The 112,432-nt window shown below is 35.9% G+C and overlaps 3 protein-coding genes and 1 long non-coding RNA gene across 5 annotated transcripts; 1 reads left to right on the top strand and 3 right to left on the bottom strand.

Moving 5' to 3' along the window:
- Positions 1 to 582: 582 nt before the first annotated feature.
- On the bottom strand, positions 583 to 45,351 carry LOC146138881 (E3 ubiquitin-protein ligase XIAP-like). The gene is made up of 18 exons (XM_083394720.1): positions 45,315 to 45,351; positions 43,461 to 43,985; positions 42,738 to 42,933; positions 40,873 to 41,049; positions 30,059 to 30,171; positions 29,077 to 29,111; positions 27,920 to 28,034; positions 27,483 to 27,541; positions 24,526 to 24,608; positions 24,021 to 24,206; positions 23,419 to 23,533; positions 13,813 to 13,966; positions 9,790 to 9,889; positions 4,545 to 4,734; positions 3,139 to 3,251; positions 2,240 to 2,355; positions 1,255 to 1,296; positions 583 to 782 (listed from the first exon to the last, which is right to left on the bottom strand). The coding sequence occupies exons 1-18, from the start codon at positions 45,349 to 45,351 to the stop codon at positions 583 to 585; spliced, it is 2,556 nt and encodes an 851-aa protein (XP_083250846.1).
- Positions 45,352 to 55,067: 9,716 nt separating this feature from the next.
- On the bottom strand, positions 55,068 to 111,160 carry LOC146138882 (baculoviral IAP repeat-containing protein 7-like). The gene is made up of 11 exons (XM_083394721.1): positions 111,127 to 111,160; positions 110,149 to 110,204; positions 108,723 to 108,805; positions 107,567 to 107,752; positions 60,742 to 60,856; positions 59,797 to 59,950; positions 59,014 to 59,113; positions 58,606 to 58,795; positions 57,460 to 57,569; positions 56,017 to 56,084; positions 55,068 to 55,264 (listed from the first exon to the last, which is right to left on the bottom strand). The coding sequence occupies exons 1-11, from the start codon at positions 111,158 to 111,160 to the stop codon at positions 55,068 to 55,070; spliced, it is 1,293 nt and encodes a 430-aa protein (XP_083250847.1).
- Positions 63,347 to 64,044, bottom strand: LOC146138883 (baculoviral IAP repeat-containing protein 7-B-like). 2 transcript variants are annotated; one of them, XR_014501412.1, is made up of 3 exons: positions 63,936 to 64,044; positions 63,719 to 63,784; positions 63,347 to 63,526 (listed from the first exon to the last, which is right to left on the bottom strand). XR_014501412.1 is itself a non-coding variant. In XM_083393950.1 (3 exons), the coding sequence occupies exons 1-3, from the start codon at positions 63,945 to 63,947 to the stop codon at positions 63,394 to 63,396; spliced, it is 228 nt and encodes a 75-aa protein (XP_083250076.1). In that variant the 5' UTR covers positions 63,948 to 64,035; the 3' UTR covers positions 63,347 to 63,393. The 2 variants fall into 2 exon arrangements, 1 of the variants encoding a protein (XP_083250076.1); XM_083393950.1 differs by having other exon boundaries at positions 63,719 to 63,801; positions 63,936 to 64,035.
- Positions 87,210 to 90,260, top strand: LOC146138884 (uncharacterized). Its single transcript, XR_014501413.1, has 3 exons — positions 87,210 to 89,404; positions 89,708 to 89,823; positions 90,029 to 90,260. It is a non-coding gene; the product is annotated as an uncharacterized LOC146138884 (long non-coding RNA).
- Positions 111,161 to 112,432: the final 1,272 nt, after the last annotated feature.

Genomic DNA, 112,432 nt, shown 5'->3' on the forward strand with positions numbered 1-112,432 from the left:
AAACGCTTTTTTATCCCTGCCTGTGTTATCTTTTGGCCTGAATTTGAAACTTTTCTCGATTTGTTTGAAAATACACCTCCTTTCTTGTTCCATATAAAATTTTAAAACCTGTTGAATAATATTTCCCATTCATCTAAAAAAAACCCAAGTCATCTCTTTGCCGTGGTGGATTTTTTTACTTTCGAACTCACCGAATCTGTCGATCAATGATGCAAGCAAGGCAACAACTAGCCTGCAGTGAGGTTCGAACTCACGACCTCCGATCATACCGGGACCGTCGCTCTACCAACTGAGTTTCACCATCTCAGATGGGAGCAAGTCGAGAAACATCCATAATACCGCTGCCGGCAGCTTCCGAAGGGCTAGATCACATTTGTTAAACACATATGTGTGTTATCTTTAATTGACTTGTATTCGATTCACGTGTTGGAGATATAACGCCACCGTTTTCTCGCGGGTAAATGACCCCCTCGCTCGTTGATAGGTAGCATATTACAGCAAAGCTAGCGCAGAGTTGGACAATAATAAGCCGCAACTCTAGTACTAGCGATGCTCCACTGTAGCCAGTGCTAAGCGGGGTGGTTAGGTTATGTAGGTGCGGATAGCCTTGTCGAACTTGCGTCTGCACAGCGGGCACTTGCTGGTCTTGCTCGTACAGCTTGTGCAGATGCAGAGGTGCCCGCATGGAACGAGCACGTTGTCCGCTTCCTCGATGTGGCACAACTTGCACTTACGCTCGTCCTGGAGATCGTGAATGCGCTGGAGCATCGATGGGCTCGTTTCTGGGAAAATATTTGATTGTTTTAAGGTCTTTAGGTTCCAATTTTAACTCGTTTCTGAACAGAAATTTAATTTTCACTCGTTTATGGGAGAAAATTGATTTTTTTTAGGTCTTTATCTTCCAATTTTTACTCGTTTCTGGTTCTAAAGTTTGTAGGACTTTAGGTGGCCGTTTTTAATGTTTTTTATCGAATCCTAGAATCATTTTTTCATAAAATAAAAATTGACAATGAAAACAGAAATTTAACATATTTACAAGATTTATTATAGTTATGTGTTCACACATCGTGTTTTATATACAACAGGAATGGCTTAGTGAGCAACTTTTTTATCAAACTGTAGGCAGCGGTTCGAACTTTTTAGGTTTTTGGCGTTTTTTCATAAAATCACATTGTTTTGCAAAATGGAGTTCGTTAGAATCCATTCCATAGAGTTAATTTATTTGCAGCTGGTGCCGTTAGTAATGTATTTCACCTTCTGATGTTTCCGCTTCCATTGCTTGGCTTGTTGAAGCAACTGCAAAAACACAAGGTACGACGATAAAGAAGGTTTAGCGGAGTAAGCATGCTCGTACAAATTTCATTGCAACTTAAACTAAGGCAACCAACCACCAACACGATAAATGCTTGGAACTTTAAGCCGAGAAAATAAAGAAATAATTAGGAAATGTAATTTTAGCGTATTTAGATCCTCTATTAAAAGCTTTAGAACAAAATATTACGATAAAAACAAAAACATTTATTGTTTTCACGGATACCTTAAAATTATACAGTAAACCTTTATTTATTTATTCGTACTGTCGTAATGGCCAACAATAATTTAGGCTTTTCCGATATAAGTCAGCTGAATAGAAAAATTTAAATAGGAAAAAAGTTCCTATTCAAAAAAATAATCGAGTTAAAAAATCCCAAGCGTACGTCAAAAAATCAAAACAACGTTGTTATGCAGCACGAAGTAATACAATGAGGAATTAAATCAGTGGTCGGCAAACTGTGGGCCGCAGAGTCATTTGTAGTTGGCCGCGAGTTACTTTTGAATAGCTTAGTGTTATAATGCAGTTGTGGGCCGCGTGATAGTTCTTTGCAGTTTATTTTAAAAGTTAGTGTTTCATAGAATTTTTAAATTTGCTCAGCTTGGAAAGGCCTACATGCCAAATGCGGTCTTAAGAGCCGGCGAACTATAATTTTTGCCAACTTAAACTATATGTAATCGAAAAATATTTTTTTTAACCTTCAATATCTCTGAAAAGAGTACTTTGGGCTGTGACAAAAAAAGTTTGCCGACCACTGATTTAAATGAACGAAATTTCACCAAAGTCTACAACAACAAAAAGCATTATGTTGAAACTAGCATTAAACAGCCAGTAAAGCCAATGTAAAACATCAAAAAAGTAACACTTTACCCGTTGTAACCCTTCTATGCTGATTTAAAAGCAACTATTATAGAAACAATATGTTACCTGCACTTGATGACGTCATTTCCTCCTCGTCGTCACTTCCGTGCTCCCTCTCCTCTAGTGTGACGTCATCAATGAGGTCAGCAACTGACGTGTACATCTCGGTGCGACGAATTCGCCTGGAACAAAAAAAATCGTTTTTAGCACGAAGATGACCTATTTTCAGTAATTAATTTGACCGAAATATTTAATACTTTGGCACTAGCTAACCATGAAACTCTGCCATCTATTGTTAAAATAAATTAAGACAAAATCGCCTGAAACATAAAAAAGCAAATTGACAACTTGGAGCGCTAAAGAGCTATTTGAGGCGTCAACTTTGCTGGGTTCTGTTTTACGCTTTTTACACTTGATTTTTAAGCGATAGCCTTCTTTTAACGTTAGTGCATTTTAATGACTATCTTTTTCCGAAAGTGCCTTTTGACTAGTGTCGTTTAACCATATTGCCTTTTAACGTTACTGGTGTATTGTAACGATAGTCTTTCAACAAAGGTTTTTTAACAATACAGTCCTATGGGCAATTGTCTTTTGAAGAAATGTCATTAAAACGTTTTTGGCCCATGGCACACTACGAAAACAAAGTGCGACCCTTTTAGTACAAAACAATAATATAAATGATGACAAATGGCCCCAATCCACAGCTACGCAATAGGTAGATTTCATAATAATCATTTTTTTTATTAAATAGCGTGCGATCACGTAAGCTCGTCTGTATGCCAATTTGTAACACAAAAAAGTTATTTTTCAAATTCACAAAAAGTTATGGGATACACTAAAAGTTCGCTGCAGTAAACAGTTATAATCAACGTACACCAAAAAAACGTTTATTGTACTTTATTTATTCCAATTGAACCCTATATGTTTTCTGGTGAGTTTATTTCCTTATTAAAAAGTGCTCTGACCTTCGTACGACCTTGCGAACCAGCCTCGTACTGAACCCAAGGTCAAGAGCTGCCCTGACGATCTCTGACGTCATCGCGTGGTCAACACGTTCTTCTTCCTGACGAAGTTCGGCCTGAAAATAAATTTGTTAAAAGTTAGTTTTCGTTTTGTTGTAGACCTCTAATGGTTGTTGGAAATCAAATTGTCCATAAAATACTAAAAAGGTTTGGTATGCTGTATGTGTGTTTCATAACAAATAACTGGTGGATGTGTGTAGAACTTGTTTAAAGTAAGAAAATACTATAAATGTGGCTGTGGTAAGGTCGAACTCACGACCTCGGTCAAATAACTCAGCTATGCAGCCTTAGCGGGAAGCGAGTGAAACACATGGCACTATTGCTTACCACAATACTACATATTGTAGTGAAACTATATCTAATAAAAACAGGTACAAAGCATATAATGATCATTCAATGGTAGTGTAGATTCCCTTCAATGTGAAGTTGCGTGTACTAACAGAATGTAGCAAGCATTAGTAGCCTGCCCTGCTTGCATCATTGTTCGACAGATTCGGTATGTCTGCAATGGCTTTTCGGTGTACATACAAAAGTAGGGATCGCTTTGAACTTGATTTACATTTTCAGGGTTGCTAATTGCCACACGTTTTTTTTCTGCTAAAAGACATGCAAAAAGTTTTTAAAAGAAAGCGCATAGAATTCTAAACATTTGAAATTGGATCGCTATAATGCGAAAACAAAACAGAATAAATGTCAGCAGAATCTACGTAATAAAGAAAAAGTTTGTTAGATGTGTGTGTGTGTGTGTGTGGCAACATGTTTGCCCAGTCATTTTACAATAGATTTGTGTTACATCACAATGGAAATGTTACGTCACACACAATGCGATTTACAACATGGTACAGTGTTACCAAGATTGTGTTTAAGCACGTATCCCAAGCCCAGCGTTGGTTAATTTAATATAGGTATATTTAGAAGTTTTTGTGGCCCCCGGTTGAGAACCACTATTATAAACTATGCTAACAAACGTGTGCAACGTTCCAAATAAAGACTCAAGTTTAACAATGCCAAATTTAGGCAAAGTTTGCAAAATATTTTATGTTATTTACGAAGATCTTACGAATAATCGGTAAATATTCTTTTTAACCTGGGCAACGCCGGGTATATTGTTTAGTAAATAATAATTTGGTTTGCCTAAGCTGCAAATAAGATAAATTTAAAAACAATTCAAATACTTTTGAGAAAAACATAGGGTTATGAAACGACTTTTGAATGATCGATTAAAATAAAAACATATAAAGATTCAAAGATTTTGAGGAAACCCTGATTTTATTGTCTGCGCTAAATTCTCTACACAACCGTGTTCCAATTTATTTAAAAACAAAAAATATTCAGATTTAGTTGTTTACCTGCGGGTCAATTATTTCCGGGGGCGGTGTTGGGGCTCGGGCCGAGTTGGTCCCAAACTGGATCCTGGTGCTCCTCTGAGTCGGGGGTACATCGAAGGGACCCCTGAGCAGTGGCCGGGGTAAGTTGGGGAACATGGAAACCATTCGGTGGACAAAGTCGGGGCCTTTGCGGCGCAGGAGAAATTCGCAACTGAAAAAGTCAAATTACATTTTTAATTTTAAGGCTATAGAAATTGTAAAGTTAGTTATGTAAAATTTCCAGCGAAAAAATACATTTTTTGGGCTTGGGATTAATTTTAAGGCAAGTTTTGAAGAACAGCACCTCTTATTTGTAAGACTACACCGGATCTCTTTGGAAAGGCTTAATCACAAAATACACATTGCGTGTTTTTAAAGTTAGACGATTTTTAATAGTATAATTCCAACGGAAAAAGGGATAATGTGTCATGACTTCAAATAATTTAAAATAAATCTTAAGGTTTTAGAAATTGTCAATCAAAGTCATCAGCTGCCCTTGGTAGATACAGGAAATGTCATCAGGTCATTAGAAAATCATTAACCAAAGTACCCTAAATCAAAGTCATTAACGCAAACACTGAACTTACCTGTGATGTTCACCGCACCGCCAACATTACACAAGTATGCAAAATGTGTGCAATGTTTAATTTTCTCAGCAAGCGATTAAAGTTTACTTAGCTCATTAAATTTATTTCAGCCATAAAGTAAGGTGAAAAGGACACGTAGTTGACAAAAACAAGGCTCTAAAATCGAGAAGCTTCTCTTAAAAAAATGCTCTACACGTTTGAATAATATCAAAAGTTTAATTGGGTTAACAGAAGCGGTAAAATCAAAACCTATGAAACTAAATCAAAACCCATTAGCTGAAGATGATAAAAGTTCGTATCGAAACCATTTGGCTTTGAAATTTTAAACCAAGCTAATTTACAGATCCGTAAATCAAACATGTTTATATTTTATAGAAAGCATTTTGTGCGCTTTACGACTAATTAAATATATTTTTAAACCCTAAAAACGGGGTTCCCGAACAGTCCATGGCCCATTTTAATTCATTAAACTTCTTACGACCCTCCAGGCTTAACTGTTAAACTAACATTCTTTATTCCATATTACGGTATATTATACAATATAGGGTTTAGAGCAGATTTGCTTGGGAACGAAAATACTAGCTTCGTAAGTTATCTTCTTTAATAAGTATGAAAGATTCCGTTGAGTTATGTAGGACATGAGGTAATATAATTTGTATGTAAATAATACGCATATAGTTAAAATACCAACGTTATATTTGTTTTTTATCGCTAAAAGGGGCAAGGTAGTATAGTCAAATGCTTTTAGCATAGCGATCAAAAACATCGGAAAATGTTTATTAAATATGATTAAATTGCATGGCTAGGGTTTGGGGTTAAATGGTTGGGTGGGGCTATGGGGCATACCTCAAGTTCCCTTCCATAACGTGTGTGGCCTTCGCACGAGAGGGGACTTTCCCGATATAACCCAGAGGGAAAGTCCCTGGAGTTATTACTTGATTCTGCAGGGCGAAGTAAGATTGTACACGTTTGCCCCATGTTACAAAATATTGCAAATTTTTAAAGATATTAGAAGTCCAAAAAATTATCATCTGTGTCATTTAAGTGCTGTTTTGCTGTTTATGCGAGTAATCCAAAAAAATGCCGTACCCAACAGTTCGCTACATCTTTCCTAATCAAATAATTTAAGCTTTGCTATGTGAGCGGAAAACAAACAAATAGTCACATCATTGTTTAATTTACATCTTTTTGCATTACTTTACCAGGGGCTCTTAAACTTTTTTTTTCAACCCTAAACGTTTTTTGGTTCGAGTGGGCCAGGGTAGGCATGAATTCTTTCAGAAAGGACGTCATAAATTGACGTAACCTGCTGAATGCAGTCGAACTCATGGGTGAATATAATTCGACTCTAAAAATATTACGTTCATGTATAATATTATAGGTTGGTTGTTTAAAATACCCCTTTTAACCGCGCTACGGTTAGTTGCACGTAAATATAGGGTTACACCACAAGTACGTGAGATTATTGTGTAATAAACATAAGTATAGGCGGTACAATACGACAATACGTATAAAGTTATTATAAAACCAAGCATACGTTGTTTGGCAAACAAGCCTTTGTGAAGAGGCGTTGAAAGCTTATGAAGTGCAACCCTCGAAGTTTTTCTCTGTTTTCTTTCATTTTTTTTCAAAGATTTGCGGGTTTACCACGTATAAAAAAAAGCCCTAAAGGCAGAAGTGAATTGCGACATAATAAACTGAAACTCAATACCATTTTACATTACCAAGTACCGGACACCCCCTGCTCTGATTTAACCCCTTAAACACTCTGCCCTTTGGATCTTTGCACAGTAAGCATTACAAATTCTCATAACGAGGGGAGAAGGCCATGGGCAAACGTGAATTCAGACATAATGCCCTGAAAATCAATACAATTGCACAATTCGAATTGTCTGACAAATCGAATGAGGTAATTTCGGACAGCGAAGTTTTTTGCCCAAAACACCGGGTATCGTATCGGCAAAAATACCACGTACCATATATTCCCTGTTATGGTTTGGCATCCTATTTATCTGACCTTTGGATCTCTGCACTGAATGTATTACAAATAAAGTTTTGGACTTTAAATTCTTTTAATGGCGAATAAAATATTGCAGCAATCATACGTTGCGCAAAATTCCCATCGCATCAAACATGATTGCTATTGGGATGCTTGACGTAATTATATATCTAATCGCCACGTACACAATTCCCCATGGACATGACTCACCTAAGAAACCCAATGAATTATTTGAAGTCGTGACTAAGGTAACTTTTTTAAAGATCGGTGGACCAAAACACTTATTTTCTTAACTTAATTAACGATGCCCCTGAAAACACCTAAGGGATTTCAATTACGTCGTTTTTTCGTGCAATTTGTGCACTTGGTTACACTATCCACGGATCTGTGATGTAGCTTATATGAATAATACGACCAAAAAAGTCGATTAAACGACGTTGTCTTTACTAAGACGTTTCGATAACCACTTGTTTCATCGCTTAGCTTAAGCATTTCTACAGTTAACCACGGAAAAGATATTCTGAGTCGTAGATGGCACCTGATGTCGTTTAGTCAAAACAATTACGCCTTATAGAAATAGAAGAACATATATTGACCAAGTAATTGGTGACAAAATAACACAAGAATCATATAATTAACGTATACAACCCTACAGCGGGTTATATTTTTTTATACTAAAATTATCCCCTTGTATTGCAAGTTTAATGCTATGGAGCACACTTTTTTTTTTATTACAGACACCATTTAAGTTTTTTTCTATAGTGTCGTAATTCAACTTCTATACGGTGATTTGAACTTAAATGAAGTCAAGATACTTCGAGTACTTCAAAGCACTTAAGTTGAATGGCGCACAGTTAAGGCGAGGTAGTATTTAAACTTCAAAGCATTTGAGACGATATTTCACCATTCGTTGGGCGTTGATCAAATGTTTGCTCAAATCACATCAATAGCCTCACTACTTTAAAACGCCAATCACTTTTTTTCAATTAAAGTGCCAAGGACGAGTATTGAAGTAATAACCCGGGAAGTATTTTAGAAAAAATTGTGCAATAAAACTGTCGTTTATTACAGTGTTTCTTAATTTTTTTCGCGGCGACCCAAAAATTAGGCGTAAGTATAACGACTAAGCTTTGGCCCAATTGTTATGTTTACTGAACTTTTTTAGGCTTAAATTAAGCAAAGAAGTTTTAAGACAGTCGCATTAATAAAGTCAGTTTCATTAAATATGATCCATGCTGCGTCCTGCTGCTTCGGCAATTTTCATAAATTTTGCAAATATTTTGCTCAGAATCAATCACAAAAATCTAACCATGGGAACTACTGCAGTCGGCGACCCAACCAAATCAAACAGCGACACAATTATTGCATCGTGACCCACGGGCTGTGAGACAATGGTTTATGAAATACAAAAAATATTTCGTTCTATTGTAGCCAAAATGCGATACAACGTGTCAGAAAACAAAGGTCCAACTTAAAATTGTCTTTCGCGTACATTTAATAATACTACTTTTCACTGACGTCATTTCCACAATGTCGAGTGACGTCATTAGAAAAAAACAGTGTTGATCATTGAATTATGCAACAAAGTCCAAGTGGTTTTCAACTACCTCCCATTTCTTATTTCTAAAATTTATATAAAACCGTTAAAATCTACATATTTTTTATCTACGCACTTTTTGTTTCCAATTATTGTAACTTTCAATATTGCCACTAAATTTATTTATTTTTGAGGGGCAGCTCGACTCGATGACCGAATGGTCCTTTCGCTGTCCTTGTGTTGTTATTTATGTTATTTTGTTTTTTCGATGTTTGGAAACATGCACAAAATAAATTGAGTCTGAATCTGAATCTCCCTTATTTCCAAAACCAACCTTTCCGGTCATGTGAAGCGAAAAGTTCAATTTTAAGTTAAGTGGAGCGAAAAGTTTAGTTTCGGGCCGTCGTCTAACACTTGGATAACGTGGCTTTGGGGGTTATATTACTTGGAATTGTGTTTTGGAAAAATTCACCTTAATTTGAAAAGTAATGAAAAGCAATTGCTTTAAAGACGTAATGGTTTGAAATGATATAACACCAGAAAGACGTAATACGGGATTACCAACCCTCGAAAAGCAATTGACCAATTCGAAGTGCTCTTATCTCGAACGCATTAGGTTGCACCATTTTAAAAAGTCATTGTTACCCAAGTTTGTTCAAAAGCCACAGTGTCAAGGGTACTTTGCGAACAAAAGCTGTTTTCTGAAGGAACGTGTTTTAGGCATTAATCAAATGACAAAAAATACTTGAAAAACATTCAAGTGAGTTCGAACCTCACCACAGGCCACTTTTATGAACAGGATGCAGCAGGCAACGGTCCTATGGTTGTTTCTCGACTTGCTTCCCTCTGAGCCTGTGTTAAACTCAGTGGGTAGAGCGGGGGTTCCGGTATGACCGAGGTCGTGAGTTCGAATCTCACCACAGGCTAGTTGTTGTTTTTCTAGCCTGGCCTTGGGCGAAAAGCCAGTCTGAAGGCTGCAAGTCCAATTTCACAAAAGCTTATACTTTTTAGTGACCTTTGTCTTATTAGCAACTATTATTTAGATATTATTTATTTAGATAACTGTGCTTCAGTATGATTTGAACTGCTGACCCTCTAACTTACGTTGGAAACCACTTTGCGTGTTCGGTCCAGGGTTCGTCTTGTGGATCCCAGTTCTGCAAACCTCCGTTGCAATACCAGCACTTTACTCTATCGCGTTCACCTATAAATAGTAATATAAATATAAAAAAAATAATAATACAAGCAAAAATAAAACTTTAGATCTTTTCAGAGGTCTAAAAAACAAACAGTAACATAACTTGAAGGTGGTTTGAACCCATAGTTATCTGCGGCCCGCAGACCGTTGTTAAACTTTTTCTATTCGCGTTTCGTATAAGTACCTCTCGTACCCTGGTTTCAAGAAAATTTTTATTATTTCATTTCCTCAAAAAATTCTTGAAAATACTGATGACATTAACTAGTTTTATATTATCAAGCAATAAAAAGTTAATATTGAAACGCTGTAATCATTCCTTATAGCGATTGTGGCCCGTGAAGATAGGGAAGACCTGACTCGGGCCAAATGTCTGTATACCTAAATAAAGGTGGATATTCAGCAATGAACTTATAGGGGTGTTATATAGTTCATCCAGCCACAATATATGGTTGGACATTTTCCACGATATGCTATTTTACCTTAAAAATTGGCAGTTGGCGGCCTCCGTTTGAAAATTAGTTACTAGTTTTACGCCGTGGTCAGAGTCGGAGTCCGACTCCGCAAATGAGATATCGATCAGAATTTTTCACACATTACTCAAAGCAAGGCAAGTTAGATTGCTTCAAGCAATGTGTAAAAATTCTGTCGATATCTTATTTAATTTCGGATATATAACACAGTAGCTATTAGTTAGGGCCAGCCTAACCTCGCCGTAAAGGGTCGTCTTAAATGCTGGTTTAAAAATAAATATCACTAAAACCTCGAGAAACACAAGAGGCTTTATGCGGTCTTTAAAAGGTTCCATTTAAATCCATTAGCGAAGGAGTAACATTAAGGGTAATTAGACAACGCTTTTTGTACCAGTAAAAGAAAAACACTTTTGTTCTTCGCTTTAGAACAGGGGTTCTTAAAACTGGGGTCCATGGACCCCTGGGGGTCCGTGAACTAGTTTTAGGGGGTCCATGAAGGCCTAGTTAAAAAACTAGTGTATACCTAAAGTAATTATTTTTTAAAAGAAAACAGTTTAATTAAAAATTAAACGGTTTTGGAATGAATGTATAGTTAGACTCCATTTAACTTTCACATTTTCGGACGGAAATAACAGTCATGAAGTCTATTTGTTTTGTGACGTCAATTTGTGGCGTCATTTTGGAGCATTTCTTGTCTATCGGGGTCAATGCAAAGCAAAAAAAAATTAAGGGGTCCGCGGTAAAAAAAGTTTAAGAACCCCTGATGTATCGTCACCATACCTTACGGCGCGCTCTGAAATAAAGTTAACCAAAACTAAGGTGTGGGGTAAAACGTTGAGATGTAGTAATGCTTATATGGAGGCTAAATGCAGAATGGCGTAATTGAGCTAGCTGTAAAACGATGTCACTAAGTGGTTTCAGTTGTGTTTGTGTTCTAGGATATGCACAGTTTGTTGAGTGTTGGAAACCAAAACAACAAGGCTCGTTGTTCACATGTGAAGAGGATACCAATACCATTACACAATTTCCGTTCTTCAGTTGACCTCAAGTACAGTACTTCTGTCGTCGAGAGTTCTGTTTTAAGTGATCATATATCCCATTTTCCACCCACAAGAAAATATATTCGAAAAAATGAGTCATGTCATTTTAGTTTGCCATGGCTCAATTACATTTGTTATAAAAACCTTTTACTAAAAGCAACCTGTAATTCTAAACATAGCAACAAAATGTGTCGCAACATCGGTCATGTAAAGGTTGTACAGGCTGAATTACGCAACTTTAGGTCTGCAACGAGCACGCGTTTCGCGCATGAACGGTAAGGTGACCTGGGTTTGACGGTCAACCTGTGTGTAGCGCCACATAGCTGTGTTGGACGTCGCTTTAAAGCAGCGATTCTCAAATCATGGGTGGCAACCAAAAAATGTGGATTGCGTCTGACTGGATTGGTTGCAAAACTTAAAATACGGCATGTTAAGATTAGTTGTCTCCTGCGTTCGGCTGTTAATTTGGTAGTAGTCTTTAACCCTTCCCTCTAATTCAGGGGTTCTTAAATTTGGGTCCATGGACCCCTTGGGGGTCCGTGAGCTAGTTTTAGGGGCTCCATGAAGATCTAATGGACATATTAGTGTAAATTTAAGAAGGATTTTTTTAATTAAAAATGAAACGGTGATACACTGACTGTATTGTTTTCACTCCATTTCGCAATTACATTTCTGGAGAAAAATCAACAGATTTATGAAGTCTATTTGCATTATGACGCCAATATCTGATGTCTTTTTTGATTTTTTTTGCCTGCACGCAAAGCAAAAAAAAATTGGGGGTCCGCGATAAAAAAAAGTTTAAGAACCTCTGCCATTCCAACAAAACGTACATCAAGGACTATCATAAAAACTACTAAGGACTAATGAATTTAACCGCCAAAGCTTTGCTCGTAATGTACGGCGACAAATGGGAAGGGTTAGCAACACAACACATTGTTTGTGTAAAAACGCAATCAAATATCTGTCAGAACAAACCAGTTGATGGAGTTATGTGTCACAATAGCGTCGCCCTATAGCGCACTGCGAACTCAAACAGCCAGACAATGCGCGGACGCTGGCTTGTACAGACAAGCAAGCTGTTGAGAATACAGAAAAAAAGGGAAAGTCCCGTGGTAAAGTACCTAACGGTGCGAAACGAGAAAAGGCAGTGGTAGATCACAATGCGAACAAAGTCTTGTTTTCACAATACCAGCACAGCCGAATAGTTTAGGCTTCAATCCGGGTTTACTCCTTCGACTGAACTGTAGATAAAACTGCTTTTTAACTTACCTGCCTCATATACATTGATGGTTAAGGAAAGGTACAAACTATAAATCAAATGCAAAATAATACTAACCCTGACACAACCGGAGCCGAAATGCCAACACTAGTCAACAAAACACGCTATGTTTTGAAAATAGAGTGAACAATAGCAGAAAAACTTGTAATGATAATGAAGAAATATCGTATTTTTAATTGGGTTTAGGAGCGTCCTAAATGTGTAAAACAAATTACTGTATAAGTTATTTTACAGGGTATCGAACGTATAAATCCGCTACATATTTCATTACATAGCGTTAGAATGTCTCCACAAAAGTTTGTCTGAACCCAAAACACTATTTCAAACAAAACGTAAACATTGTGCAAGCAGCTTCACCAAATCAGTTAACCAAGTATTTGACGACTGCAATTGCAGATTTGTGGCTGGTCAGAGTTGAGTGGCTAAACTGTTTCTTTTTAATCCATTTTAGCGCGACATAACTTTCAATTTTATCTCATTAAAGCACCATTGAATTAATTATTTTTAGCTAATGTTGTGAATCGGTTGTCAAACACACAGTCGTACTCGTACGATACGCCAGGGCTAACGAAATTTTATACAAAATTATACAAAAAAAAAAGTTATACAAAATATTATTTTTGGTAAACTTAAGCTAAAAGTAAGCGCTAACAGGGCTGCGAAGTAGTTTTAAACAACCTGAGTCCGAATCTTGAGTCTCGAGTACGACTCCGGTCAAATTAACCAACTGCGTAGAGTCCCTTGTCCGACTCCATGGCCCTGTACTCCACCCATTCACGTAATATAGAATGAGCATACGCTAGTACACTCATAGGGGTGTCATATTATTCAACCACCCACAACACGTGATTGGAAAGTATTCCATGTTTACATTGTACAGTTTAATAACTGCTCTGTTTCGAAGTTGGTTCTGGGCATTTGCACATCGGACTCGGGAATTTAATAGCTTTTTTCGAGTCCCGAGTACTTAGTCTGACTCACACTCAGCAGCACTGTTTGTAAACATCGAGAATTCAAAGTTTGATTTAATAATACGGAGTGTTAAAAAAGATGCGACTCATGTTAGTAAGTCGTTTTGCTTCAATGGTTAAGTAAGAGAGTTGTTGGTAAGCTTGGTCGTATTATAAACATAAAAACCACCGAGATAGAAGAATCCGGCTTTTGATATTTGCTGTGGTGTGGCTTGCACGTTGTTGGCCGACCAACGCTCGTCAAATGTTTGAAACCTTGAGTCTTCGTTTCTCATGTGAGGACTCACCGGGTATTCACACGGGAACATCGACTCCAAATCACGCTGCAAAAAAAAGGTGGCATTGTATAAAATCACGCTGCAAAAAAAGGTGGCATTGTTTAAGTGTTCGAATAAAACAATAGGCATTATTGACGTAATAATTGTTGGCGGTTGTACTTGGGTGTAAACAAAGATCACAGACTTTTAGGAAGAATCTGTTAAATTGGGTGAATAACTTAATTTTGCAAATACTAGAAATAACGTTTTGTACAAGCGTGCTGCCTTGCGTGTTTAATTAACGTTTTTTGATGTAGCCTTATTATATTAGTTTAACGATAAAACCTCACTTAATCTCAACACAACAGTTTTACGGCTTTGCAGAAGGCGTTTTAAATTAAAGAGTCATAAATTATGAAAACTCTCGCGTGTACCAAAACGAATGAGACTAAACCCACATAATAAGTAAAAAGAAAGCAGGAGTGTCGTTTAACAGATGGCTGCTATACTTTCCGCACACCAGACGTTAACCATTCACCGTCTGGACAATTTCCCGGGAGTTTTTTTACGATAAGTCAAAACCCAACCACGTGGCTGGCACTGACACACGAGGGTAAAACTTCCCGAATGAAATCCACGTTTTTTAAGTTGAAGTTGCGGGAAAAAAGGAGCACAAAGTAGGGGGGAAAGTCCAAAAGTTTTTCTATATTTCAAATACACGTGCTTTTACACTGGTGAAAAAATAGGAACCATATTATTTGTTAAGTATATTTATTTATTCTGGGATAATTGGCATGTTAAAATGTTTCGCTATACAGGGCTTTTAATTAAATAAAACATAGCTAGACTTACCAAATAAATAAAAACATAGAAAAAGACAGATTTGCCCATGCAAGATAGGGACATTTCACCATTATATAGCATAAATGTTTTGCACAAAAGTTAGCATTGTGAAATTGGCACGAAAACTATCGCATATTTCTGATTTGTAGAATAATAATATGACTGTATCTGCCGCAACACATAGCGGGGTTTGAACATACCAAAGGGTATCATTCTAGGTCAGAAAAACATACGTATATAGGTTGGTCAATGTGTGAATACGTGCTGTGGCTTTTCGTTATAAGTAGATTCTAGCGGCTGGCGTGACGTCACAATGACGTCATACAGATAACAACAGATGTAGCCTAACTATCTGTCGTGACATGTGTAAATGTTACGCAGTTCAGGGTTCTACGAATGTATACGCTTCTTTAACGTATAAAAATTGAACAGAAGCTAGAGAACCGGCCTAAAAATGTAATACTAGCAAAATAAAAAAATAAAAAACGAAAACGTGACGCTGTGGTTGAACTTGAAAGCAGTCTAGACTCTAGACACGTAAGCACCACGACCTTGAGGGCTATAGTGTCGTTGAAAACATATGGCTATCGCCAATGCGTTAACTCTACAGATAACAAAATAAGACTACATATTGTACATGCTTAATCATTCTACATACAAACTTCTGTGAATGGACGTTTTTTGCAAAACTAGTCAGTCAGGATATTGAGTCGATATGGGGGCGTAAAGTGGGCGCGGCTCGGGAGCTGTTGACACGTTTAAGACAATTTTTTTATTTCAAAAACAAGCCCGCTAATTACTTATTATCCAGAGCGCACAGCCAGGCACCGGGTATTGTTACTATCAGGAGGCTAGTGTTTCGCCGATAACGACTTTTTGTGTTTGAAAACGACAGCCTGTGTTTGAATGGTGATAAAGAATCCCTCTCCTTTTGGTAGGCGGGTAAAACCAGGGGAATGCAAACAAGTTTAAACTAAACTGGAAAAAGTCCAAACAAATTGCGGCTTAAATACACAAAAAGGGAAAAAACAGACTAAAAGACAAAGAGTTCTTTGAAAGCACCCAAGACTAGCTCCTTAATTTAATGCTTTGTTTGCAGTTTCGGCCGTTGAAAAATAACTCCGTGCTGAGTTGTAATAAATCATAAAGAATCACTGATGAATGTAGGTTGAGAGAATCATCATTTTTACCATGGAGAAACTACTAGATGGTAGCCCCCTAAAAATTATTAAAATAAAATCACGACATTAAATCTTAAGACGGCTGGAGGTTGTAGTTGGAATGAATATCAAAACTTATACAGAAGTAGATTGTATAAGTGAACGTTTCGAATAAATCAAAATAATAAAGAAAGCACTGGTTTAATGGATATATACTGTTTATTATTGGATATGTTTAAAATGTGCTTCCCACTTCTGTATGTGCTTAGATATTCATACTACAACCAGAAGATACATACATTACGTTTTAAGGTTTAAAAACATCCATAAACAAAAAAATTGAAGTAATACAAAAGCTAAAAAGTGTGATGATAAGTCATTTTTTTCTTTTACAAAATGTATCGACTCCGACCGTATCGATTTGGTAAAGTCTTAGTGGAAACAGTTTGAAATACAATCGCGAAATTTTACGTAGAATATCAACTAAACATGTTTAATATAAAGGTATCATCGCAGGTTATTTAGCCTATAAAATGCCGCTTTATAGACTTTACATTAAAAAACAGCCTTTAGCTAGTTGGTGGTCTGGATGTCGACACGCTATTTGGAAAAAAATGAATATTTTTAAACAATAGCAAAAAAATTCAGTACGGGTTTAGTAGCGTCGGTGCTAAAACTAAAGGGGAATTACCTAAGTATAACAATAGAAAGGACGCGCTAGAGTCCTTTAGAAAATTGTTGAAATATCCCTGGAAAGCGCCCTTCCTTTGAATTCTTAACCAGTGGGTTTACACAGACCCTTTGTGTTGTGCATGTTGTTGTTAAACGGAAAATTCTTTTCAGTACATCTTGTCCGTTGGAATTCTAACGTTGTTGATAAGATAACACTTCAATTCAACATAGTGGAGTAGTCCAAACACTTTTTTACCTAGAGGACCCATTTTTGACACAGATTCGAAAACCATATACCTAAAAGATTTTTCTCCTTGGACTTTTTGTGGGTTTTCTTTGAAAGACCAGCAATTGCAACACCGAAACGGGGTTTGACCGAGGGGAACCATTCTTATCGCCACATATTTGTTCTTCACCTCGGCGTACAGCAAATACTTATATTAAAAAGTCTTTTCTACCAGCTCTTTACAGGAGTTGCGTCTTTGAATGAAAAGTTCTGCCTATTGCAATTATTACCAAGAAAAGAAAACAAGTATAACGCAAACATACGGTGTTTTCTGTACAGGAGCACGAAATATGTTAATGATTTACGAGATTGAAATTAATAATTCCCCTCTTACTAGTCAGCTTATTGGCTGAAAAAGAGAAAATTGAGTTAAGGCCACCCTAAACATAAACAATTGTAAGACATGGTTGCGACTTTTTGATTTGTTTTGAATAACAAAACAGTATAAGTTTTATTTTGACCCAATAAGAAAGAGTTTAAAAAAGTATTTTTCTATTGCATATAGTATAAACCTTTTTTTTTATAGAAATCTAATGAAGAACAACTCAAAGAATTTGTGGTAGCCCTGTTATTAAACCATTTGGGAAAACATCGAGTTTTCGTTTTTTCAATTTTACAAATGAATTCAGAGAATTTTTTTTTTTTTAAGATTTAAAAACTTTGTGGCAACCCTATGCAGATAACTACGTAAATTAGGTTTAAAATGGCTAATGCTTGTTAAAACAAACACGTGCGCCATTACGGGAAAAGTCAAAAACCACGATTGACGTACCATATACATAGAACCGAATGCTTTCAACCTAAATCAATACGAAACAATAAGCATATACGTAAACAATGAGCCAATATGTAAAGACTTTCGGTAACTAAATGATGTTTAACAAAGGAAGCAATTTGCCGGTCATTGTTTACGAGCGTGTTCCTGTGTAAATATTTTTCTTGACGTTTTGGTTCGCTATGGTTCGTCAGGTGCTTTTACAGGCCAGATTTTGAAACGTTTTAGGTAGAAATCGGTGCAAACATATGACACAGAGTTTAAACAAAGTTTTAAAGGTTGACAAAATTTCCAAGAAACTGCATAATCCCTACATTTCACAATGACCAAATCGTAACCCCACTTCGCGCTTCTGGATATTTGGAGGAATTTAGTCCTAAAGGGCAAAAACTAGTTGGTCTGGGGTGGTAACATCGGACGCAGGTATTTTCAGGCTCAGCTTTGGTGAATGCGACGAAATACTGAGGGAGCAACTATTTCATCTAAGTAGTCTGCTAATTCTCTAGTGTATTTACAGAAGTTGGCTATACTACAGAAAGAAACTGTAAGAGATGTTTAAAGACAGTTTCGGTTATATAAAATCCTTCCAATATACCGGATGTTCTTAAACCGAGTAATTGCCGATGCTAAACACAAGAATTAAAAAAATCGGTGCAATGTTTGCTGAACAAAGACCCCACACAATGCCAATAAACTCTTAAGCTCTTGAGCAAACATTAAGAAAAGGCCATAAATGTTGTAACTTGGCAAAAATGAGGAACCTCTTAAACCTTGCGTTTTTCATCGTTTGTTCTCTTTAAAGGTAAAGCGGATTGAAAATTTGACAAATGCCAATTACAAAATTCATGCACAGTTTTATGTGCAAAAATTAGGAATATACACCAATTGATAAAAAAAATTGCTTAATGAAAACACTAAAAAAACACAATTTTAACCAAAGTCATTTTCCCAAAAGACTAAAGTAAAGTTGTATTTTGGTTTCGACTTAAGTCAAGTAAAGCCATTTAAAAACAGTTACTTAAGTGCACTTAAGTCAAAGTCATCGACTTGAGTCATTACAACACTGACAGACGTAATGTTATAGAAACGCGAGTTTTCCAAAGTTTCTTTGTTTGCCAAAATATTCTAATAAAGGAATCAAGAAACCCGAATTATTAATCGAAGTGTGTATATGGATTCCTGGTTTAAAATAATTACAAATCTCAAAGTCCCAAATAACATTATATTGATATCGCCTTTAAATTTTTGAATTAGCAACCATTTTACGCCTTTTGATATGCATCTATTTATATTGGCAAATAAAACGTGAATAAGCAACAAGAGTGAAAGTTGTACGTTCGCGGCTCAAGTCACAGATGTTATAGTGAAAGCAATGTAGAGTCGGAATCTAGAATTCTGGCGATTTAACGTTTAATAGGCAAACATACAAGCCAGGTTAATTACCATTTATTCAGGTTTTGGCGAAAACCCCCCCAAAGCCAATGACAAACATGGAAACGCAACTGACGCACATTTAACGTGCTTCCGTCAAAACAGAAACATTGCAACACGCCATTCAAAGTTCCGACTAAAACAAATCTCAAACTGACCAGATAAATTTCACCAGCGAAACTATTTTGTCACACACTCTTCTTCCAAAAAACTCCCTAAGTTTCGGTATCCTTAAACCATTTGAAACCGACGTAAAATAATTCCACCGTTTGTGGCGAAAAAAATTGCAACACGTTATTCAAAAATGACCTCAGTATGTCGAACTACATGTGTATGGCGCAATTTGTAACCCCCAAAAAATAATAATAAGAATTCCGCCAGAGATAAAAATGCAACATGGCATGCAAGTTTCGACTAAAACAAATCGAAACTGACCAGAAAAATTGTACCAGCGAAACTATTTTGTTACACATTCTTCTTCCAAAAAACCCCAACCAGGGATTTCCGATACTCGATATTTTTCTCCGATACCGATAATCGATATTTTGGGCGAAAAGCTTCGCGATCCGATACAGATGACGTCATCACTAGGGCAAAATAGCAAAATGGATGAAATCAGAAAAAGGACGTAATGTTTTCATATTGTTAGATAAAAAGTCAAAATTATTATTTTGGTATAAGAAGCCTAGTATCGGACTAGAACCGATAACACTTGGTATCGGGCATCGGTTCCGACCCAATATTATCAAACATCCCTAGCGCCCATGTTTGCTGTAGTTTCGCACGCACGGTAACGCTAATAAATACAGCGGTCGTATTACGGAAGTCGCTATGAATACAAGAATCGACAACAAAGACATTATCTTAATTTAGAGCAGGGGTTCTTAAACTGGGGTCCATGGACCCCTTGGGGGTCCGTGAACTAGTTTTAGGGGGTCCATAAAGGTCTAATTGAAATATTAGTGTTTATTTAAGAAGTAATCAATTATTAAAGAAATCAATTTAATTAAAAATAAAACGGTTTTGCACTGAATGTACTTAGACTCCATTTCACTTTCACAATTTTGGACCAAAATCAGCAAATTTATGAAGTCTATTTGTACTGTGACGTCATTTTTTAAATTGTTTTGCCTACAGTGGTCCACGCGAGATAAAAACCCAACTTAAGGTGTAGATAAAAGACGCTAGGCGCAGCTATCAACACTTTTTCGCGTCGCTGCAAATGTAACAGCGAAGCTGTGGCCACCCAATTATCTTCACTGAACATATATAGAATGGAACAAACTTAAGACATAATTCTTAAAAGTTCAAATTTGATAAATATGAGTCATGTTTGCGTGTTTTACTTAAGATTTTCTCAAATTCTACAAGCAAAGTTGCTCAAAACGAAACCCAATCAATTTAACCACATATAACTACTGCAGTCTGTGACCCAACCAGATCAAACGGCGACGTAATTTGGGCTTTCCATCCATTGGTTAAGAACCAATGTTCTATGACAAGTGCGCACAAGTACCTTCCCAGCCAACATAACCATATATAACAGTGGTCGGCAAACTGTAGGCCGCGGTCCAAACTGTGGGTCGCAGAGCCATTTTTAGTGGGTCACGAGTTATTTTTAAATAGCGTAGTGTTACAATGTAGTTGTGGGACAAATGTGGCCCTGGGAGACTGTCGAACTATATTTTTTGCCAACTTTAACTCTATGTAATTGAAAAAAATTTGCGCGTATATTCTTAGTTTTATAGTATGCTTTTCACTAAGATATGGCAGAGTTTTGGGCACCAAGGGTTTCACCTTAAAATCAAATATCGAGTGGCTTTACGTAGTGGGCCTTCAATAGCTCTGAAAAGAGTACTTTGGGCCGCGACAAAAAAGTTTGCCGACCACTGATTTATAATATCATTTAAGTAAGGGGCGTATTAGTAATAGCTTGTTGTATAGGGGAACTTTATTTTAAGATTCATGACAAATCAACGTGTAAGGCGTGATACGGTTAACCAGGTTTGCTAAGGTGCGCCTATGTCAATTACATTACGACCATCCTGTTAAATTGTAAGGTAGGAAGTCGTCATATTAATAAGCAAAGTTCAAAGACCTTTTATTTAAATGACGCCTTTATAATGGGTGTAACCAAGTATTGCGTCATTTTAGTGTGACTTACGTTATAGCATAAATAAAACACGTCAATGCGGTAGATTAGTCTTTCTGAGACTAAGCGGTTCTCATCGCCTTAATGGAAACGCCCGTATATGTACAACAGACAATGACAACTATGGATGTATAAAAGTAGAGGTCAACTTATTTTTGATTGCGGTCGAGCGAAATATTTTTAAAGACGCGCAATCGACAATATTATTTCCAACTTTGAAAATATATTTACTTAGAATTTCGTAAAACGACAAACTGGTGCTAATCTACATTCCAAGCCAGCTAAGTTTAATTTGTTACGTCTAAATATATTATATACCAAATCAGATACTAGAGTGCTTTTTTTCAAAACACATAAACAATAAATTTGGAAAAAGTAGGCACAATTACCCTATAAAATAGAAAACGTTGCTTCTACGCAAACAATAGCTGTAATGAACAAATCAGCTCAGCATCGGATCGGCTCCGATGCCACGCTAGTATATCTGTATGGCACAATTAAACCCCCCAAATAATTTCAACCTGTTTGAAAACAAATTACAACACGTCATTCAAAGTTTCGATTTAATTTCGTCGTAACCTTCGACCACGATGTGAAGACTAGGAAAACAAACTGGTAAATTTGAATGCAATTTTATTGCGACGAATCGATTTATTGCCTCGCAGCTTCTCGTAACCTTCGAAAACTAATGAATAATTTAAACATGGAAGGCTGGGTCCAAACACGTGACGTCATTATGTGGTTTGACAAAATCTTTGGGGTCTAGTTTTTTGAACAAACATAGTTACATAGTTCACTAAGGCGTCAAAAGCCTTCTCTTTTTTTTTGAAAGTTCCATGTAAAATTGTGTCAAAAATTCTGAATAGTTTTAAAGCTTAACCAAATGTTTATCCGTCACCGTTTTTTTATTTTATTTTATTTTCTAGTTGTGCCAACCCAAGTATGACACACATTATAATGCTTAGTACACGCGTAATCGCGTATGCAATACGATCTTCTTAAGAACAATTAATAATCGAATTAGTTAACGTCTATGGGAAACAGGCACAAAAAAATGGAAGAACAAAAAATGGCTTCGCTAGGCTTTCAAATCACCCATAGGATAATATTGTATGTTGTATCCCATTTTTTTCTATAGTAGTGAACTTTATAACCTGGAACTCAATAGTATACAAACATTCAATGGCTTCTGTATTTACAACACTCCTCAAAGTCTGTGTGAACCTAGCTCTTTTCCCACGATATTTGGCAGGGAAATCAAATGTTGGCCTGTTGTTCACAAATTGCGCTGCGGGGTTACAATAGTTCACGACCTCAGAATATCAGGTCACGCAAAAAAAAAACGTTTAAGTGGTTAGGAAACCATCGGTTAAAATCACACGGGTAAAAATTGTTTGCAAAAGCTCATAAAAAGTTAAGTTAGATAACGAAATTAAATTTTAGTCTATCTTTTTCGTGTTTTTATAGCACTGTTCACTGCTCTACATAAACAATAATAAACATACTTAATCTACAAAAACCTATAAATAAAAAACTCATACTGCAAACCAAATACAAACCATATAGGGTTCAGTTATTTAAAGTTCTGTTGTTGTTAACTCACGCCCCATAGTTTAGATGTTGTAATCGCAAATTAAATATCTATATCCTAAATACAGGAGAAAATCAACACAATCAATAAGCTGTGAAAACTCTGTCTTACTATTTGTACTGCATACTAAGTTCAGATTAATCAAGAATACACATAGAATTCACAGTAAAATGTAAAACCATAGAAACTCTGGAATCACTAGTTTTTACAGCTCCAAATGAATTAAAGATAGTTTCGTTATAGCAAAACTAACCACAATAAGGCTTACTGCATATACCACATTAAAAAACTAATTATGCCACGTTTTAAATGGATTTTGAAAGCCTTGCTATACACAGGAATGGCTTGGATGCTACAACGCCGGACATATTTGTTCATAGGTCTTATGATCTATGCCTTATACAACTGCTTAAAACACTGGAAAGTGAGTTCAGTAATACATCAAAGATTTGTTGTTTTTTATGCCATTATGCCATTGGTTGCAATAGATTTATTTTAGATTTTTCTGCTTTATGTATTCTTGCTTCATAGGTTTTACGGAGTGTACCTTTTAAACTGCTTAAAACACTGGAAAGTTAGTTGAATATCACCAGAGTATAGTTGTGTACCTGTTCTGACTGCGGTGGGTCGGGGGGTTCGGTGAATATAGGTTGTTGGGGGGTGTTTGCCGCCCTCTCATCCGAAGTTAGCGGGATGTTTCGAGTCTCAGATCCTTGGACCATGCTAATAGGGGATTGCTATCGTTAACTTTACCGATAAAGTTTATAACTGTTACAACCTAGTTAAACTGAAAGGGCTTTGCACACATGTGCTTCTCAATGCCAAAGTAAAACTAAAACATAAACTAAAAACTGCAACAAAGATGAATTGTGCATAAAAGACAAATATAAGTGAAGAGAAAAATTATTGCCTTAACTTTATTTAAAAAAATTTACAACACATGTGCTTTATTACGGCAAGTAAGGAAAAAACAATTCACAGTGCCTAACGTTCACTTTACCGATAAGGTTTATGAAAGTTACAAACTTGTTAAATTAAAATGGTTAAAAAAATAAAAATAATAAGATTTAAACGAAGCCACAAGTGTACAATGCCGCCAAAAATGTGTTTAAAAGTGTTTTTTAGTTTTTAAAACCTTCCGAAGATTAAAAAATCAGCTTAAGTTTTTTCAATTCTGTTCGCAAGAGGATAGTAAGTATTTTTTTCTCACTTGCAAGTGGGGAAGTGTCGTCTGTGCTCGGACTGTACGCTGTCGCCGTAATTCCAGTTCCTGAGCACTCCTCCGCACGAAAAGCACTGGACGCGATCCAAGTTTCCCAGGTAGAAGAATCCAGATCTCGCCAAGTCGTGTGTCGTCACTGTTGGACTCGATGTTGGAAAATGCTCGTAGGTTCGACTAGTACAACACCTCGCGTTAACTTAGTGATTCCTAAACTATATGTCGTGGTACTCCAGTGTGTTAAGAGATTCTAAAGTGTGCGACGGATATTTAAAGTGGGTGAGACTAGGGATCGTATTGGAGCGAATGAAGTGGTAGTCGCGGTACTCGTCATATCTAAGGTTAAACTTGGACGACCTGTAAATATGCTTACGAAGCCAGGTTAATTGGACTTACAGTCCTTAGTACCGCAATCTGTTTGATTTGTATTCTGGCCTTCACTCGAGACACTTTTTATGCAAGTATTTGTTGAGCAAATGTATGCGTGTCAACTCACAGTCTCTCAGATTCTTTCCTCAGATCCAGGTTCTTGACGAAATTTTCGTGATAAGCTGAAGCTATGGTGGCGAATTCAACAGTCTGCAAATATAAGCTACTGGTTAGTCATAATAATGGATAAATTAATAGTAAAGGTGACGATTTTACCCAATTTATACTTTTGTCAATCTTCCCAGATGTATTGCGCGTTAAATGTGTTGGGTTGCAAATTGTATTTTAAGAAAAAGAAATAAACAAAATATTGCCTTTTCAATTCAGATCAACTTTATTCAAACGAAGAAAAAAATTAATAATTCCTATGCAACCAAGACTGTGAACTTTGATTAAATGTCGAGTGAACTTTGATTAAATGTCGTTCAGTTTTTTTATAATTTATTTAAAATTCAGAGTTTTGGAAATGCAGTGGACAACATTTCAAATGTATTGTGTTTTTTTTATATTAATTAACCCCCGTAGTTCTAAACTAAAACAATTTTACGAGGTCGCTAAACTCAGTCGGGCATGATAAGGCTTTAAAACCACTTAGGGTCGTGTTATGGTTCATTCTGCGTAAAAGCTGGCGGTCCATTCATGAAAGTAAATGGGATATATTTCTGGAGGGTTAAATTTGAATTTTTTATCGTTGTAGATGCTAATCCGTGCGACCTCGTGACACCCAAATGTTTTGCATTATTGGCTATCTCGTTAGTCAAAGTTTCTCCAAATATATCGTAATTTATAATAGGCGGTTACAACTGTTCACAAGAACTTGATTTGAGTAGAAATGGAACATTTCACCTTATGTATACGCCGCACATAACAAGCTTTGGAGAGTGTTTAAAATTATAACAAGTATGAAACTCAAGCTTTGGTATTGCGACAGGGGGAACTAACTGTTGTATTGATAAGGCTTTCGACATTTGCACCACAGACTAGTTATATATACATCTCAGTTAAGACTGGAAAACCAAGATAAACAAATCCATGGCCCTAAGGGGGAATCCTGATATACATTTGGACACGCGGTCCCTCTGAAAGTTTCATACTACTCTGTTATTATTAATTAGTCTCAAGGTGGGGGACAAACACAAAAAATGCATTGTATCTACTTATTACAAAGGAACAGTTTCTAAAATTATCAGACCCACTGCGAAGAAGTGGGTGCGTCTTTGGGGGCGGGGCCAAAAGGGCGTGTAAGGGGCGGCACGTTACAACATAACCGTTAAATATTGCACACTGCAAAATAAGTTGGCTTAAAAAAAAATTGTGCTTACATAGACTCATAGTTCTGCAAAAGTGTAACCATTAAAAAGAGTAAATCTAAAATCTGAATTTTTGATCGATTTCGACTTTAGGCAAAAGTCTATCTAATATTGAAATCATTTTTCCATACGCCGTTTTGCTTTGCAAATACGGTCGTATTGCAACTTATTAGGGTTCCCTTGAATTATATTTAAAAAAATGTCCCATTTGGTAGGTTAAAGTATTCGTAAATAATCCAAACTTACGAAAGAGTCTGCTTGTCTCACATTCTCGTCAATTAAGCACAAAGATATGATTGTCGAACATGTTGCCGGATATGGTGTCCCTTGTTTAACCTCGCGTCGTCTCACCACTAGTTATTCGTATTATATAACAACCTCAAACAATCCTAACAAAGCACGTGTAAAAAACGCTCTGAATTTCAAGAAACAGACCAAGAACAATGGTACTTTTGCAGTAAATTCTTGGGACTGGTTGAAGGTTGTAGTAAGACGTAGTAAGAATATTAAAGCTTTAGCATTTTGAACGTTTTGAATAACTCTTTATTCATTTCTTTTACGATGTTGAAAATGAATAAATAGTTCAAATGATACCACTTCTGTATGGGCTTTGATACGTATTTTGGTTTCTGTAAATTTCTGTAAAAATGTGTGCAATAATACCTCACAGAACCATATCCAGAGAACTATCAAAAGCATGCACTTGCAATAATGGCCTAAAAAATCTTAGCACAACAAAACAACTAGGGAAAATACCGTTGAAACGGAAATAGCGTTTGAATGGCCTGATTGTTTTTGCACCACACAAAGGGGAAGTTAACTGAACGAAAACTAAAATAGCGACGGGGAATTACAGGATTCCAACAAAGACTATTGGGTCCTGCGTGCTTGTGATCTTAACAATCAAGTTTCACAATCTGCTTCCGCATACTTTAGCTGAAAAGCATAACTTCAGTTCAGTTCCGCCAAGTTGGTTCCGCATTTTTCAGTTTCTAGCTGCAATTCAAGCTGAGTATTTCAGATATTTCACAACGAAACTGGTTTACCGCAAAATCGATTGTTTAAAATCTCAAGTGCGCGGCCTTGAGTAGTTATTGTGCTCAGCTGTCCGCAAATAACGATAAAACTCACAGTTTCAGGGTAAAACCCGCGATCAGGCATTCTGTAAAGACTAAACAAATATATATTGTGCCTATACTAGCATCGTGAGTTCCTTAAATCGAACCAGTATATTATTTTTGTGCATTATATTATATATATTTTCTTTAAAAAAGTGTCTAATCCTGTTTTTACTCTGGTTTTTAAACTTTTGAGTTTTATTGTTAATATACGCGTCAGCGGAACAGTGATTGACAAGCAGCACCTGCTGCCAATGGTTTTGGATTCCATAAAGAAATGACCTCTTATAGAAATACGCGCTCTTACAGATATATGCAAATTGTTCGCGATTTGCGTTTACTCTTGCAACAAACAAGCTTGTGTTAGTACATACAACAAAGTACAAATATTGTATAGACTTACTTAACACAATACACAGCACCGCGGTATAACTGTGTGCCCCAAAATATTCATAAATATATTAACGTATTCACTTGGGGTAAAAGTGAAGGGATAGTATATGATTTTCAAGTCTTGATCCTTTATAATACGTAATCACTAAACAATGATGTTCGTTTCACTTTTTTAAACGCACCACTTTGATTTTTTTACTTACATTGATTGACGAAGACTGGTGAACAGGCCTCGCAGTTTGGTGATGTCTGTAGCTTGGAGCTGTAAAGCACATATTTAAATCATGACAATTCAACATTAGAAAGCATAAACTTGTCTTCAAAGCCATAACTGACAACAGGTAACGCTCTTGCCGTTGTTTCTCTACTAGCTCCCCTCTCAGTTGGTAGAGCGAGAGTTCCGGTATGGCTCATGTCATGAGTTCGAACCTTACCAAAGGCAAGTTTCACGAACGGGATACAGCAGACAACGTTGCAATGGTTGTTTGTCGACTTGCTCCCCGCTGAGCCTGTGTAGCTAAGTTGGTAGAGCGACGGTCCCGGTATGACAGAGGTCGTGAGTTAAAATCTCACCACATACTTATATTTCTAGCATAAAATCCCTCGTATTGTTTTAAGCTGATTTTGGTTGTAAACTTACGAGGATTAGCAGGAGTATGATTGGACGACGAAGCTTGGTTGTTCGTAGATCCAGGCCATGATCTTACATCACGTGCTTCGGCGGGGTGACGTGGTGAGCCCCCATTGGGCAGCGACTGGACACAAAAAGGCGCGACAATTTAAATTTTGATATGCGCGCAGAATAAACGAAGCAAATGGTACCCAGCAAGAACTAGTTGTTGTAGTGGTGAATACGGAGTGAAGTATAACAAACGCAAAAAGAAGAAGTCGGTTGGGCACCTTACGACTCCAATAAAATTGCTAAAATTTAATTTGGAGCAATGGAATAAGCAATCTTTTTAAAGCTTCCCCGTTGTTTAACAATAAAACAAAGGTAAAAGACAAAATGAGTTTACCCCGGTAACGAAAAATGACGGAATTGTGAACAAACTTCAAGCGAGTAAACAACAGGGTTGCAAATTAAAAAGATCCTGTTAAAAAACGCAAAAAAAAACATAAATAAGTAGAAAAATCAAAAAGAATTCGTAACAAAAAATTCTATAGGGTTAGAAGATCAGTCTTTCGGAAAACCCGGCAGTAATTTCGGTCCTATAACAAAGCAAATTCTCCATATGGGATCAAATGACACGGACTGTCGCTACGGTAAAACCCGAATTAATAGTTAAGGACTTTAAATAGCTCGCCACATTTGCATACTGGCTGTTCAGGTTTCCCCCTACACTTTGAATTGTATCGACCTCTATGTGCATAAAAAAGGCTTTGATATTTACATTGGAAAATAATCTCAACCCACTAGAATTCCGAAATTAAAGCGATTGGATAAGAATGAAAAATAAAAACTATTATGGGTACAAAACGTTAAAAGCTTTAGCTATACAACCAAAGCCATCTTGTTTAACTTATAAATAAATTAGCTAACATTAACGAAGCTTGCAGTTTTGAAATAAGTTCTGCCTAAATCAGTGGTTCCCAACTTTTGTCGCCGCGACCAGTATTTCAACTTTTCAAAACCTACGCGACTCCATATTTGGTAAATTACGTGTCAAATAGATTACAATAATGTAGAATTTGGGCGAAATGTTTACAGGCATGAGTTACAACAGGTTGGAGACCATTGGTTTAGCCAACTACTGTGGAGGGATAAAAAGTAACTGCTAAATCACGGTGCCATCTTACCGGTGTGTTTAGGAATCTTGCAAGCCCGCCACCACCTGAAAAACACAATAATTAGCACATTTCTTCAGGAGCTCACCCGAATCTGGGTAAGGATATTCTTAGTCGCGGACGTCACATTACAAAACAGCATTGCATAGCTTTAGAACAGTGGTCGGTAAACTTTTTTTGTCGCGGCCCAAAGTATTCTTTTCAGAGCTATTGAAGGCCCACTACGTAAAACCACTACAAAAACAGTGGCGGATGCAGGATGTTTGATTTTTAAGTTGAAATATTACACGGCAATTAAATAGTAAAGTTGGCAAAAAATATAGTTCGACAGGCTCTCAGGACCACAGTTGGCACTTTCTTTAGGCCTTTCAAAGCTAGGTCAATTTAAAAATTTGATACCAAACCAACTTTTAAAATAAAGTGCAATGAATGTACGGCATTCACGCGACCCACAACTACATAATAACACTAAGCTATTCAAAAGTAACTCGCGGCCCACAGTTTGCCGACCACTGATTTAGAACATGGGTAACCAAAGTACGGACCACGGGCCAGATCCGGCCCGTCGAGTTAATTCTAGCGGCACGCGGCATTGATTTCCTTATTTTTTGAAGATGAAGTACAGTTGAAATGTGGTCGGTTGCAATTTAAAACTAAATTTTGATTCAATTCTAAACAGAACGACAATTCATTAAGGCTCACTACATTTTGTTTGTTGCATATAACTATTTATATTTGCTTTATTCAACGATATTCAAGTTGATAATTTTTTTTAAATCCGGCCCGTGATCGCAAATCCAACACTCCAACCGCTATCCGGCCCTTTGTGAAAAAGGTTTAATGACTCCTGTTTTGAAGCGGAGCCACCATACTTCGGCTCAACATTCCACATAAAGTAACTTACCGTTCATAAATACGTCTAATTCCATGTTTTACCGACGAGAATGTTTATACATCTTTAAACTCCGTAAACAAGTATAATTCCGTGTTTTACCGATAGGAACGTTCCCACTGTCTGTTCCGTGGATGTGCTCGCAGTCGCTTCGGTGCCACCTAGTGGACATGACGTCATCACCGAATGCCCAGTCTTCAACACATAATCCACAACTGGAAGTAAACAAATGAATGGCGTAAATACAGAGATATTGAAGAAAATATGCCTTCTAAGGCACAAACCACGGCTGGAAGGCAATCAAATAAATTGGGTAAATGTAAACAAAGGAAAAATGGGGGAAAATTCATTATCTTATGAATAAATTAAAGTTGACATTCATTTTGCAAGGGTCAAGATGATTTCCAACATCACATATTCAGTGCAATGTGGTTAATTTAGACTTACTTTGTAAAAAGGTTTTATTAGACTTCAAGTTGCATAAATAGCACTGATAAAAGTTTTTAAGCTTCAGTTTAACAAACGGCATGACGAGATAGAACAAGAAAACAAGCTGCGGTGTTTGAAACGTGAAGTTCAAAGTCCAACGAAATGCGGGTTGATGAAGGGAGGTGGTGTTAAGTTTCGCAAGCGAGATTATCAAGGTTTACCACACGTATCACTTACAAAACGTGATAGGAAGGTAAGTTACCACTATGGATGTACGATAATATCGGATCGGAGCCGATACTGGATGCTAAGTTGTAGTATCGATATTCGTCCGATACTAGGGTGGTATCGGTACTCGTCCGATACTAGGGTGGTATCGGTACTCGTCCGATACTAGGGAGGTATCGGTTCTCGTCCGATACTAGGGTGGTATCGGTACTCGTCCGATACTAGGGTGGTATCGGTACTCGTCCGATACTAGGGTGGTATCGGTACTCGTCCGATACTAGGGTGGTATCGGTACTCGTCCGATACTAGGGTGGTATCGGTACTCGTCCGATACTAGGGTGGTATCGGTACTCGTCCGATACTAGGGTGGTATCGGTACTCGTCCGATACTAGGGTGGTATCGGTACTCGTCCGATACTAGGGTGGTATCGGTGCCGATCCGATACCGAATGAAAATAGAGGAATTTCAGCCAAGATATGCAACCAAATTCACCGAATCTACCTTAAAAAGTTCAATTTATAAAAAAAAAAAATCGCGCAACAACTTGAGGTTACTACACTTCTTAACGCTACACCAATTATCGGGCCCGATAATCTGGAAAAAACCCTCGCTTTCAAAAAGCCAATTGTTGCAATACACCCCCAATTGGTGTTTACCTGACCTTTGTATTCCCCCCTGTGCTATTGTATTGCTTCCAGTGCTTGGCGAAATACGGCGCAATTAGAGTAAGATGCTAAATATTTAATTGCACTTGCAACTTGTCTGGCGCCCCTAATACGTTTAACCTACAAGGAATCTATTCGGATTGGATTTAATTTCCGTTGGAGGTTAAAATCTGTCATTTCCTGGCTTTGCAATTCAATATTAATCTATGAACTTTCTATCTAAGTTCATTTCATCTTAACATAGAATGAATTATTGCATAAAGCGCATTTCTTTGGTTTAAACGCTATGGGATTATTTCTTTTGAATATTTGAGAATAGTTATGACGTCATTTGGTTTTGGATCGAATAGCGATACAAACTATTGGGTTTCGGAATAATTTGTCAAGTATCAAATAAAATAAAAAGTCAAATATCGTAATTACCTATAATTACCAGTATAAGCCCGATTGAATATCAAGTGTAAGAGTGATTTTATAAGCACGTTTATATATTGATTAAGACACTTTAATGAACTATGGGTTAAAGCAATGAACTAAGATCGCGCACTTCTGTAGTCGTACTAACCAAACATTACGGTCTACTTATTACTACTAATTAATAGTAATGTACTTTGGCGCCTTCGAAAAGGTTTTACGGAAGACTAAAGAGAACCATGTACATTTTAGCAATCTTTTGTAAATGGCCGTATTTGTCTAGTTCTAAATAGGGCACTAAAAAGAGAAAATTGTATTAAATTCTCTACAAGCTTTCGAACATAAGAATTTTGTATAAGAAAAAAAATGTCTTTATATAGTACTGCCTGATTACGCTATGTAGATTTTGAGTGACCACAAAAGCAATTCGAACGCTAAATAAGGTAAAGCAAGGTTGATGTATGCACTTCATGGTTCGCTGACGCTAGAAAACGCAGACAGATCAGTTTTCGCAGCTTTCGCAAGCATGAACGGGTTTTGCAGTGTAAGCATGCAATAGACTAGCGCTTGAAATTCGATTACAGCATTTTTGCAGGTTTTTGCAACGTTCAGCCGACATAAGTGGTGCAATCTTTTTCATGAGTTAAAATTTGTTCGGTCATGTGATTTTGAGCTCATAACAAAACGTCACAAACCGTAAAACAGCATTTTAACAAGGTTCGCAACGACCTGCAACCTACGCTGGTGCAATTTAACGTGACACTGCGTTGGCGAAAACAATTTGAACTCGGAAAGGTCATGTGATCTGTTAACGACAGGAGAGATTTACCGTTTTTTCTTCAAGTTTATATTTATAAAGTGACGAACATCGTCTCAGTTACGTGTGTCGCGTTAGTTAGGCGAACACATCCCTCAAATAAAAGTATAGGCATGTAAGAGTTTGTAATAGATTTGACTTTTTTTATTTTGGCCATCTGGTAACCCTGGTCAAAGACCGCCCAAGTCTTCGCAAAGGCCAGGAAACTTTTTCTGGCCTTCCTTGCTTTCCCTCTACTCGACCATCTGTTTTGGAATAAACTATACAAGCTAACAGTACAAAAAAAATATCATTACCTTATCGAAACATTACTTTCCATAAGTGGTGTAGCAAATTTCGCATATTCGGACGACAAGTTAAAAACTGTGGGTCGCTTATACGGGGTAATTGGCTACAGCAGCTTAACTGATTGAGTAGGTAGCTTCGAACATTAGGGATACTTGTATTATAACTAGGCTATTAACCAAGTAAAAAGCTTCAAGTTACACTAGTGTTTTAAATAGAAACGTTACTGCCATCGAAGTAAGCCTGGCAATCCGTGAAGACCAGGTTGAGAAATACTGGTTTACAACAAAAGAGAAAATAAAGCTTAATGTGGCCCCATATAACAATGCAACAAAGCACAGTGATTTTTAAAAGGGTTTTACTTACTGACACAAAGGAATAAAGCACGTTAACACTCCAATGTGCAAAAATCTGTTTGCTTTTTTTATCACTTTGTGTGAACTGTGCTAAAAGGCACTCTGTTTTATATTTTATAATACTCTTCCGACCAACTAGATACTGTATTTTCGGGGTCTAAGACTTTATTTCGAAGGCCAGATATAAAATTTTGTCTCTAATTTTTTAACTTTTATTATTACTCCTATTGTAACTCGAGCGAATAATTTAAAAAAGGTTAATTAAGAATTGCAAGCGTTTTCTTATAGAGTGGCAGTGGGGACAAAGTGGGTTTACAGTAAAAAAAATCGAAAAGCGTTATTTTGATGAAATCACAAATTTAATAAAACTTAAATCACCTCAACCAACCAGAAACCAAATAGTCTGTGTTGATTTTTTAAACCCTGGTGTTAAAAGTCTGTAAGTCTGTTAGGTCGTTAAACGAAAAATATAAATAGCTTTTTAACGAAACTGTAGTGACTCTAGTAAACTTGAAAGAAATTTTCGCTCAGTTTAAAATTGCAGTACAATTTAATTGTTATTACTCCCGACAACATTTTACTCGTACTATCAGGAAAATAGGCCGTGGGCTGGTAGAATTAAACCCGCAGGCCCAAAGGTCGTAGCTTGGTGACCCTCGACCGTACATCAAAATATAGGTTTAAGCAAATGTAGTACACCAAAGGCAATGGCAGACTCACCAAATCTGTTGATCAATAATAATGCAAGCAAGGCAGGCAAGAAAAACAACCAGCCTGCAGTGAGTAGGCCGTAATGGTTGGTCAAACAGCAGCTTCTGAAGGGCTAGACCAAAGTATTTAACACACATCATGTGTGTGTGTTATGTGTATCTTTCATTCAAGCAATTTTTTCACAAAATATTATCACACAGTGATCTCATTGCGGAAGTCCCAACATTGAATGACGTGCATTTAAACGTGGTGGACTTCGCTGTAGAATAACCACAAAAACATCACTCGACGCCGCTAACAACCGAACGACTGTTTGTTTTACATGAACAACAGGATGTTTTGACAGATTATATAGCAACGAACCGTGTTAACTAGGAAACAACAAAACAATAGCACACTTGTTGCACCACAATCACCTCATTAAACTAAAAACTGGTATAGTCAAATCACAAACACCAGTATCCAGTGTGAAAAAGCCTTCTTGTTATAAAACACAGTTACGTAATAATTCAAAGTTATCCTAGCCTAGATGGTCTGATTATGGGGTCACATGGGTCTTATTGAGGGTTACACCTAGTTACACAACAATGGGTATCGAACGCACGTATAGATCGCATGTCATCACGCGGAACATGACTAAGCACGTTGCCCATTCATAAAAAGTCTGTCGTAAAACATTGCGCACTTAAAAACACTATCAGGGTGATGTAGGTACATGTGAACTTCCCCACCTGAGTTACTTGGAAATCTTCACATGGGTAACCTTGTTTTTCGACACGTAGGCACAGAAAGACGTCAATATGTCACGTATTCTGACGTCACAGGCTCGTGAAAACAATGACAGCTTATTTGTCTCGAAGGCCAAATTGTTTGCTTAAAAAACGTTTAATTGTAGTAAACAATTTGTGTGTAAATCAAAAAAAGGGAAAATAACAGTTTGCATCCGTCATTATACTATAAACTTTTGTTGTTTCATTACGCAAATATTTATTTAAAACATATTATAGCCAAATCACGTGCCGCGATGTTTTACAATGAACGTTAGCAAATATAATAATCATAAGCGACGTTTCAACTTTAAAATAAAAGGTTGAAAAAACTGCCAGCCATTGGATTTTCGACAAAAGAACGGTACTGCGCTTTGGCTGCCAATACACACTGGAAAGTATAGTGAAAAGTGGATTTAAAATACATTTAAAAAGTGGTTTCAAAACTATTTGTTTTATCTTTTAAGTTTTTAGTAAATAAACACGCAAGCGAACACAATAGTCGGCACTTGGGCTTGGTTGGTAATATCAGATAGTTGACGATCCCCGATAATTTTGGGCCCTATTATCGGTGTACTCGTCCGATACTAGGGGTGACGTGGATGCTAGCAGCTTTACTTGCGACATGCTTTGGGCCAAACGTAGCGTTTACACCTTGAAATCCTGATTTGTCAGAAATAATAAAAGCCTTTGGATGTTTCAAATTCATTATTTTTGCTTAGTATAGCATTGTCATATGATATGAGATTGGACGACCGTTTTTCAAGCAATAAAAAATGGGATATCGTTATCGAAATAAATTTTAAATAGCGTGATGCGTTGTATAGGGCAGTGACTCAAACAGTGTGTAATACAGCACAACCATGGGCATTTAAGAAGTATAGTCCAGGGGTTCTTAAACTGGGGTCTATTGACCCCTTGGGGGTACGTAAATCAGTTTGATTAAAAACAAAACGATTTTGCACTGACTGTATTTAGACTCCATTTCACTTTCATATTTTAAACCGAAATTAACAGATTTATAAAGTTCATTTGTATTGTGACGTCAATCTATGACGTCATTTTTTGAAAAATTTTGCCTATCGGGGTCCACGCGAAGCCAAAAAAAGTTTAGGGGTCCGCGGTAAAAAAAGTTAAAGTGGTATAGTCGAACTTACATAGTCAATTTACAATCCAACAATTACCATAACTAAGTATAATAAGCATACAAACTAAATTCAAGTGAAATCTTTTCAAAGTCAGTCATTTGTGGCATGCTTGTAGAGAACAATAAATACGCTTCACACAAAACATTCCATAAATTAATCCGATTAATTAGTTTCTACAGTCTAAAGAAAAACTGATTCTATTCGGAGTCATTAATTACGAAGGGCAAAATAAAACATAACTTGGTACAGGTTTAGTTTATTATGGTTTTGTGTTTATTTTTAGTTTATTATGGTTTTTAGTTTAATATGGCTAACAATAAACTATTAATCTTCTAAATTCTGTTTTGTTTTATCGATTAGCGATTGGATAGTTTTTACAACGTTTTCAAATTAGGTAATTTCTGATTCGTAATCGTTTTGCTGTATCGCTTCCTACTTCGCAATTATGCAGCTCATTAAGGAATTTCCCAATTGAGAAATATTGGAATAAATTAGGAAAAAAACAACACAGTGCAGAGTGGCTTTTGAGAAAACATTTTTCCGTTTTGGTTACGAGTCACTAAATACGTTCAGGTCAAATGGCACTCGCAGGTCTTAAAAGAAAATATTAGCTTTGGTGCGACGAATCAATCGTTTTGCTATTCACCGAACCACAATACGCCGAATCACGGGTCAGTATCGAATACAACGAATTTTATTTCGATTTCTAACTCAATATTCGTTTTTCCGTCTTGGTTACGAGTCACTAAATACGATTTCAGGTCAATTGACATTAACAGGTCACCCCCATAGTAACAGTTATTTAAAAGAAACCAAATATTAGCTTTAATGCGATGAATCCATCGTTTTGCTGTTTAGCGAACCCCAATACGCCGAATCGCGGGTCAGTTCCTATACAAAGTATTTCGTTTCTATTTCGGACGCAATATTTGTTATTAAAATGGAGTGATGTAATGTGGAATGGAGTATTTCAAGTGGGTATTCTGACGAAATGACGGAAACGTTTTAGATAACGATGTCTCGGCGCCATCGCAATGGTAACAGAAGTCGTCATAGCAGTATCGGTTCTGAAGATTGTTTTATTTGTCAGTGGTTTCGACTTTCAATCAGCCGGAATGTTTCGTTTGCGCAATATTTGCGAAATTCTGCTTTTTTTTACTTTCTCAACAAAGTGTTCACATAACTCAGGCAAATCCCCTAATGATTTACAACAGGGGTGGGCGACCTACGGCCAGCCAGTGCAAATTATCCGGCCGCCACATCTTTCACAAACCGGGCACGAAGCCATATCGCTATATCGGTAATGATATCTATTACCGGGCACGTTTATCGGATCATCGCCCATCAGTTGATCCACAGTAATGTAAATAGAAATTTGAATTCTGGAGCGTTTGGCGTTTACCTCGCTCGTGAAACGTCAACGGACGTCTGTTTTTCGTCAATCAAATTTCCTGCTTTGTTAGAAACCTTTTGAGTAAAAACCCGCAATAAAATACGTTGCTCATAAATGAAGAATCTTTTTTCGCCAAACCCTTTGACAATGGACCCCGAGGAAAAAAAATAAACTTCATTATTTGAGAACTTTCGGCAGCACCAGACTAAATTCCACAGACCATGAAAAATCAATAAACTATAGAGAAAACGACCCTATACAAATATTTTCAATCTCAAAACCGAGGTAACACAGATTACTTTACGTCAACTAGGTAAATTTTTGAGTATAGGAATAAAAATGTTATGAGTCAATGTCAACTTTGTTAGTCACAGTATCGTAAACTACTCGTTGGTGTACAAGTAATCTTACTGAGGAAACCAAGTTCTCAGAACCGTCAGCAAATATTGTGAAGAAAAATTGCTTAGTTACTTTAATTTTTTAATTGTTTGAACTAGATATTAGCATTTTTGTGATTTCGGAGTTTGTTTTTTTCTCTTATGAATGATTTGTTTTGATGTAACTGTTTTCAATAAGAAACTGATCAAATATATAACCACACAATGAAGTTGATGTGATATTAGGAAAGGGTTGGTTTTATAACAAAAAAATCCGCATACGCACAAGAACAAACACACACATGAACATGCACGTAATAATGAACACTTAAAAAGGCGATTATACAAACCGCGTCAATCAGAAACTTTCAAAACCTACTTATCCCACATACGAAAATCAAGTAAGCTATCGTTCCTGTACACCTGGCGAATTTGTATTACATTAGACGTAATTGGTCTTAATTAGCAATGATTAAACCACCCGCGTGCAATTTGAACCACAAATGGCTTAAATAAAAGCCTCAGATCAGGGGTGCCCAACTCAAACATGCCGACGTGCCAACTTTTATCTTATAACTTCTTCCCGTGCCAAAGTTTAGCAACTATTTTTTTTCTAATATTAAAAGCGCTTTTATACAAAAAATAAAAACAGTATAGCGTTATAATATCAGAATAATTGTTTTGTTGTCGTAATTGCTGGGATTGTTTTGTATTATGAATAGACAATGACAATTGGCTGTATAACAAATTTAGCTTTTTTGACAATTGACTGTATTTTCTTTTTTGACAATTGACTGTGTATTTTTTATTAGGTCGCGTGCCTCATGTTGGACACCCCTGCCTTAGATGATTTATACAGACACGGTACAATATTGATCTCGCAATTAACGGGGTAATTTGAGGCGTCTGTAAAGAAACTTAACCTAAAAAACAATTTGGTGAACACTAAAAGGGCTAAAGAGTAGAATTCTAAACCACTGACTACGTTATTTGGTACATTGTCAGTTTTATTTTACTGGTAAAAACACCGTCTCGACTTCAATTTCAAAATCCGATAGGACACAAAAAGTCGACAGTTTTAATTGTTTCTCTATCTCGCCTATGGAGCAACAACTCATTCCATTAGTCAATTAGATCGAATTTAAGATCGAATTTAGATCGAATCAAGCAATATCGGTTAAGGGTAAAACATTTGCGCATTACCTAACAGGGTCGGGCACACAGCTAAGTGGTTTGTATGTTTAATCCAAAAACACAAAATTAGAGAAACGTTGGATAAAATTATAAAGAACGCTTTTGGACTAGGTTTTTTTGACAAAACATTAAAAAAGGAAAAAATCGGAAAGGGCTTAACTACAATAAAAACCTAACAATGGCGCAACAAACCTTCTATAGAAAGAAACAATCGACCTATGATGTAACCATTTAAAGTTTATATAGACAAAAGACAGATGGTGATAGATAGGCGGTAAAACCAAATTTGCGGATCATCAATCAAAAAAAGGTTAACCTTACCACCACATATACCATAAAAAGGACAAATGGTTCAATTTGGGAGTCAAAAGGAAGTATTTACGCCATGTTTTGCAACCGTTTGTGCAATCGCTATATGGGTAATTTAGGAAACTTTCAAGAAAAACGGTCTTAAAATTGGGCAATTCAGCTTAAAATTTGTCAATTTTTACGTGCATCAAAGAGCAGGGCTGTTTTGGGCTCCATTAGCTGCAAATTGCGATCTTTAAAAGTTGCACAAGTTCGTAAAAGGTTGCACAAGTTCATGAGGAACTGCAAGAGAAGTTATGCATAATTCATGCGTAAGCCTTAAGCGCCTGTCAATCATTTTATTTGAAATTGCAAAGCATGATGGAAAGCCGATGTAATGGCCTAGTTCCCTTAAGCTGCTAAACATTGCAACGACATGCGATCGCCGTCACATGATTATCAAACGTTATTCAACTGTGTAGACTTTACCTTATAATCTTATAACAAGCCTCATGCCCATGGCCTCATGCCCAGGTTGTAAAGTATAGCACAAAAAAGTTTGTTTTTTTCGTTTCTCATTTTTAAATCGTATTTCACAACGTATGCGTTTTTTTGTTCTATGTAAAGCACAGTTTTATCGTTGTAACTCGTCAATACTGTGCAGACAGACCGACGAAATAAACAGAAAACCAACGCGGTATTGCACACAGCGGATATGGGCGTCATTTCCGGGAAATCACCTCCACATGAATGATACACAGGAAGCCATCGCAGACTCACCGAATCTGTGGATCATGGTGCAAGCAGGACAGGCTAGAAAAACAACTAGCCTGCAGTGAGGTTCGAACTCACGACCTCCGGTCAAGCCGGGACCGTCGCTCTACCAACTGAGCTACACAGGCTTAGAGGGAAGCAAGTCAAGAAACAACCATAGAACCGTTACCTGCTACATCCTGTTATTACGGTTAACTTTATAGTAAAAGGGATCCACAGTAACATATCATTCAATGAAAGATACACATTACATACACATTAAGTTTAACAAATGCGAACTAGCCCTTCTGAAGCTGCTTTTTGAACAACGATAACGGATTACGTATCATTAATTTAGTGCGAATATGAACGACTCAATATCCGCTCTGAAAGGGAGCGAGGCAAAATGAAGGCGGCTTTATGTGAATCAACACTGACTGTATCATACTAGTCAAGATATACTTTTCACAGCAAAATCACGCTACAACGATAGTACAGCATTACAAATAATATTATCGCTAACCCGCAAAATAATATTAAACATATAATAAGAATACTAAAGCCCAAAGCAAAGTAGTTATCATTTTGAACAACTATCTCTTTATTGATTTTCAACAAAGTTCACCATGTGTATGGGCTTGGATATATTCTTACTCTGTATTACCACAACCTGCGACCATTATCTTTAGATTTATTCAAAGTGTCCAAAAAATGCTATCCACTTCTGTTTGAGCTTTGATATTCTTACTACGTCTTACAACAACCTCCAACCATTGTGCTCCAAAAAATATTAAACCCCTAACCGAACTAATACAACTTCACACATTACCAGGAGCTAACCATTTATTGGGGGCCATAAAAAAATGGGATAACCGAAAAATGCTTAAAAATAAGGCTAAAAAAGTTCAAAAAGAAACACAAGTATATTTCACCACAAAGTAATTAAACTTTAATAGTGTAGTTACCTAAAGCATTTGGCTCTGTCTTTGTAGCCAGTCAGTTAAATCTATAAGCCTTACTAGTCTACATTTTAAGAAACACAAGAAGTGTATTTTAATACAAATTAGTAAATTTTGCATAGTATAGTTACCTGAAGCACTTTACTCTGTCTTTGTAGCCAGTGTACAGAAAACCAGCGGATGCGAGTTGTCTTGGATTTACAGGGATTTGGTCGGAAAAGCGAAGAAATGTGGACAATCGGTAGGATTCTTGGTATGAGTCTCCAGGGGGTATGTACACACTTCGCTGGCCTGGGGGGTCCTTGCCTCTATTTACCACGGAAATCAGAAAATGAAGATAAAACTAAAAAGTATGATATATATAATTTTCAGAATCTGCCTGAACTGAATGGTGAAAAACAACGATTCGGTTGCACATCAATGATAAAAATTAAACTCAGTACATAACATAGTAAACCAAAAATCAGTTTGTTTGGATGCTATAAGATAAATATATTTTCACAGTGTACTTATCTTTATACAAATTTGAAAACAAGAAAAAAAAAATATATATATAAGTAGTTATGGTTACAATGGACGCCGAGTTTGGGGTGCTCAGCCCCCCTAAAACAAAAATAAATCATCATGGAAAATAGTTTGCATTTCTGTTGATGCGTACGATTTGAGGTTCCCTATATCCTCATAAATCTTAACACTCTTTTTCAATTTTTTATATTAACCTAAAAGATATTTAAACTTTTTAACCCCTTTGCACATAAAATTATTTTTTTTAGTTTTTTTTAGACGTCATATTTAGCGCAAAATTGTAAGCACCACTGTCAAAAACAAAAGTTGGCGTCTATGACGTTTACACAGACAGAATTCAAGGTAATGTGCAAGTCTGCAAACCCAATTTGCTGATAATGTTATTCAGTGTTACTGCGTTGGCTTTCCTTTAAATGGAAATGAAAGTGGTCTAGCATAGGTAGACACTAGACAGTCTGGTGGTTCAAATGAGCTAATGCACAAAATGTCAGTCCTTAAATAGGCATAGACACCTTCAACAAAAAGAAAAAGGCAGCAGGGAGCAATGGCCTTGGGAGTTTTGAGGTTCAAATATGGTTATTGCAAATTGACATAAACGTTGGCCTTGGCCACTCATTTTTAAATAATCTAGTTTAAAAAGCCTAATAATAGGTAGTATGCTGTGATTTCAAAACTGTTTTAATCCGATTTATACACAGTTAAGGACCTGACAAAACAATTTAAATTAGGTGACTGATCTCAAAAAGGTTGTGAATTCTTCCTATGGGTGAAAATCATGACGAAAAGCACTGTGAAGCAAAAGCTTGGTGGCAATCAAATTGACCAATAACTGGCCTGCTCTGCTTCAAAATAAACAAGTACAACTGTGGCACAATTTGCTTCCAATTCAGTTGTTTTGTCAAGGTAAATACCACATTTTTAGTTTATCAGTCACCAAATGTCGTAAACAGATTATTGCCGAATGAATCACCAATAATGCAATAACATACTCCCAGGCAACAACATCACAACAGTATAATTTAAAGGCTGTTCAAATGCTTGTCGAGAATTCAGATTATTATATAGTGCCACCTGATTACCCTATTTACACTTAGACAAATACGACCCTTTACAGCTTTACTTGAGTCCAACCACATATTGAATAGTAACAATTTTCTTTTTGATAGAAAAAATAAATCATTATTAAACCCCATAATAGGATCAAAAGCACTGCATGTAGCGATGCACACAATTTGTAAAAAAGTTTTAAAACCATTGTAGTTGAACGTACACACAATGCCACACACAATCCACCTACTACTGCATGGGCATTGTAACGTCTAGTATTATTAAATCAAACTCACAATACTTTATACGCGGTTGGATTGTCCTAAACAAAAGTGAACAGATATAAGTGAATAGAAATCAAGCCTATGACATCTAAAACCCTATCGTCATACAATAAACTTAAAAAAAACAGCAATCTACATACCGGTCATAGATATTTCCGTCAGCTTCAACCTTGACATTGATGGAATCCCAAAGAAATACTTTCTTCACTTTAGGAATACAGCATCTCATGGCATCGGTTCGTTCACATTTTTTTGGGTAGAAAGACATAATTGCATCATGCTGACAGAGATTCTTCAAACAGTTGTTGTAAAACACTGTGTCCGACCCAGGGTAGCCTAAAACAAAATAAAACACATTGACAAAAAAAATCTACTAATTCTATTTTTGTCTTGTTTTTTGTTCGTCAACTTTCTATGATTAAACAATTTGGATGAATTTAACAGACAATGAAATGTACATTGGTTATGTTTACTGAAATCTAGCTTAGAAGTATTGACAAACAACCACATACTATGATAATATTTACTTGGTGCCTTTGAAATGCTATTACCAAAATCCGTTGACCTAATCAGGGTTGTATAAGGCAAGGTTAGAAAAACAACTGGCGGACGTGAGGTTCAAACTCACATCCAGGCCATAACAGGATTAGCACTATTGCCTGCTTTACTCTGTATGACTTTGCTTGTACTACAATCTTGATAAGACCAACCTAGTTTGGTAATAACCTTCTTAAAGGTACCCGGTGTATTAAATAAATAAATTTTCAATTTTTTGCAAAAAATACTTAAAAATTGAAGAATATAAGTACAAAACACTTGTGCTTGCAAAACATTTGTCCGATCAACAATGGAAAAATACTAACTTTGAAGTTTCTTCTCAATTTGTTCCACAAGTATTTGTCTTTTCAATGAATACCACTCATCCGTTTGAACTCCATCAGTCTTACATAAAGATCTTGCGAGATGAAGATTTGCATCGTTCAAAAGTAACGAAGTAACAACAAGAGCTCGCTTGCTTTTAATTTGTTTTGTCCATTTGTGATTTTCGAATTGCTGAATCGAAAGTTGATTTACCAGATGCAAAGCAACAAGTATGTAATTAAAGTCGTCGTGTTGCTCTGCCAGAAATGTTGTATGAAATACACTTGTGATGTGCTTTGAAAAGGTTTCAAAGCAGTCATCAACTCCCTCGTAGATAAGCGCACCCAATGAGTGAAAAATCACCCCCACAACTGACTTGATTTTGTCCAACAAACTCACACCGTGGACCCATCGCTCGTGGTTCTGCTTCTGAAGCTGCCGTTTTAGGGAAGTTTCAAACTGTTGCAAAACAGCTGCATCTTGTTTGGAACTTTCCTTCAAGAGGTTGGCATTTTGTGTTTGAGGATCTGTCAAAAATATTAAGGAATAGGTAAGAACTTTAAATTACCATATTGAAGGGCAGGTAAAATTTAACAAATTTATGAGTAAATTTTTGGGTAACTAGAACTTTTGTTAAGTTAGGATCTGTTAAATATCAAAATATAGGTGAGAACTTTAAGTGTGCTTTATCAGTTGGACTTTGAATCAGCGGATTCAGCTTATTTCTATGAAGTGGAATTCTGGACTCAAGTAAGACTACATATGATTACCCAAGACCAAGTCAGACTGACATGTAATGTACAATGTTCAAAAATTGAAAAGCTGGAATATGGTGGATATTTTCAAACCACATATTACACCCCTATAAGTGAATTGCTGCATATCCAACCTAGTTCATTTACATAAATTGGTGGAATACAGGCTGCAAATTTGGACAGAGTTGGACTCTGGACCAAGATTCAACTTAACTCCTAGTCAGACTGTTGTTTTCGACAGGCCATGCAGTCAGTGTTTTTTTAGGGTGTTTTGGGGGACAGAAACGGTCCCCCGAATTTCTCCAGCAGTTTCCCAAATTTTGGACATATTGGTATTTAAATAAAACACTTGCGGTCTTTTAAAACTACTTAGTGGTCACCCAAACCAAACCTTAAAAAAAACCTGCATGCAGCCCTAATTGAAGGATTGGCAAAATATAATAGCATGTGTAGCAGCAAACACATTTAATTTTTCACAACGAAAGCATTACCAAATAGAAAAAAACTGTTTTACATGTGAAATTTAATGCCATTAAAAAAGAATGACGGTGGCCTAGCCAAAAACTTTTTTTACAGTAATAAATGGGCGCTGGTCTAGAATCCTACCACAACGTTGAAATGATTATTAAGCAATGCATAATATGTGGGTTAGGGTGTCGGTTAGTGTTTGGGTGTGGGTAGGTCAAGTAATATTGTTTAACACTATTACTGGACTCACCCAAACCCAAACGCTAACCGGCACCCTAACCCAAATAATGTTCGTTGTGGTAGGATTCTAGACGAGCGCCAATAAATGTGTTATTAAAAATACAATTGCAAAGAAGAAATAAATATGAGAAACTCAAAAACTGTTAGCAATATACACCCCCCGGAAGATTAAATTAAAATGTAACTAGAATACTTTCGTTTAAATTAGGTTATTTGCTTAAAATACATTTAGTACAAATCATTTGTGCAAAAGACTTAACTTAAAAGTCATATCATTAGTGTAAAAGACACAAGTGTAAAGTCAAGGTATTTAAAAACAGTAACTAAAATGCAACCAAGTCAAGTAACTAAAGTCATTACAACGCTGAAGGTAGAAATGCATTTTAACTTCACTTGCCTGGTATTCCTTGTGGATCCGGATGATTGTCATACTTCATCGTTTAGCGAAAAAACAATGAGAACTAATTGTTGAACTAATATGATATGCAAGTACATAAATATTTCACCTTCAAGTTAAAAAATTATAACTGCTTAAGACGAACAAAACGCACAACACAACACTACAAAATTTAAAGAACCTTTTTACATCGACCGACCACGTTGTAAATTTACGCGGCTGAACAATCACTATTTTCCCGCCGCGCAACGGGCAATACTTAAAGAACAAGAAAATGGTTTCACAAAGCTTTTTATTACAAAATCATACAACCTTTCCTAAAATTAATGAAGCTAATAAAAGCGTTTTTTAAAAACGTCTTACGTTAACGCTAGACGCGTCTAGCGTGAACCAGCCCGTTAACGCTAGACGCGTCTAGTGTGAACCTACTCTTATACACAGCTTATCACGTGACCAATGACCATAACAACAGGATTGGAAAATTAGACCAGTTAGACTTTGCATTAGCCTCGCATTTCATAGCGAATATCTGTGAAAAGCGTCCAGCCGCGAAAGGTTGACCAAAAGCGTCCAGCAGTCGCATTTACAGCTTTCGTTGTTACTGCATTTACACAGCTCCGCACAGTTTAGCGGTAAATTTGTTACAGCAGCGCATGTTTTAAAACAGAATTCTAATTAGCTGAATATCAGCGTTGTAAACAAGTCATTATGAAATGACTTTAGTCCAAGTCAGGTCTTTTGTAAAATAACTAAAGTCCAAGTCAAGTCTTTGTCAACAAATCACAAGTCAATTCCAAGACAAGTCCCCCTAAAAAATACCGTAACTATCAAAATTGGTAAACTAACTCGATTACGAGCAATAACTGAACTAAAAAATAACAAAACCGCAACATATAGGGGAAGGCGGGGCAAAACGGACCCCTTAAGGGATAAATGCTATATTACAAGTTTCACAAAATTTTTTTAATGAATAGGGCAGTGGTTCCCAACCTTTTTTGCTACATTCCTCCCTTTGTTCATTTTTGAACTATTCATTCCTCCTCATAAGACAAAAAACAAATATAACGCAAAAAATGGTGGCAATTTGAAATATCAATTTATTTCACATTACAACTCAATGGAAAATTTGCTCTTGTTTGCGCCCTAAAAGTAGTTGTATACGCGGCAACGCAAGTCATCCTCAACACCAAGCTTATTATTTGGTTTGCTCTTAATCTGTTCCAAATGTGAACCGGATCTAAATTATAATGGACGGTGTTCATCTTGGTTATATTGTAGTTTAGTTTTATAAAGTATAACTAACTATTTACCATATAATGTGCTTATTCGGTAAGAATTAGAATTTGTACCAACAGTCTAAATCAGTGGTTCTCAACCTTTTTTAGCTTACGGATCGGTAAAATTTCAAAAAATGTTTTGCGGACCGGTGGACCTTCAAAAATCAAAATCAACTCAAAATGTAATTACGACAAAAGTATATGCAACTTAAAGCAAATAAGGGAAACGTCAAAAAAGCAATTTGCTTCGGTCTTTTCGATATCATAGGCATTTTACGTACAACACTTGCACCATTGTGACGAACAATAAAGTCCCAAGTAGACTATTAACGTTATGTTGCGTCACAAAGCAGCAAATTACGGAACTTTTGAAGTTCTACATTTAATGGACAAGCTTTTAATATCTTATATAAAATTGTAATATATTTGGCGGACCGGCGGGGAAGTTGATGCGTACCGGCACTGGTCCGCGGACCGGCGGTTGAGAACCACTGGTCTAAATGTGTCTACAATTGTATGACAATAGGCTTAAATTTACCAGGTTATTTTAAGGGCAACATGTTAATTTTGTAATTTAAAGGTGCTCCATAGATAGCCAACCTACAATGAGGAATTTATAAACTCAAACTGTTGGTTGATTTCAATTGCTCATGGTGAATAATGTGAGAACCACTGATTAGACCAAAAAATGTAATTTAAATAGGTCAGTTATTGTCCCGTTTTCATTCCTAATAAGGATATGTGAAACAGAAAAAGATAGTTGAAAAAACACTGGCCTAGCCCATGAGGCAAATAAATATTGACATGCCTATATTTTACATGATAGGAAGTTATCGGTGGCCAACATAATGTACATCCCTAACGTATATACAAAAATATTCTAAACACATTTCCAATGTAAATTATTTTTTACTGTATTTATGAAATTCCTCCCCTGAACTCATAAAATTTCTCCCTAGGGAGGAATTCCTCCCCGGTTGGGAACCACTGGAATAGGGTATCAACTGAAAGGTATTACTGAAAGTTACTCCTATGCTTAAAAAAAACAACTGAAAGAAGCACCGTACCTTCTGAATAAATTAAATTTTGTTGTCGATTTTTAAACGGGGCAAAACGGACCCCACTTATAAAAAATAATTTATGTGCCATGTTTTGTGGAAATGCCGGATCAAGGATTTGTGTTCAAGTGACGAGTCGAAACTTTTAGAGATATTGTCACAAGTTACGTCACAACGTGACGTCATAACTTAAGTAATGGGCATGGTATACATGGCGCCTTTATAGCTTAAAAATATTTTACTAAAGTAAGCCAAAATTTACAAAAACAAACAAAATAGCACTATACTAAGTACTGCTAGCATTGTCACTCTTTATAAGTTACATGGTATAAATAGGCCGTACCGTATGTAAACTGCCTTATATTTCTCTTAATGTATACCAACTCATATTAAAACAAATGGCAATCGAGCTTTTTTACAACAGATATTGGTAAAATTTCTGATTGTTTGGCCTTTCTACAAAACTGATCTAAACATATAAAATAATGATTTATTATTTAATTTTATTCAATTTCCAAAATGTCTTACTGAAAGGCTAACGAAAAATACAAACAGTGCAGTTTTAGGCTAGTAATAACAGATTAACATGTGAGGGGTCCGTTTTGCCCCCGCTTGGGGGTCCGTTTTGCCCCAACACTATCAGTCACACGAAAACCTGGTTTCTTTAGAATCGTTCAACTTAAAACGCCAACTGTTTCGGATTAATAAACACACTCTTACCTACAAATTATTTAGCAAAAAAAGTAACTCCGTTTTTACTTGAACTTTACTAATAAACGCATCATTTTACTGCGCTATCCTTATATCAATATCCCCCAAACCCATTTTCTCTCCTCCCTGGTTTGTGCGAAATCGAATCAGTCTGATTTTTGGCGACAAACGTTTTTTCGACGATAGTCACTGTTCAGAAAACAATAAATAATGACGCTGGCATTTTTCATTAACGAGAAAGGTGAGGCGTCGGTTTTGCCCAGCTTTCTCTAAGCAAGCAGATTGTTTTTTTGTCGAAAAAATAGGATAGACAAACCAATTTTACTAAAAATACCTAATAAAAACACTTTAGTTTAACCAAAGCCATTTGTCCGAATGACTTAAGTCAAGTCATTTGGAAACAGTGACTTAAGTAATTACAACACTGCTGAATGTTTAAACATAGTCGCTTCGAAGAGTTTGCACCAGAGCGCTTACTGACGAAGTTACGGCCCTGTTCTCGCGCAATATACAAATTTTCCGATCTGATATGACAACAGCCATACACAAAGTAATGTATATAAAGCCGATTAGTATTTTTTTCATTTTATCATCACATTATTTAGAAGTGATTCACTGACCATTTGCAAACAACGGGTTAGTTGCTCAAACAAACTGAATTAGGTTGGCTATGTGATGAGGACAATTGCTAACAGGAGGTGTAACAACGGGTGTTTTTTTGGATGGTAAATATTTGAAAAGACGTCACAAATTCACACATGACGAATAAACAAGCATTCCTCAACCAGTTGTTATCTACCCAACTATTGGACAAACATGTATCTGAAACAGAGATGGCGACGAATACTTTTTTTCGGTTATTTTGTGTTAATTTTGCAAAACTTAAAAGTCAAAAAAATAATTAAAATAAAAGCTGCACAGAAACCGTGTAAGACGCTCGCATGAAATAAACATGTACAGTACGCCTATCTTGTTCAAGTTTTAGGTGGTTGTAGTTTTACTTTATATACAATAGTCCCATTATGAAGACGTTGTAACAACCAAGTATCTATATGTGATTTAAACAGTTTGTTACGCATGAGATAATCCGCTTTTCCGCTTTATCAGACGTCACTTAACTTCAGCCATCGGCCGATTTATATCCGGTTAACTTCTCCCGGCACGCGACATAAATCTTCATTGAAGCTAAAATACGGTTATTAGTGCTTCGAAAAATTTGTCGGATTCTAAACCAAGACAAATTTGATAAAACTTTAAACTAAACGGCAATTTAAAAAGCTCAGTGTATATTTTGGTATATATTGAGCTTTTTTAATCTACCGTAAGCCCTACTTTACAGCAGGGCTGCGGAGTCGAACTCGGGACTCAACGGAGTCGGTTGTTTTGCTAGAGTTGGACTCGGGACTCGACTAAGACCACGTAAAACTACCCGAGTCCCCATTCCAACATAAACAGAATAAATAGCGCAGAATAAAATTTTCTAAACTGATATGGCCGCCAACTGTAAATTGTAAAGATGGAATAGCTAATTGTGGAACATTTTCCAACCATGTATTGTGGAACATTTTTCCGACCATGTAAATAAATTATACGACACCTTTATAAGTGGATTGCTGACTATCCACTTTATTTTTGTTACTCGACGAAATCGCACATTTTACCGGAGTCGGACTCGGAAGTCGGAAGTCGGCCTCGGGTTTAGTTTTTTGGCCAGAGTTGGACTCGGGTTACTTTTAACCGACCCCGAAGTCCTGCTTTACAGTTATCCGGCCTCCGGCAACCAGTCCTTTAAGTTTAACTCCGGTCCTTGTGAAAAAAGTTGGTGACCCCTGGGCGCACCGGGGGTCCTGAAACAAGAGGGCCCTGCATTGATAGACATTACGAATGCCAAATATGAAGCTGTCGCATTTAACTGCAATATAACTCGATATTGCCTAATTTTACGTCACTATACACGTGACCGTTGTTCACTGACGCGTGACCTAACGCCGAATTGTGTGCTTTCAGTGTTTCGCATTCATTCTATTTTATACGTCTTAGTCGTCTTATAGACTAGCGGATTGAATCCCTGCTCCGTTATATCGCGCTCGTGAAGTGAGATCTGCGATGTAACAATCTCTAAGATGACAGAAGAAAATTCCGCAGGCAAGTTGACGCACAATAAACTAGAGATTCGACAGCCAATCGTTTCTCTACGAAGACACCAGATAGCCCTCCCCTATCAACCACAGGATCGAATAATGTGCAAGAACAGCCCCGAAGATGCTCAGCCCTCCTCAACGTTCGTCAGCAGTCTTGCACCTCAAGGCGTTCGACGCACTCAAAGGGCTTGGATGGATTATTTCGCACCAAAGATGTCCTCGCCTTCCAGGGGTCTCAGCGAGGGACCCAGGAGCGAACGTTAACATGGAATGAAGCGCAAGTTAACTTCACGCGTATGGATTTCTTCACGACAACCCAACAGCCCAGTAAGACATTTAAGTCGTTTGACGCTTTAAAGACAATGTTTAACCGTGTAAATTTCACGGCAAATGCTATAGAAATTCCACAAATCGTTTCAAACTTTTTTTGATACAATTAATGGCACAATTTTGTGTTCTCATGATGTAATATTTAATATATTATGTGCAATATAGTACGAAGTACTAAATTGTGTTGTAAAATGTTTTTTTTTTTTTTATATTTATTTATTTATTATTTTTTCGATTTTGCGTTGTTTCACACAGTGCATTTTTAAACGTCTCCCTCAGCGCCACTAAGTAGTCATTTCCTGTTCTCACGCTTTTGTAACATTGTTCGCTGTGGGACCGGGACCACATTGGAGCTGTATTTATACAGTTTGCTTATTGTTCGCGAACCGAGTTCGAATCTCGGCCGCACCGTACAAACATTACCATTTACCTTTTCACCCAACCCTTTGTAAACTCATGCACAGCTTTGTGACAAGGCACACTTTCCGCAAACTAACATCATTATGTACCGAAGCCCTGCGACTAAAAAGCAGGAACGATTAACAGGTGTTTCCTACAATGTCTTACAGGAACGACATTTGTTTGCGACCTGGTGAACTTACTTCAGTTTCACCAAAACATCAATCTCTCCTGGAGAATTAAAACCCCACGCTGCATCGACTTCCCTTGTAGGACGATATTTCAATAACCTACAGGCCAAAGTCCAAATTTAGCTCACTTCAATACAGCTGAGCGTCAACGTAACGCAAGTGCAACTTTGACAACGCAAGCGTTTTTACGCGTCAACCTGCAGCGAAATTCTTCCTAATTTGAAAATAAAACACTTTCGTTGAACTCTAGACTTTGGATGACAAATCGAGTGGAATAACTTATCGCTGGCGATAAGATATTCGAGACAAAACCATTCGGCCGGATGGACGTCCTCGAGAAGAATATCCCAAGCTAGTCTACCTATTTTCACAGCGTTTCTAATACACAAGACCTATACCTGTTGGAATTCTAGATTACTCCAACGACGCTGCTCACAATGCCATTCGTAAATAATCTCTTAAACTTTAAAGCACAAGCTGATGTGAATACGCTTCACACATTAACTGCAACGAAGTTCAACCTACCGCAGTATCCACTTGAATTCTATGACAAATTCACGTCGTTTTACTGAAAAACCATTGAACCGCGTGGGACGCAAACTTCAAATAATTCTGGAAATTCTTCCAGCAAGAAGTCGACTACACATAATTGCTAGACGACTCACTTCTATGCCTTCGCAAACACAAACAACCCTATTCCCTCTAACGAACCCGCCAACCCCTACCAGACCCCTCTTACTAACATACTAATACTCGCAGCGTTACTGCTGACGGAGTAGGTTTCTGACAGCGCTAACATAGCGACACAGAGGCCCAAATCATATGTTTGCCAAGTACTTTAAAGCCAAATACTAAGCTTACCGTATTGTGCAAATTTATCGCCATGTATCGCATTTCATGAATGAATATCTGATTTATATTCGCGTTAAAAGGGTTCGATAAATCAAGAATTCATTATTTACAAAACAGACAGCCATCAGCTGTCCATTTAAGTTGCTGTGGTAATGGAATCCACAGCCGAAAATTTATTGCTTCCTGTATTGTATTTTTAAATCGTTTGTGTACACACTAATCGCAGAGAAAATGGTTTACAAATTCGCCCCCAAAAAAATTATAAAAACACCCATAAAACGTTGCTCTGTTGAGTTGTAAATATATTGTTTTCTTCTATCGCCAAACAGATGTGTTTCACATGCTTTTTCTCTTTGTGTACCAACGTTTTGACATGCACGCACCCAAGCCATATCCTAATATCAATCTTATAGATCTTTTTTATTAATGAACAACCCTTCCTACGTCTGACTTGTTCATTGGAAGGGGGATTCTGCAGCATTTAACTGCAATATAACTCGATATTGCCTAATTTTACGTCACTATACACGTGACCATTGTTCACTGACGCGTGACCTAACGCCGAATTGTGCGCTTTCAACGTTTCGCATTCATTCTATTTTAAACGTCTTACTAATAGCGGCTTGAATCGCCGCTCTGTTTATCGTATGTACTGCTGAGATTTGTTAATATACTCGACGGGCAACATCTACTGAGTGAAGTGACTTTGTCTAGAGTACAAGAAGTTAAGGACAGGTATTCTAGCGGCCTGTTCCTTTGTAGTCGGATTAAGAACTAGCAAGGGATTTAGGCAGCCGTTGTCTGCAGAGCCAGCGCCTGTTACCCCTAACTACAGACCCCAATACGCCACAGAAGCCTATGTTCAAACAATAGTAAACTTGTTTTTGCTTCAATATAAAACTATTGCTACCAGGGAGTATTTTAATCAAAAAAATATTTTATTTATTCGAATACGATTACACATTTTATTCCGATACTAGATTATTTGGACATAAAGTATCGCGGTCCGATACTAAGTGACGTCATTACTACTGAGTGACGTCACACGATCCGACCCAATACCAAATGACTGTATTAATATGATGAAATATGCAAAATAAGTGGAATTCCAACGAGCAGATGTGATAATTGTTCACAAAAATTTAGAGCTGGGAAATTTAGTTGCTTTAATTGTTAATACTTTAATTCAGTGCTTTTCAACCTTTAAAACTTCCATCCGCAGTTTTTTGTTTCGGAAAATTTCCATCCGCACGAAACAAGAACAGTAAGTTTGCAACCTTTAGTTTTATTTGTTTTGTTAAATAACGATGAAAGGTTTGTGCAATAAAACCGTGTGGCTAACCCTTGACTGATATAAAACGAATAGCTTAAGCTGCAATGAACCACAAGACTATAGGTCTATTACTGTACCTGTAACGCATAAGTGGGCGCACCAGCTTTTTTGATTACTGTATTACACGTAATAAAAAATAATAACATGCACCATTTTTATCCGCACATTCATCCGTACGACGTTTGTCATCCGCAGTACAGTTTTTTCATCCGCACAAGTGCGTATCATCCCACGGGTTGAAAAGCACTGCTTTAATCTATTTTAATAAAACCTTTTAAAGTGGAAATGCGTCAGGTATATCATAAATTATGGCTGAAATATATTCTTTTGGTGTCGCATTAACCGCAGTATCGGTCAGGTATCGATACTACCACTTGGCTTCAGGTATCGACTCCGATCCGATATTATCGGACATCTCTATAGTCAGTGACAAACTTTTGTTGAAATATACAATGTTAACGCTTCGCGCAAAAACATGAAAATAATCGGCAGAAATTGCATTTTGCAAAAAGAGTCACGCTGTTACCTTTAAGTGATTTAAAAATATATGAAAAGGCAGTTATTCCCTCAATGTTGTTTAAATAAAAATGACGAAAAGCGTTCGCCCATCCATCAAAAATGCACACACAGTACTATAAAAAGGGTGGACCACTTAAATGGGGTGTACACTGTACAGGGAAGTACCAGATAACGCGCATGGCAATTAACAATAGGCCGATGACTATAGCTATAATAATTATAGAAGAGGTTGATTTACATTAAAAGGTGGTGATTTACATTAACAGAAGACGATACAAGTTCGTATTGAAATGTCTTAATCAAGAGGATGTCGATCTACTCGACCCTTTCGGCTTTGCAATTTATTACCAAGCTACATTACAGATCCGTGCATAGTGTACCTAAAAAATGATGTTATTTAGTAATTAGCCGTAGTTGACTTGGGTGATAAAAACATTGGAAAACAAATGTTGTTGTTTATACATGATTTTATTAAATAACTAAACAAGAAAAACGATCTGAACAAAGAGATGCATATTGAAGAATTGCAATAAATTGGATAAGTTTTTGGTGGTATTCAGCACCTCTCATAACCAGTTGAAATGTGTTTTTCATCAGTCAGCACAATTTTTACGTTTGGGTTTTTTCTCAAATGAAATAAAACACAATTTAAAATGTTACAGCGTCTAAAAGAAAAAACTATTTTTTCTGTGGGCTAACTTTAGAACTATAAACATATTTTATGACAGCAACGGTTTTTAATGGCAGGTGAAATCATTAAATCTTGACGCGGGTTACAGTGTTTTAAAGTAACAGAGCATAACTCATTTCATCACAAAGAACGAAATACACGAGATGATCCAACAAAACTGTGTGAGCCACTAAAGTTGGTCGGACAATACAATAAAAAGGCACCGTTACATGCATAGAACAGCCCAACACCTAGTTATATTTACAATTCACGGCATGTAAGTCCTAATTGCTTTTTCGATGTTATCCCGGCAAACAGGACAATTCGTCAGCGATTGGGAGCACCTTTCGCAGCAGCAGAAATGTCCGCACGGAGCAAACACGATACTAGACAACTGATCCAAGCAGACCTTGCACTTCCGTTCTTCTTGCAGCATGTAAATGCGATGTTCCATCGACTCCATGTCTAACAATAATATACAAAATATAGTGGTGGGTTCTTTTTTGACCTCTTACAGCTAGCAAATTTGGTCTTGTCACATTAAAACCAAATACCTCACTTGGTACCAGTCTGTTTAGTGTGCAATTGACGCAACTTATTTTCTCCCAACCGCAACTTGTATTTTAGCTTGGCGAAGATGTTGCGCTAATCGTGGCATAATAATACTTCGGATAAAATATCTTTGTTTAGTATTGCAGGTGACAAAAGACATGCTTGTAAGTTAGTGTAGTCCTGTACATGGAACGCAGCAAAATTATGATTCTACTAAAAAGAATTGCACGTCTTGGTTAAGTTTTTAGCCTAAAGTTAACGGCACTTAACGCCTGACAGGAGTGTCGACGACGCACCTTTTCGCTTTGCGTTTAGCCTCGCTTTAGCTGAACATTAATCGGCTCTTTCTGATTAGTTTTTTCCGATTTATGACGTCATTAAAATCTCTATTTTGTGACGTCATACCCGTCACTATTTTGTGGCGTCATACCCGTCACTATTTTGTGGCGTCATAACCGTCACTATTTTATGACGTTATTATCCATTAAACAGAAAATAGGGGAATTTCCCAAAGTTAGAAATTAGAGACCCCCTCTTTTTGGATTTGGTTCGCACCTGCTTGGTACTATGTGAACTTCAGTATATCCGACGATCACTAACGATTTTATTATTTTTTAAAGAAGCTATATAATAGGTATTGTTTGAACTGACTAAGCTATAAGCACCTGAGTCTTGTTGTACATCTTTCAAAAGTTCAGCAACTGTTGTGTACTCCCCGCCTTCACAAAGTCGTCTAAATAAAACAAAAGTCAGTTGGATGAACAAACTATAATAAAGCTACAGTGGAAAAACTATGGCGGGCGGTAACTATACACAAACACAGTGGTTATTATATGGGCCGAAAAATGATTATGCTATGGTTTGTTTCAGACCGATTTTCGTTCGGAGCCTTATAGAAAAAGTGTACATCGTAGAACTTTCAAATTTTCAGACATGGCGTAGAGTGGTATGTAGGTGCGCATAAGAGGTTTATGAGCTCGTAGCTATCGACTCCTATCTAGCTCGAGTTGTAATTCCCACCGTTTCACAACACGTTCAACTTTTGGCCACTGCTTATGACAAAATGCTTGGTAAACACTTTGCACGATGTCCGACTGCATGACGTCATCCAACGCTTTTTCGTCATCACTGTCCGACTCCGTGGCACCATCATGCGGATGCTGCCTAAAAGGAAATGTAAACCCCTTTGTAGAATTGTTTATTTAATAGAAACTGTGCGTTAAGTATATTCACTAACTTACACAGCACTTTTTTAGTAAAACTGGGTAACACACCTTTCAAAAAGTTGATTACTGGTGACATCATCTGTTGTGTGGTCAACTTGTTCTTCCTAAAAAAGCATAAAAATACGCGTTAGCTTGGATAGGCTTCACAAGTTATGACTGATGAAAAGAACCAAACATTTCTACATTCTAACAAAAACAGTAACCATCAGTTAGTTTGCTTTTTTTTTCTATGGTGTGTTTAACCAAGTGGTTCTTGGAGTTGAGTTGGTGGAGTTCAGCAGGTTTCGAACAATCCTAAGGCGATAACGTCTATGACTCTATTTCTCTCTGTTGAGCCTTTTTCTTTGTTTTTTTTTTTCTTTTTTATCGGGGCAATAAACTCAGAATAAAATGATTGGTATATAAAAACAACTAAATGTTGTACCCATGTTAATGCTTTAAGCTACGGGCAAACTTCTACATAGTTAAAGGTTTACGTTCCCTTCAAATGTAATAAATAAATGGCTTTAATTTTGCCAAACCACTATCTGTTTGTGGTTAGTACAGGTGTTAAAAATAGACAGTTCAAAATACGTGCATACTTTCATATAAACAACACTTATTAAACACAAAACCTAAAAAAAAAGTTCTTGCCTGGTCATCTGAATCTTCGTCTTCAGTCATGTTTTGGTTGTCATTTGTTTTTTCATCTTCTAATGCACCAAGAAAGTGGACAATTGAACTGTACATTGCAGAATGGGAAATGCGCCTGACAAAAATAAACACAAGCATCAGTAGTTATTGTAAGTAATCCAACATTAACTAAGGGTTATTTTTTGTTAATCACTACAACCAACAAATTTTCTAGCTAAGTTTTTTCTAGTAAAAAAATACCAATCCTACCTCTCAACCACCTTTCGAACCAGCCTCGTCGTGAAGCCGAACTCAATAGCTGTTTTGACAATATCTGACGCCATTACGCAGTCGATTTGAGTCTTCCGGCCAAGTTTAACCTAACAATGAAAGAAAATAAGATTTTCCAACAAAATGTGATTTGTCCAGTTAACAAATTACTGTAGCTTTTGGTGCATTCACTTAAAAATCAGCAAATGGTGTAATAAAAACTAACTATCATGCTTTTGTTAAAGTTTTACTTTATTATTAGCTAAATACACACAAATTTGTACCTGGAGAAGAACCAAATACATCAAGCATTGCATGCAGTGGCGTATCTAGGGGGGGGTGGGTGTTCGGACCAACCTTTTTCGTAAGAGATATTATCGTTTTTTGTTCGTTTTGGCCAGGGTTTAGCTCACTGTTCTAAGCGGCAATGTTTTTATTGTTATCGGGTCGCTCGTCTTCAGCTAATGCGAAACCAAAATTAAACACAAACGCCCTTCTCTCTTCTGATTGGTCGACCGTAAACACAGGATACTTTTTAAAGTCTCCATTTTAAATTATGACAGTTAACGCAAAATTATTCTCCATAAGAATATACCAAGACCACGTGTCAAGTGTGCAATTGACACAGCTTATTCTCTCTAAACCGCAGCATGTTGCGCTAATCGTGACATAATAACACCCGGGAAAAAACGATCTTTGTTTAGTTTAGCAGGTGGCGAAAGACGTGCTTGTAATTTAGCGTGTCCCGTACATGGAACTTAAGAAAACTGTGGTGCTGGTAGTTGAAACACGATTCTACCAAAATCAATCACATATATTTCGCAATCTTGTTTAAGTTTTTCGTTTGAAGTTAACGATTGCACACTAAGCGGTTTCGCAGCTGGCACCTTGCAGAAGTGTAGACGACTCACGTGTTCGCTTTTGCAGGACGTTTATTGGCGGCTTCTAATTAGTTTTTCCTATTAATAACGTCACTACAATCACTATGTTATGACGTCATCATTCATTAACGTCACACAGAAAATGGGGGAATTCCCTAAGTTGAAAATTCGGAAACCCCAATTTTGATTTTCTGGATACGCCCATGAATGCATGGCAGTTAATCTGGTCCATCCGCCCCTAATTTAGGAATAATATAAATCAAACCTGTGGATCAAGAATTTTCGTGGGCGGTGTTGGTGCTCGGGGCAACTGGCTTCCAAACTGGATCCTGTTGCCCCCCTGGGTCGGGGGTACATCGAAGGTACCCCTTAGTAATGGCCGGGCTAAGTTGGGGAACATGGAAACCATTCGGTAGACAAAGTCGGGGCCTTTGCGTTGGAGAAGGAATTCACAACTGGTTGAAAATGGAGGTCATTGAAATTGATTTTATTAGCAGACCAATTGAGATAGCATAAAGCAAACGCTATTACCGAGTTAATCATTGAAAGTTTTAAAAGTTTTTACTGTTTAAACTGGATTCAAATTTAGGTTTTATAATTATTTTCGCTATCTTTCAATTAATCTAAACAGTTTAAATTTATGTTAAATAAAAAAGGACTGCCTCTAACTTACGTTGGGAACCACTTTGCATGTTCGGTCCATGGTTCGTCTTGTGGATCCCAGTTCTGCAAACCTCCGTTGCAATACCAGCACTTCACTCGGTCGCGTTCACCTGCATAGTCAAGCTCAGTGTATGGTTTAAAAAAAGTTAGAAAAAAGCAATTCAAAACGTTTCAAATACCCAAATAAAAGAATCTAGCTTTAGATAGTAGCTGGGGTGTGGCTTGCACGTTGTTGGCCGACCAACGCTCGTTTTAATTAAAAAAAATAGTGTTGTATTTATTGTCTTTTTTTATTAAAATATACGTATTAGAAAACTTTGGTTGAAATATATTTTTTTTTAAATGGACAGTTTGTACATATACGAAGTAGGCCTGGTTTATGGAAGCTAACCTAAAAGTTTAAGCTTTCCTATCAAGGTAAGACAAACCAGAAATGACAAATTTTAAATAACAGCCATCTGCATTCATTGGCGTTTAAAATGAAAGCAATCATTAGGCCGGCTTTTCCATCAAAAAAGCGTCGGACTTTTCCTTGTTTTTATTTCCCGATTTTTAAAAATAAAATAATTTAAAAAAAATAAATAATAAAGTGAATGGTCTGCGCGAGAGCTTTTCTATTGTAATTTGAATTCCTGTATCGGCTCCGATCCGATATTTTTAGACATCGCTAGAAAGAACCGTTATTGGAACAAAACTACGATTTTTTTGTCGTTCGAGTTTAGAAATCTTGGGCTGACAAAAAGGCGCAAAAAAAGTGTGTAGGTCTGGTTAATGTCAACTAAAAATCACTTACCAATATAGAAGAATCCAGCTTTTGATATTTGCTGTGGTGTGGCTTGCACGTTGTTGGCCGACCAACGCTCGTCAAATGTTTGAAACCTCGAGTCTTCGTTTCTCATGTGAGGACTCACTGGGTATTTGCACGGGAACATCAACTCTAAATCATGCTGCAGAAAAGATAAAACAAATTTTGGAAACTTAAAATACTGGTTTTGAATTAATACAAACATAATAAATAAAATTTCCAACCTAAAGATCAAACATTAAATTGCAGTCTTGATATTTAAATTGTCTCATGAAGCGAGACGCTTTCTGTGTTGCTTCGAGTTTGTGTGAGGAGCGAACGAAAAAAGGGCAATATGTGCAGTGATACTATGTGCGTCGAAAAACATAGAGTGAAAAAGTCAAGTTTTTATTTTAATTTAGTCCTCGAAATCATATTTTGAATGGGGCAAAGTGATTTTTGGTATGTTTACCAATTAGACCTTTACAAAAAAATAAAATTGTAGTTTTAATATTTCAGTTATTTTACAAATTTAGTCTTTAAAAAAAACAATTACTCGTAATACACCTGTTATTCGAACTTTTCAGGTTGTTGAAAATTACTTTGTAGTATTGATATTTTTGTTATGTTTTAAATGATGTGAAAATATCACGAAGTCAAAATAATCTTTGGTATGTTTACCAGTTGAGCGTTTGAAAAAAAAAAGTTATTTTTCCGTTATTTTTACCTTTTTGATTTAAAAAAAAAATGTCTTCTGTTATTCTGCCTGCAAGTTAATTAATTTTTAACCTTGTTTTTAGGTTGAATTACTTGCTAAGCTTGTAGTAAATTTTTAATCTTGCTTTCAGCTTATGTTTACACTTTACTCTTGGCTTTTGTGTTACTTTATTACCCGTTTAGCTTGTAATTAAATTTTAATCTTGTTTAGGCTGTTATTTTTTTATTTTTGTTTACCTGTTCAGCTTGTGGTGGATCTGGTGGTTCGGTGAAAATCGGTGTTTGTTGAGGAATAGCTGCCCTCTCATCCGATGTAAGCGGCACATTTCGAGGCTCGTTGTTCTGAACCATGCTAAGAATAAAAAATACCTCTAATAAAATGTATTATCAAAAAAATAGCCATAATGAAAAAAAATTAAAAAAAATGTTGCTATATTTAAAAAAAATAGCCTTATGACTGAAGGTTTGCGTATATGGCCATATTTGCTAAATGTGTCATGCAATTAAAAGTGCTGGGTTCGTTCCTTTGTAACTTTACTTAATGATAGCACCACTTAAAAACAAACAGTATATCATTGAAGGATGGTTAGTGTACATTATTTATTTTAAAAGCGAATGCGCATTATTTTTTTAAATTGGTAGAAATAATTAGCGAAACACCTTGAGTGTGCAAATTGTCATGTCCAGAGTGAAACACACCACATGCTTCTAGTAATTGGCGATACACATGCTAAAGTTGGCATCTAGGAAATAATGGGCACGGAAGGATGTGCTGAAATGAACCAAAATGGCAAGCAGAGTTTTGCCCAAACAAAAACTTGGTTAGAGGGGAAACCATTTTTCCCCACAAGGACATACACAAAACACCTGAAGATCCATAGGCGGCAAACAAGCAATCGTTTTTTTTTTAAATAAGCTATTGCTGCCAGGCATCATATATAACGGAGAGTTGTTTTTTTTGTTTGTTTTTTTAAAGCTGGGCAAATCAGCCACAAACTATAACAAAAGAGGAACTACGATCACAGGATATCACAACATAGTTAAAGAAATTAAACGTAGATGACTAAGATGGCATGTACTACAAATGGCCATTTTTTCACTAAGACAAACTCGAGTAAAATACGTCCCGCTTGCCGATCAAGCCCGCCAAGCATTTTAATTCGGCTGGCGTCTCACTTTTCTTACAAACCAGGGCGAACTTCTACATGTTTGGTTGTAACATATATATTCATTCTTTCCAGGGACGGATTTATGTCCAAGCCAAACCCCATTTTTAGCCTGTTTTATAGTCTAAAATGGAAATCGTTTTGTGCGAACCTCTTTTGTCTTTCTCATAAGTTCCACATGTTTTTAACGTCTTTACAGTCACGGTCTGCACTGTGGCACTCTTTCGAACATAATTCGTCAAACTTATTTGCAAATTCAATTTTTTGTGCTGTGATCGCAAGTTTTCCATTTTAAAAATTTGAACATACATAACAGTTATTTTTCAACCTAATTTGGTTTATGCCATGTTTGTGTTTCTCCCGATTTATACTGTCTTTGCAATATGTCCTGTGTAAGAAAACACATCAGCAACTTAAAGCCTCAAAGCGCCAAAAAAAGGCATTGTAAGTGGTGGTGTGCAAGATTTTCTTGTATTTATCGAGTAATACACATATATTAATATGTCGCATCCCCCTCCCAATTCGAATTAAATTTTGCATTTTAAACGAAACGCTTCGCCGGGTGCCTTTTTGTCACCTTTTCTTCAAATTGACTTAGGTCTTTAGCTAACTTGTTTTATAGCGTCATAGTATGAAATCATATGGCTTCTATTTGAGATCCTATTTTGGACCCTGCCCGCCAAAACATTTTATGTTTCTTATGTGGCCTGCGGTAAAAAATAATTGCCCACCCCTGCACTAAGAGAACTCCGCCATGTAAAACAAAACCTGGAAGACCTAAAGACGAACAATTGTATCCATCCTTAGTATGATGGGTTTAACAAGACAGTACCTAATAAGGAGAACCTGTTTGTGCCTTATGCCCCATTCAGCGTCAAACATTTAGTTGAATGATTGAAAACCAAATGTGGTTCAATTAGTGTTTTTACTCAAAGAAGCTCTTCCGGTACTTACTTTTTTATCTGACATTCCAGTTACCTATACAGGTGCCTTTATCACGCAATAAAACAACAACTCTCAAGAGAAAATGACAAAAAAAAAAGAAAAGGTTTCCTTTTTAGGCCATGACCCACAGTTTAGGAAACCACGGTCCTATGTGATTGTTCTGTTTGACTAATTTTTTCACATATTTCCAATTTAGGTACCAGTACCGCCTAAAATTATTTTGGTGCAATGTTTTTTATTTTGTCTGAATGAAACAAACATGTGTAGAATTTTGGTAAATTGTAAGTTTTAGAAATATTTTAATTACTACAAAAATAAATCAGGTTTTTGGTATGGAAAAAAATTGCCTTATGACTTACAATGTGGAACATAGCGTTGAGCTGTAGATGGAGGTTACCATAAAATTTGTTTGTTAGGCAATTTTTCTAATAAAATTCTGTTACTTTATTTGTATTGTTTATACACTATTTTAAATAATGTTACAAATTTACACCTTTTAAAATTTATAAGTGGATCGCTTCTATCTTCTAAATTTAGCTGGCTTTTCAGAGATTTTTTTAAATGCTTGAAAATTGACAAACTGTTATGCAACATGGGTATTAAAACTAAAAAGGGCATGCAGCACAAAAATACAGTACAGCCAAACTATACACTCAATCTTGACAACCATGTTTATCAGTTAACCAAAAAATCTTAAATGTTGGCAAAGCGTTTAAAAGTCTTACTTGCAGTTAGGAAAGTGTCTCCTGTGTTCTGACTGTACGCTGGCGCCGTAATTTCAGTTCCTGAGCACTCCTCCGCAGGAAAAGCACTGGACGCGATCCGAGTTTCCCAGGTAGAAGAATCCAGATCTCGCCAAGTCGTGCGTCGTCACTGCTGGATTCGACGTCGGAAAATGCTCAAATGTATGACTAGTAAAAACATAAAAGTTAATGCAACACAAAATAATTTGCAAATACCAGGTTTGAAATACTTAAAATGCATATATTGCATTACCAAAAAACATTGGGTGGTGTTATCAAATGTAAAATATTTTAACCTCTTTGGGTTAACTATAAACTTTTAGTTGGTTTTGTTATAATTATAAATTTAAGTTTGCTCACATTCTTTCAGACTCTTTTCTTAGGTTGATACTCGTCAAGGAATCCAAATGGTTCTTTGTTTGTGTTCTAGCCAACATAAAACACTAAAAGTGAAAAACAGAAAAGAGTAAACAATTAAACAATACGTTGTTGCATTCCCTTAAATGCCTAAGTGTTAAAAACATAGTGAATACCAATAAAATATTTTACCTGTAGTAAGTCTGTGTTTTATGCTTACCTGCTCTTGCATAGGAGTTTTACTTTCTTGTGCACATAATAATACAGATAAGATTACAAGAATAGTAAATATCTTTAATTACATGAACAGCGTTATTCCTGTAATTATATGGGCCGAAAATTTATTTTCGGGACATATCTTGTTTTTGCCGTTATTATATGGGCCGAAAATTTATTTTCGGGACATATCTTGTTTTTGCCGTTATTATATGGGCCGAAAATTTATTTTCGGGACATATCTTGTTTTTGCCGTTATTCTTTTTTGGTTTCCTATGGTTTCCTGGTTTCCTATGGTATGTTTCAGACCGAGTTTTGTCCGAAGCTTTATAGAAAAAGTAGACATCGTAGAACCTTCAAATTTTCAGACATGGCGTAGAGTGGTATGTAGGTGCTTTGTAAAAGTTTATGAGGCTGCACTCCCAGGGGCCTTTGCTTGGGGGGTAAAAACCTGAAATATTGCGTTTTAGCACTTTGTAGCTAACGACAGCCATCTAGCAGCAGAACAACTTTCATACAGAATTCGTTCATATTCGCTTGCTTTGTCCAGCTCGCGTCGCGACGAGGCGGCTGCTGGCATCCCTGCTGCGCCCTATTGTCCCGCGCGTGCAACATTTGTGTTGGAAGTGGCTTGCCTAGTAAAACTATGCACATGCGATTTGCCTTTCATAAAGAGGCCTATCTAAGTAAAAAAACCTATTGCTCTTACAACACAAAATATTTTACCACCGCAAATTTAAATGCGAATCCTACAGGCAGTGTACACATCACTGTTAGCACATGTTGTAATTGTTGCACCATTCAAACATATCAACACCAGGTCTAAGCAAATATAATTATACAAGGGCCGCAACAACAAAAAGCTTAAGTTTAACGCATTCTTAACGACGACGTTACAAAGCTACGTCATAACATGGCGTCATAAATAAATAAATCTTGCGTTTATTGGATTTAAATTGGCAAAACTTTCAATATAAAACGTGGCTTATTAGGCACATAAACGTGTTTGCATATTGCTCAAAACTACAGATTTAAACTCTGTTTCAACAGTGATTGCTCAGACCAAGGCATGGTAAAAATTTACACAGTAAAATTGGAAAAAGTATAGCAAACCATAGACGTTAAATCATTTAGAGAGAATGAAAATATTGACTTTTTAAACATGCTAGCTGACCAAAATGTAATAACATGGCCGTAAGCATTATCTACGTAAATTTTTATTGATCAAATGTATGTTTCGATCATTTGCCAAAATCTACGCCATATTTGAACCCCCTTCGCTTCAAAGCCATAAGTTATTAGATTATTATACACAACTTATAATTGTGTGTAGATATGTTGGATTGGAGTAACATACAGAACAGGTGCAAATAGCAAATATTCTCCAAATACGATGTTTCCAATATTCTCCAAATCGTATTTCATCGTATTGTCGCGGTAATACACAAAGAGGTAAGGCCGTGAATAAAGTTTCACCCACCGTACAATTAACGGAGGGAAGCATTTCGAGTAGGGATGTTCAAGGCAGAATATCGGCGACACATTTATAATGCTTGCTTTAAATGCGGCGTCAGCATTTTTTGGGGCGACCAATTACTTCGCGATAAGCTTCGCCTAATAATTAAGTGTCAATAGGGTGTATTTACCGCCGCAAGTTTAAATGCGAAATCTTAAGGCAGTCTACGCCTCTCTGTTAGCACCTGTTGTGCATCTTGCTCCAACCAGCATACCAATATCAGGCCTAAACTTATCTAGCAAAACTTTCGATTTAATAGTTTGCGTATTAGGCACGTAATAGTGCTTTTCATATTGTTTGAAACGACAGATTTAAAGCCTGTTTTAACAGTGATTGCTCGGACCAAGCTATGGTAAAAAATTACCTAGTGAAAGTTTGCAAAAGTATAGCAAACCATAGGCGTTAAACCATTTTTAGTCTTTAAGAGAATGATAATATTTGATTTTCAAACACGTAAGCTGGTCAAAATTTAATAAAATAGCCATATGCATTATCTAAGTAAATTCTATTTATCAAATATATGTTTCGATCATTCCCCAAATTCTACGCCATATTTGAACCCCTTTCGCATCAAAGGCATATTTTAAGTGGGGAAGTTTTCGGCCCATATCTGTTTTTGCTTGCAGAAACAAGTTAAGGAAAATGAAAAACAAAATATATAATATAAAGTACACAATACAAAATATTAAAAAAAAAATTAAAAAAAAAAAATTAATACAAAGTAAAAATTGAAAATAAACACTAAGCCCTGAAAATATATCCCCTGACAAAATATACAACAACCGCACCCCCGTCTAGTTCTTTTTTGGTTTCCTATGGTTTCCTATGGTTTCCTATGGTTTCCTATGGTTTCCTATGGTTTCCTATGGTATGTTTCAGACCGAGTTTTGTCCGAAGCTTTATAGAAAAAGTAGACATCGTAGAACCTTCAAATTTTCAGACATGGCGTAGAGTGGTATGTAGGTGCTTTGTAAAAGTTTATGAGGCTGCACTCCCAGGGGCCTTTGCTTGGGGGGTAAAAACCTGAAATATTGCGTTTTAGCACTTTGTAGCTAACGACAGCCATCTAGCAGCCGAAAAACTTTCATACAGAATTCGTTCATATTCGCTTGCTTTGTCCAGCTCGCGTCGCGACGAGGCGGCTGCTGGCATCCCTGCTGCGCCCTATTGTCCCGCGCGTGCAACATTTGTGTTGGAAGTGGCTTGCCTAGTAAAACTATGCACATGCGACTTGCCTTTCATAAAGAGGCCTCTCTAAGTAAAAAAACCTATTGCTCTTACAACACAAAATATTTTACCACCGCAAATTTAAATGCGAATCCTACAGGCAGTGTACACATCTCTGTTAGCACATGTTGTAATTGTTGCACCATTCAAACATATCAACACCAGGTCTAAGCAAATATAATTATACAAGGGCCGCAACAACAAAAAGCTTAAGTTTAACGCATTCTTAACGACGACGTTACAAAGCTACGTCATAACATGGCGTCATAAATAAATAAATCTTGCGTTTATTGGATTTAAATTGGCAAAACTTTCAATATAAAACGTGGCTTATTAGGCACATAAACGTGTTTGCATATTGCTCAAAACTACAGATTTAAACTCTGTTTCAACTGGATTTAAATTGGCAAAACTTTCAATATAAAACGTGGCTTATTAGGCACATAAACGTGTTTGCATATTGCTCAAAACTACAGATTTAAACTCTGTTTCAACAGTGATTGCTCAGACCAAGGCATGGTAAAAATTTACACAGTAAAAGTTGGAAAAAGTATAGCAAACCATAGACGTTAAATCATTTAGAGAGAATGAAAATATTGACTTTTTAAACATGCTAGCTGACCAAAATGTAATAACATGGCCGTAAGCATTATCTACGTAAATTTTTATTGATCAAATGTATGTTTCGATCATTTGCCAAAATCTACGCCATATTTGAACCCCCTTCGCTTCAAAGCCATAAGTTATTATATTATTATACACAACTTATAATTGTGTGTAGATATGTTGGATTGGAGTAACATACAGAACAGGTGCAAATAGCAAATATTCTCCAAATACGATGTTTACAATATTCTCCAAATCGTATTTCATCGTATTGTCGCGGTAATACACAAAGAGGTAAGGCCGTGAATAAAGTTTCACCCACCGTACAATTAACGGAGGGAAGCATTTCGAGTAGGGATGTTCAAGGCAGAATATCGGCGACACATTTATAATGCTTGCTTTAAATGCGGTGTCAGCATTTTTTGGGGCGACCAATTACTTCGCGATAAGCTTCGCTTAATAATTAAGTGTCAATAGGGTGTATTTACCGCCGCAAGTTTAAATGCGAAATCTTAAGGCAGTCTACGCCTCTCTGTTAGCACCTGTCGTGCATCTTGCTCCAACCAGCATACCAACATCAGGCCTAAACTTATCTAGCAAAACTTTCGATTTAATAGTTTGCGTATTAGGCACGTAATAGTGTTTTTCATATTGTTTGAAACGACAGATTTAAAGCCTGTTTTAACAGTGATTGCTCGGACCAAGCTATGGTAAAAAATTACCTAGTGAAAGTTTGTAAAAGTATAGCAAACCATAGGCGTTAAACCATTTTTAGTCTTTAAAAGAATGATAATATTTGATTTTCAAACACGTAAGCTGGTCAAAATTTAATAAAATAGCCATATGCATTATCTAAGTAAATTCTATTTATCAAATATATGTTTCGATCATTCCCCAAATTCTACGCCATATTTGAACCCCTTTCGCATCAAAGGCATATTTTAAGTGGGGAAGTTTTCGGCCCATATCTGTTTTTGCTTGCAGAAACAAGTTAAGGAAAATGAAAAACAAAATATATAATATAAAGTACAAAATATTAAAAAAAAATTAAAAAAAAAAAATTAAAATAAAGTAAAAATTGAAAATAAACACTAAGCCCTGAAAATATATCCCCTGACAAAATATACAACAACCGCACCCCCGTCTAGTTCTTTTTTGGTTTCCTATGGTATGTTTCAGACCGCTTTTTGTCCGAAGCTTTATAGAAAAAGTAGACATCGTAGAACCTTCAAATTTTCAGACATGGCGTAGAGTGGTATGTAGGTGCTTTGTAAAAGTTTATGAGGCTGCACTCCCAGGGGCCTTTGCTTGGGGGGTAAAAACCTGAAATATTGCGTTTTAGCACTTTGTAGCTAACGACAGCCATCTAGCAGCAGAAAAACTTTCATACAGAATTCGTTCACATTCGCTTGCTTTGTCCAGCTCGCGTCGCGACGAGGCGGCTGCTGGCATCCCTGCTGCGCCCTATTGTCCCGCGCGTGCAACATTTGTGTTGGAAGTGGCTTGCCTAGTAAAACTATGCACATGCGACTTGCCTTTCATAAAGAGGCCTCTCTAAGTAAAAAAACCTATTGCTCTTACAACACAAAATATTTTACCACCGCAAATTTAAATGCGAATCCTACAGGCAGTGTACACATCTCTGTTAGCACATGTTGTAATTGTTGCACCATTCAAACATATCAACACCAGGTCTAAGCAAATATAATTATACAAGGGCCGCAACAACAAAAAGCTTAAGTTTAACGCATTCTTAACGACGACGTTACAAAGCTACGTCATAACATGGCGTCATAAATAAATAAATCTTGCGTTTATTGGATTTAAATTGGCAAAACTTTCAATATAAAACGTGGCTTATTAGGCACATAAACGTGTTTGCATATTGCTCAAAACTACAGATTTAAACTTTGTTTCAACAGTGATTGCTCAGACCAAGGCATGGTAAAAATTTACACAGTAAAAGTTGGAAAAAGTATAGCAAACCATAGACGTTAAATCATTTAGAGAGAATGAAAATATTGACTTTTTAAACATGCTAGCTGACCAAAATGTAATAACATGGCCGTAAGCATTATCTACGTAAATTTTTATTGATCAAATGTATGTTTCGATCATTTGCCAAAATCTACGCCATATTTGAACCCCCTTCGCTTCAAAGCCATAAGTTATTATATTATTATACACAACTTATAATTGTGTGTAGATATGTTGGATTGGAGTAACATACAGAACAGGTGCAAATAGCAAATATTCTCCAAATACGATGTTTACAATATTCTCCAAATCGTATTTCATCGTATTGTCGCGGTAATACACAAAGAGGTAAGGCCGTGAATAAAGTTTCACCCACCGCACAATTAACGGAGGGAAGCATTTCGAGTAGGGATGTTCAAGGCAGAATATCGGCGACACATTTATAGTGCTTGCTTAAAATGCGGCGTCAGCATTTTTTGGGGCGACCAATAGGGATGCTCAAAGTAGAATATCGAATCCTTGGATTCGAATCCAGATGGGATTCGAATCCAATTCTGCCATTTATTTCGGGTAATTGGAACCGATATAATTTAATGTTTTACCGCGGATTGTTGCGCCTAATTGCACAAACGCGTGTGGTAAGTTGCCCTGTCGCCGCGGCGACCAATTTGTGCTTGCTTTAAATGTAACCTCGTAGTGCAGTGTCAGCGTTTTTTCGGCCGACCAATTACCGCGTCTCGCGATAACGTGCGTCTAATAATTAAGGGTCAATCAAGCGTTATTGGGCGAGCGGCTAACGTGTAATGTCTGGTTTGGAGTTCGCAATTGCCCTAAATGCGTTAAGTTGCAAAAGTAACATAGCGTTGCAAAACGTGCTGGCCGTCCACAAAATGCGCTATGGGGTTACTTAAGGTCAACTTTAGGCCAATATTCAGGAAAGTTATGCAGTTATGCAAAACGTAATTGTCAAGATTTCGTTATGTCAATAATAACTTTGTATTCTTTGCAGTACATCATTTGACTGCATAACAGATCATGTTAGTCAAAAAAGAAGCAATAATACTTAACAATGCTTTCAAAATCAGGACCGAATTGCTTAAGACTTCTATGTGCAGTGTTGCATTGTACTCACTATTGGCAAAAATATAAGTTTTGGACACAACCTGGACAGTTGACATATTCCAGTTTACAGAACGGCTTTAGATGACAGTTGTTAAAAATGTTAAACATAAGAGAGAGTTTTTTTATTATAATATACACATGTTAGAAAATTGTTTGGGCGATTTATTGCTGTGATTGTGGGCCTTGTAGGGAAGATTAAGATTAATCCCTTCCCCAAACAAAATCGAGGTTAAATAATTTAATAAAAATATACTAGGATTCGCTATTCTGGATTCGTTATTCTAGATTCGAAACCTATTATTCTAGAATACCTTGGGATTCTACTTTGAACATCCCTAGCGACCAATTACTTCGCGATAAGCTTCGCCTAATAATTAAGTGTCAATAGGGTGTATTTACCGCCGCAAGTTTAAATGCGAAATCTTAAGGCAGTCTACGCCTCTCTGTTAGCACCTGTTGTGCATCTTGCTCCAACCAGCATACCAACATCAGGCCTAAACTTATCTAGCAAAACTTTCGATTTAATAGTTTGCGTATTAGGCACGTAATAGTGTTTTTCATATTGTTTGAAACGACAGATTTAAAGCCTGTTTTAACAGTGATTGCTCGGACCAAGCTATGGTAAAAAATTACCTAGTGAAAGTTTGCAAAAGTATAGCAAACCATAGGCGTTAAACCATTTTTAGTCTTTAAGAGAATGATGATATTTGATTTTCAAACACGTAAGCTGGTCAAAATTTAATAAAATAGCCATATGCATTATCTAAGTAAATTCTATTTATCAAATATATGTTTCGATCATTCCCCAAATTCTACGCCTTATTTGAACCCCTTTCGCATCAAAGGCATATTTTAAGTGGGGAAGTTTTCGGCCCATATCTGTTTTTGCTTGCAGAAACAAGTTAAGGAAAATGAAAAACAAAATATATAATATAAAGTACACAATACAAAATATTAAAAAAAAAATTAAAAAAAAAAAAAATTAATATAAAGGAAAAATTGAAAATAAACACTAAGCCCTGAAAATATATCCCCTGACAAAATATTCAACAACCGCACCCCCGTCTAGTTATATGGGCCGAAAATTTATTTTCGGGACATATCTTGTTTTTGCCGTTATTCTTTTTTGGTTTCCTATGGTTTCCTATGGTTTGTTTCAGACCGAGTTTTGTCCGAAGCTTTATAGAAAAAGTAGACATCGTAGAACCTTCAAATTTTCAGACATGGCGTAGAGTGGTATGTAGGTGCTTTGTAAAAGTTTATGAGGCTGCACTCCCAGGGGCCTTTGCTTGGGGGGTAAAAACCTGAAATATTGCGTTTTAGCACTTTGTAGCTAACGACAGCCATCTAGCAGCAGAAAAACTTTCATACAGAATTCGTTCATATTCGCTTGCTTTGTCCAGCTCGCGTCGCGACGAGGCGGCTGCTGGCATCCCTGCTGCGCCCTATTGTCCCGCGCGTGCAACATTTGTGTTGGAAGTGGCTTGCCTAGTAAAACTATGCACATGCGACTTGCCTTTCATAAAGAGGCCTCTCTAAGTAAAAAAACCTATTGCTCTTACAACACAACATATTTTACCACCGCAAATTTAAATGCGAATCCTACAGGCAGTGTACACATCTCTGTTAGCACATGTTGTAATTGTTGCACCATTCAAACATATCAACACCAGGTCTAAGCAAATATAATTATACAAGGGCCGCAACAACAAAAAGCTTAAGTTTAACGCATTCTTAACGACGACGTTACAAAGCTACGTCATAACATGGCGTCATAAATAAATAAATCTTGCGTTTATTGGATTTAAATTGGCAAAACTTTCAATATAAAACGTGGCTTATTAGGCACATAAACGTGTTTGCATATTGCTCAAAACTACAGATTTAAACTCTGTTTCAACAGTGATTGCTCAGACCAAGGCATGGTAAAAATTTACACAGTAAAAGTTGGAAAAAGTATAGAAAACCATAGACGTTAAATCATTTAGAGAGAATGAAAATATTGACTTTTTAAACATGCTAGCTGACCAAAATGTAATAACATGGCCGTAAGCATTATCTACGTAAATTTTTATTGATCAAATGTATGTTTCGATCATTTGCCAAAATCTACGCCATATTTGAACCCCCTTCGCTTCAAAGCCATAAGTTATTATATTATTATACACAATTTATAATTGTGTGTAGATATGTTGGATTGGAGTAACATACAGAACAGGTGCAAATAGCAAATATTCTCCAAATACGATGTTTCCAATATTCTCCAAATCGTATTTCATCGTACTGTCGCGGTAATACACAAAGAGGTAAGGCCGTGAATAAAGTTTCACCCACCGTACAATTAACGGAGGGAAGCATTTCGAGTAGGGATGTTCAAGGCAGAATATCGGCGACACATTTATAATGCTTGCTTTAAATGCGGCGTCAGCATTTTTTCGGGCGACCAATTACTTCGCGATAAGCTTCGCCTAATAATTAAGTGTCAATAGGGTGTATTTACCGCCGCAAGTTTAAATGCGAAATCTTAAGGCAGTCTACGCCTCTCTGTTAGCACCTGTTGTGCATCTTGCTCCAACCAGCATACCAACTTTAGGCCTAAACTTATCTAGCAAAACTTTCGATTTAATAGTTTGCGTATTAGGCACGTAATAGTGTTTTTCATATTGTTTGAAACGACAGATTTAAAGCCTGTTTTAACAGTGATTGCTCGGACCAAGCTATGGTAAAAAATTACCTAGTGAAAGTTTGCAAAAGTATAGCAAACCATAGGCGTTAAACCATTTTTAGTCTTTAAGAGAATGATAATATTTGATTTTCAAACACGTAAGCTGGTCAAAATTTAATAAAATAGCCATATGCATTATCTAAGTAAATTCTATTTATCAAATATATGTTTCGATCATTCCCCAAATTCTACGCCATATTTGAAACCCTTTCGCATCAAAGGCATATTTTAAGTGGGGAAGTTTTCGGCCCATATCTGTTTTTGCTTGCAGAAATAAGTTAAGGAAAATGAAAAACAAAATATATAATATAAAGTACACAATACAAAATATTAAAAAAAAAATTAAAAAAAAAAAAAAAAATTAAAATCAAGTAAAAATTGAAAATAAACACTAAGCCCTGAAAATATAACCCCTGACAAAATATACAACAACCGCACCCCCGTCTAGTTATACATATTTTTGTTGTTGTAAAAAATAGAACTCTAATAAATTCATACAGTAACATTTTTTTATTATTTTACTTTACTGAGGTTTGTGAGAAGGCATATCAGTACAAGTGTTACTGTTTAGGGCAGGGCTGCAGAGTGACTTGGAAACAACTAGAGTCCAACTTTCAGAAAGATATCACATTTAAACTGCATTAATTGTTTGGGTTGTCCCCCAACCACATAACAAAAATATATACAAAACAGCAAATCAACTCATACTAGTGTTTTTCAACCCACCTACTCGCAATCTCTGGATAAAAAATATTGCAGCTTGTGCTATATGCTGCGGGCAAGTGCTGATTAACTCACACCCGCCCGACTAAATAGTACCTTGAACAAAACATAGTTACATCAAATTCTTGGAAACACATTTTTAAAGTCTTACATGTTTAACTTTGTGGGAAGTATCTAGTTGCCATGACAAATTGTTATTTCGCTAAGCATCTGATTTCTTCAAAAAGATTTGTTAGAAGAGATGTTTTGTTGATACATGACATAGCAATAAATCACTGATGTAGTTGAATAGGGATTCATTAAATAATGTGGATAAAAAAACACCATGTTTATAATTATAACACACGCCAGGAAAAACTTTGTGTTTTTTGTTTTTTAGATTGCTTATGACCACCTGAGTCCTGAGTTTGACTGGCGCGCATACGAAGTTCGATAGGGCCACAAACTGTAAATTATAAAAGTGCAATAGCATATGGTAGAATATTTTCCACCATGGATTATGGGTGGATTAGTTATATGACACCAATATAACTACTGAATATCCACCCTAGTTTAGTTCCAGAAATGGGTAATACAGGCTGCAAATTGGAACAGAGTAGGACACGGATTTAACAATATTTTTTTCAGTCAGAGTCAGACTTGGGTTGTTTTCGACCGACTACTCAGTCCTGATTAAAGGGTTGGCAAAAAATTAAATATAATTGCCATGTGAACACGGAAAGCCGGTGCAGACTCACCGAGTATGTTGATCTAAGATGCAAGCAGGGCAGGCTAGAAAAACAACTGGCCTGCAGAGAGGTTCGAACTTACGACCCCCGGACAAGCCGGGACCGTTGCTCTACCAACTGAGCTATGCAGGCTTAAAGAGGAAAGAGTTTATTTCTAAAGTGAAGGATTTTCCTCTTTAAACCCAATGTAGGCCCAGGGGCGGATTAAGGCGGGGGATGAGGGGGATACAGCCCCAGGCCCACCGCTAAAAAATAACTAAAAAAGCTGCAGAATAAAAAAAGGTGACTAAGTTTTCTTTCGTGAAAAACTGAAAAAAAGATGATTTAATTACTTTTTCTGCACTGCTAGAAGAACTTTCATTTTAACTTCCAATGTAGTAAAGAAGCTCAAATGTTAAGTTTTATTATCAAAAAAAAAATCATATATGCGTTTTCTAACGTATCTGTTGTATTAAAAAATGTATTTTTGAAAAATGATTACTAATTGTTCAAAGGAACGCTCATTTTCCATCCTTTAAAAAGGGGTAAAGAGTCAAATGCATTTTTTGTGTTCTTTTGGAAAACTGAATGGTTTCTGTCAAAACATTTGCCGGATAATTAAATAATTTTACGCTGTTGTTCTGTCACATTGATCGGACAAGTGCGACTTGAAACATGAATTACATCGGTTATATGTAGCGCACGGCTATTTACCGACTAAGAGATTTTGTGTTTATTGTGCAATTTACGCTGTAACGGCTTATGCCCCAGATTTATTGTTTACTTGCACCAAAGTGTAAAATCTCGGCGGTCATGAGTTTGATTGTCTGTGGCTACTAAAGGCCGCTATCCGCTTGTAAAAGGACCTCTTCTCAGTTAACGTGTTGTGCGGTTGACAGCGCTGTGCTGTTCACAGCGCTGTGTTGTTAACAGTGTTGATTGTCCGCCTTCTATAGTTTTAACTGGGTGTTTCGCTTATCAGATAATACAATTATTAATCACCAGAGGTATTTTGGTTGGCTAACGAGTTATACGCACGCAACCTTCAAGCAACCTTAAACCAAGAGTCAGAAACTTCAACTAAACTAATCTCGTGCCCCACACATGAACTACTTTAATAAAAGAGCCTGACAGAGTTCTTTGAAACAAGTGTGCTTGTAAATGTTTAACTTTCTTCTGGCGACAACCCCTGAAAGCGGAAACAAGAATCGCGGTTGCAAACATTAAGCTACGTGCAACGAAAAAAACATTTATATGATTTATCGGCCGCGGCACATACTAGATTTGGATATTTGAAAACAACGAAACACCATTTGGGTTAGGGTGCGGGTTAGCGTTTGGGTTAAGGTGGGTTAAGTATTATTATTAAACAAAGAATATAATAATACTTGACCCACCCACACCCAAACGCTAACCCGCACCCTAACTCAAATTTTGTACGTTGATTTTAGAACTGTGGTAGGATTCTAGACCAGCGCCATAAATGCTGCTAGTATGCTAACAGAAGTATATTTTTGTATGCGTATCTACGCTGCACATTAAGCTTACTGCGTTAAATGTAGGTAATTTCAAAACATGTTTTGCTTTTAAATCTGTTAGTGCGGCACGCTGATCAAGGTTCTCATATAACTTCAGTAAAATCCTGTGCTAAACCTTTCCTCTGCACAAACACAGACAAGCGCTATGCCTGTCCCTTGCGAAGATTCCCTCACGGTGATTTAAACGAAAGATTGAGCGAGGTTGCGAAATCCTGTTTTTGTTAGTTAAGCCCAAAGACCATTGTCATTTCGGCGAAATAATTGTTTGTAATTTTTTTTGTTTTTTTTTAATATTTTTCTGCCGTTTACCACATATCAAACATAATATGAAATATAAGACAAGGAAACCTAAACGAATAATTAGGTAAAAATATCTAAAATTGATCTATGCTTAGCAAAGCTTTAGGCTTATCAAAAGATTGAACCATTTTTTTTAAAAGCTACTTACTTTTAAAGAATTATTGGGTAATCAAGGGCGATTTCAAAAACTATCCTCTCTGAGGAAGTTTATAAAGTTCGCTGTGCTGCTACTATATAACACATTAAACAATATAAGATTGGTCTCCCACTCACCTAATTAAGAAATTTACAACGAAATGACTTTTTCGAAGCCTAATAATCGTCAAAAAATGGAAGTACTTTTACTCGTATAGTGAAGAATTCAAGGGTGATTTTGAAAACTATCCTCTCTGAGGAAGTTTATAAAGTTCGCTGTGCTGCTACTATATAACACATTAAACAATATAAGATTGGTCTCCCACTCACCTAATTAAGAAATTTACAACGAAATGACTTTTTCGAAGCCTAATTATCGTCAAAAATTGCAGTATTTTTATTCGTAGGCTATAGTGAAGAATTCAAGGGCGATTTTGAAAACTATCCTCTCTGAGGAAGTTTATAAAAATCGTTGTGCTGCTACTATAGAACACATTGAACAATATAAGATAGGTCTCCCACTCACCTAATTAAGAAATTTACAACGAAATGACTTTTTCGAAGCCTAATACTTGTCAAAAATTGCAGTATTTTTATTCGTAGGCTATAGTGAAGAATTCAAGGGCGATTTTGAAAACTATCCTCTCTGAGGAAGTTTATAAAAATCGCTGTGCTGCTACTATAGAACACATTAAACAATATAAGACTGGTCTCCAACTCACCTAATTAAGAAATTTACAACGAAATGACTTTTTCGAAGCCTAATAATCGTCAAAAAATGGCAGTATTTTTACTCGTATAGTGAAGAATTCAAGGGTGATTTTGAAAACTATCCTCTCTGAGGAAGTTTATAAAAATCGCTGTGCTGCTACTATAGAACACATTAAACAATATAAGATTGGTCTCCCACTCACCTAATTAAGAAATTTACAACGAAATGACTTTTTCGAAGCCTAATAATCGTCAAAAAATGGAAGTACTTTTACTCGTATAGTGAAGAATTCAAGGGTGATTTTGAAAACTATCCTCTCTGAGGAAGTTTATAAAGTTCGCTGTGCTGCTACTATATAACACATTAAACAATATAAGATTGGTCTCCCACTCACCTAATTAAGAAATTTACAACGAAATGACTTTTTCGAAGCCTAATTATCGTCAAAAATTGCAGTATTTTTATTCGTAGGCTATAGTGAAGAATTCAAGGGCGATTTTGAAAACTATCCTCTCTGAGGAAGTTTATAAAAATCGTTGTGCTGCTACTATAGAACACATTGAACAATATAAGATAGGTCTCCCACTCACCTAATTAAGAAATTTACAACGAAATGACTTTTTCGAAGCCTAATACTTGTCAAAAATTGCAGTATTTTTATTCGTAGGCTATAGTGAAGAATTCAAGGGCGATTTTGAAAACTATCCTCTCTGAGGAAGTTTATAAAAATCGCTGTGCTGCTACTATAGAACACATTAAACAATATAAGACTGGTCTCCAACTCACCTAATTAAGAAATTTACAACGAAATGACTTTTTCGAAGCCTAATAATCGTCAAAAAATGGCAGTATTTTTACTCGTATAGTGAAGAATTCAAGGGTGATTTTGAAAACTATCCTCTCTGAGGAAGTTTATAAAAATCGCTGTGCTGCTACTATAGAACACATTAAACAATATAAGATTGGTCTCCCACTCACCTAATTAAGAAATTTACAACGAAATGACTTTTTCGAAGCCTAATAATCGTCAAAAAATGGAAGTACTTTTACTCGTATAGTGAAGAATTCAAGGGCGATTTTGAAAACTATCCTCTCTGAGGAAGTTTATAAAAATCGCTGTGCTGCTACTATAGAACACATTAAACAATATAAGATTGGTCTCCCACTCACCTAATTAAGAAATTTACAACGAAATGACTTTTTCGAAGCCTAATATTTGTCAAAAATAGAAGTATTTTTATTCGTCGGCTATAGTGAAGAATTCAAGGGCGATTTTGAAAACTATCCTCTCTGAGGAAGTTTATAAAAATCGCTGTGCTGCTACTATAGAACACATTAAACAATATAAGACTGGTCTCCAACTCACCTAATTAAGAAATTTACAACGAAATGACTTTTTCGAAGCCTAATAATCGTCAAAAAATGGCAGTATTTTTACTCGTATAGTGAAGAATTCAAGGGCGATTTTGAAAACTATCCTCTCTGAGGAAGTTTATAAAAATCGCTGTATAGCACATGAAGCAAAATAAGATTGGTCTACCACTCACCTAATTATGTATTTGTTGATTCGCTTAGTATTTGAAAAAAACGCCCTGATCGGTTGTTAAATACGACACAATGGTCATTGTGTTGTTGATAACATACTGGATTCAAATTTTTCATTTTTTTCTTATTTGGTTTCTTGTCGTTTAAATGTTGCCTTAGTTAAGCGTGGTAAAATAGCACTGATTACACTTAGCAGATTTTATCTGACTTAATCAAAATGTAGTAAAATACAAGAAACTGTTTAATAAGTTAAATATTACAGTACTAACTTATAAATTAGTTTCACGTGCTTAAAATAAATTAACCCGGCTACATGTTAACCGGCAGTACATGTGTTAATATAGGCGAAAGTTCAAAATTTTTAACATGGTACTTAAATTTCGGCAATTTTTTTTATCCAACATTTAATGCCATATGTGCTTAATATTAAAATAGAGCAGGAAAGGTTTAGTACCGGTATTATTACTGCAAGTTTAGCAATTATCCTAACCTACTTTTTATATGGTAGACATGGAACATTTAACTATAGCGTTGAGCCTAATGTTGTCAAAATTGATATCAGGTTTTCATTGAACATAAGGTTTAATAAAGTTGACTATTAATCAAAAAATACCACTGCAGGATACTATTTAAAACGTTTAAATAGGTCTTGTTCAGATGTTTGTGACTTGCAAATGCAATTCGCCTTGTACACATAACAATACCATTTGCCGTACCGGTATAAAAAGTACGTGCCTGTTAACATATTCAAATGGTTGATGTGTTACCATCCTTGAGTTTAGCTTTTTTTAAATCACTTTTTCGCTGTTGAGAATAATGTTTTGTGTTTTGTTGCTTTCAGCTTAAGATTTTTGATCTGCTTATTTCCAACTGTGACTTACTGAAAAGCAAACGTGTAATAATTCAAAAGGGTTGATTGCATCGACTTACGTTTTACTGCCTGTACAGTGCCTTAGGTGCATTAACACAGCCTAAATTTTAATACCTGATTTGTTTCAGGGAGTGTGGGCTTGTGACTGACATTTTACTTGTTTATTGCTTTTTCTTAAACGAATTGACGAAAGTTTTTAAGCTAGTTTTACAGAGAGGAAAGAGATGTTTCGACGCAAGGAGAGGGTTCGAGGGTATCGGACGAGGACGAAGAAGTACATTCTCGGTGTGAGCGGGAAGCAGACGGCCTACCTTCGCCCAGAGCCGTCCAGACTGCCTTCGGTGCTTCTGGTGACGGACAGCAACGGTCGGAACATCGTTTATCCGCAGGTAAAGCAAACTTAAATTAGGGAAAAGCTTTATTTAAGAAAGTTGTAGCATTAAATAATAATTTCACAACACTTTGGTTTAGTCATTATTTTCTTCCATTTGAATTTGCTATAATTATAGATCGAAAGATGAAAAATTTCGCTGTATACCTGTTTTTAGCTTTTTGCTCGTAGCGGGTGGCGGCTAATAAGTATGGTATTAAGATGTCTTGGCAGATCAATAACTTCTTCGTAAAGTTTAATATAAAAAACGAAATTTAAATTATAAAAGTTTACCGCTAATACTAGTAAACATCTTGAGCAGTTATAAATTAGGATGAATTTTTGTTGCGTTTATATAAATTGTACAAATTAACAAGCGCGTTTATTAAGTTTCGCAACTTTATTGAGATGTATCACATTTAGACCAGACCATTACTTAGGCATACAATTGATAAAACATTATCACAAGTAGCCTAACTTTTTAATTATATCAACTAAACATATACACACGTTTTTTGTTTAATGGTTAGCTGTGACGAAACAGTTAACCAGAATATAGTAATTTTTGCTTACTTTTTGGCATTTTTGTACTTTGTTTTTACTTTATTGGTTTATATTAGTTTTGCACGCTTAATTTTTAAATACGCATTTCAATTGTACTTTTTATAGTATATAAACACTGTTTTTTTTTTAAAATAACTTTTACATACAGACCACATAAACAATATTTTTACTAGCAGATAGATTTTTCACAACTCATAAACAATGAAAACATGTAACTTTCATCTTAATGTATTTCAAGGTGGTGAAGTGCGCGAGCGAGGTGTTCTCTCTGTCTGCGATTTCGATCCCAGGCGGGGAGATCGACCATGGTGCGATCGAGCTGACGGAGGGGACGCGGTTCGAGAACGTGAGCTACATCGTTCTTGCACTTGGCACCAACGACTTCAGGAGGTGGTGGGACAACGACATCGGTGCCAAGTGTGAGAACATCATCGATGTATGTCGGGAGTGTTACCCTGGTTCCCAGGTATGTAAATCGTACCTTAGTTTAAGCCAACCTTAATGGATCTACCGTGATAGTCCATTTTAGTTGTTTTTCAATCGTGATTTTTTTCAAACATTTAAACAAAATTTATAGAAATGACATCATACAGCAATTCATTTTTTAAGTCAAAAACATTATAAGAATATTAGTTGCAGCCTAATAGTCGCCAGCAATACACTCGCGTTGGTTACATTTAACATTTTTGTAACGAGAACATTTGAATAACGAAATACTGAAACGTAAATTTGATTTTACACAGCGCCGAAGATTAATCTACAAATTTTTGACCTTGATTCTTTTTAATATTATTCTACAATTGGCGCAACAAATTTTGTACCTAAGAAAATATTTTTATATCTGATTTCATATCGTTTTAGATCGTGCTCGCCGACCTCCTTCCACAGTCCGGTCCCCATGCTGCGCACGTCGAAGAGGCCAACAGCGTTCTTTGGAACGTTGCTTGTCGTGAGAAACTTTCGTTTCTTCACTTCGACATCGGCGAGGAGAGGGAGATGTGGAGTGATGACGTGCATCTCTCTGATGCTGGTCTACGGAGGTACATGACCAGCATCGAGGACCACATGGGCGCCCTCATCCAGCCTCGTGTGGTCCAGGAGAGGGAAGAAGTTCGTCACACGAGCGATGGTATGAAGGCCATTTATAATAAATTGTTTAAACGTTAACCACAAAGCAAAACAAAGAATGTTATTTTTAAAAAATTATATGTTGATTAATACTATGGTCGGTTGTTTACGTTTCTAAAGGCAAGGGCCTTTAATTTTTGGTTTAAATACGAATATGTGATAAGCAAAACAAGTAAATGAATTTCAATATACTGGTTGACCTAATTTAGGCAACCGCACATCATTTCAAAAATCACAAGGGTTTACCATGTAAATTTTTTTTAAACTATTTGAACATCAGTGAGAAAAAGCAACGACTAAGTTAGGCCTTAAAAAATATGATTATTACGCCGCTAAAAGTTAGCTAATATTTCACAAAGAATTTACATTTTATTTACTTATTCTAATGTTCCTAGATGGTGCTTCAACATCGGCTGCTTGCCATCCTTTGCCAGAGCCACCTCGCAGCAGCAAGCGGTCCAAGCGCTCGTATCGCCCACTGTACTCCTTTGGATGCGTGGCGTTGCCTTCTCGAACCTGGCGGGAGAGTGATCGCCGTTTGCCTCCTTCGGCCAAGGGTGTTGGTGAGCGCCCGAAGCCTCTTTCTGTCCCTCCTCCTTCTTCGGCCAAGGGTGTTGGTGAGCGCCCGAAGCCTCTTACTGTCCCTCCTCCTTCGGCCAAGGGTGTTGGTGAGCGCCCGAAGCCTCTTACTGTCCCTCCTTCTTCGGCCAAGGGTGTTGGTGAGCGCCCGAAGCCCCTTACTGTCCCTCCATCTTCTTTTTCGGCCAAAGAGGGTGTTCGCAAGTGCCCAAAGAGTCTTTTGTTGAGTCAGTTTGGAATTTTAGGTGCCCTATTTTGGTCTGTTTTGTGGAGTCTAGTTCATGGTTGCTGGTTTGTTAATCGAGGAGTGTATTCTGTGGTGTTTGGCACTTTTGCTTTTTTGGTTTCGTTGGTTTTTGCTACTTTATGCTTTATACTGCATGGTTGTGTCTTGGTCGTCAGAATAGGGATATCTGTTGTGTCAGGGGCTTTTGTACTTTTGAAAACATTTTTATTTTTTTATTTATTTTATCTAATATTTTTACATTTTTGTCTTAGTTCCTTGTGCAATGTTTACTTACTAAACATTTTGGCATCCATTTTTCAAATGTTGTTTTTTTCTGTTGACCAGGTGCATATAGCTCCGATTTTTCCCTCTTATTGTAGAGACATTCAGCACAAAGTTAAATATTTTTGTTATTATAAAAAGCAAATGCAGGGCTTTAAATTGAAAGTTGGCGGCAGTCCAAATATAAAACTTGAAGACCAAATTGACTTACTTGCTTCATTTTTACATTCTCAGGGTTCAAAATGTCTCAACAAAGAGTTGGCAAAACAATTTTTGGCCAATAATTACTGGTTTAAGCACTTAACTTATCAAGTACGACTAAAGCGCATTTTGAGCCTTTATGAAAATAATAAACATACTGTCATGCAACACATAAACAAAATTGACAAGAAAAATAAATCTAATGGCAATACAGCATCACAGTACAACAAAAAAAAAATTTTTTATACCAAAGCTGTAACATCTCTTGCAACATTGTTGGACTCCATTCCTGAAAACCTTCCATACGGAATTGCTGCCAAATATTTAAAAAGTATTTCAAAACCACCACATATGAAAAATATTAATAGAGTTATGCATAAGTGGACGTCAAACATGGTATTTCGGAAAAATGTTATTGCAAAATACAACTCTTTACATAACACTTGTTTTGATTTTGAAGAGGATATGTTTTCTCCATGTAAAAATAAAAAAGTATTGTATTGCATTTGTAAAAAACCCTCGGAAAAGCATGACCTAATGGTAGAATGCTCCACTTGTAAAGACTGGTTTCACCCTCCCTGTATTTTTAAAAGTTCCTCACCTAGACAATATTCTGAATCTAAATGGCATACCTTGGAGCTTGTCTGTCACGACAAGATGGTAAACTATAAAAATCAGGATAATGTTTTTTCACATCCAACAATAGCAGTTGACTCTGGTTTAATTGATTCTGATGGTGTAGATCAAATGTTGAGTGATGGTAACAATGTTGACTTGGTAGATAAGGAAACTGGTGTTTACTATGAAACGGATATTTTAGCTTTTAATAAAATTGGCGTTTGTGAGAATATTGACTGTGCATTATCTGTAAATAAAAATGATGGTTGTAATATTGAGGTTCCTAATAAAATTATTGAAAGTGTCAATGAAATATTTGACTTATCTGAGGATGTAATTGGTGTTTTTTATAATGACGGTGTAGTTGAAAATGATGATTTATTGTTTTGTTTATGCCAAAAACCTTGTAAAGAGGATGACCTCATGGTTGAATGCTCAACCTGTGAGAACTGGTTTCATCCACCATGTGTTTTTAAACACTCTTCACCAGGTAGCTATCCCGAGTCAAAGTGGCAATATTTAGATTTGGTTTGTGAGGGAAAAGTTTACAAGGATGCAACTCCAGGTAGAGTTTATTATCACCCACCCATTCCTGGTTGTCATATTCAAAAAAATAACTTGAGATTAAACAATGTGAAGGCAACTAAGTTTTGTGATCCTGACAAACAATGTCCAGTTAGTGCTAAACAGATACTATCCATAAGCCCCAAACAATTTGATAATGATTCCGTTGTATCTTTTGAATTTACATCAACCTCTTCCACTGGTTCCATTAATAATGACAAAATTACATCACCATCTTGGGTAAATGAAGAAACCTTATGTGACCTGGCCCAAATTCCTCAAGCAACCTTAAAATCATTTAAACTTACTAAAAATGTAAATGTAACAGATCAGTTTATTATAACACTTGATGAGTGGAAGAAGATGATTAAAAATAGATCAGAACATAATTTTGGAAGCGATTACTATAGAGAAGTTGTTTTAAAAAGGTTGAGGGAAATTTACTCGTGCTGTGTACCAAACATTTCAAGCCATTATTTAGTCGGGAGGGATGGAGTGGCACATATAAAAAACTCTGACCAGTGTTATAAGGAGGGTAGCATAAAGTTGTACTGTGGGCATAAAAATTGTTGTGATTGTTTGATTAATATTTTAATTACGTTGCATTCTTATGTTGATCAGGTGGTTGCAAAAGTTAGCATTACAGGAACAAGAAATCATAAAATGGGATGCAAAAGGCGTAGGCGAGTTACAGGGGTATTTCGAACTAAACTAGAAAATTATCTTAAGGCTCAAACAGCTGTACAGCAGCACAGGGACTTATTTGAAAAACTCACACCGGAGGAGCGTTTGTCGGGATCACACACTTATTTACCATCACAATCTGTCCTTAATAACATTAAAAGTAAATCAAATTTAAAGCACAGGATAAGTAAACTTTGGTATTTCAACCTGGATAGGTTATGTAAAAATTGGCGTCCTTTTGTTAAGCAAATTCGTCTAATGCCACCAATGGTTGTTTTGTACTCAAATCCTCAGCTTAAAATTTATTTTGAAATTTGCCAAAAAGATATTGTTTATCTAGATGCAACTGGCAGTGTTTTGCGTAGGGCAGATTGTTTTAGTGACTTTCAAGTGTATACTTTGTTAATTAGAAATCCATTGAAAGGAGGAGTCCCACTGCCGGTTGCTACTTTTGTCAGCACATGTCATGATTCAATTAGTATAAGTCACTTTTAGAAAGTTTTTTGTTTTCTGTTTTGCGGGAATGTCACGAGGCTAAAAAACCGTCCCTTATTATTGTTGATGGCTCCATGGCCATGTGGAATGGTGTCCTCAAGGCTATGTGTCAAGAGACAAGGTTGCAATTTTACGAACGTTGCTTTAGAATTGTATGTGGCACTCCCAATAAAACAGATATGCAAAAAACTGTGATTCATAACTGTTATAGCCATACCATGAAAGCAGCTAAATCGTTTTGCATCAAACATGTAACAAATAAAACTAATAATTGCACATTTCTCTACATTTTAAATTTAATGTTTTCTTGCCAAAGTTTTTCAAAGTTATGTTCAACTGTTTACAGCTTTTTTGTTCTTACTAATTGTAAACATACTTCAGTTGATGTTAAAAGGCATTTTTCCAACTTAGCTCCACCCAAATTTTCAACAGAAGACACAGATAGTACAGACCATGATCTTGAAAATGTTTTTGCTGGTGACAACTTTGATTTCATTTTTTGTAGTAAAGCATTGGACGAAACTGTAGAAGGAAAATCCCCTTTTTTTAGCTGCTTTAAAAAGCAGCTTGATAAATTTCTTCATTCAGATATTTATCATTTCCACTCTGCAGAAAACAGTGAATCTCCAAGTAATATATATTTTGATCAAGGGTTTTGCGCAAAAGTTGTTCGCCATATACTTAGTCGTATATGCTCCACCTCTAAATTGATGCTTGGAGATTTGTCACGGCACATAGTTGAAGGGAAATCAACTCCTGAGCAAGTTAATTGGTATATGGCCTTTAAATCAAAGTGTAACATTTTACAACAAACCTCTTTTCAAACAATCCTACAGAACAATTTAACACAGGGTGTAATTGAAGGGCACTTTAGAGACATGAAAACAAATTATTTAAAAAACAAACGAATGGCTAGGATTGACGATTTTGTTGTAAATTATCATGCCGCAATTAAGGTACAAGAAAAAATGTTTGCAGATTCCATAATATTAGGCTCAAATAAACCAAAAAGTAAAAAAAATATCAAAAGTTTTTGATGAGACTATTCATTCAACTCCGGTGGTTCAATCTAAATTTAAAAAACGAAAACGTAATAGCAAAGGTTATTATTCTTCAGATAAGTGTGCCAAAAAAATTCGCTATGAAAACCTAGACAACTTTGATGAGGGGCACCCCAAGCAAATACTTTCACAAACTCAAGTAATACAGCATTTTAATTTTATCCCATCAGAAAATGAGATTAAAAATGTAATACAACCCATATGTAGTTTTATTTGGCATCAGTGTAATCTAAAGAATTGCATTAATGATGTAGCACTTGTCACTGGCAATAATGAATCATTATCATGGTTTGATTTGTGTTCTCTTTGTACAAACCCTGTTGGTAAAACTTATCGTGCAATGCTTTCAGCTATTGGTAGTCAAATTTTTAAAATAGGCTGGCTTACGGATAAAGTTGTTGACTGCTACATTTCAAGAACTGTAAATTTGTGCAACTCGCTGTTAAAAACGCAAGAATTTGGTTGTTTGGATAGTATATTGGTTGGTCAAATCCTAAAAGGAAAAACATACAGAAACTTAATCACAGCATTAAAACCAATTTTAAATAAAAGTAACAAAATTCGCAATAATGTTTTTCTACCCTTGTTGAGAAATAATCATTTTTTGGTCATTTGGTTTAATAAAAGTAAAGTTACCTTAACATTGTTTGACTCTGGAGATGTTGACTCTCAGGCTTTGGTTTTTGATATAAAAAAATATTTGTTTCCTGTAATGATTCTTAGGTAGACCAGTTTTATTATGCAATGGTAAGAAGGTTGATCAAACGGATGATTTGAGTTGTGGAGTTTGTGTTTGTTTTGTTGTTGATTCAATATGTTGTGACGTTACTGGATATGGTCAAACCAATTTTAATCAAACTTACTTTCGAATGTGGGTATTATATTCTTTTATACAGGATTCAATAAGATGCGACCCCAAAATTTCCCATTATTTAGAATCGTCAAAATCTGTTGCAATTGGCCTCCCAAATTTTGCCAATAATTGCTGGTTAAATAGTTTTTTGCAGGCTGTCAAAAGTGTTTCCCCATCTGATCATGTTTACGAGGTTACCAATAACACAAGTGATAAAATTGCTTCAGTCATTTGTCTTTTGGCGAGAAATAAAATTGAAATTCAAAGGTTTAAGGAAATGTACTATGCAGTTAGTGCTGATATACATTTAAAATATTGTGAACAATTTGATGTAAGTGAATTTATGTTGCTGTGTAATTTTTCAACCATTTTGGATAAGTGTGGTTTAAAGAGTTTGTTTAAGATACAAACATCTATAACATGTGAAGTTTGTCAAAACACAAACACTGTGACTAGCTCAAATCAGCCATTTTACACTATCCCTATGTTTCCTGATCAAAAAGAAAATTCAAATTTGAGTTCTTACTTGGATCGAGCGTTTAAAGATGTTAATTTGTCCTGTTTTGTTTGTAATGAACATTATGATATTGGTACTAAAGGAATTATGGTAGGCTGTCCCGACATAATTTGTTTAATTCTTGGGCGGAATGGATTTGGTTCGAAAAGTTTAAGAAAAGTTGTACCTGATAAATCGATCAAAGTTAATGACAGTTCGGAAATTGTTTATAATTTATCAAGTATAATTGTTCATTTGGGCATAAGTGTTTCTGTTGGTCATTATGTTACCTATAGTTTTGATGGTGATCGGATTATTGAATTTAATGATGAAAGTGTTAAAGTAGTTGTTTGGGCTGAAATTGAAGAAACTATATTACAAAATTCGTATGTGTTCTTTTATAAGCGGCAAGTCAACTTGGTGAACCTTTGTCAAGGTCCACCTGAACAAAATTTGTCACATGATTTAGAAAATGTTGAAACCATTTCAGAAGAAATACCCTCAAAAATATGTAACACTGATCATGGAAAATCGTTAGATAATCGAACGGTCGTTAAAAGAAGGCGTCGAATTATTCCTGATATGAGTAAACTAACGTCAGAAAAAATTCAGTTTTGTGAAAGCATTAAATTTTCCATAGAAGAAAAACATGCAGAGCACTTTTCATTTGTTAAATTAGATAAATTTAAAAATATTTTTTTTGATATATGCAATCGGATCAGAACAATAATTGAAACGCCACAGTCAATCGCAGAAAACATCACAAGTTGTTGTCGGCATTTGCTTTTTGTAAATAGGAAACAATCATGTTTGTTTAAGTTTAATTTGACAGTTCACTTGGACCGTGGTAGTTTAAACTATGACCAGCGAAATGTTTTGTATAGCTACATTGAAAGTGAATTTTGTAACTATAAATATCGAGCAACCAAATTATTTGATGGTTTTTTGTATCAAAAAACTTTTTCAGGAATGGAGTTTAAAGTAAATGATTCAAAAAGTCAAAATTATTGTAAATCTGTGGAAGAACTAAATAAATTACATGTTAAGGGATATTTCAGTAATGTTGCAAGCCATGAGGCGTTTATATTTTATGAGATGTTGTTAAATAAAATGACCTATCATGATGCATCTTCTAAGTTAGGGTACAAAACGAGCACTTACAAAATCATAGCTGACAATGAATATGTGATAGAAAATACCGTTATATAAAGTTGCTTATGGTAATATTTAAATATTTAGTGTTGTGTACTTGGCCATGTTTTTTGTTTAAGGTTTTCTTTAAGCTTTTAAAATGTTATTTATTTTTTATATTCTTTTGTTTAATAAAAATTTGTTAGTTTTTATACATTTGTTCTTTGCCAGTTACTTTGCCCATTTCCAAACCAGCCATGAATATATTTTTTCTATGATAACAAAAAACAGATTACTTCTGGAAAAATTAGTATTAAGTTGTAAAAATGTCCATTTATTCATGCCAATATAGACATACAGATACAAAGCCAAATTTAACTTGACGAATTTCAAATAAAATGTACTGTTTTTATATTTTAGATAAGAAAAGCACATTAAAAGCATCAATATACTACCTCCAATTCGAAAGTCTTCATACTAAACAAGAACGCTGTTTTGGTTGCAAGGCCTTTCAAATGTGAGTATATAACTTTTGTAAACATAAACAAAGGATTGTAGTTACAGTGCCTCATAAACTTGGCTTAAAGTAAATATTCAAAAAATATTTTGTTGTGGATAAAATAATGCAACTTTTCCAAATAAAGTTAATGTTCATGAACTGTTTTCAAATGTATTTTTCTATTAAAACATAAAACAGTTAACTTCTAGAAAAATTAGTATTAAGTTGTGACTATATCTGTTTATTTATGCCAATACTGACATACAAAGCCAAAGGTACCTTGACGAATTTCAAATAAAGTGTACTGTTTTTATACTTTAGATAAGAAAAACACATGGAAAGCATCAATGTACTACCTCCCGAATTTTTTTCGAATTTTTTCAAGTCGAATTTTTTCAAGTAAAGTAGCGCTGTTTTAGTTGCAAGGCCTTTCAAATGTGAGTATATTTTTTGCAAACAAAGGATTGTAGTTACAGTGCCTCGTAAACTTTGGCTTGAAGTAAATATTTGAAAAATATTTTGTTGTGGATAAAATAATGCAACTTTTCCAAATAAAGTTAATGTTCATGAACTGTTTTCAAATACAAAATATTATATTTTCCCACAGCCATTTTTAACATCATTTATTTTATGCATTTTAAGGTGAAACGAAAGAAAGAAGGCCAAAATTCTAACTAAGAAAGCTTTGCCAATCTTCATTGATGCTAATGTCATTATCGTCTTTCATTAATAACACTATCATTACTGTCTTTCATTGATAACGCTGTCATTATAATTTATAGTACAAAATGTAATCAACTCTACATGACATCAACAATGTAAATTTTATCTGCATGCAACCAAAAAATGCAATATTCTTAATAAAAAGAGTCAAGATTGGTATAAAAAGTGGTGAATATCTATATGAAATAGTCATGTGATTAGAAAATTGCTAACTTGGAATAACAATATAGCAATACAACCCTAAAGTAATTTTAACGAGCATTCTGCACAAATATAACATAGATAAAACATAGGCGTAGCCAGGGGGCCTAAGGGGCTATGGCGCCTTTTGAGTATTGCGTTTAACACTCAGTCAGTTGATTCTCTAAACGGTCTGCTAGCATTGTTTTTGTGTTCGTTACGGGAGTTGAATACAATGACAAAAGCTAAACATAAAAGTCCAAATTCTTTGTCCCCCCCCCAAAATGTTTGCCTGGCTACGCCACTGAGACAAAAACCTAAAACAACCACGGTATTATTCATTAGTTTAAAATAGTCAAAAAGACCAGAAATAAAACCTGGAATTCGGTTTAGGCTTAGACTCAAAACAAAGCAAACTATAAATCCCAGGAACAAAGACGTTGTTTAAAAATGTCAACTAAACTTTTACGCAAAACAATAACGTTGAGAAGAAAGGACCTAGTGGTAAACAGTTTAATTGTGACGTCAGTAGGTTAATAGAGTCTACCAAAAAGGGCATTGTGATGTCTGTTACGTTTAAAAAAACACCGGGGAAAGTCCCAAAATATACTTCGGTTGTCTTTTGAGTGACAAATATTAGGCTTCGAAAAAGTCATTTCGTTGTAAATTTCTTAATTAGGTGAGTGGGAGACCAGTCTTATATTGTTTAATGTGTTCTATAGTAGCAGCACAGCGATTTTTATAAACTTCCTCAGAGAGGATAGTTTTCAAAATTGCCCTTGAATTCTTCACTATACGAGTAAAAATACAGCCATTTTTTGACGATTATTAGGCTTCGAAAAAGTCATTTCGTTGTAAATTTCTTAATTAGGTGAGTGGGAGACCAATCTTATATTGTTTAATGTGTTCTATAGTAGCAGCACCGCGATTTTTATAAACTTCCTCAGAGAGGATAGTTTTCAAAATCGCCCTTGAATTCTTCACTATAGCCGACGAATAAAAATACTTCTATTTTTGACAAATATTAGGCTTCGAAAAAGTCATTTCGTTGTAAATTTCTTAATTAGGTGAGTTGGAGACCAATCTTATATTGTTTAATGTGTTCTATAGTAGCAGCACAGCGATATTTATAAACTTCCTCAGAGAGGATAGTTTTCAAAATCACCCTTGAATTCTTCACTATACGAGTAAAAGTACTTCCATTTTTTGACAAGTATTAGGCTTCGAAAAAGTCATTTCGTTGTAAATTTCTTAATTAGGTGAGTGGGAGACCAGTCTTATATTGTTTAATGTGTTCTATAGTAGCAGCACAGCGATTTTTATAAACTTCCTCAGAGAGGATAGTTTTCAAAATCGCCCTTGAATTCTTCACTATACGAGTAAAAGTACTTTCCATTTTTTGACGATTATTAGGCTTCGAAAAAGTCATTTCGTTGTAAATTTCTTAATTAGGTGAGTGGGAGACCAATCTTATATTGTTTAATGGGTTCTATAGTAGCAGCACAGCGATTTTTATAAACTTCCTCAGAGAGGATAGTTTTCAAAATCGCCCTTGAATTCTTCACTATACGAGTAAAAATACTGCCATTTTTTGACGATTATTAGGCTTCGAAAAAGTCATTTCGTTGTAAATTTCTTAATTAGGTGAGTTGGAGACCAGTCTTATATTGTTTAATGTGTTCTATAGTAGCAGCACAGCGATTTTTATAAACTTCCTCAGAGAGGATAGTTTTCAAAATCGCCCTTGAATTCTTCACTATAGCCGACGAATAAAAATACTTCTATTTTTGACAAATATTAGGCTTCGAAAAAGTCATTTCGTTGTAAATTTCTTAATTAGGTGAGTTGGAGACCAATCTTATATTGTTTAATGTGTTCTATAGTAGCAGCACAGCGATTTTTATAAACTTCCTCAGAGAGGATAGTTTTCAAAATCGCCCTTGAATTCTTCACTATAGCCGACGAATAAAAATACTTCTATTTTTGACAAATATTAGGCTTCGAAAAAGTCATTTCGTTGTAAATTTCTTAATTAGGTGAGTTGGAGACCAATCTTATATTGTTTAATGTGTTCTATAGTAGCAGCACCGCGATTTTTATAAACTTCCTCAGAGAGGATAGTTTTCAAAATCACCCTTGAATTCTTCACTATAGCCTACGAATAAAAATACTGCCATTTTTTGATGATTATTAGGCTTCGAAAAAGTCATTTCGTTGTAAATTTCTTAATTAGGTGAGTTGGAGACCAGTCTTATATTGTTTAATGTGTTCTATAGTAGCAGCACAGCGATTTTTATAAACTTCCTCAGAGAGGATAGTTTTCAAAATCGCCCTTGAATTCTTCACTATACGAGTAAAAGTACTTTCCATTTTTTGACGATTATTAGGCTTCGAAAAAGTCATTTCGTTGTAAATTTCTTAATTAGGTGAGTGGGAGACCAATCTTATATTGTTTAATGGGTTCTATAGTAGCAGCACAGCGATATTTATAAACTTCCTCAGAGAGGATAGTTTTCAAAATCGCCCTTGAATTCTTCACTATACGAGTAAAAATACTGCCATTTTTTGACGATTATTAGGCTTCGAAAAAGTCATTTCGTTGTAAATTTCTTAATTAAGTGAGTGGGAGACCTATCTTATATTGTTTAATGTGTTCTATAGTAGCAGCACAGCGATTTTTATAAACTTCCTCAGAGAGGATAGTTTTCAAAATCGCCCTTGAATTCTTCACTATAGCCGACGAATAAAAATACTTCTATTTTTGACAAATATTAGGCTTCGAAAAAGTCATTTCGTTGTAAATTTCTTAATTAGGTGAGTGGGAGACCAGTCTTATATTGTTTAATGTGTTCTATAGTAGCAGCACAGCGATATTTATAAACTTCCTCAGAGAGGATAGTTTTCAAAATCACCCTTGAATTCTTCACTATACGAGTAAAAGTACTTCCATTTTTTGACAAGTATTAGGCTTCGAAAAAGTCATTTCGTTGTAAATTTCTTAATTAGGTGAGTGGGAGACCAGTCTTATATTGTTTAATGTGTTCTATAGTAGCAGCACAGCGATATTTATAAACTTCCTCAGAGAGGATAGTTTTCAAAATCACCCTTGAATTCTTCACTATACGAGTAAAAGTACTTCCATTTTTTGACAAGTATTAGGCTTCGAAAAAGTCATTTCGTTGTAAATTTCTTAATTAGGTGAGTGGGAGACCAATCTTATATTGTTTAATGTGTTCTATAGTAGCAGCACCGCGATTTTTATAAACTTCCTCAGAGAGGATAGTTTTCAAAATCGCCCTTGAATTCTTCACTATAGCCTACGAATAAAAATACTGCCATTTTTTGATGATTATTAGGCTTCGAAAAAGTCATTTCGTTGTAAATTTCTTAATTAGGTGAGTTGGAGACCAGTCTTATATTGTTTAATGATTTCTATAGTAGCAGCACAGCGATTTTTATAAACTTCCTCAGAGAGGATAGTTTTCAAAATCGCCCTTGAATTCTTCACTATAGCCTACGAATAAAAATACTGCCATTTTTTGATGATTATTAGGCTTCGAAAAAGTCATTTCGTTGTAAATTTCTTAATTAGGTGAGTTGGAGACCAATCTTATATTGTTTAATGTGTTCTATAGTAGCAGGACAGCGATATTTTTAAACTTCCTCAGAGAGGATAGTTTTCAAAATCACCCTTGAATTCTTCACTATACGAGTAAAAATACAGCCATTTTTTGACAAATATTAGGCTTCGAAAAAGTCATTTCGTTGTAAATTTCTTAATTAGGTGAGTTGGAGACCAATCTTATATTGTTTAATGTGTTCTATAGTAGCAGCACAGCGATATTTATAAACTTCCTCAGAGAGGATAGTTTTCAAAATCACCCTTGAATTCTTCACTATACGAGTAAAAATACAGCCATTTTTTGACGATTATTAGGCTTCGAAAAAGTCATTTCGTTGTAAATTTCTTAATTAAGTGAGTGGGAGACCTATCTTATATTGTTTAATGTGTTCTATAGTAGCAGCACAGCGATTTTTATAAACTTCCTCAGAGAGGATAGTTTTCAAAATTGCCCTTGAATTCTTCACTATAGCCGACGAATAAAAATACTTCTATTTTTGACAAATATTAGGCTTCGAAAAAGTCATTTCGTTGTAAATTTCTTAATTAGGTGAGTGGGAGACCAATCTTATATTGTTTAATGTGTTCTATAGTAGCAGCACCGCGATTTTTATAAACTTCCTCAGAGAGGATAGTTTTCAAAATCGCCCTTGAATTCTTCACTATACGAGTAAAAGTACTTTCCATTTTTTGACGATTATTAGGCTTCGAAAAAGTCATTTCGTTGTAAATTTCTTAATTAGGTGAGTGGGAGACCAATCTTATATTGTTTATTGGGTTCTATAGTAGCAGCACAGCGATTTTTATAAACTTCCTCAGAGAGGATAGTTTTCAAAATCACCCTTGAATTCTTCACTATAGCCTACGAATAAAAATACTGCAATTTTTGACAAGTATTAGGCTTCGAAAAAGTCATTTCGTTGTAAATTTCTTAATTAGGTGAGTGGGAGACCTATCTTATATTGTTTAATGTGTTCTATAGTAGCAGCACAACGATATTTATAAACTTCCTCAGAGAGGATAGTTTTCAAAATCACCCTTGAATTCTTCACTATACGAGTAAAAGTACTTCCATTTTTTGACGATTATTAGGCTTCGAAAAAGTCATTTCGTTGTAAATTTCTTAATTAGGTGAGTGGGAGACCAATCTTATATTGTTTAATGTGTTCTATAGTAGCAGCACAGCGAACTTTATAAACTTCCTCAGAGAGGATAGTTTTTGAAATCGCCCTTGATTACCCAATAATTCTTTAAAAGTAAGTAGCTTTTAAAAAAAATGGTTCAATCTTTTGATAAGCCTAAAGCTTTGCTAAGCATAGATCAATTTTAGATATTTTTACCTAATTATTCGTTTAGGTTTCCTTGTCTTATATTTCATATTATGTTTGATATGTGGTAAACGGCCGAAAAATATTAAAAAAAAAACAAAAAAAATTATTTCGCCGAAATGACAATGGTGCCCAAAGAGATTATAACCGTGAGGACAAACTGTGACATAGCCCATTGTTGTACTTTCGACAGAGTTCCGCTCTAGTGCATAATAGTAAAACGTAAACAACTGGGCTTGACTTGTATGTGGGTGAGCTAAAATTTTGGAGCAACCGGCTTATATATATTAACGTTCGAGATTTCTCTTTGGTTAAGCCCATTCAGCTATGTGCTGTGTATTTACGGGGAACCTAAGCAATTAAACCGCTATATTGCGCAGCACTATAACGTGATATAGCTGATTAAGCTTCCTTTTCTTCACTTGACACCAATTTAGAATAACTGCTAATAAAGTTGTTTCTAAAAACGTGTTTTTTGACTAATAGTTAACTTACATTTATCTATTATTTTATTCGTTCCGCGTCGACGTGAAATAGTTAATTCACGGTTAACCTCTATTATTGAATGAAGCATATGAACACACATATGTGTGTTAACAACTGAAATCTAGTCCTTCTAAAGCTGCTTTTTGACCAACGATTACGGCTTACGTATAATTAGTACACTGAAAGCCATTGCAGATTCACCAAATTTGTTGATCTATGATGCAAGCAGGGCAGGCTGGAAAAACAACTGGCCTGCAGTGAGGTTCGAACTCACGACCTCCGGTCAAGCCGTGACCGTCGCTCTGCCAACTGAGCTATACAGGCTCACAGGGGAGCAAGTCGAGAAACAACCATAGCACCTTTGCCCGTATCCTGTTCGTAAAAATAGCCTGCAGTGAGGTTCGAACTTACGACCTCCGGTCAAGCCGGGACCGTCACTCTACCAACTGAGCTGCACAGGCTCAGAGGGGAGCAAGTCGAGAAACAACCATAGCACCTTTGCCCGTATCCTGTTCGTAAAAATAGCCTGCAGTGAGGTTCGAACTTACGACCTCCGGTCAAGCCGGGACCGTCGCTCTACCAACTGAGCTACACAGGCTCAGAGGGGAGCAAGTCGAGAAACAACCATGCACAAATGCTTGCTCAATCTGTTAGTACAAGCAACTTCATATTGAAGGGGATTCACAAAACCATATCATAATCCAATGAAACATGAACACACATGTGTGTTTACAACTGCAATCTAGCCCTTCTGAAGTTACTTTTTTACCAACGATTACAGCTTACGTAATGTTTCAATCAGTAACTCAAAAGACTTAACTCGAAAGTCATTCTGGCCTAAAAGGCATAAGTGAAGTGTAAAGTCAATGAATTTCAAAACATTGACAAAAATGCAATCAAGTCAAGTAACTATTATCATTAGAGTAGTGGTCAAAATGCATTTTAACTTCGCTTGCCTGGTATTCCTTGTGGATCAGGATGATTGTCATACTTCATCGTTTAGCGAAAAAACAATGAGAACTAATTGTTGAACTAATATGATATGCAAGTACATAAATATTTCACCTTTAAGTTGAAAAAATACAAATGACTCAAAACGAACAAAGCGCACAACACAACACTACAAAATTTAAAGAACCTTTTCACATCGACCACGTTGTAAATTTACGCGCGCGGCGAAACAATCACTATATTCCCGCCGCGCAAAAGGCAGGACTTGAACAAGAAAATGGTTTCACAAAGCTTTTTATTACAATTTAATGAAGTTCCTTATTCACTGTCCACTGAAACCAATGTCCAACGTCTAGCGTTAGCGTCTGGCGTCTAACGGCTAACGTCGTCCAGTTCACACATAACGCGTTGCCAGCGTTAACGGCAAATTTCCTCGCTTCTAACCGAAAGCGTCAAAGTTAAAATATTTCAACTTATCCGCAACCGAAAGCGTTTTTTAAAAACGTTTTACGTTAACGCTAGACGCGTCTAGTGTGGACCCACTCTTGTACACAGCTTATCACGTGACCAATGACCATAACAACCGGATTGGAAAATTTGGCCAGTTAGACTTTTCATTAGGCTCGCATTTCATGGCGAATATCTGTGAAAAGCGCAGCACTTGAGTCGCATTTACAGCTTTCGTTGTTACTGCATCTACACAGCTCCGCACAGTTTAGCGGTAAATTTGTTACAGCAGCGCATGTTTTAGAACAGAATTCTAATTAGCTGAATATCAGTGTTGTAAACAAGTCCTTATGAAATGACTTGAGTCCAAGTCAGGTCTTTTGTAAAATAACTAAAGTCCAAGTCAAGTCTTTGTCCACAAATCACAAGTCAATTCCAAAACAAGTCCCCCTAAAAAATACCGTAACTATCAAAATTGGTAAACTTACTCGATTACGAGCAATAACTGAACTAAAAAATAACAAAACCGCAACATATAGGGGAAGGCAGGGCAAAACGGACCCCTTAAGGGATAAATGCTATATTACAAGTTTCACAAAATATTTTTTTAATGAATAGGGCAGTGGTTCCCAACCTTTTTTGCTACATTCCTCCCTTTGTTCATTTTTGAACTATTCATTCCTCCTCATAAGACAAAAAACAAATATAACGCAAAAAATGGTGGCAATTTGAAATATCAATTTATTTCACATTACAACTCAATGGAAAATTTGCTCTTGTTTGCGCCCTAAAAGTAGTTGGATACGCGGCAACGCAAGTCATCCTCAACACCAAGTTTATATTTGGTTGGCTCCTAATCTGTTCCAAATGTGAACCGGATCTAAATTATAATGAATGGTGTTCATTTTGGTTATATTGTAGTTTAGTTTTATAAAGTACAACTAACTATTTACCATATAAAAGCAATTTGCTTCGGTCTTTTTGATATCATAGGCATTTTACGTACAACACTTGCACCATTGTGACGAACAATAAAGTCCCAAGTAGACTATTAACGTTATGTTGCGTCACAAAGCAGCAAATTAACGGAACTTTTGAAGTTCTACATTTAATGGACAAGCTTTTAACATCTTATATAAAATTGTAATATATTTGGCGGACCGGCGGGGAAGTTGATGCGTACCGGCACTGGTCCGCGGACCGGCGGTTGAGAACCACTGGTCTAAATGTGTTTACAATTGTATGACAATAGGCTTAAATTTACCAGGTTATTTTAAGGGCAACATGTTAATTTTGTAATTTAAAGGTGCTCCATAGATAGCCAACCTACAATGAGGAATTTATAAACTCAAACTGTTGGTTGATTTCAATTGCTCATGTGTGTCATCGTGAATAATGTGAGAACCACTGATTAGACCAAAAAATGTAATTTAAATAGGTCAGTTATTGTCCCGTTTTCATTCCTAATAAGGATATGTGAAACAGAAAAAGATAGTTGAAAAAACACTGGCCTAGCCCATGAGGCAAATAAATATTGACATGCCTATATTTTACATGATAGGAAGTTATCTGTGGCCAACATAATGGACATCCCTAACGTATATACAAAAATATTCTAAACACATTTCCAATGTAAATTATTTTTTACTGTATTTATGAAATTCCTCCCCTGAACTCATAAAATTTCTCCCTAGGGAGGAATTCCTCCCCGGTTGGGAACCACTGGAATAGGGTATCAACTGAAAGGTCTTACTGAAAGTTACTCCTATGCTAAAAAAACAACTGAAAGAAGCATACCTTCTGAATAAATTAAATTTTGTTGTCGATTTTTAAACGAGGCAAAAAGGACCCCACTTATAAAAAATAATTTATGTGCCATGTTGTGTGGAAATGCCGGATCAAGGATTTGTGTTCAAGTGACGAGTCGAAATTTTTAGAGATATTGTCACAAGTAATGTAACAACGTGACGTCATAACTTAAGTAATGGACATGGTATACATGGCGCCTTTATAGCTTAAAAATATTTTACTAAAGTAAGCCAAAACTTACAAAAAACAAACAAAATGGAACTATACTATATAAGTTACATGGTTATAAATAGGCCGTACCGTACGTAAACTGCCTTATATTTATCTTAATGTATACCAACTCATATTAAAACAAATGGCAATCGAGCTTTTTTACAACAGATATTGGTAAAATTTCTGATTGTTTGGCCTTTCTACAAAACTGATCTAAACATATAATATAATGATTTATTATTTAATTTTATTCAATTTCCTAAATGTCTTACTGAAAGGCTAACGAAAAATAAAAACAGTGCAGTTTGAGGCTAGTAATAACAGATTAACATGTGAGGGGTCCGTTTTGCCCCCGCTTGGGGGTCCGTTTTGCCCCAACACTATCCGTCGCACCAAAACCTGGTTTCTTTAAAATCGTTCAACTTAAAACGCCAACTGTTTCGGGTTAATAAACACACCCTTACCTACAAATTAATTAGCAAAAAAGTAACTCCGTTTTTACTTGAACTTTACTAATAAACGCATCTTTTTACTGCGCTATCCTTATATCAATATCCCCCAAACACATTTTCTCCCCTCCCTGGGTTGTGCGAAATCGAATCAGTCTGATTTTTGGCGACAATGTTTTTTCGACGATAGTCACTGTTCAGAAAACAATAAATAATGACGCTGGCATTTTTCATTAACGAGAAAGGTGAGGCGTCCGTTTTGCCCAGCTTTCCCCTAAACAAGCAGATTGTTTTTTGTCGAAAAAATAGGATAGACAAACCAATTTGACTAAAAATACCTAATAAAAACACTTTAGTTTAACCAAAGCCATTTGTCCGAATGACTTAAGTCAAGTCATTTGGAAACAGTGACTTAAGTAATTACAACACTGCTGAATGTTTAAACATAGTCGCTTCGAAGAGTTTGCACCAGAGCGCTCACTGACGAAGTTACGGCCCTGTTCTCGCGCAATATACAAATTTTCCGATATGATATGACAACAGCCATACACAAAGTAATGTATATAAAGCCGATTAGTATTTTTTTCATTTTATCATCACATTATTTAGAAGTGATTCACTGACCATTTGCAAACAACGGGCAAGTTTCTCAAACAAACTGAATTAGGTTGGCTATGTGACGAGGATAATTGCTAACAGGAGGTGTAACAACGGGTGTTTTTTTGGATGGTAAATATTTGAAAAGACGTCACAAATTCACACATGACGAATAAACAAGCATTCCTCAACCAGTTGTTATCTACCCAACTATTGGACAAACATGTATCTGAAAGAGAGATGGCGACGAATACTTTTTTTCGGTTATTTTGTGTTAATTTTGCAAAACTTAAAATTAAATAAAACAATTAAAATAAAACCTGCACAGAAACCGTGTAAGACACTCGCATGAAATAAGCATGTACAGTACGCCTATCTTGTTCAACTTTTAGGTGGTTGTAGTTTTACTTCATATACAATAGTCCCATTATGAAGACGTTGTAACAACCAAGTATTTATATGTGATTTAAACAGTTTGTTACGCATGAGATAATCCGCTTTTCCGCTATGTCAGACGTCACTTAACTTCAGCCATCGGCCGACTTATGCCCGGTTAACTTCTTCCGGCACGCGACATAAATCTTCATTGAAGCTAAAATACGATTGTTAGTGCTTCGAAAAAGTTTGTCGGATTCTAAACCAAGACAAATTTGATAAAACTTTAAACTAAACGGCAATTTAAAAAGCTCAGTGTATATTTTGGTATATATTGAGCATTTTTAATCTACCGTAAGCCCTACTTTACAGCAGGGCTGCGGAGTCGAACTCGGGACTCAACGGAGTCGGTTGTTTTTCTAGAGTTGGACCCGGGACTCGACTAAGACCACGTAAAACTACCCGAGTCCCCATTCCAACATAAACAGAATAAATAGCGCAGAATAAGATTTTCTAAACTGATATGGCCGCCAACTGTAAATTGTAAAGGTGGAATAGCAAATTGTGGAACATTTTCCAACCATGTATTGTGGAACATTTTTCCGACCATGTAAATAAATTATACGACACCTTTATAAGTGCGGCACCCAGTCCTTTAAGTTTAAACTCTCCGGTCCAAAAAAGTTGGTGACCCCTGGGCGCACCGGGGGTCCTGAAACAAGAGGGCCCTGCATTGATAGACATTATACGAATGCCAAATATGAAACTGTAGCATTTAACTGCAATATAACTCGATATTGCCTAATTTTACGTCACTATACACGTAACCGTTGTTCACTGACGCGTGACCTAACGCCGAATTGTGCGCTTTCAACGTTTCGCATTCATTCTATTTTATACGTCTTACTAATAGCGGCTTGAATCACCGCTCTGTTTATCGTATTTACTGCTGAGATTTGTTAATATACTCAACGAGCAACTATCTACTGAGTGGATTGTCTTTGCTTAGAGTACAAGAAGTTAAGGACAGGTATTCTAGCGGCCTGCTCCTTTGGAGTCGGATTAAGAACTAGCAAGGGATTTAGGCAGCCGTTGTCTGCAGAGCCAGCGCCTGTTACCCCTAACTACAGACCCCAATACGCTACAGCGTATGTTCAAACAATAGTAAACTTGTTTTTGTTTCAATATAAAAACTGTTGCTACCAGGGAGTATTTTAATCAAAAAAATATTTTATTTATTCGAATACGATTAGACATTTTATTCCGATACTAGATTTTTTGGACATAAAGTATCGCGTTTCGATGACATCATTACTACTGAGTGACGTCACACGATCCGACCCAATACCAAATGACTGTATTAATATGATGAAATATGCAAAATAAGTGGAATTCCAACGAGCAGATGTGATAATTGTTCACAAAAACTTAGAGCTGGGAAATTTAGTTGCTTTAATTGTTAATACTTTATTCCAGTGCTTTTCAACCTTTAAAACTTCCATCCGCACTTTTTTGTTTCGGAAAATTTCCATCCGCACGAAACAAGAACCGTAAGTTTGCAACCTTTAGTTTTATTTGTGAAATAACGATGAAAGGTTTGTGCAATAAAACCGTGTGGCTAACCCTTGACTGATATAAAACGAATAGCTTAAGCTGCAATGAACCACAAGACTATAGGTCTATTACTGTACCTGTAACGCATAAGTGGGCGCACCAGTTTTTTTGATTACTGTATTACACGTAATAAAAAATAATAACATGCACCATTTTTATCCGCACATTCATCCGTACGACGTTTGTCATCCGCAGTACAGTTTTTTCATCCGCACAAGTGCGTATCATCCCACGGGTTGAAAAGCACTGCTTTAATCTATTTTAATAAAATCTTTTAAAGTGGAAATGCGTCAGGTATATCATAAATTATGGCTGAAATATATTCTTTTGGTGTCGCATTAACCGCAGTATCGGTCAGGTCCGATACTACCACTTGGCTTCAGGTATCAACTCCGATCCGATACTATCGGACATCTCTATAGTCAGTGACAAACTTTTGTTGAAATATACAATGTTAACGCTTCGCGCAAAAACATGAAAATAATCGGCAGAAATTGCATTTTGCAAAAAGAGTCACGCTGTTACCAATTTAAAAATTGTGAAAGACTTAACAATCAGCTCAATTAACCTAGACTTGTACAATAATTCGTAAACAAGTGCAAAGCTTTTTTTTCCTTATTTTGAAATTTCTTTGTACATCCACTTCAGCATTGCTGCCTTAGCCAATTATACGGGAACTTTCTTTTTCTTAGCTCACATATGGCAAATGCAGCAATAACACTTGGCACAGAAAACCAGTTAGAAATATTGCGACACAAATTCTTCCTCTACAAAGTATAGTTTCCCTCTAGTGGGGGATTCCACCTTAGTTGGGAACCACTGCTAAGACATACTAGTAATTGGAACATATTCAAGTTTTTATTTTTATGAAACAGGATAGCGATGCGAGCCACAAGGTAACCCACAACTTTGCAGCAACCGACCTCTTATTTTAAAATGAATATGCCTAACATTGGCATCTTGATTCAACGAGCACTAATAGAATATAAATACATTACAAAACAAAGCAACAAATCAATATATTCTACAACTTAAAAAAAATGATTGATAACAACAAATTGCAAACCCTAAAAAGGTCGAGTAAATCTACAGCATCTTGATATGAGATTAATTAAGACGATGTCGATCTACTCGAGCTTTTAGGTTTTGCAATTTATTACCAAGCTACATTACAGATCCGTGCATAGTGTACCTAAAAAATGATGTTATGTAGTAATTAGCCGTAGTTGACTTGGGTGATAAAAACATTGGAAAACAAATGTTGTTGTTTATACATGATTTTATTAAATAACTAAATAAGAAAAACGATCTGAACAAAGAGATGCATATTGAAGAATTGCAATAAATTGGATAAGTTTTTGGTGGTATTCAGCACCTCTCATAACCAGTGCAAATGTGTCAGTCAGCATAATTTGTATGCTTGGGTTTTTTCTCACATGAAATAAAACACAAAAATGTTACAGCGTCTAAAAGCAAAATCTATTTTTTCTGTGGGCTAACTTTAGAACTATAAACATATTTTATGACAGCAAGGGTTTTTAATGGCAGGTGAAATCATTAAATCTTGACGCGGGTTACAGTGTTTTAAAGTAACAAAGCATAACTCATTTCATCACAAAGAACGAAACACACGCGATGACCCAACAAAACTGTGTGAGCCACTAAAGTTGGTCGGGCAATACAATAAAAAGGCACCGTTACATGCATAGAACAGCCCAACACCTAATTATATTGGCGATTTAAGACATGAAAGTCCTAATTGCTTTTTCGATGTTATCCCGGCAAACAGGGCAATTCCTCAGCGATTGGGAGCACCTTTCGCAGCAGCAGAGATGTCCGCACGGAGCAAACACGATACTAGACGACTGATCCAAGCAGACCTTGCACTTCCGTTCTTCTTGCAGCATGTAAATGCGATGTTCCATCGACTCCATGTCTAACAATAATATACAAAATATAGTGGTGGGTTCTTTTTTGACCTCTTACAGCTAGCAAATTTGGTCTTGTCACATTAAAACCAAATACCTCACTTGGTACCAGCCTGTTTAGTGTGTAATTGACGCAACTTATTTTCTCCCAACCGCAGCTTGTATTTTAGCTTGGCGCAGATGTTGCGCTAATCGTGGCATAATAATACTTCGGATAAAATATCTTTGTTTAGTATTGCAGGTGACGAAAGACATGCTTGTAAGTTAGTGTAGTCCTGTACATGGAACGCAGCAAAATTATGATTCTACTAAAAAGAATTGCACGTCTTGGTTTAGTTTTTAGCTCAAAGTTAACGGCAGCTAACGCCTGACAGGAGTGTCGACGACGCACCTTTTCGCTTTGCGTTTAGCCTCGCTTTAGCTGAACATTAATTGGCTCTTTCTGATTAGTTTTTTCCGATTTATGACGTCATTAAAATCTCTATTTTGTGACGTCATACCCGTCACTATTTTGTGACGTCATAACCGTCACTATTTTATGACGTTATTATCCATTAAACAGAAAATAGGGGAATTTCCCAAAGTTAGAAATTAAAGACCCCCTCTTTTTGGATTTGGATCCGCACCTGCTTGGTGCTATGTGAACTTCAGTATACCCGACGATAACTAACGATTTTATTATTTTTTAAAGAAGCTATATAATATGTATTGTTTGAACTGACTAAGCAGTAAGCACCTGTGTCTTGTTGTACATCTTCCAAAAGTTCAGCAACTGTCGTGTATTTCCCGCCTTCACAAAGTCGTCTAAATAGAACAAAAGTCAGTTGGATGAACAAACTATAATAAAGCTACAGTGGAAAAACTATGGGCGGTAACTATACACAAACACAGTGGTTATTATATGGGCCGAAAAATGATTATGCTATGGTATGTTTCAGACCGATTTTCGTTCGGAGCCTTATAGAAAAAGTGTACATCGTAGAACTTTCAAATTTTCAGACATGGCGTAGAGTGGTATGTAGGTGCGCATAAGAGGTTTAAGAGCTCGTAGCTATCGACTCCTACATAGCTCGAGTTATAATTCCCACCGTTTCACAACACGTTCAACTTTTGGCCACTGCCTATGACAAAATGCTTGGTAAACACTTTGCACGATGTCCGACTGCATGACGTCATCCAACGCTTTTTCGTCATCTCACTGTCCGACTCCGTGGCACCATCATGCGGATGCTGCCTAAAAGGAAATGTAAACCCCTTTGTAGAATTGTTTATTTAATAGAAACTGTGCGTTAAGTATATTCACCAACTTACACAGCACTTTTTTAGTAAAACTGGGTAACACACCTTTCAAAAAGTTGATTACTGGTGACATGATTTGTTGTGTGGTCAACTTGTTTTTCCTAAAAAAGCATAAAAATACGCGTTAGCTTGGATAAGCTTCAAAAGTTATGACTGATGAAAAGAACCAATTGTTTTTACATTTTAACAAAAACAGTAACCACAAAAAATTAGTTAGTTTGCATATTTTTTTCTATGGTGTGTTTAACGTAATGACCAAGTGGTTCTTGGTGTTGAGTTAGTGGAGTTTAGCAGGTCTTAAGGCGATAACGTCTATGACTCTATTTCTCTCTGTTGGGCCTTTTTCTTTGTTTTTTTTTCTTTTTTTATCGGGGCAATAAACTCAGAATAAAATGATTGGTATATAAAAACAAACCAAATGTTATACCCATGTTAATGCTTTAAGCTACGGGCAAACTTCTACATGGTTTACGTTCCCTTCAAATGTAATAAATAAATGGCTTTAATTTTGTCAAACCACTATCTGTTTGTGGTTAGTACAGGTGTTAAAAATAGACAGTTTAGCAAAACGTGCATACTTTCATACAAACAGCACTTATTAAACACAAAACCTAAAAAGAAAGTTCTTGCCTGGTGGTCATCTGAATCTTCGTCTTCAGTCAATTCTTGGTTGTCATTTGTAGGTTCATCGAGTAATGCGCCAAGAAAGTCCACAAATAAAATGTACATTGCAGAATGGCGAATGCGCCTGACAAAAATAACGTAGCCATTGTAAGGAAATTAATTAAGGATTGTTTTCTTGTTAATCACTACAAACAACTATTTTTTTAGCTTGGTTGTTTATAAAAAAACATCAATCTTACCTCTCAACCACCTTGCGAACTAGCCTCGTCGTGAAGCCTAAATCAATAGCTGACATGACAATATATGACGTCATTATGCGGTCGATTTGAGTCTCCTAGCCAAGTTCAGCCTAAACAATGAAAGTCTCTGATTGAAGCTGCCAAATAATTTTTTCAGCAAAATGCGCCTTGTCTGGTTAAAAAAAATAAATTACTGTAGGTTTTAGTGCATTGACTTTTCAGGTTGTTAAAAATTACTTACAGTCTTGATGTTTCTTTTATGTCTTAAATGATGTGAAAGTCAAAATAATGTTTGGTATGTTTACCAGTTGGGCGTTTGAAAAAAAATGTTATTTTTTTCTGTCATATTGACCTTTTTGATTTAAAAAAAATGTCTTCTGTTATTCTGCCTGCTAAGTTCGTATTTAATTTTTAACCTAGCTTTTTCAGTACTTAACCTACTTATCTTGTAATTAATTTTAACCTCGATTTTGGGTTAAATTACTTACTAAGCAGTAAATTTTTAATCTTACTTTCAGCTTATGTTTACACTTTACTCTTGACTTTTGTGTTATTTTATTACCCGTTTAGCTTGTAATTAAATTTTAATCTTGTTGAGGCTGTTATTTTTTATTTTTGTTTACCTGTTCAGCTTGTGGTGGATCTGGAGGTTCAGTGAAAACCGGTGTTTGTTGCGGAATAGCGGCCCTCTCATCCGACGTAAGAGGCACATTTCGAGGCTCGTTGTTTTGAACTAAGCTAAAAAAAAACAAAGCAAAAAAAAACGATTTTAGGTGCAGCTTATTTGTCTAGGACAGAGATGTCCCTTCAGTAAGATACCATGGGGTTCATTCCTGCTTCAATTTACTGCGTTTAACTGCAAAGAGCTTGTATTTTTCGAATCTCTCACTTTGTTTAACGCTGTTCATCGATTATGTTAGCTTTTGGTAGATTTTAGTATAAATTCTTCCAACGTGTACACTATTCAGTTACTGTTAAAGTTTTGTTCCTGTAAACCATTTTTTACTTTTGGTTTTTGGCGTAACGACAAAAGTTTTCTTTGTAAGGGCCACTAACCACACGAATAAAGGTAACAAATACCAGATTAACAAGCCATTACTTTGTGCTAATATCTTTATCTCCCAATATAAGTGGAATAAAACTCCCAACTTAGGACATATTATGAAGCACATACTTTATCAATAATCATGCTGCCTTAGAACAAGTATTGCCTTTTGGAACACGTATCTAGTGTACATAACTAATTTAGTTAAGCCTTTAAATTTAGTTTCAACTTAAAATAAATAAGGCGCTCACTTGCAAGTGGGAAAGTGTCTCCTGTGTTCTGACTGTACGCTGTCGCCGTAATTCCAGTTCCTGAGCACTCCTCCACACGAAAAGCACTGGACGCGATCCAAGTTTCCCAGGTAGAAGAACCCAGATCTGGCCAAGTCGTGTGTCGTCACTGTTGGAGCGTCAGTTGGGAAATGCTCAAATGTGCGACTAGTACAAAACAAAAAACTTGTGTTTTAATCAAATTGAAATGCACACAAAACAATTTCCCAACCTGTGGGCCATGACCCCCCCCTAAGTTTGAAAAATGATATTTTTTTAGTTTATTTTATTATCTCTAAGTCTATTCCACTATAACAAAATAAATGAATTAAAATTTAATGAACTCTTGTGGCCGTAAGAACTGACAGCAACCCAGTTGAGATTTGAGAAAGATAGTTTGACTACATTTTGGGCAAAACTAAGTAATTCATACCCTAAGCCTAATGAAATGGTCATGCCGTGGCTGTTGCCTTTCCCATCAACACGATGTGAATGTGGGTTTTCAACAATGTTACTTCTGAAGATAAAGCAGCGCAGTGTCTTGTATATTCAATATGACATGCGACTGGTGGCTTTTTCCAACACTAAACCAGCAATTAAGACATTATCAGAGCAAAAACAAGCTCAACCATCACATTAACTGGGTGTAATAACTAATTAATGTACTATCATGTCTATTGTGTGCTGTATTTATATCATTCCATCATTCTAACTACCGGTTGCTGTATAAACTAGTTTTTTAATTAAAATGATGTTTCTTAATTTTTTTTTTAAGGTTTGAAAAAATAGGGGGGGCATGGATTTCTCAAAATCTCAAAAGGGGGTCACGGTGTGAAAAAGGTTGGGATCCCCTGTTTTAATGCAACACTTTATAAACACATAGGAATTTTCAAAGATTATTTGATGTGCCAATTAATTCAAAGACAATCAAAGCAATTAAAGAATCTTTGTGGAAACCTTGAATTGACTAAAATGTGAGCTGTAAATTTCTACTTATAAACCTTTTATCATTATTAGGTGGCTTGTTTATTTTAAAGAGTTTTGTGTCAGATTTGAACTAAAGGGTGTTAAATGAAATGCTAGGGCAGGTTTTACACAGCTACTGTCCACTAGAAGTGTAGGTCAATTAAATACTCACATTCTTTCAGATTCTTTTCTTAGATCGATACTTTTCAAGAAATTTTCATGATATGCAGATGCAATTGTTGCAAATTCAACAATCTAAAAAAATAGAAAAAGGTGAATTATTGTAGGCAGCAACATTTAATTAGAACCAAACAGGGTTAAAAATACTAGGAACTTATCATATCCCCAAGCAAAAAAACCTCATATTAATAATCATAAAGCACTTTATCAAATATAACTATACCCAAACGAAAACCCTAAATAAATACTTAATAGGTCAGAAGATAGCCCTCAAAAAAAGAATCTGCCATCCTTTTAACAAAAAAAAATCTTAATGTTATTTTACTCATATAAAGAATGTTTATTTCTTAAACAGTAAATATAAATGTAAAAAATTTACTCATATAAAGAATGTTTATTTCTTAAACAGTAAATATAAATGTAAAAAAAATAAAATAAAATTTTAATGACAGTACTAAACCTCCTAGGCTAGGTAATATAGGCCATGGTTTTGTGATAGAAAAAAGGCCTAAAACATGTTATGCCTTGAATTTGACAGTATTTGCAAAAATAAAGGTGAAATATTTACATTTACTGTTCAATGGCAATATTGGCATTGTCAAACAAAACAGCTAACAAAGCCTAACATTTTTGTAATTAATCTGATATAACATACAGAAATATTTGTTTAAAAAGTCTAGCTTGACGCCCCTAAGAATTAAAAACCTGCAACTCTAAAAAATATGAATTAATGTTAAATTGTAAAACAAACCAACTAACATGACAATTGGAATACAAAAATGTATTTTAAATGTCTTTCATAAAATCAAATCAAAAACAAAAATGATTGTTGCGAATTTATTTTTTAAATTTTACCAGTTAGTATTTTTTATTCAGTAAAAAGTGCCTATATACTATATATTAAGACAACAAACTCATTAAACAGCAGGTATTTTATGGTCAAAATAATTTAGGCAAGTCTATAAGTTGTAAAATGAACCTAACTGTAATTCATATTTTTTATACATTAATGTAGAAGTGCCAGACATCAAAGTTGAGGTAATATTTTTTTAAGAGACCCTAATTCCAATGTATCCAATAGAAACTGATAATTAAAGGAAATTTGCCTATTGCCTTGCAGTTTATTAAGGACGATTTTCAAATTATTGGATTATTGTTATGTAGAAAATATGCTGTCATTTTTTGTTTATTCTATTAGTTTGAAGCCCATTTAAGAACCACGGCAAAATACTGTTATAAAAGTTGACTTATTAGTCAGAGGATAAAGATTTTAAAAGTGAAAAATGTAACTTATTGATTATTTTAATAGACCAAATGCATTTAAATCCTGTGACCAATCGACCATACTTTTTAGTCTTTGTCTTTAGCAAATATAAATGTATCATACATCCCAAACTAAAAATAGCATTTCTATTTACCTGGAATATTGACGCCGATTGAGGAGGTCTTGCAATTTGGTGTCTTTGGTAGCTACCTAGAACCAAACAGTGTGAAAAACAGGGATTCTAACAGAACCAGTTAAATTCGGAGCCAAAAAGTAAACTACAAATCTGGAACAGAAATATTCTTAGCAGAAGTAGATAGCATTTTTGTTTTAATAATCAAAATTATTTCCTAAAATAAAGTCTGAAAGTTATAATTAGCTGTTTAATAAATATAAAAGCCATACAAATATTTGGTAACATTTTATGAATGTTTTAAATAAATTTTAAGAAAAAATATAAATGACAGTCGCATGTTATTACACTTGTGATAATTTTCAGAAACTTTACATTATATCCAAAATCCTTCAAATACAACTAGTGGTAAATGAAAGGTGGCTCTGTAACCATAACAAATGTAAATACAATAAAGCTGTCCAAAATTTACAATAGTTTTTTTTCATTTAGCTATTTAATAAACACCAAAATATAACTTATTATCCCTACTGTATGGTAGTCATGTTATAATGTTGGTAATTAAAATTTATTGTGGTAACAACAAGGTAATGTAGAGATGAATAAAAGCTTGCCGATAGGAACATTTGCACTGTCGCCTCCATGCGCATGTGCACAATCACTTCGATGCCCTTTTCAAAGTTTTTTTTTAGTTTTTTTTATATTAAAATACTTGGTCACTAGTCTAGAATCCTACCACTTTTTGAATCATTAACAAATCGAGTGGCCAAAAATGAAATTGCAAGGAATAAAGAAATATGAAAGAATAAAACTGGACCCACTTAAACTCGTACCCTAACCCAAATATTGTTAGCAATATAAAACACAAGAAGAATGTGGTAGGATTCTAGACCAGCGCCTATACTTGTACAAATTTAGCCATTTCAATATATTAGTAGAAATGTATATATTGTTTTTCCTAGTTAAAACGCTGGTAAATGTGTATTCAAATTTACTCACCTGTTCTTGCTTGTGGAGATGAACGGGTTGTCATATTTTTCAATTTAGAGAATATCCGGTCAGCATTAATTAATTAGCTAATTTATTGTACAAGTATTTCAATTATTATCCTAAAAATGTAAAATAAAGGCCGACACTGTACAAATAAAAGGAGCTCCATCGATTTGGAACGTAGAGAGTACCACTGGCAAATAACAATGTGCTTGCAATTTGTCAAGGTTTATGGTCTGTTTTTCGGGCGCTCGTCTAGAATCCTACCACAACGAACATTATTTGGGTTAGGGTGCCGGTTAGCGTTTGGGTTTGGGTGAGTCCAGTAATAGTGTTAAACAATATTACTTGACCTACCCACACCCAAACACTAACCGACACCCTAGCCCGCATATTATGCATTGCTTAATAATTATTTCAACGTTGTGGTAGGATTCTAGACCAGCGCCGTTTTTCGTTCTATTCCTATTAATGTTGCTCGAAAAACGCTATTTTACAAATCTGACACATATTTAATCGACCAGGTGAATATGTGTCGGATTTGTAAAATAGCGTTTTTTCAAGCGACATTAATAGGAATAGAACGAAAAACAGACCATAAACCTTGATAAATTGTGTGGTAAATTTGTGCCATGTACCTTATTCTATGTTATTTATTACGCTACGTTTATTTGTGACATGTTGTGTTGCAGGTAATGTTTAGTTAAAATTCAGTTAATAAAAACCCAGCAATCCCTAGGTCACCACAAATTGCAAGCACATTGTTTCTGGCAAAAAGTATGGAATGTGATATTACAGTATTACAAGACTCGTATAAATACAATGTATGTCCAAAACCGTTTTTTAAGTTCTAATTTAATTTTCGGTAGTCTGCTTAAACTGCTGTACCACTAGCTATCTCACCACTCAAAATCTTGTGACATGTACGTCAGGTGAGTACCTTTCATTTATGATGTAAAAATATGTCAATGCCAAAGAATAATTTTAGAAGGCGCTGGTCTAGAATCCTACCACAACGTTGAAATAATTATTAAGCAATGCACAACACGTGGGTTAGGGTGTCGGTTAGTGTTTGGGTGTGGGTAGGTCAAGTAATATTGTTTAACACTATTACTTGACCCATCCTCACCCAAACACTAACCCGCACCCTAACCCAAATAATGTTCGTTGTGGTAGGATTCTAGACGAGCGCCTTTTAGAATATTATGTAACACCGGATAACAGAGAAAATCAATCAAAGTTCTGTAACTGTTGGAAATAAGACAAAATAAGGACGCAAGTCGAAAATAAGGAGATTTCTTAGAAATAAGGACAT

The sequence above is a fragment of the Ascidiella aspersa genome, chromosome 7, assembly GCF_963924565.1.
Source record: "Ascidiella aspersa chromosome 7, kaAscAspe10.2, whole genome shotgun sequence".
In the NCBI taxonomy this organism is placed as follows: domain Eukaryota; kingdom Metazoa; phylum Chordata; class Ascidiacea; order Phlebobranchia; family Ascidiidae; genus Ascidiella; species Ascidiella aspersa.

Excerpts from the sequence above, each read along its gene's own strand:
- LOC146138881 (XM_083394720.1), bottom strand. The coding sequence starts at position 45,351 with ATGACAATCATCCGGATCCACAAGGAATACCAGGCAA. Across the intron at positions 24,609-27,482 it reads ACCAGTCTTCGTCAATCAAT|ACTGTTGAATTCGCCACCAT; the intron begins GTAAGTAAAAAA and ends TTATATTTGCAG. Across the intron at positions 783-1,254 it reads GGAAGCGGAAACATCAGAAG|AAACGAGCCCATCGATGCTC; the intron begins GTGAAATACATT and ends ATATTTTCCCAG.
- LOC146138883 (XM_083393950.1), bottom strand. Across the intron at positions 63,527-63,718 it reads AGAAAAGAGTCTGAAAGAAT|TCATACATTTGAGCATTTTC; the intron begins GTGAGCAAACTT and ends TGTTTTTACTAG.
- LOC146138882 (XM_083394721.1), bottom strand. The coding sequence starts at position 111,160 with ATGACAACCCGTTCATCTCCACAAGCAAGAACAG. Across the intron at positions 60,857-107,566 it reads AGACACTTTCCCACTTGCAA|CATGGTTCAGAACAACGAGC; the intron begins GTGAGCGCCTTA and ends TTTTATTCTTAG. Across the intron at positions 59,951-60,741 it reads ATCCACCACAAGCTGAACAG|CATGATTTAGAGTTGATGTT; the intron begins GTAAACAAAAAT and ends TCTTTTCTGCAG.